At 34.4% G+C, this 114,325-nt stretch overlaps 2 protein-coding genes and 1 pseudogene across 3 annotated transcripts; 1 reads left to right on the forward strand and 2 right to left on the reverse strand.

Annotated features, from left to right (window-relative positions):
* The first annotated feature begins 4,811 nt into the window (after positions 1 to 4,811).
* Positions 4,812 to 19,662, forward strand: Mlana (melan-A). The gene is made up of 4 exons (XM_027943082.2): positions 4,812 to 4,888; positions 9,643 to 9,739; positions 17,887 to 18,000; positions 19,442 to 19,662. Exons 1-4 carry the CDS (start codon positions 4,812 to 4,814, stop codon positions 19,508 to 19,510), a joined length of 357 nt encoding a protein of 118 aa, XP_027798883.1. The 3' UTR covers positions 19,511 to 19,662.
* On the reverse strand, positions 13,566 to 16,423 carry LOC114098851 (transcription initiation factor TFIID subunit 13 pseudogene; annotated as a pseudogene).
* A 9,798-nt stretch (positions 19,663 to 29,460) lies between the features above and the next one.
* On the reverse strand, positions 29,461 to 113,081 carry Brd10 (bromodomain containing 10). Of its 2 annotated transcripts, XM_027943092.3 has the most exons (8): positions 112,200 to 113,081; positions 93,337 to 93,537; positions 73,810 to 75,227; positions 63,567 to 63,646; positions 54,749 to 54,838; positions 39,116 to 39,231; positions 35,473 to 35,660; positions 29,461 to 34,377 (listed from the first exon to the last, which is right to left on the reverse strand). In XM_027943092.3, the coding sequence occupies exons 1-8, from the start codon at positions 112,784 to 112,786 to the stop codon at positions 30,749 to 30,751; spliced, it is 6,309 nt and encodes a 2,102-aa protein (XP_027798893.2). In that variant the 5' UTR covers positions 112,787 to 113,081; the 3' UTR covers positions 29,461 to 30,748. The 2 variants fall into 2 exon arrangements, with proteins under 2 accessions (XP_027798893.2, XP_071456722.1); XM_071600621.1 differs by lacking the exon at positions 54,749 to 54,838.
* Positions 113,082 to 114,325: the final 1,244 nt, after the last annotated feature.

The raw sequence follows: 114,325 nt of genomic DNA on the forward strand, positions 1-114,325 counted from the left end.
CGAAGCTCACAGGAGTGAAGTAACTTGCCAAGATCACACAAGTCATAAGCAAAGGGAGCTGGGATTCAAGGCTCTCGTGCAGCATAGGGAGGGAGCATTGTTGCAGCCTCACTCACCACAGAGTTGCCTACTTGCCTTCTCTGCTTCCCAAGCGCCAGCTCTGTTTGGCTTCTACAAAAGGTCTCGGCAGCATCAATCCACATTGACGGCAATAGCTCTGGGGTCTGCTCACAATCTTGTGGAGGGAACTGAGGGTTTCTAGCCCCAAGGAGGATGAGTAAAGAGAATTCTGTCCCCTGAGCACTGTAAGTAGGATGATTTTGGAAAAAATCAGATGTCTCCAGACCCTTCATGAGATGGGCCTGTGATGCAAGGGGCACCATGCTCACTAGGTGGCAGTAGAGAACCAGCAGTGGCCAGCAAGGTACTAGGGTTCAAGTTCTAACCCTTGGGCAGGTGCAAGGGATGTAATAGTGGTCTGAGCTGGGACCAAGAGGTAACAGATGACCGTCCATCTCATAAGAATAGTTCACTCTGTTGTTAAGCATGTTTGGTGTCCGATACCATACCAAGCACTTGATAAGCATTATCTCTTTGAACCTGGGAATACTGTTAACCCCATGGTTTGGATGTATATGCTGAGAATTTCAGAGGTTCCTGAGTTGCCCAAGATCCTGCAAACTGAGGAGATGTAGTGCAGGCAGGTGAGCTAGAGCCCCTTCCAAGGACAGTTCTGCCAGGGAAGGAAAGGCAGTCATTTGCAAGTGTTGAGGGTGAGGCAGGTAGGACCTGGCTTGGGAAGACTGGAGGTGGAGCCTGAGGCTGAGGCCAGTCCAAGGACAGTCAGTAGGAGTCTAGTCAGGGAGAAGTTCTGGGGGCTTCCAGAAAATAGAATGTGGTAGGATTTTCAGGCTGAGGGTCCCAGTGAACCCTTATTTGAAGAATTATACTCAGTTTGTCCTGGTCATGTTACCTTGAAGGACTGGGCACTCAGAAGCCACAAACCACTTAAAGACCCAAAGAGGCCAGACTCAGTGGTAGACACCTGTAATCCCAGGGGATCAGTAGGCTGAGGCAGGGGAAAGAGAGTTCAAAGCCAGCCTTAGCAAGTTAGTGAGGCACTTAGAAACTCAATGAGACCCTGTCTCAAAATAAAAAATAAAAAAGGGGGGACTGGGGATATAGCTCAGTTTGTAGAGTGCTTGCCTTGTATGCACAAGGTCCTGGTTCAACTCCCAGCATCACCAAAAAAATAAAAATAAAAAAAGGCTGGGGGTGTGGCTCAGTAGTTAAGCATCCCTGGGTTTAATCCCTAGTACAAAACAAAACAAACAAAAAATAACAATAGCAACACACACACACACAAACCAAAGAGATAAAGTTCTGTGAAAGTTCTGTCAGGACTCCCTCCCTGAGGTTAAAAAAAAAAATCACTGGAGAGAGGTGTCCTGTGACCAACAGGCTGGGCCTGGACATGGAGCTCTCTCTGAGGAAGGGGTTAGGACAGTAGCCTTGCAGTCTCCACCCTGGAAGGATGCCTCCTGAATCAGCTCCCAACACCAGAGAACTCAAGTGAGAACTGGGACTTCACCTGACTCTAATATCCAGGTCAGCACCACTCTCCTCAGTGGTGGTACCACCAGTCATCCAGGGGTCCAGGGGAAGTGAAGAATTCAGCCTAGCACAAACCTTGGCCTTCTTAGTTTAGAACTGCAGCCTTCTTTGAAGACTAGCAATCACTACTAGGACTTTCTGGGAGTTACAGGGAATAACACTGAGATTCAGGTTAAAATCTCTCTCTCCAATTCACTGACAGGGGCTTATATTCTTCCCAATTTGCGTACAAAGTCTCCTGGGCCAGCCCCAGTTCTGGGAACCCAGACCAAGTAGTCATGTTCTATTGTTCTGCCTCAGGGCCTTTACACTGGTTGTGCTGAAATGCTTTTCTTTCAGGATTTTTTTTTTCCCTCCAGCATTAGGGGACAAGCCTAGGTTCTTGCAAATGCTGGGCAAGCACACTTTACCAATGAGCTACATCCCCAATTCCTCTTTCTCTATCTTTTCATGGCTGACCCCTTGTCATTTAGATCTGTTTAAATCTTTCCTTCTTTCAGAAAGGTTTCCCTCGGTTTTGCTTAATAAGGATCAACTCTTCTTTTTCTGTTTTGTTTCTCCCATTACCAAGTCCAGTGATGGCTATTGAAGTATCCAGTTTCTGGTAGAGTGATACTGCACTCACACAGGGCAGCTCCTGTCCACAGACCAGCATGGAAACTGGAAAGGCACAGGATCTGAAAGGAGTGGGGTCAGAGGGCTCAAATGTTAGGGTGATGGGAGCTTTGTGGTCACTTAACTCAAGTTCTTGGCCAATAAGAACTCTCACATTCCTTAATTCTGGAGGGAGTTTTGTTTTGAGGGTCTTTGATGGCCACTTAGCAAAGGTGACTACAGTGTCCCACTGAAATACTTCTGGGATATACACATTTGACTCCCAAGGTAGATTTGGATGTTAAGTGCAATTATCCTGGTTTCAGTCAGATTCATAGTAGGTCATATTCCACCTTGAAAAAGAAAATTTCATCTTCCCTTTGTAAATGCATGGAAACTCACTATCCCCACTGGGAAGTTAACCCCAGGTCATCACAAAGAACTCAAGGAGCTCAGCTTGGGAAGTTTTAGAGATCTTCTAATTCCTCTTATTGGATGTGAAAGTGTGGGACTGGATGATCTCCAGACCTGAACTTACAGGTTCTTCAACTCTTTGAGGAAGAGATGAGGGAGAGTCTAGGGTCCCCAATTAAATTTGGATTTCAAATAAACAAAAAAAAAAATTTTAGTATATGTCCCATGCATTATGTGGGACATATTTATACTAAAAAATATTACATGAGACATAATTATACAGAAACATTATTTATCATTTATCAGAAATTCAAGTTTCACTGGGTATTCTGTATTTATCTAGCAACCCTACAGAGAACCAGCATTTAAAATAAATGACTTCCCCAGTCATTTGATGAAGCATTGACACTGGGGAAAACAGAGGCCACAGTGAGCTGTGGTTTTTTTGAAGGTGTAATGAAGTCTGTTTCTTTCATGCCAAATAAGCAATTACAGACGACCCGTCAGGAATTCAAACCCGTGACTATCATGGGACTCAAGACCAAGGCAAAAGAAAAAAAAATGTTAAAAAGATTAAGAGCCAGAGAAGCAATCTTCACACACACAGCCAGCGAGCAAGCGAAGGACTAGCTCATCAGGGACGGTAAGGACATTCCTTTTCACTGTCATTGTGTCCTATTCTTCCAGAACAGGGCCTGGGAAATGCTGGTGGACCTCTCTGCTGTCCTCATTGCCTACCTGGTTAATTATTAACAGGATTTCTCCTCAACATGTGTACTTCTCCAACTTCTGGGTATTCACAGTCTCTTCCTAGATTCTCTCTCTGTCCTCTGCAACTTTTGAGAATAGTGATTATTCCTGGAGTGCAGGACAGTCTGTTGGTGACTAGCAGCTCCCTGCCTGGATGTACTCTCCTGCCATTTGCAGGACCACATCTCATGTTTGAGTGGGATGAGGTGCATTTGCTGTCCCTGTACTGTTTGTTGAGGCTCTGAGCTTGAGGTATAGATGTACAAAAAAATTTAAGCAGAATTAATTGGGTTTCTTGTCTATAATTTTGAAGAGCATTCACCCCTACATTATCCACCTGAGGTAATCAATGAATTCAACTATAATTTCTTTTTTACTACTGGGAAAGGCAAATTACACATAAAACGCCCCCAATGGAAAGGAGTCATATGGTAAAACCCCCACTCTGCTCTTCATTCTCTCTGATGTTCAAACTGGAGCCCATTAATATAACTCTGTAGGGATCAGGACTTTGAAATTCACAGAACAGCGAAAGGGAAGAAAAATACACAATAGTAAGGAGAGAAGTTTCCATTCTTGGTTTTTAATGAGTTCATGAACTTCTTATTTTTCTTTGTATATATTACAATATTTTTTAAAAAAATTGTTTTAACCCCTATCCATGAGTTGTGAACTAAAGGGAAGCAGAAATTAGTTTAGGTGAAAGGGAAAAAAAATTGTCAGACAAAGTCAAGTCCTGAGCTTCCTTGGCTTATTTTGAGTGATATGCACAGGTCAAGCTAAGACATGTGCGGGGTGGAGTTGGAAGACACTATGCTTGGTTGCTCTGCTTTACACACCCATGGCCCAGCTTGAGCAGGGGATGCTTTGAGAAATACACATTATCTCATCCTAGCCACTGTCCAGTCCAGGAAATGATATAAAATAGTAACTCTGGAGAGTTACTAGAAATTATAGTTAAAAAATTATAGTTGAACTCATTAATCACCTCAGGTGGGTAATGTAGGGGTTACTAAGAGTTACTAAAGTCTTGTTTTATTAACTAGTGTCCTAGGTCAGGGAAGGTCGAGAATGAATAGAAATGTGTTTTGTTTCTTTTTGCTATAAGTTTATGTATGGAGTCAAATTGAAGACAAATGAAGAGCACCACCCCCATAATAACTTAGTTTGAAATATTTTTGGCTTTCATGTGTAGTTTCTTCTTCAAGCTTAATTTTCCATTAGTGGAAGGGACTTTCTAAAGTCCTGAATGTTAGTGAAAGAAGTAGATACAAATCCTCTCAGAGAGAGAAAAACCAGAAGGTCCCCCTGTCAATTCCCATCACCTGGCAACAATGTCTTTGTGGATCTTTATGAGATGTTGCATAAAAACACTTTAGATACACTAAATGATGCCCATGTGCCTCTCTGTTAGGTGTCCTGTGCCGTGACCCCACAAGATGCCACAAGAAGAGGCTCACTTCATCTATGGTAACCTCAGGAAGGGGCACAGTTATTCTTACATTACAACTGAAGAGTAAGTTCAAAACAAGACCCACTAGGATTTTCAATTTGCCAGACTGCTTACTTCCACCTACACAAGCTTGTGTACACATTTCCCTGTGTTTATCTCCCCAGACAGTAAAAACCCTGACAATAAAAGGAGACCTTAGGGTCCTATAAGGGGCTCTCTCAAGCTTCTCTTGGGCCAAACAGGAAGGGAGATAAGAATAACTAAAAGTTGGATCTTGCTGTTCTTCTCCCCCCCACCCCCCAGGCATCTTGCTATTCTTGTCTACATTCTGGGGTCTTAGCTGTAGGTTCCCAAGCTGGAAAACACCTGCCCAGGATCAAGATGCTTTTTCCCCCAAACCTTGTTCTCTCAACTCCACTCAGGCTCCTGAAGGTGCTTTGCAGACAGAATAAAGTTGACTTGCCAAAGAGCCCATGAGGATGAGGTGCAGGTGTGTGGACTGATTTCAGGATGAAGATTGTGTCCATGACCTTTGCATCATAGCCTTATCCTACAGAAGGGTATTTGGTATTATGAGTTAATTAAAAATAAGTATTTATATGATTAGCATTTCCAAGTGCTAGGCATTGTATACCAGCCCAAAACACTGTTCTTACCTTTGAAAGTTTTCACAATCCACTGAGAGTTAATCTCAGCAAGTGTAAGTGCTGTTAGGGGAACACAGAGGCTGCAGGACATACCCCCTGAAGGAATGGGTGTCCAGGTGGAAGGGCGGGCTCCACCCTCTGAGCAGGGACTCCAACAGGACAAGGAGCCAGACTTTTATTTGGACCATTTTTTATGTGGTCTATTAAAAATTCCCTAGAAATCTCTACTTTTAGAAACAGCTGTTGAAAAATCTTCAACAGACCCAATTATCAGGAACAAGCAAGATGAAGAATCTATCAGATACCAAGGAATAATTCAGGCTGGGAGCATTTCCTCTGAAGACCCCAGTGAGAGTCTCTCACTCCCTATATGGTCAATTAAAGAAGGGGGTGGTGGTAATATCTTTCAACAAGTTGTCCCAAGAATAAAAATATGCTCATTTTAGAGTGAAGTGGAGGGTGGAGAAGGTAAATTGCACATGGAATTATTTAGGATATTATTTCAGCTACTATAAGATGACTTGACAACCTCTTCTTTAAAATGTAATTCTGACTGGGGCTATAGCTCAGCGGCAGAGCGCTTGCCTAGCATGCGTGAGGCACTGGGTTCAATCCTCAGCACCACATAAAAATAAACAAATAAAATGTAATTTTGTTAATCTCCCATGTAGTAGTCCAAGTGTATGAAATTCAAGCTGGCCAGCCTCCTTCTCTCTGATTACTCCCCTTGGACATTGCTTTTTCTAAGAAACGGTGTGTCATCATCTCTGTGTCTCATTAATAGAAAGGGGGAGATAAAGGGAAGGCTAGGGCCATTCCTTTCAAGTGACAGGCATCCTCTGCTCACCCACCATGTGGTGATGCTCACCCTATGTTGTGCTGTATGTGAGGAGAGTCTTAGAGAAAACTGGAAATGTGTATCTGGCCATGATGTTGGGATTTAAATCCAGGTTTGTTTGCCTATGAAGCACTATGCTGCAGGCCAGCAGAGGCAAATATTTGCACAGTCCCATCCAACAAGAGGCTAGGGCAGAGATCAGAATGTCTACCGTGAAGCCAAAGGCTGGAGGCTGGAAATGGTCAGCTCAGTAGGCTGGAAAAGAGCCGTTTTTTGCTTCACAGTGTCGTCCCTCCCAGCTGGGGAAGCTAGTGGCCAGATGGCATCCACAGCCCAAACAGAATTGCTCTCAGGGTCTAATCAGGAAGACAGAAACCAATCAGGCATTTCAACCTTGGTATAAGGAACTGGTTAAACAGGTGCTGGGCCTGAGGAAGCAAAGGAGACCCAGAGAGGACCCAAAGGCAGGAACTGCAGAGGCTGCTTCCACCCCTGGGGCTGGGTAAAGAACGAGAAGTGTGGGGCCGTCGGAACTTGGAACAGAGAGAAGGGACCCCACAGAAATGGGACCCACAGTTCTGAGGAAGGATTTCTGCTTAGTTGGTCCTGGGGCTTCAGGAACTTAGAGGAAGGGCCTATGGATTAAATGCTCAGACCTCTGTGGTGGGCACTGATCAGCTAGTGAGAAGCATAAAAGGCCTGGTCCTGGAGTGGCAGAAGTAGAGCTGGTGAGAACTAATGGTGAGAAGAACTGCCTCTGGGGCTATGCTAACTGGAGGGAACACCCCCTTCTTCCTCTTCCAGTTTAGTGGACTCCCTCTAGGTGCTAATGGGAGCCAATGAGCAAAAGAGAAGTGGGGTTTGTAGAATTCGACTCCAGCACCTCAGGCAGAGCATAGAAAGGTGGGTTTGAAGTTGGGGAACAACAGCTTAATAAAAGTCATATGGAGTTTATTACCATCATCATATAAAGGAGTCTCTAACTGAAGGCCTAAGCTTTCTGTCTTGCATCCTGAACAAAGGACTGATGCAGAGTCAGGTGGATTCTCTGGTAGCTTCCCTGAGAACACAGGGGAGCCTCAGGCTCTAGCCCTAAAAACAAGTGAACAAACAAACAAAACCCACAAAACCCCATTTGACCTGTACGTGTGGGAGTGGTCTTTGCACAAGCAGAATGCCATTTCCTTTGACATTTTGCTGTCTGTATGAAGGTCAAATGACCAAAGCTCCCACAAAGTGACTTTCTTAACCTCAGTCTGTGTGGGCAGGAACCATTGAGTACATAGAACGACATTATAGACTAATCACTTCTGCATAAGGCCACCAATGTCAGGACTTACCCTCAGCTGACCTCCTGTAAACAGGTGGATGGAGATAGGGAAACACGGACAGCTGTACTGTAGCAACAAGTCTCTGAGATTCTCCGAGAATATTTATCCTTCTCACAATCTTACCACCACCAGATAGATTGAGGAAGAACAATGTGAAGTAGGCAACCCCCAAAAGGGCTTTGAAACCTCAGTAGATAAGGGATCCCACACTGAGTGGGCATAAATTGTCTACAGAGCTTGCTTTTAAATTAATCTCAGCTAATTCTGCTGCAGGTGGTGGTATCTGGGTGACACTTGGGAACCCTGCTAAGATGAGCAGTGGGTTCTTCTGGTGTTCCTTTGTGTTTTATGCACTCAGTCACCTGGGAATGTTGTGAATACAGTGTGACTGTGCATAAAAAGCTAGAACAGAGTTCTCTCTGTTCTAGGGAACATTCTAGGGGAACTCACAGGGTAAAGTTAGAGCACAGACATGCTGGGAATTTGATCAGCTGCCTCCAGTCATGAGAGCACTTTGTACACTCCTGTGACAGCTTCATTTTAGGAGAGAGTGATTTCTGCAGGAAGAACACTGGCCTGGGAGACTGCAAACCTGGGTCTGGCCTAAATTCTAAAGTTCCTTCTTTGGGTGACTAGTGCCAGTTACTATGATTGCTGAGTCTGCCACTTACTGGTTGTGCAACCTTGAGCATTGTACCAGCCTGATGTCAGCCATAAAACAAACATCATATTTACCTCAGAGGGTTGTTGTGAGGATAAAATGAAAGCACATTTGCAGGGTGCTTAGCATGGAGCCAGACACAAATTAGTACTCAATGGATGGATGGAACAGGAGTCACTAGGGTGGTAGTGATGCTGATGCTGAGAGATCTTGATAGGTCTCAGCTTCATGATCTAGAAAATGGGTAGATTGATCTCCATAATTGGGTCAGAGCTTCCATAAGCTCTGCAATTGTTTGGTTCTCTGCATCCCTTTTGGAGATGGACAGGACTTGTTTGATACCTCAGTAGCTTGGAGCTGAAGGTGGTGGGGCAGGAGGAACTAGGCAGAACTCTCTCCAGAAGTCTCTGTTTAATCTTGCTTCTCCTGTAGCTGCTCAGTCTCTTGTAGATCACCCAGATCCAAAGAGCCTTTTTTAGCAAGTTTATAGCCACAAATAACACACAGTACTCTCAATTTTGATTGGGCTGTTGTGTGGAAAATCAGGGAGATGCTAGTTAACTGACAATCTTATGCAGGCAGTGACAGCCCCAGGCCCTGATTCCAGTGCCTTCATGGTAACTGTAAGGCTTCTTGGGGGTCACAGGACTCAGGGCCCCTAGGCTGGTTTAATCCCAGATTGGCATTCTATGCTTAGGATCAGATCCTTCCCTAAGAAACTAAGCTCTGTTCTAGGTTTAGCTTAGAATCCTCTCCCCAGGGTCACAGGGGATGCGGGGAGAGTATGGGGCCTCGGGTAGCTTTGTCATTTGCTATCTCTGGATAACCATGGATGAGAAGTGGCATCCACCTTTACAGGGTTATTATGAGAATTAAAAAAGCTAATGCATGTAGAATGTTCAGTGCAGCACCTGACTTATTGTAGATGTTCAGTTAGTGCTAATTTATATTTCCTTTTTCTGGACTGAGTTGGGGAAAATGCTTTAAACCAGTCCTGATGAGAAGAAAAGATAACTATGCTCCAATAGACATATTACCCACATGAGGATCAACTGCTAGGGCACTTCCTGTGCCTAGAACTTGGGGGCTTGGGCCATGCAGTTAGCAGTGGTCCTGTGAGTACACACCTGAGAGGCTCCTAGACTGGGACATGTCTCTGATTCAGGAGCTGAAGGCCTGGTGGGGGTGCCCTGTGTTGGGGATGGCAAACTGCCTGGGGACTGAGAGGTGCTTCTCTGGGCTATTAAAGCCCATATGAAGAGAGAAGAGTGATTTATATTTTATTACAATCTGAAATAATGTTTCCGTGCCAAGTTGGACTTGTCTATCTCTTGGGCCAGGGCTGCAGGGATTGGCTTCCTGATAGTGATCCTGGGAATTTCACTGCTCATCGGCTGCTGGTATTGTAGAAGACGAAGTGGATACAGAAACTTGACGGTTGGTAGAGTTCCCACTGCTGGGGGATCCTTTCAGATCAAGGACTCCTTTTCTGCTCCTTTCTCTGAATTTTTGGGGAAAGGGATAAAACATTCTCATGATCATCTCTAGCTTTGATTCCTGCATCTGATTAATCTTTCCATACTTTATACTTCTGGGAATTCTTCCTTTCCTTCTGCCCAGGCATGAACTCCAACCAGGAACTTGCACAATTTCTTTGGTTGTACTTGAAGCAAACTTGAGAACTTGACTGCCATGAATAGCTGAGTATAGTGTTCAGTGGGGGCACATAGAAAGGGGCTTGTGATCACCTGAACAGCAGGACATTAGACTCCTCAGATTTACCAGTGCTTTGGGATATTCTCCCTGGTTGTTACTCCCTGTAGTGGACTGCTTCTCCAATCTTGTCTCTTTTACATCTTTCATCCTGGGTAACCTAGGAAATTCCAGGTTCTCCTAACTTTCTTACTACATAGCCTGGGTATCCAAAACCCCTCTGGGCATCAGTGCAATGAGAAGACCATCCTCCTCTCAGCAGTTCAAAGCATCCCTATTTTTATTTATTTTTAATAAGCTCCATTTTTAGGTGATCAATTTGGTTTAATAGTTATCCTTTTCTTCATTACCCCAACAAACAGGATGCTAATACAACAACCCTATCTGCTCTTCTGGCACTGGGTGCTTCTTCCCCACGAGTGGGAAACATCAACTGAGTCTATAATTGTAATTCTGCCTCTCTTATTAATACACCTGGAAACTTTGGGAAAGTATTGTCTTTACAGAAGATGATGAAAAGTCCCATTCTTTATTCAGCAAAGGTTGTGTGAACGAGTGCAGGATTGGTGCGTGTGGGTCTACAGCTTGGCAGTATGAAGAAAAGGAGGAGAAAGCAAGAGATGCACCTTCCAACACTTTCCTTCCTTGGCAAGCCACTGGGCAGTTTTGTATCTTCTTTTCCCTAATGCCCTTCTTACCAGTGTTTTTCCAAATACAAACCATGAAAAACTGGGCAAATTTGGGGTCTGACACATCACAAGCAGAGCCCTCTAGTTGTGTTCATATTCAGTGGGAAAGAGGAGAAGGTGCTGAGTCTGACTAAGAGGACTGCAAATCAACACTGGATCAGGAGGTTAGTGACAGGACTGGGGCTCGTGTGACAAGTGCCTCTGCACTACAGTTTAATAGAGGGACTTTGCTTTCTGTCATAGAACTTCATTTGTACCTCTAGCATGAGTGAATGACAATAACCCTATAATTGGTTATTTACTTTTTGCCTCTTCCACCCATTCACAGCTACCTTCTCCCCCCAATTTATGAACCAGGACACTGTACCTCCAGTGCTTGGCACATAGCAGTCACACAGTTGTGTGGCATCAGTATTTGGTCTCATTGCCTACCCTTGACTTACTTTGCAACCTTAGATTTTAATTTCTCCAAGCTTCATTAGCTCTATTCTACACTTAGACATGGTAGAAATATGTGATATAATACAAAGTTTATCAGTTTTTATTTAATATTTATTTCTTCTGTTTTTGCTTCATCATATATTTGTATTTAAAAATCCACAATGGTTTAATCTTTCAAGGAGTATAGCTACACAAACTTAATATGTTGGTACGTACTTCCTAACCATCTGCAATTATTAGCTTGATGTAACTGAACACAAAGAATGATTTTTCTCCTTTCCGCTTCAACACTCATTTTAAATTCATTCAATTTGAAGAGTAACAGAGAATCTTATTGCCATGTGCTCAGACACTGTGAACATTTTTGGTTGGTAAGGTCCAAGTCCAATTTCCATTCCTCTAGGATTAAATCAGTGATTCAAAGAATTTCTGAAAAAAAAAAAATTGGTATGTGGGGGGGTGTTGGGGGAGTGGTACTGAGGATTGAATCCAGGGCCTCACACATGCTAGCAAGGGCTGTACCACTGAGCTCCAGACCTTTTTAAAAAACATCTATTTTGAGACAGGTTTTGCTACATTTTCTAGGCTGGCCTCAAACTTGCCAACTTCCTGCCTCAGTTTCCTGAGTAGCTGGGATTGCATGTGGGCACCACCATGCCTGGCTTGGAATTTTCATGAGATAAAAAATGTTGTGTTTGAATTCCATGATTTCTCCAGTGCCTAAAAAAATTGCTGTCATACTTGTTTTTAAAATTAACATTAAAATCTTGTTTTGAGACTTTCATGTCTCTAGGAGAGCGAGGTTGGGAATCAGCAGTCTAAGATATTTAGGCAAAATTATGAAAGATAGTGCTGTAAGTACTGCAATTTAAGTACATAATTACCTCCCTTTTTCTCTTCAGTGATTCTATTTCTATTTTAAAGCAGAAGAACATAAATGACAGTAAACACAAGCTTTGGGTACCTGAGATTTCAGTGATCTTTACTTGGCTTTGAAATGTGTAATTTACAACTTCCATTGACCACAGTATGGTAGCAAGGTTGGTTAAAATTTAGATCACCAAAAATTTCTCCTTTGGTTAACAATTCCCTTGAGCCCCGCAGATCACCTTTCAAAAGGAAAGACTGCTTCTGGCAGCAACATGTTTCCACATCAGGGAGTGGGAAATAATTTTTGAGGAACTGGACCTGGTTTTTATACATACTTGTTTTACATCTTCACTTGGAAATTTAGTACATAATACTTTTGGATTGTGGATTAGAATTTCAATGCCCTTGCTGACAGCTCAATTTACATTCCTGTCTCAAGGTATTAGGTTTCTCAATGCATGGTCAGGAGCCACCTGCACTGAAATCATCTGGAATTCTCACTAAAATGCAAAATCGGGGAACATCTGTGGTGGTGGGATCCAGGAATCTGCATTTTATTTTTTTTCTGTTTAATTTTTTATACTTTATTCCTTGTATCAATAGATTAAGAAAGTAAAATTTTCCCAGGTACTGATTTATAGATACTATTTATAAGTAGAATCAAAAAGCTCAGTTTCACAAACAGTAACATTCAGTGATCTCTTTAAATGCAATTTTAATCCTTATTTTAAGCTAAGGGCAATAATTTAATGCAGTAAGCTAAATTCACACAAAACCTGTATACTGTGAACTACAAAAGTGGTTTTTGTAGCTACATACAGTTTTAGTCAACTACACATTTCCACAAGTACTTACAAATATGTTAAAAAAACACTACCCCAAATGCTTATCCTACCATTAGCTCATTAAACATCGCCATTCCTGCTCCTGAAAGTAGATGATTGGGAAAATGAGTTCTAAAACTTAAAAAGTAACTTAAGTCCAAAAGGTTTTAAATCAAAAAAGTCTTTCAACATGGAAGCATCAACATGAAACTTTTAAGTTTCTAAAAAAATAAAAATACAAAAATCACTCTTTAGAAAATATTAAAACAAATTATCATTTAAGACACATAAACATTCTTACAAAAACTTGTAGTTTCAAATATCATCTCCTTAAAAGAAAACCAGTTCACTATCTTTAATAACATCTCAGACTACTGTTGTCTAAAAACTTCAGAATATGTAAGGCATATGTCTCAGCTGTCATAGTCAAAATGACACTTAGATTTCACATATTAAACAGCTATAGTATAGCTTATAATGGCACAAATATACCTAACACATAAATACTATTTCATCCTTTAGATAGTCAAAAGTCAGAAGGAACTGCATAATTTGTAAGGTACTTTAACTTACATGTAGTCATTAAACTCAGTAAGTAATTCAAGTATAGTCATGTAAAGGCAGGCAATTAAAGGCTCAAGGATCACTCTAAAATCAAAGACATGAAAATAAAAGCTGAAAACTTTGTTTCTCCATCTTTCATTTACATGCCTAGATATTAGGACATTACTGAACAAAATATACAATTATTATATATGATTTCCACAGAATATAATGAAATTTCATGAAGTACAAAAATTATCAAGATCCGTAGTTTGCTTCATCAAATGCTTTTCTAGCTCGTTTCAATTCTTCATTCATGGTAAGCAAGTCTTTAACCCTAGCAAACTTCCTTGGGTCCTTTCGAATCAAGAAGACGATATCTTCAACTTGTACTCGACCTTGTCTTCCAATTGACATTGCCTTGTGAGTCATTTCAGTGATGAACTCTATGACAAGATCTTCAAGAATATCCACTGACTCAGTGTAAGGATTCTGGTCATCCCCAAACCCATACATCATACATCGTAATTCTTTAGAAAAAAATCTCTTTCTTTTACCCTGTCCACCTTCTGCACCTCCTCCAATTTCTTCATTTTCCTCCTCAAAGGTCGTGTCTTCTTCCTCATCTGCCATCCCACTAGCCCGCCAGCCCACAGCCAGAATCTGCATTTTAGCATGCACACTGAGTTTGAATGAAATGCAGAGAATGGGTAGTAAACTGGGAAAGTGAATCACACTCCTATTCTATGGTAGTTCAGAGACTTAGAAGAAAAGACATCAATAATTGATGAAGGCAGTTTTCTTCTTTTCTTCTCGGTATGCTTTTTATTTCCCTTTCTTGTTGCATTAGCTAGAACTTCCAGTGCGATGTGGAAAAGGAGTGGTGAGAAAGGACATATTTACTTTGTTCCTGATATCAGTGGGAAAATTTTAAGTTTCTCATCATTAAGTATAATGTTAGCTATGTTTTTTGGTACATGTTCTTTAGCAAAGTTGAGAAAATTTCCCTTTGTTCCTAGTTTACTTAGAATTTAAATCATGAATAGGTATTGGATTTTGTCAAATGCTCTTTCTAACATCTATTGATATGACCATGTGATTTTTCTCCTTTAGCCTCTTAATGTGCTGGATTACATGAATTGATTTAACATGAACCAAGTTGCTTGTATACCTGAGTAAATCTACTTGTTTATGGTGTCTAACTTTTTTTTTTTTTTTAACACATTGTTGAGTGTGATTTGCCAATATTTTCTTGAGGACTTTTGAATCCATGTTCATGAGAACTAGTTTCTTTTCTTGTCCTGCTTTGGTATTAAGACAATACTATTTGGTATTAAGGCAATAATATTAATACAGTGGATCTTGTTTTTGACTCACACTCAGAGAATGAGTTAGAAAGTACCCCTTTGCTTCTTTCTTATGAAACAGATTATAGGGAATTGGAATAATTTCTTTCTTAAATGTGTGGTAGAATTCACCAGTGAACCCACCTGGGCCAGGTGCTTTCGGTTATCGAAGGCTACTAATTATTTTTTCAATTTTTATGATGAATATAGGTCTAACATGGTTTATTTCTTCTTGTGTGAGTTTTGAAAGATTGTGTCTTTCAAGGAATTAGTGAATTTTGTCTAGGTTTTCAAATTTGTGAGCATAAAGACGTTCACAGTATTTCTTGATTATCATTTTTCTGCCCACGAGATCTTTAGTAATGTCCTCTTTGTGTTTTCTTTTTCTCTCTTACTTACCCTGCCTCAAGGGCTTTCTTTATTGACCTTTTCCAAGAAACAGCTTTTGGTGGAGAAAATTTTTCTATATTTTTCATGTTTTCAATTTCATAGATTTCTGGTCTTTTTCTTTTTTTTTTTTTTTCTTCTGCTTGTTTTGGATTTAATTTGGTTTCCTTCTAGTTTCCTAAGGTAGAAATTTAGGCAATTGATTTTAGATCTTTTTTTTCTTTTCTAATGTATGCATTTAATATTATAAATTTTCAGGTAAGTACTTTCACTGCATCCCACAAACTGATAAATTGTGTTTTCAATTTCATTTAGTTCAAAGTACTTAAAAATTTCTCTTGTAGAAGTGTGTTGTTATTCTTCAAGTATTTGCAGGGGTGGGGGATTTTTCAGCTATCTTTCTGTTTTCTTTTTTTGTATTAGTTTTTTGTTTTAATTAGTTACACATGACAGTACAATGACCTTGACATATCATACATTTGAATCAGATGGGATATAATTTCTCATTTTTCTGAGTGTACAGGTTGCAGAATCATATTGGTTATCTTTCTGTTTTTCTAGATTATCTATCTTGCTGATTTCTAGATAAATCCTGTTGAAATGTAAGAGAGAACTGCATGATTTCTATCTTTTTTTGTGTGTGGTACTAAGGTTTGAGCCTAGAGATGCTCTACCACTGAGCTGCATCCTAAGCCCCTTTTAGTTTTTTTTTTTTTTTTTTTGAGACAGGATCTCTCTTAACAGAATCTTTCCCAGGCTAGCCTTGAATTTGAGATCCTACACTTCAGCATTCTGAATCACTGGGATTGCAGGTGTGTACCGCTATGCATGGTTCCTCATTTGTATTATTTTAAATATGTTAAGATATGTTTTATGGTCCAGAATGTAGTTGATGTTGGTGAATTCTATGTGACCTTGAGACTATGTATATTCTGCTGTGTTGGATGACAAGAGCATCCAGTAGCATCTAGACTCTAGGTCTATCATATCTACGTGGATTGACAGTTTTAACGGGTTTAACTGTGTCCTTAGTGACTTTTTGCCTGTTGGATCTGTTCACTTCTGAAAGAGGGATGTTAAAGTCTCCAAATATAACTCCACAAACATAGTGGATTCAGTGGTATCTCCTTGAAGTTCTATCAATTTTTGTCTGTATATTTGCTGCTCTGTCATTAAGTCTGCATGTTAAGTTTTAGGTCTTCTTGGAGAATGAATCCATTTATCATTGTGAAATGCCTTTTTTATCCATGACTTTATGTGTAGTCTGCTCTTTATGAAATTAACATAGGAATTTCCACTTTCTTTTCTTGTTTTGTGGTACTGGGGATTGAACTCGGGACCTCGTGCATGTAGGTGAGAGTGCTCTATCACTGAACTATATCCACAGAACTTTTAATTTTGAACAGGGTCTTGTTAAGTTGCTGAGGCTGGCTTCAAACTTGCTATCTTCCTGCCTTAGCTTTCGGAGTTGCTGGGATTATATGTGTGCCCATTATTCCCCCTACTCCAATATTAGGGATTTAACCCAGGGGCACTTTAACACTGAGCCCCATCCCCAGCCTTTTTTATTTTTTGAGACAGGGTCTCACTAAATTGCTTAGGGCCTCACTTAGTTGCTAAGGCTGGCCTTGAACTTGTTGATCTTCCTGCCTTGGCCTACTAATTTGTTGGACTTATAGGCATTTGTCATTATTCTCAGTTTCCTGTTTCCTTTTGATTAGTGTTAGCATGATATATCATCTCTCTTCATCCATTTACTTTCCACATACATGTGACTTTTACAGTGGATCTTGTTTTTGACTCACATTGACAATCTAATCTGTTAACTAATGCATTTAAACCATTGACATTCAAAGTGATTATTGGTAATAGTTGGGATCAGTATCTACTATATATGTTATTGTTTTGTATATTTTTTGTCCTTGTTCTTTGTTCCTATTTTTGTCTTCCATTCTTTTTCTGCCTTATGTGGTTTTAAATGAACATTTTGTATGATAGCATATATGGAATTTCATATATGATTCTTTTTTTTCTAAGTATATACCTTTTAAAATTAAATTTTTAAGTGGTCGCCCTATAGTTTGAAATATACATTTTTAATTCATGTCCCCTTTACAGGTAATGTGAATACCTCATCCTAACAAAATCATCTAGTATTTCCTTCTCATTTGTTGCATCATTTCACTTATATAAGAATACATAATTAAATACATTGTTATTATTCTAACTAGTTGCTATGTTTGATCAATTAAGAATAAAAAAAATAAGTTTTCACTTTACCTTCATTTATTCTTCAATATTCTTCGTTTCTATATGTAGATGTGAGTTTCTGGTCTGTATTTTCCTTCTTTCTAGAGAACTCAACATTTCTTGCAAGGCAGGTATACTGGCAATGCATTCCCTCACCTTTTATTTGCCTGAGAGAGTCTTTATTTTACCTTCATTTTAAAGACAATTTCATAAGAGGTTCATTTTATAGATTCAATCTTCTCCTTCCCTTCAGAAATATTTAGGTTACCAACCTGGTGTGAAGCATTTCACCAATGCTTTTCCTTTAGTTAATTCCCACAACTCTGAGAGATAGGTGGTATTATCTTCCTATTTCTGATGCAAAAACTGTAATTCAGAGAAGTAAAGTGACTAGCTTGAGGATACAGAGCAAATAAATTGCAGAACCTCGATTAAAACCTATTCTTAAGACTTAGCCTCATCTTTTATTTAACAGACTCAGTTATTTCTTGCTCATTCACTTTTATGAATTTCTATTGCAGGACAAAAGTCTTCATGCTGGAATTCAAACTAACTTGAGAGAAAGATGCCCATATGAAGGGCTTGGTCATCAGGACAGCAAACTGTCTTTTCAAAACCAAAACTGTGATCTTCAGGTAGGCTGAGATCATGCATCTGGATATTTTTCCATATGATTGCTTTTAGCTCTATTGAACAAAATTATTTCTATTGAAAAAGCAAGGACAGAGTGAACATATTTAGTGGTATTAAAATGTAGATCTAAAAATGATCAAAATGGTAAATTTTGTTATGCATATTTTAGTACAATAAAAATGAGTTATCATAAATCAAAAACCAAATTATATCTTTTAAGTTTTATTTTGATACTGGGGATTAAACCCAGGTGTGCTTAACCACTGAGCCACATCCCCAGAGACAGAGTCTCACTAAGTTGTTTAGGGTCTCACTTGGTTGCTGAGGCTGGATTTGAACTCACGATCCTTCTGTCTCAGCCTCCTGAGCCACTGTGATTACAGGCATGCTCCATCATGCCCAGCTAAATTGTATTTTTTCATACTCAGATTTTCCAGGGTCAATAATGAGAGCCCTACACATAAGACCCAAAGAAGAAATTGGTTTTAGATAAAATATCCTTATGTTGTAGGTTGTGTTTTTAGTTACATTTGCCCTTTTCATCAATGTAGATACACAGAGAGGAGGAAAAAAGTATCTAATATTAATTGCATAGAGCTGTGCTTTAATGATGCAGTAGCCACTAGTCATGCATTTTTATGGATACTTGGAACAGTAATTTGAATTAAGACATACTATAATACACATCCTATTTCAAAGACAGAGTATATGAAAATCATTAATGATTTTACTATTGATTACATGTTGAGATGACTATGTTTTAATATGGCAGGTTAAATAAACTATTTTATCAAGATTAATTTTTATCTGCCTTTAAAAATGTAGTTACTAGAAATCTTTAAATGGCATATGTGGCTGGTACTATATTTCTATTAGATGGTACTGGTAGAGAAGCAATGGAACATAATGCTTGAAAGCACTGACTCTGGAGCCAAATGACTGTATTTGAGAATTAGCTTCATGTCTTACTGGTTGTATGATCTTGGGTGAGTAACTTCTCTGTGCCTCAATTTTCCACTCTGCAACATTTCCTAGAATGTTGAGCATGAAATGAAGGACTGACACATTTTTGCTCAGTTGGTAGTATAAATGTACCTTTGGACACAACTACAAAGATCTATGTGGTAAAGATTCAGTGTATATTATCTGTAAACAGAGTTCAAGTATTCATTAGTTAGGACTTGGGACTTCTATTGACATTAATTATCCAGGTATAAGTATACTTTCAGGTTTTGAGAAACCCCTTAGTCCTATTTTTTTTTATCCTTCTCTTTGACAGTGTTTCAATGTATATATTTATGTAACTGGGTGGAAATTAGATGTGAACACTCAGAAGTTTCAGTCTGCAGCAGAAATATAAACATGATGCTCTTTTGACTTAATGCCTCCCCAGAAATAGACATGGTTGCCAAAGCCCACGTTCTCCCTTTCTCATTCTCACAGGTCTCTGAGGCTCCTCCTGCTTATGAGAAACTTTCTACAGGACCGTCACCTCCACCTTACTCACCCTGAGAGCCAGCAAAGCCATCTGAGAAGTGCTGAAATGCTTTCCCTCACACTTTTGCTTTAACTTACTTTTGACATCTAATGTTCTACTTTAAAATGAACAACAATGTACATATCTAATAGGCCAGTGTTAAATTCTTAACAGGACAACTAGCAGTACTAATCAAGTGAGGAAATGATGAAAAATATTAAAATGGAAAGGCTTCATCAATATCTACTGTCTGTACTAGTAGTAATGCTATTAAATCCATTATTTTATGAATAACAGAACTCAAGTGGATGTTCTGGGACTATCTAATTTTTTTTTTAAATTGAAATTCGGCTAACTTATAAATTTTTATTCAGATTTTTAAAGTAGCAACCTCTTGACCAACATGAAATGTACAGAGAATTGTGGCACAAAGGACATTTACAAGCTTAAAACTAAGAACTGAAGGACCTACTTATCTGATCTGGACCATGTCAGCCACACCGCTTCATATATAATAAAAGATCCCCACCTTCAGTAATATATATAATGAAGTTATAATTACATTTTACTTTAAGGGTCAATGTTATCATAATTAAGGATAAGAATCTTCTCTTAAACCAAAAAGTGGTTTAAGGATTTAAATAAGCAAAAGTCACTAAAGTTTGACTCTGTCTGTGTACAGTCTTAAGTGTCCCCATGGCAGTTTAGCTATTTTCAGGTTCCAGAATCTCTCAAACAAGAACATACAAAAGAAACCATAAAGAATAAGAGATTATTGAGCCGTATCATTATTTGTATAGCAACAGTGCAATTTGCTTTTCTGCATGTTCACATATCACACTATTTATTATCTAGTTTTTTTTTAGTTAGCACATTAAATAAAACATTTGGCCAAAATAAAATAAAAAATAAATAAAACATTTGGTCAAAATTTATACCCACTACCTTAAATGGAAAACTAGCATCATTTTCCATAAACAGAGGATAACTATAAAAATGAAGATAATAAAAGCAGATTATTTTTATTAAAACCTAGGAAGACATTGATGGTTGTAGAAAGCTGTGAACCTGAGACCTGCTTTCTTGGCTAAAGAGGGAGATTACCAAGAGTCAGAGAAAACTTACAGGCTGCTGTTGACATAATCAGAAGGTTTGCAAGTTTTAAAACAATGGCTTTATCACTGTGTGATCTACTGTTATTTAATGCTGAGTTGCTAAACCACCTAAAATCATTTTGTGTCACTGGAAACATAAGCATAACATTAACCAAAGAAATTAGGCTGAAGGAAAATAATTAAAAAATGACATTCAACAAAATATGAAAATGTTTTTCTGCCTTTTCCTGATTCTTTCAGGACTTACCACTTGATAATACTCCCCTTCCCTGCCCTCTTTAAAAAAAAAAAAATCCAAATAGAGAAAACTTCATTAGGCATCTGGCAATCTCCTTCCCTCATTGGAAGGTCTCACCTGAGCTTCAATCCTCCACATCTACAGAGGGACCTGTGGCTTGAGTCCTAGACCTCTCCAGGACTCCCAGACTGACACCCACTGATGGTCCACTCCTTTGCACGCTGAAGGTCTGTTCTCACAGAGTCCCTCAAACAGTGTTCCAGGTGATGGACATGGGGGACTGGGCTGAGTCCGCCAGAGAAAAACTGTGAGAGTGAGATTTTATTGGAAGGAAAAAGAAGTGCAAGATTCAGAAAGACCAGCTCTCCTCACAGGGGAAGACTCACGTCTGCAGATAACTTCCTGGACTGGGAACCAGGTTCAGGGCAATCCTGGGAGGCACATGCTAAAGATGGAAAGGTCAAATGACGCAAGGAGCCTGGGTAGTGACCACTGAAGGAGAGTCTTCCTAAACTGGGAATGCTTAGATTGAAGGGAGAAACTAACTGGCCTCATAGAAAATTCATGAAATGTCCACTGACATTCTAATAAGGAAAACCACGGCTATTCCTACATCTGTTGAGGCCTTTCAGTGTCCTACACCTGCTACTGAACTCAGAAAAGAGAAACAAGGAGGGGAGTCCTATGGAAGGGGGATCCTTGTGACCTTTGTGTAGGTTAGGATCAAGTTTCCCTGCTGTTGAAGGAAACTTGAACTCAGAATGAGCCTCCCTATGCACATGGGTACAGGAATCCTCAACTGCAGCATGCCCCACCTTTCTGCCCTGACATGCTTTGGGGCAGAGAATGAGGGACAACATGGCAATACTTTAATACTCAAGGCCTCCTGCAGGGCCAGGTGGGGACCAGCCTGGTCAGAACTCATGACTGGTCTTTCTCTACCTATGATTGGTGTTTTCCACTTACCCAAATGCATTGTATAAATCCCACTTTCTATTTGTGAAGTGAGTGGAACAGAGTTAGCATTGTTTTATAGAACCTCATCTGCCTCCTCCTCCACCATCCTCAATGGTGTTGTCTGATGCTAGAATCAAGGTTCAAACTTTTCTGGATTTTTTTTTTTTTTTTTTGGAGATACTGATGTAGTTATTATAGAAAACAGCAGGCATAATTTAAGGAGGGGAAAAACTAGCCAAAAGACTTTCTGCCCAAATTAAGTTAGTGAGATTAGACTAGTTAATTAGTTACCTCTTCTGAAGTTACAAACATTGAGTTTGGCAGCATTTAGTAAATATCCGGACAGGTCCACTTGACACTTTAGAGTACTGTAGACTTTGTCTAAAAAGAACAGAAAATAGTCCCCTTTCATTTCATGGCTTCACTTCAAGGGCCCAGCCACTCAAAGAGGCATCAAAAATTCCTCAATCTCAAGTGATGACAAAAGCATTTTAAAATTTAGAACTTCAGAGGGATTTCCCCCATTGATGGTTTAAATGAAAATACTCATTTTTTTTTTTTTAAGAAAATCTAAAACTGCTTTCCCAAGAAGCTGTGAGAATAAAGAAAGAATGTGGAAAATTGGGGAACATTTTTTTTTAAAAGTCCAACAACTTGAAAATATGAATTAAAGAGGTTATAAATGATAGTGCCCTTTACAGCCACTGGGGAAAAAATACCAAAGATGATCCCTGCCTGCCCTCGCTAGAAAAGATTACACTGCTGCTGGCAACTTGCAATTAGACCAAGAGAAAACCAGAAATTTGAGAGCCTCTAGATTGCCAAACAAAGGTCAATTTGAAGAAATACATTGATGCTGTTAAACATTTCCTTGAAAAGGATTGAGGGAGAAAAATAAGGACTATTTAAAAAGTTAAGAAAATCAAATGAATCACAGTTCAAAGGAATGATCTCCAAACTAAATAAGTATCATGGTAGACTGCAAAGTGGAGTTTGTCTTTTTTTTTTTTTTAATTTGGTAAAGGGGAATTGAACAAGGCATTTTACCACCAAATTGTATCCCTAGTTCTTGTTTATTTTTTGAGACAGGGTCTCACTAAATTACTCAGATTAGCCTAGCTTCTCAGAAGAGTTTGGTTGAAAGTGAGATTCAATAAATGGATGGTATCAAACTAAAAATCTTCCTCGAGCAAAGGAAACAATCAAGAGCATGAAGAAGGAGCCTACAGAATGGGAGAAAATCTTTGCCACCTGCACCTCAGAGAGGGCATTAATTTCCAGGATATACAAAAAACTCAAAAAGCTTAACACCAAGAATTACAAATAACCCAATTAATCAATGGGCAAAGGAACTAAATAGACACTTCTCAAAAGAAGAAATATGGTAAAAAATACATATGGAAAAAATTTTCAATATCTTAGCAATTAGAGAATGCAAATTAAAACTACACTGGAATTTCTCTTCACTTCAGTCAGAATGGTAATTATCAAGAATACAAGTAACAATAAATGTTGGTGAGAATGTGGGAAAAGGGTACACTCATACATTGCTGGTAGGACTGCAAATTGGTACGACCACTCTGGAAAACTATATGGAGATTCCTCAAAAAACAAACAAAAACTAGGAATGGAACCATCATTTGAACCCAGTTAACCCACTCCTTGGTATATACTCAAAGGACTTAAAATCAGCATACTACAGGGACACAACCACATCAATGTTTATAAAAGCTCAATTCATTAATAGTTAAGCTATGGAGCCAACCTAGGTGGCCTTCAACAGATGAATGGACAAAGAAAATGTGATACACACACACACACACACACAATGGAATATTACTCAGCCATAAAGAATAACGACTTCATGACATTTGCCTGTAAATGGATGAATCTGCAGACTATCATGCTAAGTGAAATTAGCCAAATCCAAAAAAGCAAAGACAAATGTTCTCTCTGAAATGCTAATCCATAACAAAGGGCAGCAGGAGGGGAAGAATAGAAGTTCACTGGATTAGACAAAAGAAAAAGAAGAGAAGGGAGTGGGGTTAGGAATAGGAAAACAATGGAATGAATCTGACACAACTTTCCTATGTACATATATGAATACACCACAGTGAATCTCCACATCATGTACATCCACAAGACTGGGATCCTAATGAGAATAAGCTATATTTATGTTTGTATAAATATATCAAAATAGATTGTACTATCTAAAAAGAATAAAAATTTAAAAAATTTATTCCCTATGTAATACAGTATAACAATTATTCACATTGTATGAAGTATCATAAATAACCTAGAGATGAATTAAAGTATATGGAAGATGTGTATATTTTATCTGCAAACACTATACCATTTTATATAAGGTATTTGAGCATCCATGGAATTTGACAGCAAGGAATGATGGTACTTCAATCAAAACAACATATAACAGATTGAATGAAGAATATGGGAATCTAACTCTTTTCTATTAAACCAAACATTAAAGAGATTTGCAAAAATGTAAAAGAATTCCTCACAATTTTGGGGGGAGAAAAGCATATTAAACATATACCTTCCTTTAACATCTTCCAGTTCCATCAATTTTGTTGCAATGACAGGATTTCATGGTTTTTTAATGGCTGAATAGTATTCCTTTGTGTATATGTACCATATTTTCTTTATTATTTTTGGTACCAAGGATTGGACCCAGGGGCACTTAACCACTAAGCCACATCTCTAGATCTTTTTGGGGGAGCCGGAATCACTAAGTTGTTGAGGCTGGCTTTGAACTTCAATCCTCTTGCCTCAGTCTCCTGAGCTGCTGTGTCTGGCTGTACGACATTTTCTTGATCTAATCTGCTGTGGATGGATATTTAGGTTGATTCCAGAGCCTGGATATTGTGCATAGTCCTGCAAGAAACATGGGAGGGTAGTAGTGCTTTTCAACATGTTGATTTCATTTCCTTTGAGCATATTCCTAGAGTGGGATTGTTGGATCATTATGGTAGTTCCACTTTTAGTTATTTTTTAAATTTTTTTTAGAAAACATCATACTATTTTTCCATAATGCCTGTACTTACTATTTTACATTCCCCTCAACAGTGTATAAGTGTTCCCCTTTCTCCACAGCCTTACCAGCTTTCTTAGAATAGGCATTCTGACTGGGATGAGGCACTATCTCACTGTGATTTTGATTTGCATTTCTCTATTGACTAATGATATTGAGCAATTTTCATTTTATCTGTTTGCCATTTGTATTTTGCCTTTTTTGAAATGTCTATTCAGATTTTTAACCCATTTTTAAAAACTGGCTTATTTGTTATTCAATTCCTTATATAGTATGGATATTAAACTCTGGTATTCTATAGCACAGTAAGGTGAATTAACAATAATGTATTATCTATCTCAAGATAGAAGAATTTTTGAATGTACTCATTATAAGGCAATAATAAAACTTTAATGTGATGATATGTTGATCACTACTCAGTATATTCATGAATCACAATATCACATTGTACCTCATAAATGTACACAAATGTCATCTTGCAATGAGGAAAAAAAAACTCAAGAAAGTTGGTTGGTTGGCAGCTTAACTGATTGAGACAAATCATAAGAAAAGCAAATGATCACAAGAGAAAATTGACCAAAACAAACTTTAAATTCAGGTTTCATGAAGTGGTTCCTGCTGTTCCATATGAAGCATTAGAGAATTCCTTAGATCATCAGTTCTCCAAGGAAGGTGTAGAGTTAAGCTGTGAGGGCTCAGGTGCCTGAGTCACTGCAGGTTTGATATTTACAACCAACTTCCAATATCCACTGGAGGACACTTCTTTTCTTTAAATATAATGTAATCTCTTTTTGGTTTAACTGTTTATTTTTCTTAATTGCTACTAAACTTAAAGTCTGATAAAATTATAATTCCTAAAATGGCTCTTCACCTTTAGTACTGGGGATTGGAACTAAGGGTGCTCTGCCATTAAGCTACATTCTCAGCCCTTTTTATTTTTAGGAGAGGGTCTAGTTAATTTGCTGAGGCTGGCTTTGAAATTGTTATCCTCATTTCAGCCTCCTGAGGTGCTGGTATTACAGACATGTGCCACTACATCCAGCTTCTGTATGGTTTTAATAATACTTTTTATGGCTATTAGATCATTTCATTAGACCCTCAGAATTAGATGCATATAAATATTATATTTAAAATTAAATTGCCTATTATTTACACTACAACTGTTTTTATGATCAGGGAGAGACAGGTAAATAAAAAATAAAGACCATTTATTTATATGAGCTATAAACTGTTAAATAACTGTTATAGCACTGTAAAGTCAACTTACCATTTATCTCAGTAAATTTGTTTAAAAAACAGTAACCTCATCCAAAACAAACAAATATCAACTGAATCTATTCATATTTTTATAAGTTTAGTGATATTTATACATTTAGGGGAGGTAACACTTTGCTCATGACTTTTTTTTGTTGTTGTTGTCTAAATGTTTCTAAATTTTATACAGTCAAAAGTTTTCCTTTAAAAAGTCCCTTTCTCTGGGGCTGAGGTCATGGCTCAGTGGCACAGCACTTGCCTAGCCTGTGTGAGGCCCTGGGTTCGATTCTTAGCACCACATATAAATAAAGGTCCATCAACAACTAATAAAATATTTTTTAAAATCCCTTTCTCTATTCTCATTCTTAAGTTTTATTTTTTTCTTCATCTCTCTGTTGCCACCTCTACTACCATATATCAAATCTTCACACCTGATATCCTAATTGGGTTCCCTGTCCCCATCAGATGAATGACAGAATAACCATTTATTATTTACTAGGCACTGAACCAAATATTTTACATAAATTATTTCATTATGACCAGGGAGAGACATATCAATCAGTTAAGACCATCAATTCTCATAGCGATACTGCAAGGTAACTTTATTCTATCTTGTATGTGAATGCTACTGCCTTTTCTTCAGAAACTTTGGTAGCTTTCCTAATTAATTTTGATTTTTTTAAAAAATAAATTTATTACAGTAATATATTAAAACATTAAATAATAATACCCATAGTAGCTACTGCAGTTTTGAAGTAATGCTAAGCATAATTATTAAATATATATGCAAAAATTGTAATTAGAAATAAAAGATTTTTTTCGTATATATGCAGTTTCTTAAAAAAACAGCTTTATTGCAGTATAATTGACATGCAATAAATATTAAAATGTTCATATTAATTTTGGATATTTTTTACTCCTGTATCATCCAATCTATTTTACAATCATTCCCCTTTGGTCCTCTTAATCTATAGTATTCCATTCAAACTCAATTACTTGTGCTCCTTGAGCTTTTCTGAGACTGTCTTTGCAGATTCAGTTCTGCACAAACTTTCAGTCCCATCACAAATGACAACTCACTGTTGAACTCTTGTAGTTCATTCCTCTGATATTTACTTTTAACTTGTTTTATTCTTTTTTCTATTGGGTACAGGAATGGGATCTTACTCATTATCTTCTACATTATATAGTTCTCAGTAAATGTGTAGAGTGACTTTTTACAATTTTGGAAAATACTTTCATGTTAATTACTTTTAAATTATGTTTTACATACATTAAAAATATGCCCTGTTGAGTTTCTAGCACTTCTTCATATGAACTTTTAAAACTATGCCATGCCCTTGAGCATCTCTAAGCACCATATCATATATAATAAATGCCTAATGAATAAATGAGGAAGAATAAATGGATAATTAAAAGCTCTATGGCCACAATGAGGTTTCAGACTCAGATGATGGCAAAATGGCTTCTGGAATGACTTCAGGTAAATTGTTTATCATCTTTAAGTTATAATAGTATAAGTTTTTTGGATAGTTAAAATCCCCATCAAAATTTCTTAGGTTACTTTCAGAACTTGCCACCTTCTCAAGCTTTTAATATTAAACTTTTCCAAATTCAGTCTTTTATTAAGTTAAATGTTCTACTGAACAAGTAAACATTTTCATTGACCTTTTGTGTAAATATTATAGCCATCATTACTTTAATCATAAAACTACTGATGTCACTTACTACATACAAGAGGCTTGGAATTAAAACAGGGATCTAAAAAGTCACTTAGAAATATAGGAAATTAGAGGAAAGGGAAGAGCTAACACATCAGAAGTTGGCATGTTTTAACTTAGTATTTAAAATGATACTGATGGAAGACATTGCCACATTATGCCACATTGGCATAATTCTACTGTAGTAGACACATTAGTGTAGAGACATAAAGCCTTTAGTACTATGACCCTTTTAGGTAGCACTGTGGTAACTTTTCTTTCATTATACATTATTATATGTATTTCATTATACATATTTCTTTATAGATGACTTTTAATGAATACTTAATGATAACATTGAGCACAAAGAACTGGGGAATTAGGCTTTGTACTCATTAACTAAGACTCCAGATAATTACATGAGCTACGAAGCTGAAGGCAAAGGCAAGAAATTTAGATTTTTCAATCTGTACATCCATTAATTTAAATTTCTAGTGAAAAACAGGGACTATTAGTTTTAAAAAGTAAACTATACCTTAAATTAATACAAGAAGCTATCTAGATTTCTCACTCATTCAACAAAAATATATACTGAATACCATGTGCCAGCTGCTGGGGTGATAAAGATGATTGATGAGGTTGTAAAAACAAAGATATTAAATGATTGCAAGCAAATAATTATATTACACTGGTAAAGAAGTGCTATGTCCTCCTCACAACAGACTACAATAGCATGAGTGTGGCAAGGAAAGTTGCAACGTGTAGTGAGTACCTGTAGTGAAACATTAAGTTCAAGAGGACAGTGGGGAAGACTTTGATGTGTTTCAAAATTTCTAGAAATTAAAAACCAGAGTGTTGTAAACAAGTGGGGAGAATAGATTAAAATGAAGGGGAGGCAGGCAGGAACAGATTGAAGAATTTTTAAAGCCCTAAGTAGAGGTTTCACTCTTAATGGTTCACCAGCTCACACAGAGCTTTGAAGGCTGCCTTAGGATTTTGAATTTAGGAATTTAGTTACAACAGATTTAGTGATAACTTAGGTTAGGCCCTTCACTGGGATTAAAGTTAGGCCATGAGCAATTCAGCAAATTAATTTCTGAAAGTGGTTTAGAGAATGCTTTTGAGACCAAAGGTGAACAGCTCTAGATTACTTTGTTTTAAAGGCCAAGTATACATTTACAACTGAGCACCACCTATGTGCTACACAATGCACTTTAACCATCACCCACCCCTGAAATCCAAGGGTCTTTTAAATAATCAGAGACTAGAGTAGAGCACAGACTTGATTGGCAAATGTAGGGTGGTCTTAGAGCACAAATATACATTTTTGAGACCTTGGAGCAAATTTTCAGGAATATTCCCACTGCCTTCTCCACTTTGATAACATCATTTTGATGTAGTTTCAAAAGAAGTCTTTAAGTCTACTCTTCCTAACATTTTCAACTTCAAATTATAATTCCACGTGATGAGGCTTAACAATATAAATAAAATGTACATATAATCGGTATCTCAAATAAGATAATAAATATAAAAGCTACCTTTTATTTAAAATGAGGCAGATTTAGAAATGCTACAAAGCCAAGCCCTGAGAATCAGCTGAGCCCCCCCAAATTTGCTTTACAATAGAATATAATGTCTCTGTAGTTGGAATAAAAACAAATGGAAAGAGCACTGGTGTCCATATTCACTTTTTATTCTAAACTAAAAAAAATTCATTTTCTTATATATCATTTTGGAAAATCAGTCACTATGAACCAATACCTCAATTTGAAATTAAACATCTGGGGTAAGCAAGGTGAAGGGTACATGAAACCTCCCTGTACTATCTTTATAATTTCCCATGAACCTAAAATAATTTTAAAAGTTTTAAGAAATATATTTGGGGTATATAAATAGACCAAGTATACTGAAAAATAATTCACTTATTTTGGCCCATGTGGAAATTTGGTGGTGGATTTCTAAAAGAAATCTAAACCTGTGAAGTCTAGAATTAAAAAAAAAAAAATTTAACAGAGGTAATGTAGAACTGTGGGAAAAGGATTTATAGCATAGGGGTTCAAGTAATGGTTCTGCTATAGATTAGCTGGGGAACCTTGGTTGTATCACTTAATTCCTCAAGAATATTTTGAAAATAACAAAAGAGATACATGCAAATAAACTTTGAAAACTGTAAGGCCTTGTGCAAACACTAGTTATTAGTAATAGAAATTTCCCAGCCTTCCTTTTTATTAAGGACTATTTTCATTTGTATCATGTATTCTTTTAATGGAACAAGAACACACTTTAAAAATAGTATTCAAACAAAGAAATACAGCAACTTAGTTTATTACATGCAGATTCTTCTGCATTGTTGCTAACAGTTCACTGGTCCAAAATTACTAAAATACTTAAAAAACTATACATTATGTAAACAAAACATAAATAAGACAGCATAGTTCTTTGTACATATATTTAGTACAGGTTGTTAGGGATTTAGGAATATGTACAATTTTACATCATTGACTGCATTTTCACAATGCATAAATATATATATATATTTCTTTTTACAGAAACAAAAATAAGATTTCACTAATGACACAGAATGCTATAGCATAGACACGCTGCAATAGTCCAAATTCAAGAAACATATCAGAGTTAACTGTGCAAAAGGCTAGCTTACTCTAAACTAGTCAAACTTGACTTTGTTCAATTTATGTGATACAGACCATGTATTTTAAACAAACCTTTGAAAACATCCTCATACCAATGAGTGAAATGGAACACACTTTTCCCTCCCCAAGAACGTCTCGCTGCAAGCTAATGAAAAGGTACATTAAACACACACACACACACACACACACACACACATACACACACCCCTATGTATAGTATGTTTTCAACAGTATAATAAACAGTTAAAAATTTTTATGGGAGTTAAAACAATGCCCCATTATTTAAAAACTGGCTCGTTTAGTCTAAACTCAAGATGCAGCTGTGTCAGGCTTCTCTAAACCAGATGACTGGAAAGCAGGGAAGACAGAGGCTGGATTTCGACTGGCAGATACAACAATTTGAGAGAGAGATGGAGAGAGTGAAGAAACCTTAGATGCTGGAGTATTTATGGTATTCAAAATGGCTCCTTCTGGGCTAACCAACAATTTTTTTACAGATGTGTCCAAATGAAATACCGAAGTGCTATTTGGCAGTGGAGGATTACTGGAAGAAATGGCAGAAACCACAGATGTTGTAGACAAATGTGAAGCTGGCGGAGGCTTAATTACTGAAGTCAATGACACTGTTGGTGCAGGAAGTGGAACAGAAATTTTAGCAGCTGTGTTTACAAATTGTGATGTTGTATGTATTGTGGGTAGAGAACTTACATTCCCCAGAGAATTTACAATCTTTGTAGAGCTTCTTAGAGAATGTTTTACAGGTTGCCCACTTAAAGAACTGTTTGATGCTAGTGTGATCTTCTGAACAGCATTATCTATGGGTGTAGGCTGGATGCCTTGGCCACTATTAAGAACTAAGGGATGACCATATTTTGGGTTAGTAGATATAAGGAGAACATGGCTGCCAGCTCCAAGACCTTGTGGTGGGACAATAAATCGGGCTCCGTTAATCATGATCTGAGTGCCAGGTGCCAAAGGTGTACTGGTGTTGATGACTATTTTTTGCTGAATGCAAGGTTCATTAACTGGACCCCCTACTGAACTAGTTACATTTGATGTTGCTGTAGCAGTGTGAATGGCAGAGCCACCTGGAACAGAACTGTAACTGGGGGTTGATTTTACTAAAGCAGGGGACATTTGCTGGTTTGGAAGAGAAGCAAAATTGGAAATACTAATTATTTTACCTGGACTTGGTAAAACAGATGACAACTCAGCTTGAGGTTTATTTGTGTTTACATTTGTTGGCACTGTAGTTGAAGTCCCTGGCGAATGAAACTGAAGAGAAGTTCGAGATTGTCTTTTAGAAAGAGATACGGAACGTGTGGATCCTGGTACTGTTGCTGAATGTGTAACTGTATTGATTATTTTGGGGGATGCAGTCACAGGAGTAGGCAAGGCAACAGTAACAGGGATTTGCAAAGCTGATGTCAAACATTTAGGAGACACTGTTGGTTGTGTAGTTGAAATCAGAACAGAAGATGCAAGATGTCCTGTTTTCACAGTTGATATAGCCACAGTGTTTCCAAGATTCGATGTGCCAAGTCTATTTGACAAGATAGGCATACTTCTTGAGGAGGTTTCATTTCCACTAACTAAAACAGGAGGCCGTGTCCCAACTGAACCAGAGGATGAAGTCACTGAAAGGGAACCCAAAGATACATTTGCTCCTGTTACTGAAAACACATTTATTGTTTTCGCTGCAGAAACCACTGATTCATTAACAGGAGTAATAGTTTGACTCACAAAATTTGAGCTTACTGGAATTGAATTACCACTTGATGACAATGGCAAAACATAGCCCTTGCTACTTTTGTCTTCTCCTTTTGGGGTTACATTTTGCAATATATTAATTGATGGTATAGTTGGCATGGTGCCTGAAGGATTTACAATTGCTTGACCTATGTTTAGTCCAATTTTCACATCTTTTATCTGAGATACAGTTGGTGAAGAATTTATTTTTATTGGTGCTCCCACTGTAGATGGAATTAGTACTATTTGGGGTTGCTCTGGAGTCTTAACATATGTCTTATTCAAGGTGGGAGGTAGAGTTTGTTTTAATGATTCTGCAACAATAGCTGGGGTTGAAGTGCCACTAGGAACCGGAGCATTAATAAAAACTAATTTTTGGGTAGAAACACCTGTAGATGTCTGTTCAGGTGTTACATTAATTGCAGTTCCACTGCCAGAAGGAAGAATAGATGGGGCTGATACTAGCATAAGTTTCTGAACTGGAGTTGCACTGATGACGTCTCCATTTGTTGCTGTTGTTGCTTCTGATCTTGTAACAGGGTAACTTTTTGTGATACAATCTACTTGTTGCTGTTTAGTTGGAGTATGAATAACATTTGTATTGGTTTGTCCAAAGTTTCCTGCTGATATGCTAATTACATTTACTGAACTATTTGTTGTTGATGGTAGTACAGTGCTGGAACAAAGAGAGGACTTCAAGGGGGAAGGGGGCATGTGTGAAGTTTTCTCTCTCATGTGGCCCATATTACCACTGCTGGAGGGTTGGCCTACGGTAAGTTTGAGATTTTTACCTATGGATGAATTAAAGCCACATGGAATGGAAACAGAAGTTGGTGTTTGGCTGAAAGGTGGGAGACTAGATGTAGTAGTCATTCCAGCTACTTGTGAAAAAGCAGAGGAGGATGAAGTTATTGATTTTGGTACCAGAAATGCCTGAAATTGAGGAGCAAAAGTGAAAACTGAACTTGAAGATAAACTGTTGGGTGAATTTTGATCTGGATTGGTCTGTACTTTTACAACTCCAGTGTTCCCGCCTCGTGTCCTAACAAGAATTGACTGTGAATCTCTTATACATACAGTTTTCAGTTCTTGCTTTGCTTCAGAAGAATCAGCAGTTTGTTGTGCAAAAGAGTTGAGGGAATTACCAGGATCTGTAGATCCACTTAGTGTTGTTGCTGATAACAGAGACTGAACTGTTACTGTTGAGGAAATGGTGGGTGAAGCAACAGGCTGAGGGAATGTGGCTGTTAAAACTGCATTCTTTACTTTTCCTGCCTCACTCTGGCTAGTATTAACTGGTGGTATTAGTAAATTGCTCACAGAGGTTACAGGTGACAAAGGCTGTGGTCTAGCACTACTCACATTTGGTAAAGGTGTAATCGTCTTATTGAAAATAGGTAGTTGGGCAGAAACAGTTGCTGTTGAGTTGACAAGAACTGATGATAAAGAAGAGTTTATACTTGCTGTCTGCGGTAAAGATGAACAACGTTGTTCTGTACCTTTTTGTTGAAGTGATGGTTTATCTTTTGTAACTGCTTTTCCTTCTTTGTGCTGAATCACAAAATTCTTAGGCAAAATAAGAACTTGCTGCATAAGTTTTTCTCCTGTTTTAGGATCTACCATAGGTTGCACCTGAATCTTCACAGAGCTATTGTGAACATCTATTGGCAACCACTGAGTACAGGGCACTTTGTATACCATCTGTAAAGGACTTTTTGTACTGTTGAGGCAGGTCAATGCTGGCTTTACGGGGCTTGCTTCTGGAGGAGATATAACTGGCTTTTCCACAGCAGGAGCACTTTTAACTGTGGAAGGGGGCAGTTGATTTGTTAAGGTCACTTTGTTCCCAATATTCTTTGCAAGCAAGGCCTGAATAGGTTTGGTCCCTTTCTGGAGAGTAGACAATGGTACTGAATCCACCGAGGCAAATGACTCTGTATGTTTTGATTCACTCAAACAGTCAATCTGCATATCACCTTCTAAATTCTCAGCAATTGTTTCATTTGTGCTTAACTTTGCTTTCTTCCTTGGGGAAAGCTCTTTTGTGCTATCATCCAGATAACTAGTTTGTTTGGACTGTCGTTTAAGTGTTTTAGGCAGTGTCTTCAGTACTTCTTTAGAAGGCAATTCCTTTTTCAACACCTTGCTTCTAGCCATAGGAAAATCTACTTCTGACAATTTCATATCATCTGAAAAATTATAAAAACATGCGCTTTGTTTATAGAAAGTAGCAACTAAATAGCAATAACACCAATAATAAAAATGAAAGTCAATCTTTGAGTTGGAAATGTATTAAGAAATCTAGTATAGGGTAGTTCTAAAGCTTCAGCAACACTGGAGATAAAAGGCAAGGGGACCTCTATAATGGTAATACTGATATCATAACTATGTTCAAGAGCAACCTGTTACCAAGAAAATTATTTTTGATATAATTCTTTAATTCTGCTGCAAATATAAGTACAAAAGGAAAAATTTCACTTTTTAAAGAGATATTAGAGCCAACAATTAGAGCTCAGAGTTTAATTTGAAAAGGAATCTAGTCTACTAGTTCTTTCTCTAGACACAGAAACCTTGATACCAAAGATAGTTTTTTATTCTATTCTTTTTTAGAGAGTCTAAAGAATAAAAATATCTATCATTTTCTTAATGTATATTCTTATAGTAAAACATTTATATGGCCAAATTGGGTTGATAGGAATTTATTCTTACAATTCACCAAGACATGGAAAATAATAGGTTAATACATTTCTAGCCACAAACTTTCATATTAATCTCTTATAGAATTAAAGAAAGTCACTAAATTAGATTTAGAGTTGAAGTGAAACACATCTAATCTGACCCAGCCACCTATTATTATTAGAATAATGTGTTTACTCTGGTCTTATTAGGCCATCAACCTTGGTCATTCATTAAAAAAAAAAATCTTCATAATACTAGGGACTTGCTAAATTCCATTTAAAGAAAACTTCAGAAACAGAGTTTCAAAAATAGTAATAATAAAGAAGAGAATGAAACAATTTCAAAGGGATTGCAGGTTAAGAATGTATAGTCTGTAATGAGCAATGACATGCCTACATATGGAATCAGGGAATGGCTTCAGAAACTCCTAAAAATATAATAATTACTCCCAAAAAGTTTCTTGTAAGGACCTGGACAGTACTTCTTCAAAACATTCCAGATTTCCCCCAAACAATATACAATAGCCAGATTATCTTTTCCTTTCAAAAAAAATAGAAACTTCTCATGTGCACTTAATATTGGTTTTAAAAAGTTTTAATGCGTACCTGAAATAAAGTTATCTTTTTCCAGGATATCTAGAGGCTCTGTTGAGTCTATAGGCTTACTGATTTCTACTTTAGGAGATTCTTTACCAGGATCTCCTTCACATTCTTCAGTAGTCCACAGTTCTCTAGTAAATTTATCATGATCAGGTTGTCTTCTGAAATCATCATAGTCTTTCTTTAGGCGGCTCCTTAAATAAAATACCCAAAATAATAAATATATATATATATATTTAACTCTTAGGAGCTAAACTAACTTTTTAATTTTTAATGCAATGTAGTTATACATAAAAGTGGGGCTCATTTTAACATATTTATAAATACATATAGCATAGTTTTATCCATTTCAACCCTCAGTAAAATCCCTTCCCTCTTACCTCCCAGACTCCTCCTCTACTACTGGTCTTCATTCTATTGATTTATTGGTACATTATAGTTATATATAAAAATGGAAAGCATTGTGATATGTTCATACATGCACATAACATAATTTAGTCACATTTATTCCCTGCTGCTTCCCATTTGCCTCCACTCCTCCCTTACCCTTGGTTTCCTACTTCTGTTCTACTGCTCTCCTATTTTCGTGAGATACCCTTTTTTAATTCTTTTTCTTTTTCTCTAGCTTAGACATATGAGAGATAACATTAAAAAAAATAGAATGCTTCATAAATTTGCCTGCCATACTGCAGGGGCTATGCTAATCTACTTTAGGAGATTCTTTACAAACTTTCATATTAATCTCTTACAGAATTAAAGAAAGTCACTAAACTAGATTTAGAGTTGAAGTGAAACACATCTAATCTGACCCAGCCACCTATCCTTATTAGAATAATGTGTTTACTCTGGTCTCATTAGGCCATCAACCTTGGTCATTCATTTAAAAAATAAAATCTTCATAATACTAGGAACTTGCCAAATTCCATTTAAAGAAAACTTCAGAAACAGAATCTGCTCTGTATTATTCCAATTTTAGTATATGTGGTGTTGAAGGGAACCTGCTAAACTAACTTTTAACATTTTAAATTATATATTGAAATATTTTCAATTGTCACTAAAAATTATGCTTTATGTTAAGTGTATCTAAGATGTTTAGTTCAGTCTTGCTAACAATTAACTGCTGAAGAAGATGAAACCTGGGGTATAAGAATAAGAAATTTAAAAGGTAACGTGCAAATTTCTGAATAAAGTTTTAATATACCACCTTATTTGTCTTTCTAAAGGCTGTTTTCAGGCTTATTAAATAAGAGAAAGCTATTTTTTTTTCCTAGATGAATTGAAAAATGGTTTTGAGACAGTCTTAAAATTACTAATTATACTATAGTTTAAGATTCTTTTAAAGAAGTTAAAAAATTCCAAGCAACAATATTGATTATTGTGACTATCATACAGATTGTAATAAGTAAATCTATCATTTAATCCTGAAAATAATAGGTGTTTTGTGTCTTACTAGAATTAGTCCTTCATTAAGCTTAGGGCAGTAAAACTGAAAAACAATCTAACTTTCAATGAAATCTTAGCTTTGTTTCTGAGAAACTATGGAGAGATGGAAACATTTCCAAATGATTACATGGTATTTTAGAGATCCTTCTTTTGCTTTCAGCCAATTTTCTGCTGTACCCTCAATTTCTATGTTTAAAAAAATAATAATAAATCTGAGCCAAGTGCAGTAGCATATGCCTGTAATCCCAGCTACTTGGGATTCTAAGGCAGGAAGATCACAAAGGCCAGTTTAGGCAACTTAGCAAGACTCTGTCACAAAATAAAAATGAAAACAGTTGGAAGATGGAGCTCACTGGGAGACTACTGGGTTTCACTACCTGTACTATGGGGTGGCGGGGGTGAGGGGGTGGGGATCCGAACATACATTCTCCAACTTATTTTTGTGACAAATTTTTATTTGTGCATGTTAGAATTTAAGTACTACCTTTATCACTTACTAATTCTAATAATGGGAAAATTCCTTAATCTAAGGCATCACTTTATTTAAAAATAGTACTTACCCTCATAGTATATGTGGCACATAAATATTCAGCAAGTGTTAGTTAAATTGATTTTGGTTTTGATTTATTGCTTAAGGATGGGGCTGTGAGATACCAGTATGGGTTACCAAAATATAACGATAAAATCAATTTCCCTTTCAATACAAATGATTGGAATGGTGAAGTATCTATGTGGGGGTAGTATGAAGCTCCTTTCCCTTCTTTTTTCCAGTCTCAGCTAATGACAATTCCTTATTTCATGGAAAATGAAAGCAATTGAAAAACAAATTTCACTTGCTCATACCTTATCTGCAACTTACCTTAATTTATACTCATATATTCTGTCTCCCTATCTAAGTGAACACGTCCAATTATATGCTAACATATCCTTTCTTCTCTATTCAAGGATCACTCTATTAAATGTACCTTCCTTGAGTCCATTTTTGTCTTAGATCATTTCTACCAATAACAAAACATATTCTTTCTCCATTAATAAAGACTTAACAAAAAAATAAAAACAGTGCTCTCTTAATCCAAACTTGTCCTTCCAGGTACTTCCCTATTTCTCTATTCCACTTCACAGCAAAATACCATGAATAAAAAGACTCTTTAATTCCTCTCCACTTATTCTCTTGAATAGATTTAAGATTTCTGTCCACTTCTCAATAATTAATTCTTTTTTATTTTTGTGGTGTTAAGAGATTGAACTGCTCAGGGCTTTGCATGCTAGGAAAGTACTCTACCACTGAGCCATATCCTCAGTCCTTTAATAATGAATTCTTATTCTTTATCTTCCACAACACATCATGAGTAGTCCTTTTTTTAAAATATTTTTTTAGTTGTCGATGGACCTTTTAATTAATTAATTTATTTATATGTGGTGCTGAGGATCAAACCTACTGCTTCACACATGAGAAGCAAGTGTTCTGCCACTGAGCTACATCCCCAGACCCAAGAGCAGTCCTTTTTGAAACATTTTCTTTACTTGGTTTCTAGGACACCTTTCCTCCTTGGTTATCCTCCCATCTTGCTAAGTACTACTTCAAAGTCTCTTCCGAGAGATTCCTACTCATATATCTAACCTCTAAATGTTGGAATGTCCAGTGTTTAGGTGACTTCTATCAGTTTCTAAGCTTTAAATATAATCAGTATGTGGATAACTCCAAATTCACATCACCAGTCTGGCTGACTCTCTTGAACTCAGGCTCATACATCAGATGTTTAGAAAGTATATCAAACTTAATACGTTGATATCCAAACTACTCAACCCCCATTACTCCCAAATCTGCTATTTTGTCATTCTTCTCTATCTTAGTTAATGGCAAATCTATAATGCCAATTGTTTAGAGCAAAAATGTTGGGCACACTGATTTTATTTTTCACCTTCTTTTATACCCCATATCCAATCTTTCAGCAAATTCTACCAATCCTACTTTTGAAATATGTAGAATCCAACCACTCCTTGGTATCTGCACTGCTACTATCCTGGTTTAAGCCACTATCATTTTTCTCCTGGATAGGAAGTGCCTTGTACACAGTAGGCACTCAAAATTATCTGCTGAATTACATATGAATGGAAAACTACTAAATGATTCTAGGACATCTTCCCAGAAATCATAAATTAAGAGCTCTAAAATAAGTAAAATAGATTATAAAGCTTTAATTACCTGTTTCTTTGAAAAGCCTTCATTAACTTTGGTTCCCATGGCAGCAATTCATTTAAAAGACGTATCAATGTGCTATGTAATTCTTTTACAGCTTGTCTCCGTTGATACCATTTGCCCTAAAAACACAAAAATTTAAAGTAAATTCCTTAGATTTAATCTAAAAGTCAATGTCAAGCTCTATCTTTTGAATAAAAAAACCAAAATGCCAAAAACCTATCAAAAATTATTTTTTTCTCAAACTGCAGAAAAGGGGAAATATCCTGTAATGAATATTATTTAATATATTTAATGATTTTAATTTCTATGTGAACTCTGAAACCTGTGTCATCTAACCAGGATATAAAAATTTAAAAAAAAATTAGTTCTGTCAGCTATAAATGTTTTAATAAATCATTTACTAAACCCAGGTAAAGAGCCCTGGGTTTAATCCCAGTGCTACAAAACAAAACAAAAATTGTAAAGATGTAAAATATATATAAATTAATTATATAAGTAAAAGATATAATTCATCTATAAAGTTTTTGTAATTTTCCGAAAGAATAAGGAAAAAAATGAGAAAAACTAGGTTGGTTATTATATTTAAAAGTAGTCTTCTTCATAAACTTCTTAGGAAAATTTACAATTACTTTAAGAGACTAGTACAAAAAGCAAATACAACAGTTAACTGTTTTCAATATCACAATGCTACACTAAGAATTAATAATTATTGATATCCCACCATTTGCAAAACATTATCCTAGGTATTTTACGAATCCATCTACAAAGAGAGCGTGGGGTGGGGCGCATAAAGGGTGGGGGGAGAAAGACTCTAGCATTTATGAAAACCCTTTTGAAGTGGTATATGTATTGTTATATTCACTTTACAAGTGATGAAAGTAAGGCTCAGAGAGATCAAATGACTTGTTTAGGGTCCTATGACTTGAACCTGTATCTGCCTGATTCTTAAGTCCAAGCTCTCAGAACTATATTCCTACCTAAATAAATTCAATCTGATGTAGGTTATAAAAATATCTGGTGAAGATATACCTCACCAGTATATGAAAAACGAATTGAATGCCATATAAAAAAATTTACAGCAATTTAGTCAACCTCTGCTTCTCTATAATGTTAGTGCAGAGCTATCATCATCATCATCATCATCATCATCTACCATTATATAACCATGTAGTATTTTTTCTGTAATAGCTTTAAAGATAATTCACATACCATACACTTCACATTTTATTTCTAGCAAAAGACAATTACATAACCTATGGATCACATATGGATAAGATGTATAAAATTAGACTTCATCCTATAAGGAACTATTACAGCAAGTCATTTGGTACATATGTAGAACAGTAAGAAAAATTACCAGTATCTAGAGCAAAATGTATATTCTAAATGTGTGCATGGATTTCAGTTTTACATATATAAAACCTTCAATACTCCAGTCACAGAAAATTTCATCATATATAAGCCCAAATGTTTAATAGCACGGTTTCTCCCCCAAAATTTATACACATAAACAGCCATTATTTCTCTGTTTTTGGTACTGGGGACTGAACCCAGGGGCACTTTACCACTGAGCTATATCCTCAGTCCTTTTTATTTTGAGACAGGGTCTCACTATGTAGCTTAGGGCCTTGCTAAATTGCTGAGGCTGACCTTGAATTTGCAATCCTCCCGTTTCAGCCTCCACTGAGATTACAGAGGTACACCACCACACCTAGTTTAAGCAGCTATATTTCTACCTCTGAGGTTTTTACATCTTAGAAGGGGAAATACTTATTAAAAGAATAGTAAGATATGGTATATATGTGCATGTGTGCATAATAAATATGAAACCTACTCTTATTATTTCTTGTCTTCTTATTAGCATGATAACTTATAATATTAAAAATTTTTTCAAGGAAAGTAATTTTTATTTCATATAAATATACAAAATAGATCTCTTTCTTGTTAAATGTGTTCTAAATGTACATACAGAACCCAAGTTAACAATGGGTTTTACCTTGAAAGTTTGTTTTTCTCAAAGAAATTTTATAAATTTCTAATCCATAAAAACAAAATTATTAAACTGATATACAATAAAACTGAGCAAAAAATAACCTTCATTAAGGGAAAGCATACTGCAATTGAGGAAGACAAAAAGGCAGACAGCTGACGGCCATCCTAAATTCTTCATGGAATGAAGTAGAATTTTGTTTCAATAAATAATAGGTAGATTTTTCCCTTTAATAAGGCATATACATTTTTCCACTCCTCAACTATTATTTGGCTCAAAAAATGAGCTGGTAAGAGTGAAAGCCAACTTTTATTAAGCTAAAAAGAGAAGAAAAAGAAAGGTACAAAGGTAAGGAGACTATCCTCTTTGTGGTAAAATTAATTGGGGGAAAAAAAAGAGAGAGAGACTAGGGGAGAGGGGGAAAGAAAATAGACAGGGAGCATCAAACATGCTGAATTCCTCACTGGGGGTTACAAGGAAGAAAAGAGTTGAAGAATTAACCTGAGTTGTATGGTTGCTGTCTGGATTAGCATGGTGGCAGTGGGATAGGGGATGCAGAAGACTTTAGTTAGGTCTTGGTAGATGAGGAACAGGAAGGTTAGACTCTTTGTAGCTGGACAATGTTATCTCAGGACATATGTCAGATGTTGTTGTGCCTCTGCTAAATTACAAAATTAATTTTTGCATAAAAGTTTAAAAATAAGATTTTATGTTTTGATTAATTTTCAATTAATCCAACATCTAGAAAATATGCTACTGGACCAGCAGACTATATTATATGCAACGAGGCTTAAATCCTAACCTGAGAATATAGTTCTGACTTTCACACAACTCTGTCTGACCCACTGACCTGTTTTGAAATGTCTATGGCCTAACTTCACATGTGTTTTGAAGGTTTTCTTCCCTTTCTTTATTTTATGTTATCCTCCACTCAGGGCAGTGATGGTATGGCATTCATTTATAATCCGAAAATGCATATTTATCATTCTGTATTTGGAAAATGAACCAAATTTTTTCTCCATAACACAAATTATTGAAAGTAAAGATCTATAAAATGTTTTGCCTTGAAGATACATAAAAAGAATATAATGACCTCAACAAAGGGCACCCCTGGGACTTCCATGGGGTACGTGAGTCCATATTTTTATTTTGATTTATAAAGGGTGCACAGACTTAAAAATGTTGAGAATCACTGCTCTGAGACTGATACTTGAGGTAAGGTGCTTTAACTACTGATAATAAAAGGGAAACTCACACTGCTTGTTTCATGTATCATCTTCTTTGGTCAAAACATGATGCTTACAACCCAAATGGAATTAAAATGATGACACTGTCCCTTTCTACTAAGTTGTGATCTCAGAGTTTCATAGTATACAATGGAACTAAAGTAAAGAGAAGAAAAGTTGTGAATTTTAAAAACAAATTAAGAGTTGGTAACTATCTGCCTTATCCTGGGATTAATACAAGTATCTACTTCAACAAATATTTATTGAACTTTAAAGGAGGTCATTAACTCCAAGTGACCAATGTTTTTTTAGACTGACCAACTTTATTTACATACACAGATAAGGGGAAAACCAAGAATAATCATATTTCTTCTTAGATGAATTCATTAAAAGTTAAAGGGGAACTCAGAGGGCATATATATATATATATATACATGTATATATGTATATATGTGTGTGTGTGTGTGTGTGTGTGTGTGTATATATATATATATATATATTTTTTTTTTTTTTTAAAGAAAACTGTCTAAAGTCACAAAGGGAAGTACTCATGGACAAAATAGACTTTAGACCAGAATTCTATATCTCTTAAATGCCAAAATTCACTCTCCCTCCACCACACAATATTGTTGCTCTTGAACCCCACAAAGATAATTCCTAAAGAAGAAATAGATTATTGTATAAATATCTATATTTACTTTGTAATGCAAGAATCAAAATCTCTAAAATTAATTTTATTAATTTAAAAATTACAAGAGTAATTGAAATTATAGTGACCTAAAGATTAAAAGTGAATTAAAACAAAAGGAAACAGCAAGCTCCACCTTCAAATACAGAAAGACTCTTACAAACTTTTATCTGCACTAATCATACAGAATTAAAGATAAAGATGGTAATACATTTATTGGTAAAAGTTCATTTGTGAAGCAGTGCTATAACATTCTCTAATAAAAATAATTTAATAATTTTTATACATATAATTTTAGTCCTGACTTTACAAACAGGTATATGAATATGGGGACAAATTCACTGTTTTTAGATTTTTCATGAATAAAAATATCTTCCTAATATAATACCAATGTATTATGTAAACTTGATAATTATTAAACAAACATTTATCAAAGGTCACTTTAAAGAGAAGTAGTACTTTTATCAACCTACTAAAAAGTTCAACATAAAGTATGAATTTCAAATATATATCATGGAACAAAAAGCATCCAATATATTCTAAATTTGAAGCTTACCTTTCATTGCTTTCTCATCCAATGTCCATAGCAGCTGCAGATTGCCAGCTCCCTTTCCATTAGATGCCCCAACTACTAAGCCATGCAGGTTTTATAATCCCATGGGGATTACTACAAAAAGGAGCTGATCTATGATCACAAGTAAGTCCTTTACTATATTATGCAGTTTTATAAGTTTTCAGGTAGGAGAAACTAATAAGGAGTTATAAGGAAAAAACTTACAAAACTACACAATATTGTAAAATGAAAAACTGCACCTTGATAAGTGTGAAATGAGTGTGGGGGAACTTACCTTGTAACTAAAGAACAACTCCATTCTGTTGCAGTAATCTGGGATGGGTATGACAGCACCAGCAAAATGCTGGTGAGGGTGTTGCAAAGAGAGAGAGCTGGCAATCTACTGATGCTGGGGACATTGGACACCTAAAAGGAAGAAAAAGAGGAAAATAAATAAATTCTAGATTTATTAAGTGTCTTATCAGCACAGATATATTTTGTACATTAATAAATTTAGATGCTTTGTTAAACTTAGGTGTCATCTGCTTAAAAAAAACCATCTAGCTACTTACACAAATTTTCTTGATGTTACAGTTAAACGAAACAGGTCTCAACAGTTATATGATTAAAATCATATATATATATATATATATAAATCGTATATTTATTAAAATCATATATAAATATACAAAAAATGCTTTTTTAAATTGAGAAGATATTAATGCTGTACATAATGAATAAATATAATTTTATATGTCACTTAAACAATTTATACAAAGATGACATATATGCTAAAATATGAATTGTAGTTTGCTATGTTTTTGTTCATAGATGTTGTTATGGCACAAAAATGTTGATCACGAAACAAAATAGTTTTTATTATAGGCTTGCTTCTTGTCACAGACATAAATCCTGTGGTGGAAAGGGATTAAGTATCAACATGTTATGCTTTTCAAATAAAATACAAGTAACTTTTAGAAAAGCTAAGAGGATCTCTACACAATATCTCAATTTAAAATCATTAATAACATCCAAAGGCAACTTGAAAATAATCTAGATTTGTGTACAAAAATAATACAAATAAAAGTATGTATTTTAATAAACTATCTGACATTCTTAGTTTAAATAATTCAATGAAAAGTAATATTATTTTTAATATGCATTCCCTTTTCTTTAATTGCTTACCTAGAGAAACTACTACCATATTCACATACTCCTTCATATCCACAGTTTAGGAGATAAAACACCACATTAATCTTGTTGGTATATGGTCTGTTGAAAAAATACTAGTTTTGACAGTATAGTGAAATGTTTGCATTTAACACAGAAAAAGTTAAAAAGTATTTTAATACTTCCAGAGGTATTATATATTATATACTACATATACTACAATATGCTATTATCTTGAGATACCCTCATCAATTTTTACATAAGATTAACAGGAAATCATTTGCATTTTATTCCAAAGGCATCTCAATGAATACATTGAATAGCACGTATGTTCTCATTATATTTCTTAAACTGAATAGTATGTTTAATATTTCCATTATATTTCTTAATTAGCATTGAAACAAAAAGTATGAAGGCACATAATTAGCATTATAATGATAACAATGCAAGTTTCTGTGTCTTCTGGCTTTGTACAGATAGAAAAATCTGGGTGACAGATCACATTCCCACTGAGGTAATTTACTATTTCTGGAGAAGAAAATCTAACAATATACCTTTAACACATAATATAGTTATCATTTTCATTTATAAAGAAGAAAGAAGCCTGGGCTGGAAATTAACCACAAATTCCTGTTTGATCTTTTTCAGTAAAGTGGGTAATGTAGAAAAAAGTTGAGGAATTTTATCAAATCTACACATGCTATCAACAAGGTGGGTTCTCAAGCAATCTCAAGCAACTCACTAAAAGCTTGCTAAGTAAAGCTATGCTTATTTGGCATCATCAGGACAGAAAATTCCACGAAAGTGAAATTTGGATTTTTGCTGTACTGGGAATTAAGCCCAAGGTCCTTCTGCATTCTAGGCAAGCACTCTACCACTAAGCTATACCCCCAATCATTTTCATTTTATGTTGAGACAGGGTCTGCCCCAAAGTTGCCAAGGCTAGCCTCAAACTTACAACCCTCCAGCCTCAGGAGCTGGGATTGCAGATGTATACCACAAGGTCCAACTGGCCTGGATGATGTTAGAAGCAGGGTCAGTGTCTTACTTATTTTTACTTTCTCATACTCTATCACAATGTCTACCACAATAAGTATTCAACTATGTTAAGTAAATTTCTTAGATAACTGATGTTTCCTCCTTACATACAAAAGATTTTTTAAGAATGATAGAAATATTCCTAAATACATCATGTCTTTCAGATTTCCTGGCCACACAATGAATATAATTTAACTTGGAAAAAATTTGGGTCATCATTATTAACAGTTATAGTGTTATGCTTTAACATAGTGACTCTCAGGCACTGTTAAGGTTTCTGATGCTATTACCGATGTTCCTATATTAAATTGGTCTTCTAAGATCTGTTTTTGTAATTTTTTAAAGTCCTTAAAAAACTATCAGTATTTCATGCTATCTATAAATCTGTTTTAAGTGTCTCTTGTCCTAATTAAAAGCAGCTACTACTACTACTTGTTAGAATCATATTTACATTAAAAGAATGGTTCCATGGAAGGCCTTTTTCTATTTTAAGGTATTAGAACATTTACATGTGGACACTACACTCAATTTAGAATTCTTTTGCTTCTTTGCTGGATTCTGTTAATTTTGCTCCAATATTACAATGTATCAGCAGTTTTTCTTTTTCTATAAAATCTGATTAAATGGTAAGAAAATTTTGTTAGTATTAATTCCTTTCAGTTTTTTTATATTATTATTCCCCAATTCACAAAAGGCTTTGAACTAAGGGTTTTCCAAGGATTTTCTTATCTTTTGTAATAAAAATGTCAGAATGATTTAAGTTTATTTTCTGGCCTTGAACTCCCATTGATTTAAGTTAAAACTTTCAGAACAGCAAGGTAATAAAGCAACTGTAGAATTCACATTAATTAGAACTTTGAAAAATATATAACATTTAAAATGTTATTTATATTTGAATAAGTGTGAGACAAATAATTCAAATGGGGTTAAGGCAAATTATAAAACCCACATTATGGAAGCTCTTACTGGTTCAACTCTTCTCAAACTTTATTCTAAGCTGGGAATATACAGTATTTAGTCTCTGCCTGATGTAAGAATATCACACAATCTTTCCTTTTAACTGGAGCTTTCTTTGGAGAAAAAAGAGAGGTTTTTGAATATTGTTTTCATGATAATTTCCCTGCCAACCTTTTTTCTGTCTTTTCTTATTGGTTCTTTTTAGTTATACATAACATTAGGATTCACTTTGACATAATTATAAAAGCATGGAATACAATTTGTTCTACTTCCCCTTTCCTTCCCCCTGTTCCCTTCCTTTTAATCTATTGATCTTTCTGCTATTATAGTTTGTTTTTAATTAATGTCTTGTGGATATATACATGATGATGAGATTCACTGTGGTACATTCATATATGTACATAGGAAAGTTAGGTCAGATTCATTCCACTATTTTTCCCTATCCCATTTTTCCTCCCTTCCCTTCATTCTATTTCACTAATCTTTCTCCTTTTTTTTTTTTTAACCTCCATTCCCTTATTTTGGTATAGCTTCCACATATGATGGAAAACATTCGCCTTTTGACTTTTGGGGAGTGGTTTATTTCACTTATCATGATAGTCTCCAGTTCCATCCATTTACTTTAAACTATGGCTAACTGTAGTAAGTAGTAACAGTGGGCTCTATTAAAACGGGTTAAAATCTGGCATTTAATTGAACAGGGTAATTATTAAATGTCAAAAAATACCCCAAAGCAAGACTTACTGTAGATAAATAAGAAAATATACTCTCAAATCACTCAGTGACTAATTATTTGAAGCTTTATTTGCCTTGCCAGTCATATATTATTTTGCTTGACAATTCCTGTCATCTAGCTTTCCTTTCTATAATTTTGAACATGTAAGTTTATTTCTGAGTGTTCATAAAATTCATCTGCTTACTGGTCATTCCATCTTACAAAACACATAAACAGATAATTAAGGGCAGTGAACAAGAGACTAGGGTGTTGGGTGACTTCTGAATAAACACAATTTGAAAACAAAAATATAAGCTTATAAAAGTACAGGGAACCAGGTGCAGTAGTTCACACCTGTAGTTTCAGGTATTCAGGAGGTTTAGGCAGAGGGGTTGCTTGAACCCAGGACTCCAAGCCATGCCTGGTCAACACAGAGGAACCCTATATACTGGGAAAAAAATAATAGTACAGTTACTAGCCCAAGTAATCCAGATTAAAATTAAAACTTATCCCTAGGGTTTAGGATAAAATTCTAAACTCTGTAAGTGAATTCCTTGAAGATAAAGACTCCTTATCAAATCTCTGGTAGTATACAAAACAGAAGACACTCAGGAAATATCTGCCTAGTGAATAAGACTAGTATCTGTAACTAAGGTAAGAGAAAACTTAGTTTATCTGCTGCTGTGTAATGTTTCAAAAAGGTCATTTTAATTTTTTGAACTTCTAAATGACTAAAGACAAAGTGACTCCCTTCTATAGCTGAGATGGTTTTTGGTCTTATTAACCATTAACTAGTTTACCAGAAAGAGCTACAATAAGAAAACTTTATAGGGCTGGGGCTGGGGCTCAGTGGTAGAGCACTTGTCTAGCACGCATGAATTGAACTGGGCTCGATTCTCAGCACCGCATACAAATAAATAAAATAAAGGTCAATCAACAACTAAAAAAATAAAAAAAGGAAAACATTATATACAATGAAGTAATTATCAAAACCTTAAATAGGGTTGTAGTTGTAGCTCAGTGGTAGAGCGCTTGCCTAGCATGTGTAAGATACTGGGTTTGAACCTTAGTACCATATAAAAATAAATAAATAAATATATTGTGTCCATCTACAACTAAAAATTTTTTAAAAAATATTAAATAAAACAATTTTAAAATGGTTAGCAATTACTACAACCATATTTACAACCAAAGCCATTAAATAAAGTCAATGAGGGTTTATTGAGGACTCTGATTGTACTTAAAAGTTTCTTACACTGCAGTAAAATAGATTTTGTACTGTTTAAAAAATGTTGATTTGATACCTAACTACATAAAAATGGAATATATAAGCCGGATGTGGTGCCTGTAATCCTAGTGGCTCAGAGGCTGAGGCAGGAGGATCACAAATTCAAAGCCAACCTCAGCAATTTAGCAAGGCCCTAAGCAACTTAGTGAGACCTTGTCTCAAAAATAAACAAATAACAACAACAACAAAAAAAGCACTGATGATGTGGCTCAGTGGTTAAGTACCCTAGGTTCAATTCCTGATATTAAAAAAAAAAAAAAAGGAATATATAATGGAAAGGGAAAAAATCTCATAATCCTTCATCATAATAGAGCTAAAATTTTCTTTTTTTATGTGATAGAAAATAAAATTAATGTTTGATAATTTCTTTGACTTCTATCAGGCTTTTTGTATATGCAACAGTATTCTACATGTTGAGTCCATATAAATTCATGCAATTAAGTAAACTTTAACATGATTTTACAATAGTTTTCTATTTATCTGTGTATCATTCCTCACTATATTTTAAGTTTTTAACTATACTGTATTTTTAAAAATGAATAAAGAAAATACATATACAACCATATTATTTATAACTATGAATCCTCTACTAAGGAAGCTAAAAGGTAAAGAGTGAACATATTTGTCATAAATTATAATGAGCTGAAGACAGCTAAGACTGAGTGGAAGCTAAGGTTAAGAATCCTTCTTAAGGGTTGGGGTTGTGGCTCAGAGATGGAGTGCTCACCTACCATGTGTGAGGCACTGGGTTCGATCCTCAGCACCACATAAAAATAAAGATATTGTGTCAATCTATAACTAAAAAATAAATATTAAAAAATATATACTATCTCATGGAATCATGAAGAGTAAATAATGATACTGACATTTGAAAAGTTTCATCAAATACAAATCTAAGTTAGAAGTACACGATGTAATCCCATTAGAGGATGTGGTATTATTTCACTGATTGTCACTAACTTTAAACACATCAGCTTGTTATCTCCCCATAATAAGTTGACAGCAGCATAGAGAATAAAAGAACAGGGTACTCAGCAAATACAGGATTATACTACAGTATTATAACCTTAGTACAACTGACATTTGGGGCCAGATGATACTCTGTTGTGGTAGAATGTCACATACATTGTAGGATCATTAAAATGTAAGATATTCAACAGTATCACTACCCTTTATCCATTAAAGGCCAATACAATCTCTTCAACTGTGACCAAGAACTGTCTTTAGACATTGCCAAAAGTCTCCTAGTGAGGGGAAGGGGATAACTACTGGTTTATACAGAACTCTGTGACCCCAAAACAGGTGCCATCATTTCTCATCTAATCTTCTGACTTCTCTAATATTTACTATATTATGAATTTAAATTATTTTAGAAATATTAACTTTATTCATTCAAAATTCCTTAATAATTTTAACACACCTTTTTACATACTATAATCATCATGTACATATTATTTTGTATGTTCTTAAAATACAACATTTCACAAATATTTTCTTGTAGTAACAATGTCCCACCAATATTTCATTTTATTAGTATATGATATACCACTGTATCAATATTATAGTTTGGTTAATCATTTGCCTACTACTGGACATATGAGCTATTTCCAAATTTCCACTATTAAAGGTAGTTTGTTAAACACACCATTGTGTATATCACTTCTGGGGGCAGGAGAAGAGAAATTCAAAGAATAGAATTAGATCCCAAGTATTATCCCCGTATCAAAAAGCAAAGGCAGTTTTATGGCTTTTCTAACATACTGATAATAAAATCTAGTAATAATTGTAATTTGCCTTTAATACTGTTCAAAGTTGAGGTACTTGAAAGTTAAAAGATGTGTTAGGAAAAGATATGGTCTTATATTTAAAATCTTAATTTTTCCATATTGATAAGACTTTGATTATCATTATATGATCTAGGCATGGCTTCTTCTTTTATAAATAACATCTTTTTGTTGCCAAATTTTAACCTTTCCTTATAACCAATCTCTACATGAATCCTTCCTTACTGTAAGATTGAAACCTTTTGAAAATCTAAACTATGATGTAAAGCAGATAAGATGAAAAACTAGCTCACATGAATGCTTGAGAAATCTTCCAATTTTCACTATCTATAGAGAAATAATGTGTAACAAATTTCAAACACAATAGCATCAGGTAAATTTATCAATACCTTAATTTTCTATTTTTTAGAAAACAAAAAATTTCCTAGATTGGAAAGGATATTTTTCCAAGTGATTAAACAAAATACAAATTTGACTTCAATTAAAACAAAAAATGAGGAGCTGGTTTTATAGCTCAGTGGTAGAGCACTTACCTCACATGCATGAGGCCCTGGGTTCGATCCTCAGCACCAAATAAAAATAAACAAATAAAAATAAAGATACTGTGTCCATCAAAAACTAAAAAAATATTAAAGAAAAAGCAAAAAATGTGATTTCTCCTTTAGATTTTCTAAAGACTCTTATGATCTAAATAATGATGAGAAAAATTAAAGGACTCTGTCAAAATATTTTAATTTACCTCAACCAGAGGCTTCACTTTAAACCAATCTAAGGTAGATAATTAAGTTAGCACTTCAGGATCCAAAGAATGTTGAGTCACTTCTGAATTAAGTGATGTGATCAAATGAACTGAGTAAGCTCAAGCAAAATTAAAGCATTTTTCTCTTTACATGATTAACCATAAAGGGAATTACCTGTCTTGCAAGAATGAGTAAACAATCTAGATTTAAAAAACTGTACATCTTCCATTACAAAGCCTCTTAGAGGTTAAAAAAAGAAGTTTAAAAGGTTTTTAATATTAACATAATAAAACTGTTTTAAAATATGAAGTCTGTTACTGAAAAAAAAATGATAACTTTTTAAATGGAATGTTGACCCAGTAGAGAAAACAGCATCATTCTTCCTAGTTGTTTTGGAAAGAAAAACTATCTTGAAAGGCTCTACAGAAAAGAAGCCCTCTGAAGCAGCTAGTTGTTTATATGAATCTGTATTAAATTCTCTATCATGTGTAATTTCTATCTTTAGTAACGACATATAAAACCAAAATTTATATGGAATATATATTTTTTGTTATTGGTGCTATTATTATAGATTTGAACAGTGATAATGAATAACAGAATTGCTTGTGCTTTAAATACTATTTTAGTTTTGACATTGATATCCTCTAATGAAGAGCAATATTAATAGTTTATTTGTCTGGCAATAGTATACGAAGTCCACAAGACAAGCAATCAGTCATAACAACTATCGCTATCACTGAGTTCATGTATTTCATTATTAAGAAAATCCCTCAGGGGATTTTCTGTGAGTCCAATTCTAACAAGTATGGTTACCTGCTTTTTTAATCCACAATGCATCAGCTAGAGCAAATATATATACGCACACAAGAGATGACAACTGACAGACAATCTGGCAATGAAGAAAGACAGAACAAAAGCCAAAAATGGAGAAGACATACAAAATCCTTTAAAATCCACAGGATAAAAGTCTTTTGGTGAATGTTTAATTAAAGCTACTGAAATCAATAGATTTCTTTTCCTTTTCTTTCTTCTTCTTCTTTTTGTACTGGAGATTGAACCTAGGTGTGCTTTACCATTAAGCTATATCCCTAAACCTTGTAATTTTTAAATTCTGAGATGGGGTCTTGCTAAGCTGCCCAGGCTGCCCTTGAATTTGTGATCCTCCTGCCTCAGCCTCCCCAATAGCTGGGATTATAGGCAGGTGCCACAGAGCCCTGCTGATATCAATAAAGTTTTTAGAATAACAACACACTTATTGATATTCATGAAGATGACCTTTTAGTCATCAAAAAGGCTTATATTGTCTTCAATATAGTACAAGTAAGCAAAGAAGTGATTAAAATAAAGATTTTAGTATTAAAAGTTTAAGTTTTATCTAGAAAATTCAGTTAAGTGGAATACCTTATTTCCAAATGATGCCAAACAAACTGGTATTAAATATTAACATAAACATTAATAAAGTCAATTTGTGCAACTGACTCAATTAGATTCTGTAAAACAGGAAACACTACTGAGATGCAAACTTTTATAGTCTTATTTGCTTTATGGTATGTGGCCATTTCATTGTTTGAAATAATATGTTCATGTAAATAATCTTTTAGGAAGTTTATATCATAGGGAAACAGCTCACATGTTGGTAATCTCAATAAAATTATCCCTGCTAAGAATAGTTCCAAGAATTTCTACTTCTTGTCCTTTATTGAAAATATGAGGGACCATGAATAAATTGTTTAGAGACCCAAAATCCAATCAATTACTTGATATGTAATCTAAAGTTTTCTGAAAAACATGCCTTCAAGGACTACAGTGTCAAATGTTTGGAGTTTGTTTCCTCTTATTTTTCTTGTACTTGATTCTGTGAAGGAAGGCAACATGCTTGTACTTCACCAATAAAATGAGGTGGATGGTTTTACCGAAAAACCCTAGGATGTTTTCAAGTTTTTCTCTTCTAAACATGCTGTAAGTAAGTCAAGTATGCTTAAAACTATGCATTAAAAACAAATAAACTCTTAAACTATAATGTGGGGACAAATTAAAGTTATGTTTAACTGTAGCATAAGAAATTTAGCAAATTTATTTAATAGAATTCTGTTAAGTCATGAATTATGGAAAACTAAAAACAAGTAACTTCTACAAAAACAATGAATTATATGGATTTTAAAAAGAGACTACTTTTTCTACCTCAGAAAATAATGAGTCTTTTATGAATATAAAACATTAAATACATTAAAAATTAATCTGGCTACAGAGAAAATATTCTCATATTTTTTTTGAGAAATATATCACAGCAGTAAATTTTAATGAAATAGTCTTTCATATCAAGAGACTTTCCAGATACCTAATGTATGAAAATACAGGGATCTAAACCATCTTTAATGGAAATTTTATGTAGTATATAGTTTTTCTCATTCTCAGTATACTGAACACAGTCTTCTTGCTAATTTATGATTATTATTATGAATATTATTTTACCTCTTAAAGTAATATTCTCAGAAGTATCCCATGAGAGACTTCTGTAATGCTTAAGGTTCTTTCACTCTAGTACTGAATAACTTCAAAAGGTTGTACTTTTGTGGCGTTTCAGCCTCCTGCCTCAGACTAACAATATGGCTTTCCTACTAACATGTAAAGTGATTACTACAAATCTGCTAATATCATACTTGTTGAATCATTAACCATATTTTATACATATTTACATTAACAGATTCTAAACAAAGACACAGAGTGGTTTCATGACATTCCTAAGAGACAGAGGCTTTTTTTTTTTAATGACGACTAATTTTCTTCAATGTTTAAAAGCTTCCCATTTATTTATTGGATGTGTTTCAAATTTATGACATAATCTAAAAGTAAATGCCAGTTAAATAGGTGTTACTCATTTAAAAAATAACAAAATTGAGTGTTTTACCAAGTTGGGAAAATAAACATAATGCCCTTATACTACAGTCTCTGAATATCAATAAAATATCAGAAAGGGAAAGTAAAGATTAATTATTTAGAATATGTAGTGAAAGTTAATTTTAAAAATCTTTCATCTGATAAAGGCTCTTTAAAAAGTCATACTGTTAAGAATCAAAACTATCTGGGGCCCAATTAAACAATTTACATCTATTTTCATGTTACACTTAATTAAAAGTTTGTTACTAATGCAATAAACTTCCATTAAAGCATATAATTGTTAATTTGCAAGATAAGCATTATCTAAAACCACTACCAGTCAGAAAACAATCAGTATATTGGGAATTATCTAAATCTACACCTGGTATAAACCAGGCAAACAAATTAATTTACTTGCCCCGGCACCATTTTTGTGTATTAAAAATAAAAACTAGACCACAGGAGAAATAAAAGAAATAATGTTTCTATCTTTCATTGCAAATTTTCAATGTAATCCAGGAGAACAAAATTTTTAAAAGGCTTTAGAAAAAAGGCAGGAATAAATTTTAATGCTGACAATAATAGACAGAACTTTTTGATTAACACCTACCGATTTTTTTCTACTGTTTTCCAGATCTTTGAGTTCATTCTCGATTTTTGTGATTAATTCCCTGAGTTCATCAAGATTAGTGCAAATAAGCTAAAATAAAACACAAAAACACAGCTTGATAACACATAATATAAAACACCCAAAATGTGGTAACAGAAGTTGTTTTAACACACACTGAATTCACAAAATTATTTTTCTCTGCAATAGTGAAAGCTCTGCAGTTTATATTTTAAGAGATATTAACTTATTATGATGTAGGAACTTCAGTTTAATATAAAATAAGCTGAAATCTCAACAATGGTGATCTCACCCCACATCCCCACCTCTTAGGTTGCTTTATAATCCAGGTACTTTCTAAACATTATTAACTTTCAGCCCAGAATGACAAAGATCTGGAAACTCACCCTACATTTCACAGGTTACTGAACCTCCTTTCAGAAGTACTTCATCAGGCAGTCTCCGGGTAGGTGACTAAATGAACCCCTGGAGAACTGTCATTATACATTTACTTTGGTTTGCTAACTATATAATTTGACAAACTTTAGTTATTGCTGTTGGGAGTACCAAAGAAGGGTTACAACTACATGTAATATATTCTAAGACGTGAACAAAATTAAGTACATATTCTTAATATGAGCTTAGTAGTTTTTAATAAAACCCCCCTCACAGCATCTATTTCGTTTCATAATTGTGTGGCTCATTTTATTTTACCTTGATAACTTTGGCAAATGGCCAAAATAATTGGTTCTTAGTTACTAACAACTGAACTAGCTGGGTTTAATTACTGAAGTTTTATATAGAGAAGTGTCAGCAACAGTAATAAAAATACTAGTTAACTACATTTTAGTTCTTTAAAATTAGAATGAGTTTGTCCACTCAGTTCAATATATTTAAATTTTCCTACAGCGATTTAAGCCATTTGAAAGCATCTGATGTGAAAAACAAATAGAATACCTCTGAAACAAAACTGCAACCACAGAGAGGAAAAATTTCAGATTAAAGAAAGCCTTGTTGCAACGTTGATATTGTGTAATAATTTAAAATCCTGTACTAATAAATTGTTAATTTCACCATTAACTTGTTACATCCATTAATTTCTACGGAATGGCACTGTTTTCCTAAAAGGCATACTTTTATTAGAGAAACAAACAAACAAACAAACAAAACAACAAATGCAAAAGCAGATTACAAGTTAATTCTTATTGGCTACTGAATGACAGAAATAGGACTTGGGAAGCTCCTTAAATTTCCTTTATTATTTATTAGGTTAAAGCATACAAAATTGCTGATATACTTTTGATCTTAAAAATGGCTACATAGTTCAACCTAATAGATTAAGAAAAACTGTCACAGATATCATTATAACTAGTATTAATAATTACTTATTAGAAATATCTATACAACTTCAAACTCACAAACTTGACAAAGTAGGGAAAATATGTACTTAAGTAATACAAATAAAAAAATTTCAGGATTGGGGTTGAAGCTCAGTGGTAGAGCACTAGCCTAGTACACATGAAGCTCTGGGTTTAATCCCCCCCACCCCCGCCCAAACACACAAACAAAAACAAAAAACAAAACTCAAAACAGGAAAACAAACAGCCCTCCCCAAAGAAAATTAAACACAGTAATGTAATAGGAAAATAAAGCTGATATTTATTAGAACATTCCAATTTGCCAAATCTGGTTGTGGAAGAAATGTTGATGGTCAAGCAGTGGACTGGCCAATTAAGTAAGTGCCTCTAGAACTAGATAATGTCTTCAGCTTCTATTATATCCATAAAACTATAGAAAAATGTTGGCCCTACAGCAGGCTTTTAGTAATTAATTACTCAGTGAGGACTAAACTTCTTGTAGTATAATCTTCCATTATGACAACTATGTCAAATTTGTCCCAGACCTGCAGATGGCTCTCTTTCCCCTGAACTTGCTGTATTGGTTAATATCATAGCACAAATTTCTCACTTGCACATAGAATGCTCAGAGAATTTTTTGCTTAGATCTTCACTGCATCACTATACAAGGAGTAAAGGTTTAGTTTACATGTAGCTTGTAGAAACTTACAGGAACAACAGACATACACTCATATAAGTAAACACATCCTAAAAAAATGTTAAGACCTTTTACTTATTGATTAATCATGAAACCAACAAATATTTATATTCCATCAAAGGAATAGACAGCACTGTTCTAAGGCCAAACCGTGAATGACTTCCAGATCTCAACAGCTATATAACACTTTCAAGAAGCTTACGGAGTTAGTAAGTTGTACTAAATCAGTGCTTCTCAAACTTCAACATGTATAGAACTACACTGGGATCTCATTAAAACACCATTTTGACTTAGTAGGTCTCAAGTGAGACCTGTTCTGCAAATGTAACAAGTTCCTAGGTATAGTCTGTAGATCACACTTTTATGTAGTAAGGTACTAAATGATTATGAGTTATAAATCAGTATGGCTACTGAAACATTTTGGTACTATGAAGCTAATGAACATAAGAAGTTGAAAGATTAATTTCCAAATATGGGATGGCATATTAAGTGCATGATAGTAGGACAAATATTAAAATAAGTGACATGACTCTTTTTGAGGGTCAAAATATTTTTATCAATATTTCTTTGAAGCTATATTAATATTTACATAACAATTTATATATTTGTATTGTTATATTTGTTGTTTATATAGCAATTTATGTTTATATGCTAATATGTACATTCTTTCTATAAATACATTTAAGATATATCTAATATGCAATATATAGAATCAGGTAGAAAATTCTTCTATAAGAACATAATTAATTTGACTTATGCCAATTCTATGTCATATGCAACTCTATTTCCTTTTTACAAAGTAAAGAATGTATGTGGACTTTAAACTCAACACAATTTGGACTGGTATTTTAAAAACAGAATTAATTCAATAAGTTCACCTTAATAAGGAGAACAGATGCATTTTTGGAACAAAGCAAAACACTTTATTAATACCTCCTCATTAGCTAGAATTTGAAAAACATATTTGAGGTACAGGACCTCCAGGGACGAAAAAGAAAGGCTCCAGCTCAGATTACAGTCAAGCCACATTGCCAACAATGATGAGAGGAGGGTTTTCAATCATACTGCAGAGTTACAGATACCCTGATACCCCAGACGAATCTAGGTTAAAAAGTTATATCTCCAATTCACATCACAATGACACACTAGTAGAGGAAACTATAGAACTCAAAAGACTAATCCTTCCATTATATTCTTTCAGGGTTTTTTTTTTCTTTGTTTTTTTGGTAGTAGTGGGGGAGAGTGGGGATTGAATCCAGGGGCACTTAACCACTGAGCCACATCACTAGCCCTTTTTTATATTTTATTTAGAGACAAGGTTTCACTGAGTTGCTTAGGGCCTCACTAAATTGCTGAGGCCAACTTTGATCCTCCTGCCTCAGCCTCCAGAGCCACAGGGATTTATAGGCATTGTCACTGTACCTGGCTCTTTCAGGTTTTTTCCCTAAATGAAACAAAATAAACACAAATTCCTAACAAAAATTGAATATGTATTATAGTTTTATGCCTCTCCTCCCCTATCACTATAATGGCAATCAAATGAACACCAAGATTACATCTCAGAAAAAATATGTAATAAATAATTCCTTAATTTATTGCTTAAGTTACTTAAATTCTGCCCTTCAGGTAGAAATTCAATATGTTTAAAAGGTATTTATTTGTTACAAAAAAATATAAGGTAGCATACAAAATACAAACAACATGGTAGATTTTATTTAAAAGCAAAGCCAAGGGAAAATTATGTAAAGTAAAATTATATCCAAACAAATGGATCACATTTGTTTCCATTCTCAAAAAATGATCGTATTATTTATTATAAAATGGTAAGCTCGAAATGTATAATGCAAATTCAAAATTTATATTGTATTCAAATTAAAATTATGTTAATATCTGTTTTATATGGAAGGAGACCCTCACTGTTATATAAAATTACATATAAAAGGATGTGAGGGGAAAGGGAAAAAAAAAAAAAAACGAGAGGGAAATGAATTACAGTAGATGGGGTAGAGAGAGAAGACAGGAGGGGAGGGGAGGGGAGAGGGGATAGGAAAGGCAGCAGAATACAACAGACACTAGTATGGCAGTATGTATAAATGTGGATGTGTAACCAATGTGATCCTACAATCTGTACACGTGGTAAAAATGGGAGTTCATAACCCACTTGATTCAAATGTATGCAATATGATATGTCAAGAGCATTGTAATGTTTTGAGCAACCAATAAAATAAATAAATAAATAAATAAATAAATAAATAAATAAATAAATAAATAAAAACTATCCAGACAAGCTGGGGCATGGTGGTGCACACCTGTAATCCCAGTGACTTGGGAGGCTGAGGTATGAGGATGGCAAGTTTGTGGCCAGCCTGGGGAACTTAAAAAGACTGTCTCAAAAAGGGGGGAGGGGAGTGGGCAAGGGGACCAAAGCTATGGTAAAAGCACCTCTGGGTTCAATTCCCAGTACCAAACCGAAAAAAAACAAATAAAAAACCAAAACAACAACAAACAAAAACCAAACCAACGAACAAAACAAAACAAAACAAAACAAAAACTATGCAAACAGGAAAAATATTTCTTAAGATCACCATACCAGCAATAACGAGTACATCAAAACCTGTAAACAAGGATATCATTGTGGCATGAAACTTGTTAACAAACAAGTTAACAAAATACTTTTTACTACCACATAATTAAAAATTGATGTTTTGGGCTGAAGATGTAGCTCAGTATGGAGTATTAGCTTAGTGTGCATAAGGTCTGGGTTCGGTACCCAGTACACAAACAAAAGCTGATGTCTTTTTCAATGCACTGTATTTTAAAAATTGGAAGCTTAAATGGGGCTATGACAAGATTACATACTTTCTATGACATTTTGTAATAATTACATACAAAAGAATTCATACCAGATTTTTCAAATACTAAACAGACTAATTACAAGAAAAGAATTTTGGGGTAAAAACAAATTTATTAGGAAAACTGACATTTAAATTTCAGTGTAATGGTCTTATGTTAGAAACTGATAACGAATACATAATATAGTCAATGTAACAAAATCATTATCTGTTAATTTGCTATAAAAACCTAATTTATCATAATACTGAAGTAAGGATAAGCATAAGTTTTTACTATGTGGTCAAATACATTATTTGGTTTTTAAAAATTGTTTAAATTAATCTTTTAAAGACCACTTTTAAAGACCAAAACTTAGATTTAATTCAAGGTCATTAGCTGGAAAAAGTGCTAGGGTCAATAACAGATGTTCTTAAGCCAATTCTTAATTGATTTTCCAACTTGTAATACAACATTTTTCATCAGAAGCATCTAGCATGCTTATTTGAAAAAATAAATAATAAGAATAGCTAAAATAGTAAGCTATATAATTTAATCTTCACAACAATACTATGAAGGTATTATACCCCTCTGTACAAATGAGGAATTGGAATCACAGAGGTTAACTAACTTATTCAAGGTTTGAGTCAGTAGGTACAACGTAGAGCTGGCATTCAAACTTGAATAGCCTAGTTCAAGAATCAATGTGTTTAACCATGCAGATTACTGGTACCCATCACAGTTTCTGGAGGATAGAAAAACAGGAATTTCAAACATGAATTCTTCCTAAAGCAAATAAGGAGGCAAGTTTGATTTTTAGCTTTTAAAAAGCCAACAAAAACACTTTCAAAATAAGGTCAAAACAGGTTTCACTTATTTTGAGGAGTGGTGGTGGTGGTGGTTGTACTGGGATTTAACCCAGGGTCTTGCACATGCTAGGCAAGCAACAATACTACTAAGCTTCATCCCCAGCTTATTTTTTTTTTTTTTTTTTTTGAGACAGGGTCTTGCTAAGTAGCCCAGGCTAACCTTTTACTTATGATCCTTCTCCCTCAGCCCTCCCAGTAGCCAAGATTACAGATGGACTGACCTCAGCCACGTTTCACTTTTGTAATAGTATTTAAAAATAAACTTCACAATTTCATCCCTTGTGTCTAATTATATTTTCTGTCAATTCAAAGAAGACCAGTCTTTGGCAAATAGGTCGAATTTTCAAAAGGGATTTAATATTTAATTCACCAACAGTTTCATTATTTTCAGCAATAAGCTGAATATATTTTAGATAACAGGGGCTATATAGTGGTAGAAAGCTCACTTAGTATATGCAAAGCCATGGGTTTCATCCCCAACACCAGAATGGAAAAAAAAAATTAGGATGGAAAATATGAAGAAAATGTTAAATATTTCTGTATTTTTATGTTTAATACTAGAAACAAGATATTTAAAATAACTCAGCTAAATAAGTCATTTGTATAATCTGAGGTTTTGAATATCATATTACTAGAGCTTTTGTGAAGGCAATAAATTCACTTCTTTATTGATAATAACTGATCTAACATGAAGACAAAAGTTTTTTTTTTTTTTTTTTGTTATTGTTTTTGGTACCAGGGATTGAACTCAGGGGCACTCCACCACTGAGTCACATCCTCACCCCTATTTTGTATTTTATTTAGAGACAGGGTCTCACTAAGTTACTTAGTGCCTTGCTTTTGCTGAGGCTGGCTTTGAACTCATATCCTCCTGTCTCAGCCTCCTGAGCTGCTGGGATTACAGGCGTGTACCACCATACCCAGCGTAGAAGGACAAAAGTTTTGTAATCTGCAAAGTTTACTATGACTAATGCCATCTCCTATTAATGTGTTTATTTGAAGCAACTGACCTGTTCCTATAGGAGACAGTTACCAAATTTTCTTAATGAGTAATACCATGGCATTCATACTGTAAATTTGGCATAAGATATCTTGTTCTCATGAGACTATTCCCCACCTCAGCTTGCCAGCCAGCCAGCCAGTCTGCCAGTCAAATACACATACCTTCCCCAGCTACCTGCCAAACCTTAAGAATCAGGAAGAGGACTTTATTTATTTTGAACAGCTCAATCTAGAAAAAACTTGTACTTTTGACCTTAAGTTTCTGAGAATGATAAGTAGAAGAACAATAACTAAAAGTATCACTTAAAAGAATGGTTTTCAAACATTTTTTGTCTATGACCTATAATCAAATAAAATACATTTTATAATGCATGTCACTGTGCACACATACATAACTAAAACCAAAGTTTCATAAAACAATATAACTATATGTACGTACATTACTACATGTGACACACTTACTAAGCATGATACACTGATAATATCTTTTCTATTTTAATTTTGTTAGCTTAAAAGATAAAGTGTGGTCATGCAATCCACTGAATTGATTTCATGCATCACTAAAAAATGCCATTTGAAATTAAAAAAAAATATTGCCTATGCAATCTATGTCACTTACTAAATGTAAAAACATCTACACACCAACATACAAATGGAGAAAATAAAAATGGGCCAGCAGTGTACTAAGACCTATATTTCTAGGATTAATACTTTGGGGAATTGAGAAAAACATGAATGGGAGAAACAGCAAAGGCTAGCATGACATAAGTGCAAGCATAATGATACAGTATGAGAGCATTAAGTGTTATAGGCAATTGATCATAGAAAGGATTCTAAGTAAACAATAAAATCATATTTTTAATTGAATAGGCTGGGAACCAAGGTTATATATAAGATTCTGTAGAAATATTTGTAATTCATTCAAACATTAAAAATACTATATTCATTAAAGTCATTAAAATAGTTTATTCTAAAATACTGAGATTAAAAACATGCCTAGGGCTGGAGATGTAGTTCAGTGGTAGAGAACTTGCCTAGCATGAGTGAGTTCAATTCTCAGTACCACAAAAAAAAAAAAAATCAAAAATTGGAAAAAAAAGTTATTTTAACTGTTTATTTAAAAATATTTGATCTTTACTAGTTAACAACTTCCTCCAAATAGGATTTTCTTAAAATCCAAGAATAGATGTGTCCACATTTTCTGAATATATATAACTGATAAACTCATATAATATTATCAATATTTTCATAGTTATTGCTTTTTAAATTTTTATTTCTTATTGGTTTGAGACCCACAAATTCATCTCAACATTCATTATCTTTTGGTAATAAGGTATGAACTTAAAAAACTTTAGGAAATGGATTAGGCAGACTACAACAAAGAAAGTGTTATTTGTTGAAAAAAACACGTTTTCTATAAAACAGAAAATATAAGCATATGTAACTAAAGTAAGATTCTCTGCTTATCCCTAGTATCAGCTACAAACAAAAGCTCTTCACATATTCATATGGCAGTACATATGATCATTATTTTGTAGAAAAGACCATTTCATTTAACCTTTACTCAATATTCTTTCTGAAGCTCATATACAGCTAAGAATTAAAACATCTGTTTCAAGTTTATAAATCGACTATTCCATACTGCCCAAAGAAATGAGAATGGATTATCTAGGCAATATTATCATGTACAAATTATGATTTGTTCTTGACTTTCATTTTCATATTTGCTTAATACATACATAGACAAAAAATACTCGTATGCACATATACAAATATATACATATATTTCCATTAAACTACTTCTATGAAACGCAGTTAACATATGAAAAAACAGGGTTGTTTTTTTTTTTGACTATCAAGAAAGAAAAAGAGGTAAAAAGTTGTGATACACTAGCAGATTAAATCTTGGTTACGTATCTGTACTTGCAAAGAAAAAAACTTTGTCAGAAATACTCATTAAAAGTATGTTACAATTTCTTGAAATTCAGCCAGTCTCTCAAGGAAAATATAAACACTGACACAAAAAAATTAAACCAAAAAATTTGAGACAAAGTTAAAAAATTTACCTGAAATTCTGGTACAGTAGGTGACTTTGTGACAGTTTTCCTCTTCTTTGTGATTGCTTTTTTAGAAACGGATTTTTTTCCTTTCAAGATTAAAAGAGAAAAGCTTCATAATGCTGTTTACAGCACTTCATTAACAAAAACCAAATTACATAGAGCCTTGAAAGTTAAATTATAACTAACAGATGGCTGCTAGTGAGTCAAATAAAAATGATGAATCAAACAAGCCCAGCAAAAGCAAACATTAAACTGTAACTACCTGTAACAGACACATTAACAAATGCTGTCTTGTTTATATAAGAACCAACTATTACTATTCCCAATGTGTTATATAAGTATCAGAATTTATTGCAATAAGATTAGAAAAAAAAGCCACAGTATTACTATTCAGTTACTAACTACATTCACAACTTAAAATGAGATGACATTTGGGGAAAAAAACCTTACCTTTAATAATGACTTCTGCACTCAGGAACTTGCAATAAGAACTATATCTGAAGATTATGGTCTCTAGACAACCTAATGTGAAAATCTCCTCAGTAGCTTAAGAAACAAAGGTTTTTCTATTCCTTTAAGCTTTGCATTCACCTAATGGGCTTCCCTTGGCAGTATTCAATCCACAGTTTAAAAAGAAGGTAAATATCTCCCTTTAAAGTGTACCTAGTAATTTGTGCAATCAGAAATCATTGGGAAAAATAAATGTCATATTCTTAAAGAAACCCAATTTGTAGCACACATTTAAAGTCTGTTTCTTTGCATTTAACTTAACAAAAAAGGATACACACAGAAAACTTTTTTGTATGTTTTTCCACATTTGCAATTAGCAAAAATCAATTAATAAATTGCTGTTAATTATTCAACAAATGCTAGATATAGTATACTATAATTTATTAATACAATTAGAAATTATAAAATGAAGGCCTTGTCCTCCAAGAGTTTATAATCTAACAAGGGCAAAAAAATTAAGTGATGCTTCTATGTTAATTTTGGCTCATAATAATTTGTAGGCAAAAATCAACTTAAAAGTTATTTTTTCAAAAAGGAAAAGGAGTAAACAGAGTAAATTTGCTGTACATAATTTTAAAGTTTCTTATTTTCCTAAATAGATATAATCTCAGATGAAAGATTGTTTTTATTGCAACATTTTATTCAAGATAATTGATAAAATTCCAGTAAACAATATAATTGCACTATTTTCTGTATTCCTTTTTAATCATATCACAGAACCATAATTTAAATAATTTCCAACTTTTGATTCAAAATGTATGTATCTGCTGAGATTCACAAATTTAAATTTTACTGTCTTGTTTTAATAAGTATTAACTTGCTGTCATTTGACATTTGCTTTTATTTAAAATAAAGTAATCTAACATATATTTCTTTTCTCATCACTGTTATTTGCTCTGTGCTTACACTGTACCTATAATAAAACTAAACTTGTATGAAAATAGGTGAGTGGGTGGGTTGCTTAAAAGAGCAATACTTGGGGAGAAGTAATTAAATTCTTGGTATCTCCATGATACAGCTATCTCAAGGGAACTTGTGAATCTGAATGTCAGGATGCCTTTTCTATATACATCATCTTTATTTAGCATTTTTAAAAAAATTATGGGAAAAGATTCAATGAACTTGCTGACCTAAGCCTAGTAAAACTTAATCAAAATAGCAATTTCCAAGGAAAGGAATTCTTCAGTGTAGCCCCTCTGACCTGCAGTACAGCTCTAATTACCTTTAAAAAATTATTTGATTCTGTATTTGTTTGTAAGTAAAAGTCACGCTTGATAGTCCCATGAATTTCTTATTGTTGTCACATAGGTACTAAATTCTCAGTTGACTCTATCAGCCACTCTATTTTAATAGGATCAGAAGCTGAAGTGGTTGCTAGTTATTTCAGTTCACCACTAAAGCATTAGGATGCTTCAAAACTATTAAGTTACTGGAGGCAGTATTCTATAATTATGCAGTGGTTTTAAGATTGAGTTGTGGAACTAAATTACATGGGTTTGAATATTTGCTATAACCACCTACTGGCTGCATGACCTTGAGCAAGCTGCTTTATTTCTTTGTGCAGTGTTATTATCTGCAGAACAGGAATAATTTTACCTAATCTGTGACAATTAAACGAGTTACAACATGCAAAGAGCTTAGAATATTGCTACTATGATCAATAAGTTACTGTTTCTGTTTTAGCTTTAGTGAGAAGAATCTAAGCAGAAAATCTTTAACTTTTCAATTCTTTTTCTTACTCCTTTATTGTAGTTCTTGGTCATATATCCTCTGTGCTATTACTCTACTTTTTACACAAATTAATGACTGTAACATTTAATCATAGAATATTAAAATTATTTAAATATTTGTCTTCCTTACTATGTTGTGAGTTACTGGTGATAGAATCATATTATTCAATTTGTATATGGCCCACAATAAATTCTGAGAAGTGATTCTTAAATACAAGAATACCACTTTTTATCAGAAATTTTGCCTGTCTGGGGATAGGGAAAAAAAAGATAATTATTCACAATTCTTTTCATCTATCTGCCCATTTAATAGTGAGGACAACATTTATCAATGACTTTAAATAATTTACACTATTTACCCGTATTTTACAACATGACCTAGCACTGGTTGTAGGAAGACTAATATTTTTTGAGAGTCAACTATGTGTCAGATACTTACTAAAGTGATTTATATAAATTATCTCATTTAATTCTCAAAGCAACCCAAGGTAGGTGAGGCACCCTATTGTAGTATGGGACAACCAAAGATTAATTAATGTTTTCAAGTGTCACACAGTAAGTATGTACCACAGCCAGAAATTCTAACTCCAAAGTCCAGGCTCCTTCATTATATAATTCTACTTCACAAAAATCCTAGTTACCATTTCCTGACCAATTCAATTCCTACCACATACTAGGCTCCATACATGCAAGATTCTATACATTTGCTAATCTAATTAATCTTTATAACAATATAGCAAAACAGGTACTGTATTGTCTCTTTTTTCATGGATAAAGAAACCAACTATAAACAAACAAAGAAATTAATGAAGGACTTGTAGTTAATATGCAGTGAAACATATACTTGAATCTAGATCTGTCTTCACTTCAAAGCTGTGCTTTTTGATGGTAAAATACTATATTCAAACTGCTTCTAACTGACTTCAGAGTTTTCCTTTTGACTAGGGATAGAAAAGCTGAATATTCATTGTACTTAATACCTTAAGTCTGTATCCTTAATAAAACCCCAATAATCTGAATTCAAATTTTCCTGCATTTTAAAATAAAAAACAGTGTTTACTTTTTATTAAATATTATTTTTGAAATGAAGCATGTGATATTATAAAATCACACAATCTTTATTTGGTAGTATGTTTTTGTTTCAGGTTAAGACATACACTAGGCAAGTTACATATTGCCCCCCAGTGGGCTTTCACTCCTCTACAATTTTCTTGATCATACCCTGGGTCTTTTATTCCCACGGCCCTAAGTCACCTAGTCTTTTAAAATCTAATATAATTCTTAGACCTAGGATTGTGCTGGAATCAGAGATCAGTTTAAAACATACAAGAACTTCAAGAATGATATGAGGTATGAAGTTTTAGTCTCACACCATTCTTAAGCTTAAAACATAAATGTGCAAAAATTGTCAACTTGTACTTGGAAAATGCATAAAACTTATTAATAAGCCTTAATCATAAAACTTAGTAATTAATATTACAAAAGTATATCTAAGAAAGCTTTCTAAACACTACTCTTAGAACAGAAAAAATGATGCTTAACTTGAGAGAAATCATGGATAAAAATATATTTTATACTATAACTGAGGCACAAAACCTTAGTCCTCTAAAATCTAGAAATATGTCTCATATTATAGATATGAAGGTACTTATCATCTTCATTTCAACTTCTCTTTCCTCGCTTTCTTATTTTTCATTTTTATTCCTAGACTCTACCTGGTTTCCGTTGTCTGTCTTCACTCTTTAGCCTCTGGGGCTACTCAAAGACTTCTACCATTTCAATGCCTTCCTAGATTTAGATTTCAGTGTTTTAAAATTATCCCAACACAGTCACTACTTGCTCAGTGTCTTTATTTTAGAAATATTAATAAGCAAGTAGTTTAAAAAGACATTGGTTTCTGTTAAAAGTAAAAACCCCAAGGGCATTTTGCATTATTAAATAGTGAATCTGAGAAGTTCCAGAGATGTGAAGCCATAGAACTGGAGTCTATAATTGACCCTATTTACTAACATGCATGCCTTTAGCTAATATTTATATTCTGCAGAAGTTTCTGAAATGTACTGTTTCTAATCTATTTGATCTCAATAAAACAGCTGATTTTCCCCTCTGTTATTCTTGCCTATGAGCATCATCATACTGGTAATTCTTCAACCTTATCACATAATACAGTAACTCCTTAACACCCCATTTTCCCAGTTAACTTAATTATTGAATCAGATGCCAAATTCTGCTACTTGTTTTAATATCTCTTAAAATGGAATTTTCTTCTGTCAATGTGATAAAATAGCCATATTACTCATATGGATTTAAAAGTCATCATTCTTTATCTGGATTTAAATTTCTTCTTCTTCATTATCTTCTATCTCTTCATTCAAGCCCTGTCAGCCTCTTTTCACACTTTTTCATGGCATCTTCATTATCTTGTGAGATCTTTTTTCCTAATTCTGCCACTTATTAGCTGTGTAAGCTTGGACAAATAAATAAATAAATCTCTGTACCTCAACTTTTTAAATCTATAAAATGGGAATATAATAGCATCTACTTTTTGGAGTTTTTTGAAGGCACTATTATATAAGGCTTACGGTGCTTGGTACACAGTGAGCATTATATTAGTTTTTTGGGGGTAACAGAAGGATTTGAATAATAAAAGGCCACGGAATATAGCCAACTCTTTCACTCATATCTTGGAATCTCCAGTTGGTACTCAAAAAGTTTTCCTCCATGAAGATAACCATAGTTAGGTTTTAAAGTGCTATCAATATAGAATACTACAAACTTTTCACACATATGGACCTGGAAGTAATCAAATATAAATAGCATTGTTTTCTCATTCATTTTCTATTAAGTAGCTCACTGCTTTTTATACATCTGATGTATCTTATTTCTTTTTTTTTGGGGGGGGGGTACCGGGAAATGAACTCAGGCATTTGACCACTGAGCCACATCCCCAGCCCTCTTTTGTATTTTATTTAGACAGGGTCCCACTGAGTTGCTTAGCATCTCTCTATTGCTGGGGCAAGATTTGAACTAGTCACCCTCCTGTCTCAGCCTTCCAAGCTGCTGGGATTACTGGTGTGTGCCACCGCGCCCAGCTCTTTTTTTTCAATATATATATTTTTAGTTGTAGATGGACACAATACCTTTATTTTCTCTCTTTCCTTATTTTTATGTGGTGCTGAATATTGATCCCAGTGCCTTCTTGTTCTTTTTTAAAAACATGCTAGGCAAGTGCTCTACCACTGAGCTATAACCCCAGCCCCCTGCTATATATTATTAGTTCAAGCGCCTGTAGGCTCTTGATTAAATTATTTAAAATAGCACCACATCATAGACGTATATCCCCCAAACGGCACACTCTCATTACTCAAACAACTTCTAAAACCTCAACTTTTCCATGAAAAATTTTTATTGTGCTAATTGTTTCAGTTACACCTTGCTTAATTATACCAATGCTTTTGCTTGCTGTTAATCTTTTTACCTATTGAATTCCTATTACTCTTCAAAGTACTTTATTCTCTGTAAAATCTCCCCAGACTATCACAGTATACATTAATTTTTCTTCTACTTGATCTTTTACTATGTTGTCTTTACCTGTATTTAACAATTATTAAATTGAGAAGGCTATTTACCATTTTGAATCTTAGTTTAAGTTTCTTAAACTCTAAGAGAATAAGACCATTGTCTTACCTACTTTAACCAATTTAGAGGCACTATTATAAAATCATTTGGTTGAAAATAATGACTATTTGCGAGGGGAAAAATGTTCCAAAACAAACTTATTGAAGATGAATAACTTAAAATATCATAAACCTTTTATCATTGTGAATCCATTTTTAATCATATTTGTCCATTTTTTCAGGTTTTATACAAAGTCTCCAAATTTAAAAATTTCAAATTAATTTTAGCCAACTTTACCTGCTCTATGCAGTCTATGAAAATATATCATTGAAATGACCAAAATATCCACTAATGACATTGGTTCAATGAACTACAAAATATAAACAGAATCCTATGCAGCCATTTAAAATGATGCTGCAAAGATCTATTTGTTGCACAAAATTGCTTATGATATATTGTTATGTGGGAACAAAGCAGGCTGAAAAATAGCATTTTACTCAAAATGCTATTTGAAAAAGATATAAAGACACATAAAAAAGGGCTAACCTTATCTGTACAAACCATATTATATGTGTTCATTTATATAATAGATTCCTACACAATTGTGCTAAGTGCTAGGGATGCAAAACCAGATATAATCCTTCTGTCCTCAAGAATGTTATAGAGGACCCCAAATCATCAAAGTACCTAGAAATAAATGCAACAACAGTAAATTCAATGAAGGAGAAGTGCCTGGTGCTATAAGTACACACAAAAGGGAAAATTTAAATAGAAAGATAATGGGAGATTTCCTTAAGGAAGTGTTAAAAAAATGAGTATTTAAGGAAAGGGCTATTCTTGCTTGTCTCTGTGATCTATAAAGAAAATGTAATGCTTTTATAATAAGAAAATATAAAACCAAAGAATCTGAACTTTTTTCTTTTAACTTTGGGCTTTTTTCTTTTCTTTTCCCTTTTTTGTTCTTTTGTTTAAAGAACAAAATTTTCAGGAATTTTTAATTTGTAAATAAGTTACCAAGAAAAAATTTCTAATTGCCAGATTGCACTTTTCTTGTTCTTTTTTAAAAATATTTTTATTAGTTATTGATGGACCTTTATTTATTTGTTTGTTTATATGCAGTGTTGAGAACTGAACCCAGATCCTCACACTTGTTAGGCAAGCGCTCTACCACTGGGCCCCAGCCCCAGCCCCTGTATTTTTCTTGTCCTAATGCACTGAATAAATCATATAAGAGAGAGCAGGAGATGATGGACATTATATTATTTCCAATGATTTCTATTTATTTTATAATGCTTCCAACAGAAAAAGGCCTAAATGACTAAAGATCAATTCAAAATTTAAAAAGCAGAAGACAACTCTAATTCTGAAAAATAGATTAAAATGCTTAAAAGTCGCAAAACTGCTTGAGACTACATTTTCAACTAATCTGTTTCTGTACCTTTTATTAAAAAGCATCTCCCAACACTCTAGGGCATCTTACTAAATTTAGAGATAACCTCCAAAAATCAAAGCCTGTAAAAATCAACATATTATGGACCAGATTAATCACATGTAAAGGTTAGTCCACTCTAAGTGCAATTTCATAAACCTATCATGGATAACACAGTTCATCCCAAAGTATATTCTACAGAATACATGGGCTTTTGGTAATTATTACCTGAAAAAAGCTCTGTGTTAAAATAAACTTGAAAAAAATACAAGGTTAAATAAAACTGAACAGTTTTAAGATTTTGTTCAGAATCCTAATGGTTCAAAATCACTTAACCACAATTCTCAAGTCCATAAAGTTCTGAAATCTAAAATCCTAAAAGTAATTTATATGGTAACAAAATCTTCCCTGACTTGTTATGAGGTTTCTTAATAATATTCATTTCATGTAGTCTATTTATACTTTGTGTGTGTGTATGGTACTGGGGATTGAATCCAGGGGTGCTCTACTACTGAGCTACATCCTCCATTCTTTTTATTTTTATTTTGAGATAGGGTCTCATTAAATTGCAGAGGCAGGCCTCTAATTTGCAATACTTCCACTTCAGCCTCCTGAGTTGCTGGGATTACAGGTCTATGCCGCCAAACCTGGCTATCCATATATTTTTCTGTAGAAATTTTGTGTTTGATTTTATGGGGGGTTACCCAGAGCCCTACTGGGGATGTTATTTAATATACCATATACATCACAATACCCTTGTGAAATCTGAAGATTTTTGAATTTCAAAATGAAATTTTGCAATTCTCAAAATGCACTGTGAACCTGTACTAATACACAATGTGAATATGTAAGAGGTACATTTTTCATACCTATGATTGTGGGAGCTCACTTTTTAAAAAAGCTGTGAGAAAGGAAACACTGTATTAGAATATATGTCCTAAACTGACTGCAAAACAGGTCACCATGTCTCAATGCCTAATCAAGGAGTATTGGGCAAACCCTCAGAAAGACAAGTGGTCTGAAAATTATGTAAAACAAACGTACTGTCATTACTCTTTGAACACTTTATTTAATACTGTTATATTAGTTAAGAGTTACTTAATATCTGAAAAGGATATAGGGAATAGGACTATGGATAGGATAGGATAAAGGGAATAGGACTATGCTCACCCCATACTAATGAGCAAGGGAAACTGTATTTGTCAAATCCAAATATTTTAGTCACTGAGGGCTTGACTTTCTAAAATTTGCTCTGAGGATAAAATGAAAGTATACAAACAAGTGCATAAGATTCTTCTATTTTATGCACATAAGCCTTCTCTATCCAACCACACAGGCTCAGAGGGGAATATATAAGCATTTGCTACATTTGCCTTTTGAGTATTTTCATTCACTTGTCTATAACTGAGCATGAAAAGCCCACAAATTTTCTCTCCCAACACCCTGAACTTTGATTTTAAAGAATGTAACATTTTATTTGCTTACAATATAAATTTATTTTAACCCATTGTTTAATAAGCATTTTTATGGCCAATTATAATATGTAGGAGATATCTAGCCTATCTTACTGACATAAGTTATAATTGCCTTTGAATACATGAATGGCAGTATAATAAACATTTAGCAAAAGGTTTTAGGTGACAATGATATTAATAAAACAATACTATAAACTTTTGTATTTTTAAAAAATTTCAAAATTTAAAATATTATTTAATGTGTTAGAGACTAATATTTCAAAGTGAACTGGCAAATCAGGCCAAACTAAATTTATAAAAATCTAGTGGATTACTTGTATAATTTAAAAGGCTTATTTTTGAAAGCTACTTTAAAAAACACTAACATTTTATCACCTGTGTTGACCTGGAACACTTTTTCACTCCAACAAATCAAGCCTATTTTTGGTAATAAATTTTATAGTACTTCTTTCCCGATGATTTTACTATATGCATGTTTTAAGATATACTGAAGTATATTTAATGATTTAAGTAACTACAGTACAGCACTAACTATAGTAGCCTAACAAAAGCTCACTCACTCATTTGCCAACTCTGTATCAAACTGTTGTCAAATTTTAATTAAGTCTGCTACTTAAGAGAAGGAAAAAAAAAAGCCCCTGAAATCCACAAATACTGATGAACCACAAGTCATTTTGACAAACAATTCTCATATTTTCCCCAACAAAGCCAACTTTTTACAAAGGTTAATAAAGTTGATCAGATGCTTTTGTCTGTCCTCATGATGAGACACAAACTGATTCAAAGACAGACAACAGGAGAAACAAAAGCACTGAGTACAGAAACCAACCACTGAAGATGATTTTTGTTGTTTAAATATGCTGGTGACAAGTATATAGGATATTTAAGTTTGATGAAAGATTTATGAATTCTTTCACATATATTTAATGCCTTATTGATATAATTTCCTTCTTATACTTCATATTTTTTGGTGTATTTTTTATATACCAAAAAACAGATGCTGAAAACTGTATATGGGAAAAAACAGACTCAGAAAGATCATCTGGCTACCCTTGTTTGTTAGTTGTTATGAATCTGAGTCCTGGGAATGATATCTTCTGATAGCAGTGTTTTTCCTACTACATTTGTATTGCCCTTAACCTAGGAAAAACCCCCAAACATTTACCATAAGCAATGGGAAGCACTGCAGAGAAACTGATGAAAATTTAAAAGTAAAAATATGAAGTCCAAATGTGTTCAAATTCAAAGTGAAATTAAAATGTACTATATTAATTTTTTTTGTTAGCGTATAAAAATCTTTTCTAAGACTCTGGGTTTTCTAATCATGGAAAATAAAACAACAACAACAACAGCAGCAACAACAAAACTTGACCCTTACACAAATACAAATGTGCATTTCATTCTGCAAAGCAGAGCTTTCATGATGTGTAACTGAAAGAACTGGAATTACACTTAAATGTAATTCTTACCCATCTGTGTTAGCTTACCAGATTTGTGCTTCTTATGTTTTGCTTTCTTTTTGATGATGAATAGCTTATTCTGGATCTCAGGTTTATAAGACTTGAATGCAAGAGAATGAAGACCTTCACGCTTTCTCTGTAAATTTTCATTCAAAACGTCTTTCAATTTCTTTTTTTTCTTTTTCTTCTTTTTTGCCCTCATTTTAGTTAGTTTGAGTTTCTTGTGGCTCTGCAGTGACTGCTCTAATAAAATATCCCTTACAACCTTATGGCAGTTAATTTCTGGATGATCAATGTGACTTCCATTTATGTGTATTTGGCAAGATTTTAGAGCATTTTCTTTCAATGGAGTGGGTTCAGTCTTTATTTTGGAAGTTTCACCATATTTTTCCTCATTTTCTATAAACCTTATTTCACCTGGACTAAGTGGCTCTCCAAAGCCAGTAACTTCCCCTGGACTCCCTGGTTTTTCCAAATTTTCTTTACAACAATCAGTTTTTTTAATTTCACAGGGCCTGTGAATTCTCATTTCACAGTTGGACTTTACTTCCATTTCAACAGAGATGTCATGATTATCAAAGTTCATTTTAGCAGGGCAGCAAGCTAGATCAAAATTAATTTCCTGCTCTTTCTTGAAGGTAGAAGGCAGGCCTTCTCTACCACACTTATGTTCTCCATTACTTGTACTAACATAGTCACACTTGAATTTCTCCAGTTTAATCCGAGGTACTCTTTGTATTTTAATGGGTGGAACTGGAAATTCTGGGGCCTGAAAAGGTCTCTGTTTATAAATCCGTACATCTGCACCACAGAACTGTGGAAAATGTACATAAGCGTTCTCCAAATAATCATAACCAAGGATAACTTCTCTGCATTCATGTATAGGCTGTCCAAGCACAGCATCTTGAACTTCTTTTTGTGTTTCATAAACAAAGTCACAAAGACCCTTAAGTAACCACACTTTTTGGTAGAAAGGTAGTTCGTGAAAAGGTTTTTCTTCCAATGGATTAACTTCTCCAAGAACTTTAAAAAACTGAGGACACAACCCAAGTTTTTCAGCACAGTTATCAGGATTTTCAGTCTGTCCTACAGCAGTGTACCACTGCTGCACTTTCTGTCTTAGTGCTGCTTCCCAGGCCCTATAAGGCAAAGTAGGTCTTCGATGTAAAGTAGGTCTACGATGGGGAGGACTTAATAGAGAAGTCATTATTTTTGATAGAAAAGCATTACACTGAGGCATCAGAAGACAACGTTCCAATTCATAAAAGACTATTTCTGGCAAATTTAGAATTTGCTGGGCTAAACAAAGGAAATGCCCAATGGCTGGAATTTCCCACATGTTCTCCATAGAAGTTGGTGCTGCTTGAGCTAGAAGTTTTCTTTCCCATTCTTCTATTTCCTTTTGACAAGCTTCTTCTGCTTCTTTTTTTTCCTGCTCCCGAAGCCTAAAGGAAAATTCAACAAATTATACTGTTACTTAAAGTAGAAAGTAATATGAAACATTAAATTTAAATTAGGTTATAATTTATCTGTAAATATTATATCTACCAATATTATATATAGGAAAAAATAAAATTAATTATTAAGAAACTACAATAAAATTTGGGAAAAAAGGCTATAAACTACATAGTCTTAAAAACTGAAATGAATATAATTTAATATAATTATATAAACTGTTTATATAATTATATTCTGTTTATATAATTATATTATAAATATAATTATATAAACAGAATATGTCAGAACATAACAAAGCATCTACTTAACAAATAATAGTAATAATGAAAATAAGCAAACATTGATCAAGGAGACAGCGGTATTGCAAAAACAAATAACTTTTTAGATAACGAGATTATGAATGATGTTTTTCCTTTAGAAGTTTCTTTACTGGCACTTCTATAAAACCTTCTTAATTAAAAAAAGTAAGCTAGATGAAAATATAAGTATACATTTTTATGATCTTAGATTAGGCAATATTTCTTAAATATAACACCCAAACATAAGCAAGAGAAAAAAAAAGTACCTAAATCGGACATCATCAAAACTAGAAACTTCTACTTTTAAAAGATAACATTAAGAAAGTAAAAAAGACAACCGACAGACTGAAGAAAATTTTGTAGATCATATATCTAATAACAGACTTATTTGTAGAAGGAGAAATAGCCCAATTTTAAAATGTGTAAAAGAAACTATGTAGACATTTCTACAAAGACAAAAAAAGGATCAAGCTCACAAAATGATGCTTTCAACATTGCTATTCATTAGAGAAATGCAAATCAAAACCACAATGAAACATCACTCTATATCCACTAGGATGGCTGTTAGAAAAAATATAACAAGTATTGGTGAAGAAGTTGAAAAACTGAAGACCTCATACACTATATATGGAATAGGTGTTTTGAAAAACTGTGTAGTTCTCCAGAACCTTAAACATATATTTATCATGTGATCTACCAACTCTACTGGTACAGGTATACAACCAAGAGAAATGGAAACATCTGTCCACAAAGAAACTAGTACATGGTGATCCATCCTGTACAACCAGAGAAATGAAAAGTTGTGTGGCAATTGTGTACAATGAATTAAAATGCATTCTGCTGTCATATATACCTAATTAAAATAAATTAATAAAAAATTGTATATGGATATTCACAGTAGTAGTATTCTTTTTCTTTTAATATTTTTTTTAGTTGTCAATGGACATTTGTTTTATTTATTTATATATAATGCTGAGAATCAAACCCAGTGCCTCACACATGCTAGGCAAGAACTCTACCACTGAGCTACAAAACCAGCCCCTCACAGTAGTATAATTCTTAATAGCCAAAAAAGTGGAAACAAATCAATATCTGACATTTCTTATACTATTAAGACAAATACATAGTAAGAACACTACTTTAGCAAATATTGAGAATTTCTCTCTTATAGAACAAACCAACTTTTGTGGTTTTGGTCAGGAGGTCATATTATAGCTTCTTTGCTATTAGATACAAGGGGCAGCCGTATTTCATTACCTAAGATTAATAAGGAAAGTTTTAGCAGTGACTTTGATATATAAACAATGCTAAACATTCCTAATAAAATTTGACTTTTAAAAAATCTGCTTTCAACTTTGAAAAATTTTACTTTTTACTAATGGGAGCAGTAAGAGACTGGTAGAATTTGGCTTCTCTCATACACAGCTGGGATTCTAAAAGCCCATACACTCAGTAGATGGTTTTATTAGAAACAATGTTCCTTTCTCCTGTCCTCAACTAGGGAACTATAAGGAAAATTGTGTCTACAATAGAAGTGTTGAGTGAGAAACTAAAAAGAACTTCTAGAAAAAATTTAAAAATTATAAGAAAAAAGAGAACAGATTTACAGTTAACTCCTAAATAACAAATAGTGGAAGCTACCACACAATGGAATACCTTTAATATAATTAGAAAATACTGTCAAGATAAATTACCATTCAGAGCAAAAAAATCTTCTAAATTTTTTTTTTGTAGTTGTAAATGGATAGAATGCCTTTATTTTATTTGTTTATTTTTCATGGTGCTGAGGATCAAACCCAGTGCCTCATGCATACTAAGCAAGCACTCTGCCGGTGAGCTACAGCCCCAGCCCCAGAGCAAAAACATCTTTAAAAAATAAAGATAAAAATATTTTCAGACAAAAAATTAATATTTGTAACTAAAAGACCCCTTATGTAAGAAATTCTAAAGGATCTATTTCCAGTGAAGGACACGATCTCTGACTAAAGAGCAAAGAGGGGAAAGAGAAAAAAAGCTGTAATGTATGTTAAACTACACAGACACAGCATTAAATAATGATAAAAATGTTCAGTTTAAAAAACATTACAACAGCAGCAAACCAATGTGTGAGAAATGATTAAAGATGAAAGCATTTCAAGGTCCTTTTATTAATCAGGAAGACCTAAAAATATTGATTTCAGACTTTCATAAGTTAATAATGAATGTGAATATTTCTAGGGTAGCTATTAAAACAAAAGACTTAAGGACATACTCAAATTAGTAGAGATGGGGACATGGAAGGTAAAAATAACAAAAGGTAGTGGGAAGAGAAAAAATATAGGACAAATGAAAAGAAAAAGATAAAGCAGTAATCTTTTAAAATAATGACGAGGATACAATAATAAGAAGCAGGGGTAGGAATGTGGTTCAGTGGTTAAGTGCCCCTGGGTTCAATCCCCAGTACCAGCCCCCCCAAAATAAATAAAAGTTTTTTTTAAATAGGTCATACAGATTTTATTAAGATATTTTATTAAGATATTTATGAAAACCTTATGCCAAGAGACAATTTTTTAAAATATTTTTTATTTGTAGATGGACACAATATCTTTATTTTATTTTATTTTTATTATTATTATTTTTTAATGTGGTGCTGGATCAAACCCAGTGCCTCATGCATGCTAGGCAAGCACTCTACCACTGAGCCACAACCCTGGCCCCCCAAGAGACAATTTAAATGGAAGTTCATTGGATTAGACAAAGGAGAATGAAGGGAAGTGGGGATGGAAATAGGAAAGACAGTAGAATGCACTGGATATAACTTTCCTATATTCATATATTGAGCCACGACCAGTGGCTCCACATCATGTTCTACTTCAAGAATGAGATTCTAATTAGAATAATCTATACTCCATGTATAATGTCAAAATACATCATACTGTCTAATGTCAAAATATATCCTGCTGTCATGTATATCTAAAAAAAATACAAAAAATTCCCAAATACAACAAAATAACTTCTACAGTGTCTTCTGCTTCTACCCAAGATCAAATCAAATTTGTTCTCTCTTAAAACAAAACAACAAAACCCCAAAACAACAACAACAAAAAAGTGAAAACAAAAAGCCAGGCAAAATATACAAAAACTGTTTTTCAAGAACCTAAACATCAGTGACACAAAGCTGGCTAAAACACCAATCAATAAAATTGATAAAAATGACCCAAGAAAACAATAACAACTAAACAAGAACAAAAGCATTAAATAAAGGATAGTGATTTCTGAGAGATGAGAAATAGACAAGGTGAGTCTATCAACTGCCCCAGTCTAACATTGCCCTAATAGAGTTTCCAGGACATGAAGGAGAAAGAGAGGGCAACCAGGCAAAGATAAAAGATTAGATACGGAAGATAAAAGATTAGTGAACTTGAAGATAACAGCAAAAACTATTCAAACTAAAACAAGAGAAAATACTTCTACAGGATATACTTGAGGAAGAAAAATGATCACAGAAAGATACAAGAAGGACTGGGAACCTAACATTACATTAACAAAAATAGTAGTAATGTCTACTTTGGGAGTAAAAATGAGATCTGAATTATTGATTAATCAACAAAAACGTATAAGATGAATGAGGCAAAAGATATCAAAGTTAATAACAGAGAGCACACAACTTTTGTATCAGTGGAAATAGCTGTTAAAAGAACTAAATCTTCATTTTCCATGGATGGATATCAACAGACAATGCCGGACTAAAAAAAAAAAAAAAAGGAATAAATCAAGAAATAGCAACATAAGCAGTGATTTAGAAGTGTGGAAATAATTACTAGAAGAAACAGATAAGAGTTAAGGTAGATGATTCTGAATCAGGGGCTTGAAGTTGAGTTGGAATGAGACTGCTCTCTTTTATCAGAAGCCTTAACAGCATTGTATGAGTTTTAACAGCCTGTAAAATTAAAAATCCTTAAATCAATTTTTTCAAAAATTGAAGAATTGGGGTTTGGATTGTGGCTCAGCAGTAGAGCGCTCCCCTAGCATGGGCGGGATCCGGGTTCGATCCTCAACACCACATAAAAATAAAGGCATTGTGTTGTGTCCATCTACACCTAAAAAATAAATGTTTTTTTTTAAAAATGAAAGAATATTAGTCAAGTGATTTAAAGTTCTTAGTTTATGTTAGAACTACAGATAATGTACATCTTCCCATGAAACTGAGTTTCTCTCTGCTCTTTATAGAGAATCGTAGAAATTTCATTGGTACAAGTCAAGTGTCCACATCAGAAATGCTTGAGACACGAAGTATTTTTGATTCTGGAACATTTGCATACCTGAGAGAGATCTTAGGGATGCAATCCAACTCTAAACATGAAATTCATTTATGTTTCATGTATACCTTATACACATAGATTAAATGTAATTTTTTTTCTTTAAACCCAGGGCCTCATACGTGCCAGACAAACTCTACTACTGACATACATCACCATCCCTTTTCATTTTTATTTTGAGACAGGGTCTCACTAAGTTGACCAGGCTGACCTTGAGCTTTCCCATCCTCCTGCCTCAGCAAATTCCACCAGATGTGGAATTTTCCTTTAGTGGTATCATGTCAGAGCATTTTGATTTTTGAATCAGGGATGCTCAACCTATTAAGGAATACCAAATACCAGAAAAGATACAAAGAGTCAACAGTAAATAAGGAAAAGGACAATAAAAAAATCATCTTAAGCTCCTAAAGGCAATGCACAATGATTGATATCAATGAAGTACTCTGATGTTCTGATAGAGAAGAGTATTATATCTTTCTGCAAAAGTGAAAAAGTAATTATTGGGGAAGAAAAAGTCAGGGCAAGTTGGAGCAAAAGAAATCTTTAATGGACTTGTTTTTGCCTAAAGCAGTGATAAGCAACCTTTAAGCATTACAGATTAGTGACCTGGTAATTTCAGAAACTAATCATGTGATAGATATAGTAAGAACATAAAAAAGAGTGAGAAAATAAACTCACAGACTTTCATAGAAGATCAGTGTAAGAGCTAGAAATACACAGAGTTTGCCTGTAGGCCAAGGTTTAGTACCAACTGGCTTATTCTTGGAAAATGAAGACTATTAGTCAATGATATAAATACACATTCTGTTAGGTGCCTGGAAGGACCATGACACAGTTGAATTGTGATGCTGGCATCTATGTGCACTGTCTAAAGTTATGTAAGGTCTGCTACTCACACTGCTGTGTCTCATAAACTGTACCTTTCAAGGAAGAAAGATGGAATCTAGCCTTAGATTACACGTAGTAAAGAGGTGTGAGAAGGAAAAAGAAAGTATATGACTGGTATAGACCAGCAAGGCAGAACAGCCCTTTGGAAATAGGAATATGGAATCTCTCCTGATCCTCAACAGCATAGTGATGTAATAATTTCACTTCCAAAAGTCCTTTTTAGAAGACAGACTTCCAATGAATTTTAACACAAAGTGTAAAAAAGAAGTGTTAGTTTACTAGCCTACTTTTGTTATACATTGCAGCCTCTTTAGTATCTAGAGACTAGATTATTATAAAATTAAGATTCATTTGTCTAGTACACAATATATAGAGGAAATAAGCTCTCAAAAAATGAGAAGCACCATCCTGGTGCTCCTGCTTGGAGAGCATTTACCCATTACTATATAAAATAATAAGAGAAAGTGTGATTAAGGTTATTTTGGTCACACATAACTTGGCAGGCACACTGCTAATGGGTGAACAGCTTTGGGGGAAAAATTGTTTTAAAGTCTTCTATCAGTTTTATAAACTTTTATTGACCATTTACCATGTGTGAGGATACAAAGAAGTGAAAAAATATGGACCACATAAGAGAGTATAATCTAGAAAAATATAATCCACAATAATCCATTAATTGAGGAAACAATACAATGCAAGCAAATTGGTGGCATAAAAAATGAAAGTAAGACATTTATGTTTTCTAAAATGCGTTATACGTACTGTTATATTTTAGGCAAATCAACCATTCATATCAAGTTTGTCAAGAAGAGGTTTCTAGTTAAAACAGAAAAGGAATTTAAAGATTATTAAGGAACTTATAGAAGCTCTGTTAAGGGTTAGAGAAACAAATTTACAAGACGTGAAGACAAAAAAGTCTCAATCATACTCAGGAACTTCTCCAGAAAAAATTAGACGGCCAATACTATTTAGTACCTCTGATACTAAGAACCTAGGACAACCACAAGCTTCTTCTACCTTCATCTTCATCAAAAGACAAACTCTCTTGCCCATCACTGCCACCTGATTGCTTCTATGTACTTCCAAGTAAGAAGTATTTGTCTGGTTATGTGCTTCTACTTTAGCTGTGAGTGGGTATGAAAATATAAGTGTTTGGCATTTCTTTTGTGGTGTAAGGATTTGTAATAAGGGAAATTACCAAAAGGTATGAAAGCTATCCAAAGTGCTGAGCGGGCACAAAACACAAATGTCTATTTCATTAAGTCACTGTTATTATTGTGTTATACAGGTTCTGGAAATAAATCACTTAATTATAGCTAGCTTTTATTTTCCAAAAATATATGTCACTTATTGTCTTAACACCAGTGATTTCCAAATGAATAAAGTATCAGTAAGTTCATACAAACATGTAAAATAGAGTATTAAAAAATACACAAAATTTCTGATTATCCAATTTTATAAAAATTAATAGTGAATATATCCAATATTTTAAGATTTTTTTATTGGTTCATTACAATTTGTGCAATAGTGGGCTTTGCTGTGACACAGTCATACACACCTAAAATTTGGTCAAGAAGTTTCTAGTTAAAAATTCCTTATTACCTCTTCTTTCCTTCCCCTCCTCCTTCCCTATGGTCCCTTTCCTCTACTCTACTGATCACCCAACTATTTTCATGAGAAAACTCCCCTCCTTTTTTCTCCCTAGCTTCCACATATGGGAGAAAACATACAACCCCTGACTTTCTCATTCTGGCTTATTTTGCTTAACACAATACTCTAAAGTTCCATCTATTTTCCTGCAGGGGACATAATTTTGTTCTTCTTTAAGGCTGGGTAAAACTCCATTGTAGATATACATATTTCCATACAGGTTGTACTAATTTACAGTCCCACCACAGTTTGTATGTGTTTTGGCCCCCATATTCTTGCCAACATTTATTATTTGTATTTTTGATGACTCCCATTCTGAATGACATGAAATCTGTGTAGTTTTGATTTGCATTTCCTTGGTTGCTAAAGATGTTGAAGACTTTTTCACATATTTGAGAGGTGTCTGTTTAGCTCATTTATTGTTATTTGTTTTTGTTGCTTTTGATGGAGGTTTTTGAGTTCTTTACATATTCTTGATATGAATCATCTGTTGGAAAAGTAGCTGGCAAGGACTTTCTCTTATTCTCTAGATTCTCTCTTCATGCTTTTGTTTCCTTTCTGTGCATAAGCTTTTTAACTTGATGCCATACCATTTGTTAATTCTTGGTATTATTTTCTCAGTTTTAGAAATCCTACTAAGGAAGTCATTGCCTGAACCTATATATGTTGGAGTGTTGACCTTATGTTTTCTTCTAAGAGTTGCAAGTTTCTGGACTAATTCCTAGGTCTTTGATCCATTTTAAGCTGTCTTCTGTGCAGGGGGTAAGAGAATGATTTAGTTTCATTCTTCTACAAATGTATAACCAATATTTCTGGCACTTCTGTTAAAAAGACTGTCTTTTCTCCAGCGTAGGGCTTTGGAGCTTTTATCAAGGATCAAATGACTGTATCTTTTTGAGTCTATCTTCTTTTCTATTCCATCGGTCTATGTGTCTGTTTTTAGGCTAGTACTATGTTTTTGTTACTGAAGCTCTATAGGATAATTTAAAATCAAGTATTGTGATGATTCCTGCATTGGTGACTTACTCTTAGAACTACATTGACTGTTTTGGGTCTTTTATTCTTCCATATAAATTTATGGACTGTTTTTTTCTAGTTTTGTGAAGAATGATATTGGTTATTTTGATGGAGATTGTTCTGAATCTTCATAACGCATTTGGTCATATGACCATTTTGACAATACTAATACTGCCTACCCAAGAGCATGGGAAGTTTTTCCATTTTCTGTCTTTGTTTTCTTTCTTCAGTGTTCTGTAATTTTCATTGTAGAGGGCTTTCACCTCCTTGGTTAATTTTATTCCTATTTTTGCTTGAGGTATATGAATTTTTTTTCTCCTAAATGTCTTTTTCAGTGGATCAATTACTGTTGTATAGGAAAGCCACTGATTTTTGAATGTTGATTTTGTATCCTGCTACTTTGCTGAATTTGTTTATTAGTTCTAGAAGTCTTTTGGTGGAGAGTTTTGTATCTTCTAAGTATAGAATCATTATCTGCCAACAATAATTTAACTTCTTTTCCTATTTGTATCACTGTTATTTCCTTTTCTTGCTCTGGTAAATTTCAAGCATTATATTCAGTAAATGTGGTAAAAGTGGATATCCTTGTTTTATTCTTAATGTGAGAGGAAATGTAGTCAATTTTTCCCCATTGAGTTTGTTTTCAGTTTGTTGCATATAGCTGTTATGACATTGAGGTAAGCTCCTTCTATCATTAGTTTCTTCAGTGTTTCTATCATGAATGGGTGCTGAATATTGTTAAAAGCTTTTTATGTACTTGTTGAGATGACTGTGTGATTTTTCCAGTGATTCTGTTTGTGTGGTGAACTACATATATTGATTTGCATATGTTGAACCACCTGTGCATCCTTGGAATGAAATCAACTCTATCATGAGGTATAATCTTAATGTGTTATTGAATATGGTTTGCTAATATTTTAGTAAGGATTTTAAAATCTGTGTTCATTGGTCTATTTTCTTTTCTTGCAGTGTCTATATCTGATTTTGGTATCAGGCTTCACAGAATTAATCTGGAAGTGTTCTACACCTTTCGACTTCATGGAATAATTTGAGACTCATTGGCATTAGTTCTTCTTTAAAGGTCTGGTAGAATTCAGCTGGGAATCCATTTGGTCCTGGGCTTTTGTTGTTGTTGTTGTTGTTGTTGGAAGGCTTTTTTATTACTTCTTTGGTCTCACTGCTTGCTATTGGTGTTTAAGTTTTCTATATTCTCTTGGCTCAATTTTGATGATCACACGTTTCTATAAATTTATCCATTAGACTAAACTGTGGAACTTCAAAGATTTTTTAAAATAATTTACTTTTGGGTTAGTGCATGCTCAGATAATCAGCTAAAAATTAATAGATGCCCTGATATTTATGGAGTTCCTTCCACTTGTAAAATATCAGTGGGGGAATTAAAGAATTATCTGAGATAAAAATAAAGATAAATAAATAAATAGAATTGTCAATAGACCATAAGGAAATTAAAGTGCTATATTAAAATCTTAAAATCTATAAGAAAATTACTCAGCTTGCTTTTTTTCATTTAAAAAAATTTCTAGCTCTAATTTATTCTACATGCTTGTTTTTTAAAAATTTTAATTTGTTATATATGACAACAGAATGAATCAATCAGCTTGCTATCTTGATCTTAAATTTTTAAGGGGTTTTAACCTATTTAACAAAAGGAAAACTTATCCTCTCACTTCTTATGCCAAAGATTTTAATAATAATAAAAAAAAGCTAAGTCTAAAGCACAACTGTAGTAATTTTAAGATCTTTGGCACTCTCCCAGTTTTCCAATATGATTTCAAAATTTCTTTTCAGATCCAAATGTACATCTACATTCTCAGCTAGTCTCTGACTGGAGATTGCTAGAATTGATAGGTTAATAGAATTTTAGGTGCCACAACAAAATACAGGGTAATTATATAGATGCAGGGAGGCTTTGTCTAGCATTCCCATATATCAGACCACAAGTTACTGCCTAGATGTCAGATTCTTCTGAGGTCAAAGAGAAACCTTGGGATAAGCTCAAAAGACATTTACTAAATTGCATATACAAATTTTAATATACAAGTTTTAAGATTTTTAAGATTACATTTTCAATTACAGAAGAAAAGCATGCTCATTTTAGAAAAATTAGAACATACTGGTTAAAAGAAAATGACAGTTTTCTATTTTATATGCACTTTTATATTTTATATGCACTTTTATGTGAACTCCAAATTTGGATGCATATAAAATCTAGAATACTTTCTTGGCACTGAAGAGAGGGAAAGAAGACTACTATGGCAAGAATGAAGGACAGAATAACATAAGGCAAGATTAGAGAGATAGGGAGAGATCAAAATATGAAAGTAAGATCTTATAAACTAAATTAAGGCATTAAAGTTTCTGTATGGTTTACTTTGTTTTAAGGAAATGCTACATTAATAGATGAGTGGAAGATCACATTTGCATTTCAAAAAGTTTACTCTAGTTTTAATGTGGAAAATAAGACTGGAATGAGGCAAGCATGAACACTGTTAAACCAATTAAGTGAAGATCACAGACATCTAAGTGAGAGAGGAAGGAAATAGATGAAAACAGAGAAGACAAAGAGAAGCATGCATATTCAAGAGATGAAAGAAATAAAACTGTCCAGAGTTGAGGGTAGATTTGATAAGCATATGAGGGAGAGGAATATGTCAAGAATGAATACCAGTTTTCTAACTTGCACAATTCAACGGATGGTGGTGCTACTGACCAAGACAGGAAGCACTGCAGTAAGTCTTAGAGGAAAACCTGGTATATTCACAGTTAATTTTAGATATGATAAATTTGAAGAACATATCTGTTCTACATATCTTTTGTTTGCCTCCAGATCTCTCTCCATCCCCTTCACTGTATAAATTTTTCTGTCTCAATAGGCAACCTCATCCTCTGGTTTTCCTTGAGTTCAGTCAATGGAAAGCCCTGGCAGATAATCAGAGTCAGGCAGAAAAGTAAGGTGAAATATTTATTCCCTGGGTTTCCTCTCTGTGAGGCTGCCTTGGGCTGTGTCCTTCAATAGAAGGTATCCTCTCAAAACAAGTCTTTTTGTTTCTCTCTCCTGGGTAGCAGTAACTATTCCCTCTGTTTATCTTGGTTAGCCTTACCACTTAATGTTCTACTATATTTCAACTCCTTTAAAAATAAACCTTGAATTATTCTAAATTGAATACATGTTTTCTGACAGATGTGAGATACTGATGTGACACTGATAGCCCATCCAGAGAAGATAGGCAACTAGGTCAGAAACTTACTTAAAGGAGAAATTTGGGCAAAAGACATGTCTCCATGGGGAAAGGAGACCCTAGGACAAAAAAATGAAATGTGGCAACATTTAGGCAGTTAAGAATCAGATGGAACTAGACAACAATGGTGCCTATGAGTAACTGGAGTTAAAAAGTTCAACGATTCATATTTTTCGAGAAAAAAGTAGCTATATTTACTCTTCAAGTCAAGGATGCATTATAAGACATTTTAATGCTATAATTTATTGAACATTTTATACAAAACACATATGATGATAACTACATTATCAATACAACTTCCTCACAACTTTAAGATCACATTATTTTGGCAACATACCATAAAACATTAAAGAAGTTGTCATAACCATATGATTACCAGTATGACACACATATACACGAACAGACATATTGTGTAGCTATCTCTATATCCATTCTTAAGTGATACACATTGTAGCATTCTATAATAACAAAATACAAGAAATAATCCAAAGTGTCCATCTCATCTGGTAAATGCATACACAGTGATACAGTCACATAATGTAATACTATTATAACAGCACTGGCAATAAATGAAATAGTTTAATATGGATAAAGCTCACATAGATAAATGTTGAATGAAAACACAGTTGCCATTTATACAAAAATTAAAGACATGCAAGCAATGTTTATGTTATCTGTGAATATACATATGTAGTCAAAACATAAGAAATGCATGGAAATGATCATTTTCATGCATGGAAATGACCATGATGAAATAACTGCATCATACTTACCCTTCAACTGTAAACAACCACAAACTGAACAAAATATATAAACCAAATGTTTTCAGACATTGAAACAAATAGAGCAGAACTATGATCATTAAGATAAGTAAAATAAATGAGGCAGCCACTATAATAGTCCAGTTTTCTGACTAAAGGTATTTTTCAGACTATGAGTTCATGGAAAAGAATAGAGTCCAGTGGAGTTGAGTTCCAGGGATGGAGATTAGCATTCAGGAAGGATGAAGCACCTAGAAGTTGTAAGATAATTCCAAAAAGAAGAAAGACATACAGAAAAAGAGCTTCATAAATCTACATAAGGGTCCTCTTGAGACTCTGCTGAGTAGTAGCCTACGAATAGAATAAAACCCTACAAAGTTTGGCAAAAATGACCAATCATCACTTAGGAAACTTAGTGGAGATCTCAGAAGAATCATGCCATAGTAAGGATGAACTAGAGTAAAAGCTATATTCTAGACTCACTCTGGAACAGCTTAAAACCTGGACTTCAAAGGATTATCAAACCAATCTGCAAGAAACTTAACTGCCTGAAAGAAAAAAGCCCACCCTCTATAAACGGAGTTAAAAAAAAACAAAACCCAGATACCGAACAAAGAAACATTCACAATGTCTAATTTCTAATAAAAATTATTGGACATGCCATGAAGCATAAAAATATAATTAAGACCAGAAGAAATGTCAGTCAGTTGAAAGACCTAGAAACGACAAAGATGATGGAGTTAATAGAAAAGAACATTAAATAAAATGAACATATGATGAAAGAAATGAAGATACACACACATACATATACATATATAAAATTAAATATAACTTCTAGAGATGAAAAATGTATATGAAATTTAAAAATCACTGGAATGAACACTGCAAAAGATCATTAATATTGAAATTTAACTCAAAGAAGAAAACTAAAAAACCTATGGGTCAGAGAAATAAACTGAATTTCAAGCAAGATACATGTACACACATAATCCCATACCAAGTGCACAGCATAAATAGCTAAAAAATAGTAATAAAGAGAAAGTCTTAAAAGCACTTAGAGAAACAAGATCTACATTAAATATAGAGGAACAAAGATAAGAAGCATCAGCAGACTTTTCTAAAACACTGCATGTTAAAATATGTCATGTTTCAAATGCAGAAAACAATTTGTCAATATAGAGTCATAAATATATGTGAGTGTACCTGTATGTGTGTTTTCAATCCTTCAAAATATAAGGCAAAATAAAAACTTTTAGACAAGGAAAAAAATTCTCTAAATCTAGAATTCATTTTTGGTAGAACCATATCACAGGAAATATTAAAAGAAAATTCTTTTTTTCTTTTTGGAACCCAGGGGCACTTAACTACTGAGCCATATCCCCAGCCCTTTTAATATTTTATTTAGAGACAAGGTCTCACTGAGTTGCTTAGGGCCTTACTAAGTTGCTAAGATTGGCTTTGCACTTTTGATCTTCCTGCTTCAGCCTCCCAAACCACTGGAATTACCTGGGATTACAGAAATTCTTTAGGCAGCAGAAAAATGACACAAAATGGTATCAGGGATCAATACAAAAGAAGGCAGACTATTGGAAAAGGTAAATGTATGAATACATATAAAATGCTTTTTCTCTTCATTCTTAAATTTCTTAAAAAAAATAACCAACTGTTAAAGAGCATACACAGTAACTGTACTGGAGGTTTGTAACACATATACAAAGAAAATGTATGACAACAGCAGCATGGTGGATGGGAAATGGTAAATAAAAGCATACTGTAAAGTGTTCAATCGTTATTTGAAGCAGATGTTTGTAATACATTAAAGCATATCCTGTAATACCTCAAATTTCTTAAGAAATTCAAAACTGACCTATCATTAATAAGCCAATAATGGATATAAAATGAAATGTTTAAGTAAAAAGGTCCAAAACACTTAATCCATTAAACAAAAATACAAAATCACAAGTATGTCTGTATCTAATAGAATTTCAAATTACATGAAGCAAAATCTGACAGAATTGAGAGAAAAAACAAATGGTCACGACACTAAAAATTGTATTTCTGTATATATTACCAATAAATAATTGCAAATTAAATTTTAAAGTGATTTACAATTGCATCAAAAACATGAAAAATATAAGGGAAAAGTTAACAAAATATGCAAAAACCATTTCACTGAAAACTATAAAATACTGCTGAGGGAAAGTAAACAATTACCTAGAAATTAACAAGTATCCATATATTCTAATTGAAAGTCCCTCAGGCTTATTTCTTTTTCCTGTGTAAATTCACAATATGATTCTAAAAGTACATGGAAATGTGAAGATCTTAATATGACCAAATTTGGGGCAAAAAAATGAAGACTCATTAATTTCAAAGCTTACTATAAGGCTACAGTAATCATATAAAAATATTATTAACATAAAGAAAGACCTATAGAAAGATTCATATATATATGTCTAATTGATTTTCAACAAAAATGCAAAGGTAAATCAGTAGTGAGTCTCCCCCCCCCCACCCCGCCCCAAATAAATGATACTGGATATCTCTGGGGGGAAAAAATAAACTTTATCCTAACCTTACACATCATACACAAATTAATTTCAAATAGATAATAGAACCATAAAAACTGAAATTTAGAAATTTATGGTGGGGGGAAAAATTTTCATAACCTTGGTTAACCAAAAAATCCTATGTAGGTCACAAAAAGCACAAAATATTTTAAAAACTGATGAACTGAATTTTGCACACAAAAATTAACTTCAAACAGATAAAGACATAACCATAAAAAACAAAACTTAGAAATGTCTGGTTAAAAATGATTTTTATAGCTGGGTATGGTGGCACATGCCTGTAATCCCACCGGCTCTGCAGGCTGATACAGGAAAATCACAAGTTCAAAACCAGCCTCAGAAAATTAGTAAGGTCCTAAGCAACTCAAGGAGACACTGTCTCTAAACAAAATATTAAAAAGGGTTGGGGGTCTGGTTCAGTGGTTAAATGAACCCTGGTAACAGGGTTCAATCCCTGGTAACACTCCCCACAAAAAAAGGATTTTTATAATTTTAGGTAAGCTAAAATTTAATTTTTGGGGGGTGGGAGTACCAGAACACAGTGATGCTTAACCACTGAGCCACATCCCCAGCCATTTTGTGTTTTTATTTTGAGACAGGGTCTCACTAGGTTGCTTAGGGCCTTGCTATTGGCTTTGAACTTGGTATCCTCCTGCCTCAGCCTACTGTATCACTGGGATTACATGTCTGCCTGGGTAAGCTAAAATTTCTTATAAAAATCACATACACACACAGAAAAACCTCACAAATGGTAAATATCTGTTTTTTCCACTAGGTTAAAGACAGTACAAATATAGAAAAAACATTGATATTAGAAAATATCATTCCCAAGACTTAAGTTCACAACAATAACAAACAAGGACAATCAGATTATCATTCTGGGTCTCAGCTTTTTCCCATATTTTTCAGCACTCTGTTTTCAGTATATATTTTGTATTCCCCCAAATGTGATTTATAAGAAGAAAATTACACCAACTAATAAGGCATTAAGCATGTCTGTGAAAAAATTTATAAATCTGTCTTTCACCAAATTTTAATATCCTAAATATACTTTCAGCAGCATAATTATTTATTTTTTAGTTGTCAAAGAACCTTTACTTTATTTATTTATTTACGTGAAGTGCTGAGAATTGAACACAGTGTCTCACACATGCTAGGCACACGCTCTACCACTGAGCTACAACCCTAGTCTTTGCCAACATATGTAAACAACAAAAATCCTATAAAGTTCAATGGTTGGTTGTTGCATTTTCAAAGAGATAAATTAAATTCAAAACTAAAAACTTTTTGCTCTAGAAAAACACTGAAAATAAGAAGGCAGGCAGGTCATGGACAGGAGAAAATATTTATAAGACATATACATCTGGCAAAAGACTTGTATCCAGAATATATAAAGAATTTTTACAATTCAATAATAAAATGCACAGGAATAATAAAAATTCAGGATAGTGGTTTCTTCTAGGGCATAAGAAAAGTATAGGGAGCTTTGCTTATACCTGTGCTTAATTTCTTTTAAAACTGCTGGGTTGTGGGTCCATAGAGTTTCACTGTAATCTTACTTACTCTTTGCTTTATGTTTAAAATATTCTACAATTAAAAATAAAGACATTAACCCTATACCTGAAAAGATAGCTCAATTCATATTAATCCACTAAATTATCATAGTTGTTAAGACATTAATGAACGACTTTTCTCCCATGGTTTATTCTCCCATGCTTATTTGGTGTCAAGCACATATAAATATATTAAAGACTGGAGAAAGGAAGAAGACTTAGTTAAATTTCTTGTTTCCTACTAGCCATTCCTACTAGGATGCTTAAATATTTCCATAATCACTTCAAAACACTTATTCAAAATATGTTCATTGTTCTTTTTCTACACTGGACTCACATTTTCAAGATTTTTCATTTTCTTTGCTGTCTTCCACCCCTTTACCCCATCCTTTTTTTTTTTTTTTTAAACAAATCTTAAGGAAAGCTGCTTAGGAGTGCAAGATCTAGAGCTAGAATAGAGGGTTCCAATCTTAAATTCACCATTCAAAAACTGCCTGACCTTGGGCAAGTTACTTATCTCTGTGTGACTCAGGATAAATGTTGAATACAAGTAAGTGTTTAGAGCTAATTTGGCCCAGTAGTCATGCTTAATAAATGCTAACCATTATTTTATCTTCTTGTTATTATTATTATTATTAATACTTTTAGAGTAATTTTTTGTCTCTTCCTTTGTTCTCCCTATATCAAGGAAGGTACCCAAATCCTGTTAACTGTTCCCAGAACAACCTGACTTCTCCCTGTTTCCAATAACTAGTAGTGAAGGTCAAGATTACTACAGACTTCTTATAAGCCTTCTTTTTTTCCCTAATTCTACCCAGTCAATCTATCATATACTACTGTTAGATTTTTATCCCTTTCCAGTTGCTCTCTCCTGTCCTACAACAGGAAAGTTCTATGGGGCTCTACATAGGAAAAAAGGTATTTCACAGAGGGTTCCAAAATTAATAACTGCTATAAAAGCATGAACAGAAAGTTTCAAGGATGAGTTTTAATCCTACAAATATCAAAGCAAATTACATTTATTAAGAAAAGCAACATTTCTAATGGGGCTGGGGATGTGGCTCAGTGATAAGAGTTGCCTGGCATGCATGAGGCCCTGGTTTCAATCCCAAGCTCCACCAAAAGAAAAAAAAAAAAAGTAGCAATATATTATAAATTGCCTTTTGACTAGCATTAGCAAGTCCCTATTCCATCAGCAATCACTCCTAATACAGTTAACTTGAGTTTCACTTACCTCTCTAGGCCCTAATTTCCTTTTGTTGTAAATAAAATGTAATATAAGTGCCATCACTCTATGCTCCCAGTACCTAGAAGGTACCACTAATTGAGCATAACACATTTTCCTGATAAATCCAAAATAAGCTCAGTTAATCAGGAAATGTATATCAATGGAAGAACTGGTAGAGGTCAATTTATATGTTATTCTTGAACTACATAATTTCTGAAGTTTCTCCTAATTTTAAAGGTCTGTGATTCTATTCTAAAACTATAAATATACATAAAATTCATCTAATCTAAAATTCCTTTGAGGTAGTAAGAGAAATCTAGAAAGTATTATGAAATCTTTTATAGAAATTATTTTTTATAAGCTTCAAGGTAATTTGTTTTACATATTTTTTAAAAAATTTCACTGTGCTATTTCATTATGAATTTATACTCTGGTGATATTGCATTTTGGAATACTATATAAAAGGACCCAGGAATTGGATATGGGTACAGAAAAGTTATGCAACCTACTCTTTGAAAAGTAATGCCTGGAAATCTGAACATCATGTAACTCATTTTTTTTTTAACATTTACCTTTTTTCTTCTTTTGCTCTCAGCTGTTCTTCCTGTCTCAAAACTTGAACCATTATAGATTCAAAAACTCCACTTGTCAAGCCTGCCAAACTTCGAGGTGTTGACCGACGCCTTGTTGAAGTGCATGCAGTTCCCTTTTCATCCTCCAATCCATAATAGCCTCTAGATGTAACTGCTATCGTTGTCTTTTCTCTCAAGTGCCTTGGAGAAGAATAAGTCAATTTATAAGGTCAAATCTTTGGGATAAGCAATAAACTCACTTTAACAGCATCTTAAGAAGAATCTTGTTTTCTACCTACATTAAAAGTATTTAGATAAACCTATTTTTTATCCTCCCCACATAATTTCTAACTTTCTTTAATCACATCATATAATTAGTCTGTCAGTCCCTTCTCTATATTTAAAAAATATTAAAACTGAAATATTAAAGTTAATACTTAAAGCACTATATTAATTCTTTAATGGAAAAATTTATTGTTTGAGATATATTTCATACTACATTGGTATGAGAAAAAGTATAACAACATTTTGGGAAAGAAAATTTACAATGATACATGAACACTTTGAGGAAATTATAAAAAAAATACAGCTTTACAATATATGATTGTAGGTTGAAATTTGGAAAACTTTCAACTAAATTGTTTAAGAATCTAGGAACCTACATTTCCTCTTCAATCTCATCATGTCTCCTTCTATGTTTTTATTAATACACTGGGATACTAATCTAGTGCTTAAGAATAATGATAAAAAAGTTTCTTAGAAGTTTGCTTAATTATTCATGAGTCCCTTAATGAATTTAAAATAACTGATTAAAAACATTTACAATGAAAAGAGAAACAGTACATTAATCTTGGGAAGTTTTAAAAGCTAGGCTAACTACTGATTTCTGAATTAGTATCTATTATATGAGGGTTAATTATAAAAAGCTTCCAGGAAAACATAAGCTCTTCCACTTTTCTAAGATATGCCAGAGCCTCTGAAGGTTTTGTACACATTGTTTCCACAACAACAAAATCAAGTCAATACTCAAAAGTAACCAATCAACATATTGGATAGGAATTTACATGAATTAAATGTTGACCTTATATTTCTCTGCTTTCCTATAAACTGTCTAAAGGTCCACTAAAACATAAATCTTTATGGCATAAAATAACATTTACATGATTTATAAATGAATGTGCGTACTCTGGGGATACATATTAAATTTGTTTTTCTGCTCATGAAGTTAGTTTGAAAACCACTATTCTCATCAGGTAGTTTATAACTACCTGATAAACAAAATGTTTTCATATCCACAAAAAAGAATTTGTCACAAATTATTAAACTTCTACAAGATCTTGATCTTCTATTCTTCCAATTGTTATTCCCTCTGAAATTCTTCTTTATCCTCATCTAGATCTCTGATTCGTTCTTTGACTCATTTGCTGTAATACAATTTACCCTCTTTTAGTTATTCATGTATTTAAATAGTTTAAACTCAATACATGAGTAACTTAAATCATCTCCCATGCCAATTATCTTTTCTATCTCAGGTACTTAGACTTTCTCTTACATCTCAGCCCAAAGCCTCTTTACTCCTTTAACTCCATTATTAAGCACTACAGTGAAAATACCTTGCAGTCTGTTTTCTAACTATACACACAACTGGGCTCAACTGCGACTAAGAAGACTTCTTTGAAGGTGGGCAGTTTCCTCTTTTGTTCTCCAGAACAGCAACTTCTAATGTCATCCTTATTCAAAAAAACTTCACCACATTACCCACCATCACTTGGAAGTTGACTCTGTCCAATATTTATTTCACAGAAAAAATAACAGTAAGAGCTCCATTCTGAAGTAAGCTCAATTAACTTCCTGCTTCTCAAAAACCAAAATTATCTAAATACAGGCTCATCCTTACTTTGTTTAGTGAAAAATGCGCCTCCAATATTTTGATCAAAAACTAATCACTTCAAAGGTCTTCAGAATTTATATTTTATTAAATATCTTCTGCATCTTCAACCTCTCTTTCTCTAACTGCTAGGTGCCTTTAGCATATAAGCATGTCTAAGTTGTATTCCCCTTGAAGAGTCACATCTCAACTGATGATCTACTTCAACTTTCATTCACATCTCAATCTACTATAATATGGTATTTGTCTATACCTACTCTAATGAAATTATTCTCCCCAAATAATCTTCCAGTTATGAATTTCAAAGAATATTTTAAAACTCTTATTTTACTCAACCTCTCTGTACTATCTTGTATTCTCTTGTCAAGAACTTGTGCTAGATTTGGCAGAAAAAACAGTTTTAGGTAAGCAGAAAGAGAGAAGCTACTAAATAAAGACAAAAATACCCATTCATACAACTTTAATTAATTCATTTAATATATTTACTGAGCAACAGGAACTCAGCAATGAATATGACAGTTTGTACAAATGGAATGAAAACTATGAACATCCAAGATGACTAACATTCAACTTGAAACAATGATGACACCTCTAATGAAAACCTTAAAGTAGAAAAAAATTTAGAAAAATTAGGGAAGAGATTTAGGTTAGAAATACTTCATTTTTAACATCTGATGTAATAGTTACACAACTGTGACTATTACATATTTCTGTCCATAGAATTTTGTAGTCACAGTTGGGTAACTATTACATCAAATGTTAAAAAAGGAAGGACTTAAAATACTGACTTGGGAGTGTTAGTGATAAAGAAGGCCATAAAAAATAAACAATATCTCAACAGGAATATGTATAGGGATGTAAGATATAAAAGGTATAAATTTAGGAATTATTGAGGGTTACAAGTAAGAACACAGTAAAAGAAGGAGATTAAAAAAGATTAAAGGGGAGCTGGAGCTGGAGCTCACTGGCCTAGCACAGGTGAGACACTGGGTTCGATCCTTAGCACCACATAAAAAGTAAATAAATAAAATAAAGTCATAAAAAATGTTAAAAAAGATGAGTTACAGAATAACAGAAATTAATAAATGGAATAACAGAGGCCAAAAGAGAAGAGCTTAAGTGCTTAAATACTAAGTGCTCTAAACTGTTTAATTTTCCAGGTAGAATGAGAAAGGATGAAGTAAAAGCCAAGGATTGAGCAAGAAGGCGTTCATTAGTAAAATTCAAGATGGCAACTTTAGTAAGGGATTAAGTGAAAAGAATCTTAGGAGTTAAAAAACATTTCAAAGCCTTTGTTCATTTCTGAAATGGCACCAAATAAATAATGTCCAAAAGAAAAAATGAAGACAACTAGAGCTATTTTTCAAAACCAAATACATTGCTTAGAATATATTTATTTCCTGATTTTGTTTTGAATTTAAGGACAGTACAAAGGTAAATGTAAAGTTTTTATTTAAATAGAAGTGGTATTTGAAAAGTGCCTTACTAACTTTAACAAGTTTGGTAAGCATTTTGAGTTGAGTTAGGGCTATTTTTTTCCACATTATTATTACTGCTACAGCTATCCCTTGCCAACAGAAAAATTCAGAGCAGGCAGAACAGAAGTTCCCTAAGTCATTCTCACTGTCCAGATATTCATGTTTCCCACAAGACGATAAAGTTGTGATGACTCTGCAAAGAAGACAGGCAGATACCCTGGCTGCCTATTTCTGACCAACTCCCCTATATATCTGACAAAAAAATGATGAGGCTCTAAAGTAGTAAATCATAAATTGAGGACACTTTCAGATTCAGACAATGGCACAAACATGAAATACAGGGTGAGTCTTGCCCCTGTCTACCTGAAATAATAGATCTAACAGTGATACTGAAATCTGACAAGAGCTGAAATTAGGAGGATGTGACAAGTGGATGTTATAGTGTCCATAGAAAGAAAGCAATGTTACCAACTTCTCTTTTCATTTAATGAATAGGAAGAATATCATCCTTATATTCCACAAACCTATAATTTCTAATGTTTTCTCATGTATTTTTTATGCCAAGTGATCAAACATGGGTGAAACAATGTTGATTCCACTACATTATTAAAAAGCTACATATTTCATAGAAAATAAACATTAAAAAAAACCTGGGGGAGACATTTTAATAGAAGACTCACTATATCAGATGTTAAAATAAATTTTAAAGTAATGACAATAGGGCTGGGTTGTGGCTCAGTGATAGAGCACTTGCCTAGCATGTGTGAGGCACTGGGTTCGACTCTTAGCACTGCATATAAATAAACAAACAAATAAATAAAAAGAAAGGCCCGTTGACAACTAAAAAAATACTTAAAAATAATAACTCATCAGAAAATGAGTCAAGAGCACAATGGAGAAAACTTGAAACTAGATCCATATATACCAAAAACATATCCTAAAGATGGTATTTCAAAACAATGGAAAAAAGTAATGTTACATTTGGCTGGACATTTAAAAAAAAAATAAAGTTGGACTTCAACCTCTCTCTTGACCCAAATGCTAGACAGATCCATTCATTCATCTCATTTATTCCTTCATTAAATATTAAGTGCATGGTAGTGGGCTAGGTGTTGGCATCAACATTTACTGGCAAGACTTCTTACTGAGCTTAATGACAATAAAGAAGATATATAAAATGCAAGTAAACAAATATGGACATAATATACAAGTTCTAAATTATATACTGTAAGTTCTGTGAAGGATAGTCAAGAATTAGGAAGTTACTCTGAGGAAGTAACAGGAGGAGGAGCAGGTCATAAAACAAAAAAAAAAAAAATTAGGAACAGAATATTCTAGATAAAATATCAAGTATAAAGGCCCTGAGAGGGTGGAGTTGTGGCTCAGTGGTAGAGCACTTGCCCAGCAAGTGTGAGGCACTGGGTTCGATTCTCAGCACCCATACAAATAAGTGAAAAAAATAAAGGTCCATCAACAACTAAAAATATATTAAAAAAATAAAAATAAAGGCCCTGAGATGAGAAACATTTTAGCAGGTATGTAGGAAGAAAAGAAAGTCAAAGTCCTTTTACTGTAACCTAAGTGTCAATGAAGCATTTAGTTTTAAGATGAGTACTGACTTCTTTTAATGTCTACTTTAAACATTCCATTCTGGCTTATCAGCAGAAAATAGAGTAGGAGGAAAAATGAGAAGCAAGATAAGTTAGGAAACTATAGCAGTATTTCAGCAGATGATAATGGCTTATACTCGAGTGGTAACAGTAGAGAAAAATATACAAGATTGATTGAATGATTATTATTTACTTTTGGTGCTGAGGATTGAACCTAGGACCCTAGGCATGCTAAGTGCATGCTCTCACCACTGAAATACACAAAATTTAAAATATATTTTAGAGACAGAAAGCTCACAATTGACATATTCATATGGGGAATAAGTGAAAAGATAGAATCAGTGAAAAACACTAGCTTTATGGCTAGAAACACCTACTAAGGTGTTTACTAGGTAAAATCTACTAAGATAAGGCTTTCTAAAGATAAAGAAAAAAAAAACAACACATAAACCAAACCAAAAGTTCCATTTTAAACATGTTAAAGTGAAATAACTAATAAGACACCCAACTGAATATCAGAAACTATTAAAAATAGTAGCCTCTTAACAGCAGGAGCCCCTGGAATTGGTGAGAGAAGGACCTTTATTTTTCATTGAGTTATTTCTTGAACTGTTTATTTTTTGCCACCAGATATACACATTATTTTTAAAATTAATAAACTATTAATAGTACAAACACTAATCACTGGATTGCTAACAAAATCCATATATATAATAGTTACATTTCAACCATTTCCTTTAGATTTATAGTTACATTTTATATACATAATGATTTTTAATTATCTATATTACAAATACTGTCAATCTTATTACTAAAGGTATCTGAATGTTCCTTATTCCCTGAAATTTCTTATGATCCTTTTCTCCAGTCTCTCTCTCAGTAGAAAAGACCTCTTTCTCTCAATCCTTAACAGCTATTGCTCATAACAGCACAGCACTGATTTAGATGCCTGGGCTCTGGAGTCAAACTGGATGGATTCAAATCTGCCATTAATTTGTCTGGGCAAATTAATTTTTCTGTACCCCAGTGTCTTCATTTGTAAACAGGTTATATAAATCAATAATCATCTAGTGTTCTGAGGATTAATTTCATATGCCTAAAGCACTGCAAACAGTTACACAGTGACAATAAATGTTAACAATTATTAAAATTATAATAAAACAATTTCAAATTTTCTGCTGGGTTCTAGTTCTAATCCTTGCTCTAGACTGATAAACCAATTAACTGTTGAAAAGTACAGTTAAAAAACACAGTGAAGTAATGAAAACATTAGAAAACTAGTTGTGTGATGTGAAAAAACAAAAATATTTTTAAGGTAAAGTCTTACTGTAAGTCTCACAAACTCATCATGGCATAACTGATGATCTCAACCTACTTCTTAAATAGAGTTGGAATGGTAACAAAACAAAACAAAATATACCTAATCCACAATGACAAAAACTAAAAATATTTAGGAAAAAGACCCTACCATTCAAACAAACAAAAAAACCACCATAGGGTCCTATGGCTGTTAATGTAGAACAGATAATGCTGAAATAAAATAATTTTCTGCATAACAACATTTACACAAATAAAATAAAATCTTTATAGGTGATAAATGGGATATAAAAAAGCATATATGTGAAATCAAAAATTATATTGATCCAGGCAATGGTGGCACATGTGTATAATCCCTCCTGAGCTGAGGCAGGAAGAGTGCGAGTTCAAAGCCAGCCTTAGCAACTTAGCAAGGCACTAAACCACTCAGTGAGACCCTGTCTCTAAATAAAAAATAAAAAAGGGTTGGGGATGTGGTTTAGTGATTAAGTGCCCCCAGGTTCAATTCCCCAGTACAAAACCAAAAAAATTATATTGAATTTTGTGTGAATAAATAATATATATGTATATAGATAGGCTAAAGAGGCTGTTATAACAATTACCTCTATATGATGAGATGGGTGATTTTTTTTCAATCTTAATTTTTTGATAACTTTATGTTTTCCAAATCTTCAAAGAGCTTTCAACCACACTGTTTTTAACAGAGTATATAGGATATTGAAAGAAATACATAAATGTTAACTATCAATAGAAAAAGAATTTAGACTGTTGATAAAAAAATTAAAATTTCAGCTACCCTATAATTTAAATATTCTTGCCATAAAACTTTTAAAATGTCTTTTTAAAAAAAATTTTTAGTTTCTGACAGACCTCTTATTTTATTCATTTATTTATATGCGCTTCTGAGAATCAAACCCAGTGCCGCACACATGCAAGGCAAGTGCTCTATCACTGAGCCACAATCCCAGCCCTAAAATATAAGTTTTTTTAAAAAAATGTTTAGTTATAGATGGACACAATACATTTAGTTATTTATTTGTAAGTGGTGCTGAGGATTGAACCTAGTGCCTCACATGTGCTAGGCAAGCACTCTATCACTGAGCTTCAACCCCCTCTAAAATTTAAGTCTTAAAAATAACCAATAGATTTTGAGAGCCACAGCCAAAGGGGCCCCAGCAAACTTCCAGCTGCCAGCAAACTTCCAGCTACCAGCTGATGATTGGCTCACAGCGGCCCCAGCAAACTTCTAGCTGCCAGCTGATTGGGTCCTCTGTGGTGATGCCCATTGGGCTGTTTCCCCGCCCTTTCAGACCAGGGAGCTGCTCATTGGGGGACTTTTTTTTGGCTCCGCCCACACGACCCAGCCAATTGGCCTCAAGAGCAGGAGGGGGGGTGGGGTTTGAGAGGCTTGTGGGAAGCCGGAGGTGGCAGCTGGGCTCTGAGGGAATTCCTGAAGAGCTCCTGTGGTACAGCGTGTGTGTTCTAAAAAATACAGTTCATTTTGTTATTGGCAGACAAACGTTTTGAAAAATAACTTGGTAGAACAGAATAACCAGTTAAACAGAAAAACTTCAGATTGGTAAAATTCTGGATTTAACAATTTTTTTTTTTTCTGAGAACTGGAGAAGACTAAAATTATTCAAGTATAGAAACAAAACCACTAAACCCAATCTAAATAATATAGTGATGTGAATCTAGCATAGTACCTATTCTGGCAAAAGAAAGTAGTCTTTCTTTTATTTCCTAGCACAACACCAGGATTTCTTTAACATTTAAAACAAAAATTTCCAGACACATTTGTACACACATACACCAAATCTAAGAAAGTCAATGCAAATCTTTTAATTTGGAAGTCAAAGAATAAGATATGCTGAAAATTAAGGGATGAGAAAATACCAAACTGATACTAGTTTTCTCCTCCATTTCACATGTGCTCCTTATAATTCCCTAATTTAAAACCTTTTAATACAATAACTTCTGATATGGAATATCAGACTATTAGCACAGCATATTAGGCTCTCCTAATACTTTTCTATATTAAACTACACTCTAGCCAAACTAACTGTTGGCTATTCCCTAACTATCCAGTAGTATAATTATATACAGGCTATTTTCTCTTTGCACTTTTAAATATGCTATTCTTGTTGCCCAGAATGACCTAAACATCAACTTCATATCAACTCCTGCCTTTCTATATTCATCTTTGAATTCCCCTCTAGTGTTTATCAGATAATAAGCATTATAAATATGTTAAATGTAAGAGCTGTATCTATCATACCACATTAACCATCTATTACCTATTATGCTTTTGAACACATTCTCCTTTAAGGGAGAATATGATATCTCTATTCAACTCAAGAAATACCTATTGAACTCCTTTGCACTACAGTTTCTACATATACAAAAATGTCTGAGAAAATCTTAAAATGTAGCAAGGCAAAGAGGTAAACAGACAACTTCATTGTCATTTTTTAAAACTTCAAAACAAATATGCACTCAAATGATGGGTTCCATAAAAACAGAGGAATATACCTAATATATGCTGAAAAGCAGAGATGGGCAAAGAATTTTTCCTGAGGAGATAACAACTCTGTTTTGTCATGAACAACAAGCAGGAATGTGGGCTTAATATGGCAATACTATTTCATGTTGTATATGCCACAAACCCTAAAAAATGCAATGAATAAGACATATCATTTGCCTTTATAGAAATTCTAATCCAGATAGACAGACTGATCCTCAATATAATATTTTGTGTTTTGTTTTTAAGTGCTATAAACAGATGCAAAACAAAGAATCATAGAATACAGAGTGGGGGGCGGGGAGCAATTCATTCTATATCAGACTGTACTGAAGAGATGATATTTGAGCTGGACCTCAAACAATGATTAGAATTTACCTACATGTAGGAAGAAAAAGTAAAGGGGCTTCCTAAGTAGAAAAGAGGACATTTCAAATGTTGTGAAATTGTTCTGTATATTATGAAGTTAATGACCAATGAATGAAATTCTAGAGAAAACCAATATCTTATTCAATATATAAGTGTCACTGGCAAAACAAGAAATAAACTCACTTTACTCACAAAGGTATGATGTCTACAATATAAAACATCATAGTCACTCTTTCAGAGTCCTAGAATAAGAAGAGGGCTGTTTCTAAATTTTTTTTCCTTCAACTTAATGCAGAACAAAACTATCATTTAAAGGTCAGAATTAAACTCTCTTTCTAAACAGTTCATAGTACAATCTTGGACACAATATAAGAATATTTATCTTCAGATACTATTCACATTCTCTGTTATTTCTCTTAAAGGCCTATTTTTTCCTTCAGTTAGTTAAATTGAATTTTCTCCACTGTAACCACACATCATCATGACTTACTGGACATTTGTTAAATCTGTGGTCTAAACCTTTGGTTCTTATTTTTTCTGAGTCTGTGGCTTTCTGATAACCTATTAACTCTTTGTATCTTCTCTCTTAAAAAATTAAAATATGCATACATGCACACACACACACTACTGTGTACTGTATTTGAGCGGAAAAATGGTCATAGATGAACACCTTAAAGACCTATATAGGCTTGGAACTCATACTGAACTATAAAAGAGAAACACAAAATTTAAAAATCATCCAAACAGCTCTGAGGTCAATAAATATAATACTTTGCCCGATAAGTTATCTCAGAAACTCAGGAGGCTGAGGCAGGGGAAATCTCAAGTTTGAGGCCAACCTCAGCAACTTAGTGAGACCCTGTCTCAAAAGATAAATAAATAAATAAAAATAAAGACTGAGTATGTAGCTCAGTGGTAAATCACACCTGGGTTCAATTCCCAGTACAGAAATAAGAAAAAAAGAAATACTTTGCCTGATAATGTGCAAAAGCATTACTGTGACAGTTAAACCTGGACCTCTTTAATTATTCCCCAAAATCAAAAGAGGAAAACAGAAAGTAGTATTATTACTCACAGCAAATATGTAAGATCATACAAATAAGTTTAAATGGATTAAAAACATAGGGCCTTGTTGAGGGCCACAACCAAGTTAAGATGGCGCCTGGCAGTTTGCCAGGAGGAGTGGTTTGTGAGCTAATGCCACAGAGCCATTAAGATGATGGAGATTCCTTATTGGCTGATTGCTGTATCTAGATGATACTAATTGAATCAAGCTGTGTGTAATCAGTTGATTATATATACTGCCGTTGCCCTGCAATAAAGCAGTTCCCGTTTCAACCTTCAAGTTGCTTGTCACCCTTACCCCCACCCCCGTTATTTTGCCCAGCCGGGCTGCGGCAGGGCCCAGTGTCTTTGAGTTTAAGCTAAGGCTCCCTTTTATTATTATTTTTTTAATGGTTTTTAACCTATCACCTCTGTGTAACAGGATTTACTCTTAGAATGTTTTGATATAATTCTAAATTAAAATCAGTTTCTCAAATTATAAATAAAATAGCCTGCCATGAAAATTACTTTCATGTTCTAAACTCCACCAGACGATGAAACTATGAAAAGATTATTTGCCATATAGTCCAACAGTTGAATTTTAACTGTATAAAATAAATGAAGAGCTGGAGTTGTGGCTCAGTGGTAGAGCGCTCACCTAGCATGCGTGAGGCACTGGGTTCGATCCTCAGCACCACATAAAAATAAAGTATATATAAGTCACCATTATATATATAAGTCACCATTCGTTACCTTTCATTTTACCGCATTTAGAAAAATTATATCCTTAAAAACACCATCCCTCTATTTACCAGTTACTTTAAGCTCTGTTCCACATTCATCATGTTAAATCTAATAATTGATTTAAAATGTAAAACCAAAGCCTGATGGATGAATACAACATTACCTAAAGAAATAGTCCTGCCCACCACTCTGCCTCCAAAAACTGATCCTGAATTTGGTGAATTTCCTAGAACCAAATCAACTGATAGGAAAAACAGAGGACAACCAAACAGAATTCTATCAGCAGAATCTAAGACTATAAGAAACTTCAGATAACAACCTGGTTTCTTCAACATGATTTTGCTGCAAGAAGAGGGTGGATAGTAGTGAGAGGAGGGACAGGGAAAAAGAGACAGAGAAAGATTAAAAGACATAACCAATCATGATATGTGGCCTTAGAAATTGTATAGATATATAGATATATATATATAGAAATATATTTTAAAAATACAATTTCTGAGGGGCTGGGGATATAGCTTGGTTGGTAGAGCATGCACAAGGCCCCGGGTTCAATCCCCAGCATCACCAAAAAAAAAAAAATATATATATACAATTTTTGAAATAATCAGAAATGTTCACTGACTGTATATATGTTATTAATAAAAATAACATGTTGTTCTAGTTATATTTAAAATGAAAATGTACTTATCTCTGAGAGTTGTAATCCAAAGCATTTACAGAATCATTTGCTATCAGTGATTTGCTTCAAAATTATACCGAACAGGGGAAATATACAGAAAGAGTAGACAGGGCAAAACTGGTCATAAATATTGTTGGAGACTAGGTAAAGGATGCAGGGAAGTTCAAATATTCTGTTTTGCTTTTATATATGTTCAAAAATCTCTAATAAATAAAATGTTTTGAACAATGTAAAACCAAAGAATTTTGTGTAATAGCCTATGCCAAACTCATGATTTTAGGGGCTTCATGCTTTTTCTGAATGATAAAAGACACCTCATATCACATCTCCTAACTTAATACCCTTCAAAACACCATCCCTCACTATTTACCAGTTACTTAAAGCTCTCTTCCACATGAAGATATCTGCTTCTCATTTCTCTCCCACCATTCCAACTATAACCCAAAACACAAACTGACAATCATAAAAGTAGTGCTACAGATATACTTCAATAAAAAAACTAAATTGTAAAGTGAAATCATACATGAAACAGGTACTATACCCTGAAGCATCAGTCTTCAAACTTTATTATGCATAAAAATTATCTAGGTAGTTTAATATTAATTACATAATAGTATAGTACATACTTAGTTACAATAAAAGTCATGAAGACAAACAAAAGAGGGGATAGGTAATTACCAATGAGAGGGATACTATTTTGTTTATTGATTATTTTTAATATCTTCAAATTTTAAAAATCAGATATATCAAAAATTTTGTTTGTGGACCAACATGGAAACAATCTATATTTTATAATGGCTTTTACGGAAAATGTTTCTATGTAAAGCTTTTCAGATGGTCTATTTCCTTCCACGTAAAATGGAGTCTGTTTTTATTTTTAGAACAAAGATGAGGGAAACCCCTGAACTCACTAGGAATCACTTAGGCAAATTTTGGAATCCTTTACTGTTTTGGAATCCCTTACTGCTAGACAAATTACCACTGACACTGAAAAGCAGTTTTAAAAACAAAAAATATGAAAATGCCAAAGGGAAAAAATATACAATGAAAAATTTGATTTTACTATAAAAGTGATATGCTTATTGTAGAAAATCTAGGATACACGTATAGAAAAGTTACAAGAAAATGAAAACTGCCCCTTATCTTTCTACTTAGCAACAACCACTAACCACTATTACTAGTCTGTTGGTTTTCCTTAGTATTTTTTATCAAAGTGTACATACTTACTATCCAGATTTTTAAGCATGATTAATAGTTACATTCATAGGTCCCAGGTGGAACCCAACATAATGAAAGGTTTGGGTGATACATAATATTTTCATTGGGGCTTATTAGTCTTTCCTCATTAAAACAAAAAACAAAAAAACAAGCCCTCAGGTAATATGAATTTTAAAGATTCATTATATTATGCAAGTTCTTGGGAAATGAAAATGACTATTATTTGTTCTAGGCAAAGCTAATTTTATGGAGATAGCCTAAAGATGGTTTGAAAGCTGAAGTACAACATGAACACCCCCCATAATTTTTTTGCTGCAATGTAAAAATAAATCCAAGGGTACAAATACAATGAGAAACAGACAAGTCAAAATGTATTAGACTTTATTAAGATATTTTAATTTTATATGCAATCTAAATTGTTATTTAATATTTTCAAATATTTTAGTATTTTCAAATGGAATAAAACCCTTTAATAAAGTTTGTAAGTTTATAGTCTTTCAAATACCTTTTACTTATACCAGAATAAACTCTTTTTAGCTTCATTAGTTGCTTTTTCTAATTGAGCTGTTTAGCTTTTAATGTACGTTATAAATAGTTTAATCATAATTATTCGAATCATCTTTTTCTTTCAAGTTTGAAAACACACCTCATAAAATGTTTTGCTTTTGGTTCCCTTTATTAGATGGTGTCCTGGGCAATCTCATTTCTTCAACCACCATCATTTTGCAGGTTAATCCTTCATTAAACATCTCTAGCCCTCATCACTATGCTGAGCTCCATATGTACCTTTCGAAAAACTCTCAGCTTAGACGTCTTCAAGTGAATGCCTCCCTATCATGTTCCCTAAGCATTACAATTACCTGGGCACAGATGATCCAATTTCTCTGGACATCATCTTCCCCTCACACCCTATATCCAACAGTTTGCCATTTACCACAGTACCTGCTGACAAAAAGTCTATTTTGTATCCTCATTCACTTTTCTATTCCTACTGCTTATTATCTCTTAATGGAATTAATTCAAAGCTTTTTAACTGATTTCTTTCTTTCATTTCTGCCTTGGAACCTCAAAATACTAGTAAGATCATCCTGTCACTCCCTTAAATCAAAAACTGTGATTAATTTATACTACCTAGATCGTAAATTCCCACACAAGCATTCAAAGTTCTCCATAATTAGCTCCAACTTATTTTTCTAGACTTATTTGCCACTCTTTGTCCTCTTTATTCTATACTCTAAACACTGGGTATAAACCATTCCTCCAGAATGCTCTATACTCTCCTATTTCTTCAAGAGTATGTGTCTATTCACCTATTATCTTTAAGTAAGGAACAAGGTCATGCTTACCATTTTATATCTAGGGCTTTGCATATTATCCAGCATAGAATAGTTAAAATAATTGTTCAATAAACTTCTCAATTTTTCCTATCAATATTCTATCCATTCTTTCAAAAGCTAGCTCCAAACTATAACCTGTTGAATAAAATCTAATAAAAAATTTTAATCTCAGCTCCTCCCATCCACATAGTAATTATCACCTGTGTACACTCTCCTAATACTGTATAACATAGCTCATCACAGTAGACCTAAGATTATGCTCCCCTGGAACATAATCATTTCATAAGCTAAACCAAGATTTATTATAAAATATCCATAAGTGATCTTTGATCGTGTTTCCCTAATTTATAGTGTGTGTGGGGTACTAGATGGGATCTCTTTGATTAAGGGATTCCTTCCATAATTTGTTTTAAATCATTTGGACCCTTTAGCAAAAAATTCTGTGATACATCTAGATATATCAATGTTTCAGGGTGCTGTGTAGATAGTACCATGACATCAAGTAGTCTGAAAATGAATCAAGTTCAAGAATCACAGCCTCAATGTATTTTACTAACTTTTACACACCTGTATATGTGTCTTCCTAATAGCCTCTAAGCCCTTTGGGAATAGGGACTGTCCCCTAAGTCCTAAAAAGCAAGTGTTCAATAAATAGCTTATTAATTGAACCCTTCTACTTTCATCATTGCCCTAAATATTTTCAGGACCTTCTTTAAAAAACACTGTTTTGTTGTTGGTGTTTAAGAATGGCTATTAAGTGGAATTTATTATCATGTAGTTCTCTACTTCTGAATAAGAGGCAAATCCAGATTTTCTACTTATAAAGGTTCCCAATTTTTAAGGATTTATGTAAAGGAGACAGAATTACAGTACTTAATGAGAGCTGGGAGGAATTAGACTACTTGGGAAAAATAAACCTCTTGCTAAAATTCCCAATTAATTTTTACCTTAATTGAGTGTAAGCAAGCCAATAAAAATGCAAATTTAACTAGAGGATTCAAATCTGTACAGAATTCTTTTTATCCAGTTAATGTATCCAGGTAAATGGATACCTCTATTTTTAAAAAATTTAAGACTTGATAAGAATGCTTTGTATTCTCATCCCCAGGAAAAATATTCTGTCCACTAAGAATCAATTATGAACTAATATACAGCTATATGTTAAGAACAAACTTTTAGCCCCTACATGTACCATTTTTAACAACAACTGAAAAATCAAAAAAAATTTTTAACAAGGATACTCAAGATTATTTTCACCAAAACATTATCTTAAATGACCAAAATTAAAATTTTAATTCAGTTCTTTTAGTGTCTTTTATAACCTTTTAAAACCAGGAAAAAAAATCTTTTGGCTATTTGGCAATATTCTTTTTCTTTTTTTTTCTTTTGTACCAGGAATCACACCCAGGAGCACTTAACTACTGAGCCACATCCCTGACCCTTTTTATTTCTTATTTTGAAACAGCTAAATTGCTGAGGCTGGCTTTGAAACTGCGATCATCCTATGCTGCTGGGATTACAGGCATGTGCCACAGGGCCCAGCTACAGCAATATTCTTAAAGCTTTCAAAAACATTCGCATCTTAAAAGCAATTTTGGAAGAGGTAAAAATTCTTATTAACATATGACATTTTCTAAATCTTTGTGCATGACTTTCTATTATTTTCCATTCCTTTCCACTTGGGTGATTTTCTCCATATCTAACTGCAGTTTCTTAGTTGCCTCAAACAAATGAATGAAATCTCTTCAAAATGTAACTTTCCAAGAATAATTATGTCATATAATAGAGAAAGTAGTATCTTTAGCAATGGGTGGTCAACAACTGTATTTTTAATATTAAAATTTTAAAAAGATGTGTTGGGCCCTTCAAAATATAGTGTCACTTTAGAAAAAAGCAATGCACACATCTAGCTCAATATGGAATTCTTTTGAGCAAATATTTAAGCAGATATTTAAATATTTGTACAATTCACTAATGTAGCCTCTTATACATGTAATTGAGACTCAAGATATACAACGTGTCCACAGTACTAATACCATTGGGCTACTCTCTTAATGATAGTGTGGCATGCTCTTTACGTAACATACCTCATTTATTGCTCACTAAGAAGCTATAATGTTATCTCCAAAACTTGAAATTAGGAGTCAATTTAGCGTCTTACAAATATATAGCAGAAGACAAAAGAAAACTTAAATAATAACATCTGAGTGATTCACTGTTTTTATTATTAAAATACCATCTACCACTTAAAGATATTTACAAATAGGGTTTATGAGTCATCTGTTTGCTAAAAACCATATTCACATGAACAATCTATACAATATTGTTCTGGAACATCTACATATTTAAATTGTATTCCAAATAATTGTAACCTACACTTTTCTCAAAGTTGTACCCACTTAAAACACTTACATAGTTATTACTCAGATGTTAGGCCAATATGAAAAAGAAATGATTTCTTAGTATGCCAAGTGTGATATAGCAAACCTATTATTCACAAAGTGTTTGCACACATCAAATACAGCTGCAAGACAAATATAGGAATTTAGAACTTTGTCTACTTCATACCATCATATTACTTTCTGCTATAAATACAAGAATTTTTTTATCATTCTTCCCTGAGGAATGTCAACTATGCAATGTTATAAGTTCAATTCCTAATTATGAAGACTAGTAAAATCACGTGGAAATATGTTTGAGCATTAGCCACTGGGAATGATTTCAAACATTTAAAAATTTACCTTTATGTAAAAGAGAAACAGTCACCCTCCCCTTTTTTTAAGACTAAGATTTGCTAAACATGCAGTGCTTTGAAAACATCTATAATTCAGTCAAATCTATATACTACTTCTTAGCCCCTTCAGTTATTCTCTTGCCTTATTCTAAATCCTTGCTTCAAAACTGTAAACCTAGACAGACAAGAAGAACTTTAAGGTTCCATCCAAATCTAAAATCTTTTGACATTAATTTGAATGTATTTTACTGCTTAAAAATAATGACATGTAAATGGATTGTTTCTTATGAATCACAGTCAAAATGCACTTTGGAGACAGTAACAAACATACTACATAAGTATCAAATCACTAAATAAAATATTAAAAGTAATTTACAAATCTAATTTGTGAATAATTATTCTATTACCAAACAATTCTACTTCATGAAAGATCTTAAGAGGCTCCTTAAAGAGTTCCTCTAATGTGTAAATTACTGTTAACATTTTAATGTAATAAGTCACTAGCAGTCTTGAAAACAGCAATATGTGAGGCCAGTAACAAAGACTCAATTATTTTAAATTAAAATTATAAATCAAGGACCAAAATATTACCACAATTTTTGAGGAACTAGTCCACAAAAGTACAAGTAAAATGCCCAGGTTCAGATATGAGGTATATTCTCATTTCATTCAACTACCATCACCACTACTATTATTATGGCTAACACTTACACTGGGCTGTGTGACCAACACTCTTGGCTTTACATTTTTTTAAATTTATTTGTTGATAGACCTTTATTTTATTTATACACAGTGCTGAGAAACGAACCCAGTGCTTCTCATATGCCAGGCAAGTGCTCTATGGCTGACCATTTTTAAACTCATTGAATCCTCACAGCAACTGTATGACACAGGAACCATTATTATAACCGTTTTACAGATCAGAAAAATGAAAAGATTAAATGATTTCATTGTGTTCTCTCAGCTCGCAAAACACCTATCCACTTCAACTATTATTTCTAACAACATTTAATTATTTTTCTATTGCTTAAGAACTTAAATTGATTTATATCAACTATATAACAATTTTTAAAACAATATATTTACTTTAGTATGCACCTGTGTTTATTTTCCTCTTGCTAGAGTAAATTAATTGGAATTATGGGTGATGTATACCAAAAACACATAACTATCTGAATTGCCCATGAGTTCTGGCAGGAAAACAAACCAAAACCAAAGTCTAAGGGCTGGGGATGTATCTCAGAAGTATAGCGTTTGGTTAGCATTAGCTAGGACCTGGGTGCACGGAAAAGACACACACACACAAATGTCTAAACTTAATTAAAACCTTGTACTGATGTATTCCCTTATTGCAAAAATTATTTGCTCAGATGAAAGGAGGAAAGTATTAGGAGCATGGCAGAGTAATCATTACCCATTTAGTAACACTATAAATCTCCGGTGGCTGAAATAGGTAGTAAAAGATAAAATTATCTTTTAGTGGTTCGAAACAATCACCTTCTACATGAAGTAAAATTGTTTTTCTGAAGAGATTTCGTCCTAAAAACTATTAAAAAAACTGTCAAAAGTTGTGGGTTCAACTTTGATCCCACAAAAGCTTTTCCTCCGCCTACACGTGTTCTTCTTACAGGAACCATTCCACTTTGCGTCTACAAACTCCATGTGCTCGGATAAAAATTTTAGGCATGGGAAATTTGGCTCCCTTCTCAGCCTCCCTTCATTTGAGTGTAAGCTGCTTTCAGCCCACACCCACCACAACCCTCCGTGCCCCGGCCTAGTGCTGCTCCTCCTCCTGGGGTTCTCCGGCACCGACTCAGCACCTATCAGAGCTGCCCCCCGGCCCCAGGCCCAGCCCATCCTCGGACACGTGTGAGGGTGTGTTTGTGTCAGTCTGTCAATCCCACCGGGGACCGGGCTCGCTTACCGAGAGAGAAGCGCCAACTTTTGCTCCAGCAGCATCTCCAGCTTCTGGCCCTGTTTGGAGATCCAGTGGTCCACTCCGTGCAGGCGGTAACAGGTCTCCAGCATCAACCTGAAGTCCGCCACAAACTCGGTGATGCCGGCGTACTGGCCGCTGACGAACTTCTCCTCCATCTTCAGCAGACACAAGCCCTGTCCCGGGTGCTGCAGGAGGGTGCGACTGCCCCGGCCCCCGCTTCGCTGCCCCTCTGCCACCTCCTCCTCCCCGGTGGCAACGCCCCCCAAGGGCTTCAGGAAAGGGGCGGTGAGGCCCCGGTGCTTCTCCTGCAAGAACTCGCCCAGGATTCGGTAGCCTTGCTGCAGCTCGTAGGTCAGCTCCTGCTCCTTGCAGCCACCACTCGAGACCACCATCGCCTCCGCTGCAGCCTCCTGTTCGTCCGCGTCCTCCAGCAAGGAGGCACTCCTCCGGCGCGCCGGCCCTGAGGCCGGGGCGGCCGCTGCCACCTCCTCCTCCTCTTCCTCGGCCTCTGGTGGCGGCCGCTCCTCCTCCCCGGCTGGCTCCATCTCACCCGGCGTCTCGGGCACGCTCATGCCCCCGGCAGGCCCAAACTAGATTGTGCGACAGGGCCACTCGAGGCGCCGGGGGAGGCGTGATCTCGGACAGCTTCCTCACGGCTCGGCCGCGCCGCGTAGCCCCTGCCGCATCGAGCCTCCGTCTCCCTAGCCGCCGGCTCGAATCCGTGCGCGCGGGGGTCTCAAGCTCGCCACCGGCGGGGCGGGGTTACATGGCGCGCGGGGGAGGGGGGAGAGAAGAGGAGAGCCTAGGTGCCCTCCTCTCCCCTCCCCCCGGCGGTGGCGCGCGCGGCCCTCGCCGGCTTCACCCCTCCGCGCCTCGCCCTCCCTCTCTCCACCGGCCGGGCCCAGCCGGGCGGCCGCGGCCTCGGCGCCCCACCCCCTCCCGGACCGGCGGGGGACTGGGAGGGGGCGAGGAGTAAAGGGGGTTCTCCCCTCGCCTCCCTGGAGTGGGCCGCAGCACTGGGCCGCGGCGGCTCCGGCTCCTCCTCTCCCTCACACCCCCTCCCGCCCCTCGCTACCTGTGGGGGACCCGGGCAGGAGGAGGCGGCGCACGGACGGGGCCTGGCGACAACTGTCAGTTAGAAGCCCCGCTGGGCGGGGGGGGGGGTGGGAGGGCGAAAGGGGAGGGGCGGGGAGAGAAGGGGGAGGGCACTCAGCCCCCCCGGTCGGGGAGAGCTGTGGAAAGAGGCAAAGAAAGAGGCACCGTCGCCATCCCCGGTGCGCATGCGTAGTAGAACAAAATCCCCCCCGCCCCCTCGCGTCCCGCCCCGCCCCTCTCTGGAAAGTAAGGACTTCAGCCCAGCTACAGGCCCCGAAGCTGGGCTGTGGCGCAGAGCAATTATGTCATTCACTTGCGACGATCATAAGGGGCGCGATGGAGGGGAATCAGAGCGCCTGCGCAGCAGCATTCTGCCCAGGGACCAAGCAAATATTCCGATAGATTGCTCCTTTTGCAAGATATTTGTTAGACCTAAAAGCTAAAATTTTATCCTAAAGAAAGTTGCTATATAACTTTGTTAATAGAAAATAAATAGAAAACACCAAGTGGAAATCCTCTTCATTGTAAAACCTCCATCCCCTTTTTACCCTCACTTTTTTTAAAAAAATAGAATGTTGGAAAGTTTCCAAAGGAAATTAAAGGACTTGACTATACGTTCACGTGCAAGAGAAAAGGAGGTGATTCATACAATTCTAGCTCTTGAAACTACTGTTACTAGTTCGTAACACCAATTCATATTTGAAAACATCCTAATTTTACATTAAAATTAAAAAAATCTCCGCCCTTTCTATATTCTTGTGTTTTGGGCGGGGGAGGGGGGGCCCTCCTGCTTTAGGCTCCCGAGTAGCTGGGATTGCAGGCGTTTGCCGCCGAGCCCACCTGAGTTCTGTTAAGAATGAAGGCAGGCAATGGAACCTTAAGAAGAAGAAAAAGATCTAGGAAGCTGGGCATCGGAAGCTGAGGCAGGAGGACCATGAGTTTAAAGTCAGCCTCAGCAATTTACCTTAGGCAATTTAGCGAGACCCTGTCTCAAAATAGAAAATAAAAACGGATAG

The sequence above is a fragment of the Marmota flaviventris genome, chromosome 13, assembly GCF_047511675.1.
Source record: "Marmota flaviventris isolate mMarFla1 chromosome 13, mMarFla1.hap1, whole genome shotgun sequence".
NCBI lineage: Eukaryota > Metazoa > Chordata > Mammalia > Rodentia > Sciuridae > Marmota > Marmota flaviventris.

Coding starts and splice junctions, on each gene's coding strand:
- Brd10 (XM_027943092.3), bottom strand. CDS start 112,786: ATGAGCGTGCCCGAGACGCCGGGTGAGATGGAGCCAGCCGGGGAGGAG. Junction 39,232..54,748: donor AAAACAGTAGAAAAAAATCG/GTAGGTGTTAAT, acceptor TTGTGTTTTTAG/GGCAAATGGTATCAACGGAG. Junction 35,661..39,115: donor AAGGCTTTTCAAAGAAACAG/GTAATTAAAGCT, acceptor ATTTTATTTAAG/GAGCCGCCTAAAGAAAGACT.
- Mlana (XM_027943082.2), top strand. CDS start 4,812: ATGCCACAAGAAGAGGCTCACTTCATCTATGGTAACCTCAGGAAGGGG. Junction 4,889..9,642: donor TCTTACATTACAACTGAAGA/GTAAGTTCAAAA, acceptor CTCTTGGGCCAG/GGCTGCAGGGATTGGCTTCC. Junction 18,001..19,441: donor ACCAAAACTGTGATCTTCAG/GTAGGCTGAGAT, acceptor TCATTCTCACAG/GTCTCTGAGGCTCCTCCTGC.